The following is a 123,575-nucleotide window of genomic DNA, read 5'->3' as shown; positions in this document are numbered from 1 at the left end:
CCTTCATTGCTATTTCAGTTATCAGAATTAAAAGATAGTATAAATGATTCTAGTATCTGTCATGTACGTAGCACTAATTAGTTCCCATAATAGAACTCCTTTTTTATCTGCGGTATAAATATACAAACAATTTACACCTAATACAAATAATTTGATTGACTAAAAGAAATATGAGAACAGTCAAAGCAACAAGAATAGTTCAAATTACCGAGGGAGGACAATAATTTAGACAAAGGCATATTTATTTTCCATAATGTGTTGAAACACATTTTCCATAGTGTGCATTGCATGGTTATTGTTGTAGGTAATGAAAATTAATTGCTATTCCCTTTCTTCTCTGTGGATTTTTAATTATTTTCCTTACTTTACCCACTTTGTATGTATTGGTATAAAAAGAAAAATATTATAACAGATATAGAAACTATAGTGCATTTTATTAATAATTCTTAGCTTCCAAATACATTCCAGTTTAACATAAATGTACTCAACACACACAGAAGATACAAGTATAAAATTAAATAGAATTAGAAAGATGCTTTCAAAAATATATAAAAAAACCCTGAGGTATGTTTTTAGTTTCAGGCTGTTTCACATATACATGTATAGTAGCACCAATCTGAATGAGATCTGTGCATCTATTGAAAAGTGTAGTTTTAAATGATGATATGAATATTAAGTTTAGTGCTCTTTTATGATTATTTCAGAACAAAAATTACTCAAGTTTTATTTCTGTTTGATGGCAAAGTAATTGAAATAAAGTTTATACATGTGTATTCATATACGTCTATTCATCAGTCTATAAGCAAGAGAATTTTAGAGAAAATAATAATATTCTATTTAAATTATAACAGATTTAAAATAAGAAATTTATTATGGTAGTATTAATTTTGTCACTATTAAAAATTGTTTTTATAACATTTGTACCAGATTTTAATTAAGTAAATTGTTCATATCAAGATATTTATTGAATAACCTGTGTAAAGGAATCCTTGTTTTGAAAAATGTGATTAGAAAAAAATTCTACAGTGAAATGGTGGGGTGCATGGCAAAAGCAAAGTTTTGATGAAGTTAGGAGCTATTTGACTGTTACTACAGAATGACGTTGTGTCATTCCTAGCAACAAAGAAAATAGTATATGGTTGTGAAGGTTGGACCTTAAAAAAGCAAGACAGGAAACAAAAATCCTCATTTGAGCTGTGATGCTGGAGAAGCCTTCAGCATATTCCTTGGGCAATAAAAGTGACTAACAAACAAGTACTGGAGCACATAATATCAGACATATCACTAGAAGGCAAAATCACAAAACCGCGTGTCACTTATTTTAGTCACGTCATGCAGGGAATTCACTGGAGAAAGCAATTACGTTTGGAAGAGTTAATGGTAAAAAGGAACCAAAGAACATAGTGGTTGGACACAATCAAAGCTGACACCAGCCAGAACATACAACCACTCGAAGTAGTGCAAGATCAAAAGATGTGGGAAGTTCTGGTCCAAGAGTCAGACATGACTGAATGGATAACATCATCATCACTTATAAGCTTTGAGGCATTTTAAAAAGCCCACATACCAACTGCCAGCTGTGTGGAAAATAATTCTGCACACCTGACCATTCCTGCTAACTGAATACTGTAACACATAAAAATGTCAGTAAAAAAAGCCAAAACAGTATACAATGCACTTTCTTTATTTGAGCCTCAATGTTATGAACTTTATAAATTTTCAGTGCATGCTGAGTTACTTCTGACTTCTGCAAGAGGCAAATAAAAAAGTTAAGGATATAGAGCTGAAAATCAACATTACAAAACTTTTGGAATTTCACAATTTCTTAAAACATCACCAAGTATGTTATGTCAAACTTTTTTCATTTCATATTTGCCTGTTTAATTAAATACGAGAAAGCAAACAATATTTTCCTGTGTGATGAAGAGTAAATTTTTCAATAGCAGGATTTTATAGAGGTGAGACGCATGATCATATTAATAAATAAGTGCACAAAGGTTTTGGATATTGAACAAGGTATTTTAAAAAATATATTTGGAGCTAGTTGATATTTCACCCATTAATAGGTTTTATTTAGCACCAAATAGAGTGTAATTATAATATTGCAAGGCAATCATTAAAAAATGTCTGTGTTCATATTTGCTGTGAGATGAAGACCCCCAAATAACTTACCATTAAAGGTTACTATGTTGCAAAGATAAATTGTGCAAATGAATATGTTCTAACATTCTATACAGTATTCAGGTATATCAACCATTTCTAATTATACATATTTAATTAAACTGGATAAAGTCATGTGAATAAATGTATTTCAGTAGCAGCTACTCCTTAAGTAAATCACGATCCTTCATCAAAAGAGGAAAAACAGAGTACATACCTATGAACAGAAACTATTTGAAGGACAAAAAAGCCAATTGTATTTGATAATTAATAAGCATGGGAAATAAATAAGATATGCATTTCTTATTTATTTATTTCAATTTAAATGGATACTCCTCTTGTCACAATGACACTGGGTGGTGCATAAAATTTAATTGAAATCATAAAACATACAATGCTAGCCGTATAATTCAAATCAAAAACAGCAGCCAAGAATAAAAAGCAATATATCAACCCACCCCATAAGATATATATAATTCAGAAAGCTGCTTAATCAAATAAATCAAATGACTGATTATTTTCACTCAAATATGAATTAAAGTTCTCTTCTTGTGACAGACAGCTGAGATGGCTTTAAGCCAATGCACTGATGAGTGTGTGAAGAATGAAGTTGTGTGGAGAATAAAAATGCTTTGAAGTTATTTATCTACAAGGAAATGGGGCATTTTAATGACTAGAAACATTTTGGGCCCATCCTCATTTGATGTACTTATCTTCTTCTTGCCAATCTCCAACACTCTGCCTAGGGAAGCTCTTGTTTTAAAAATCAAATACAAAGATAATAGCAAACATAAATATATGGTCAACCACATTATTAAATTCATAGTGAAAGTTTATTGTTCTGTTTCCTAGTACAATAAACTACCAAGTTTGTACAGTATAAAATAACAATAGCACAAAGCAACAATACAAAGTAATGCTGACATTGGGTTCAGAGTACAGCAGAGGAAATGGCTTCAGTACTGTCTTGCAATTCTACTGCACACATAAAAGCTAATACTACTGATTTTAACATAAAATTTTCTTCACATTTAGATGCAAGAGGATATATAACTTGGGGATCCTGGTTATATCACCAGTTAAATGGCAAGGAACACAATGAAATAAAAAGTTAAAAAGGAAAAAAAATCACAAAATTCTCTAGATGGGTAATGACTTGTTCCAACTATACCACTTTGTGCACAGCTCTCACCAAAGCAAACAGCCTGTAGAGAAAAACAAAAAGGTTAGAGGATGAGCCAGTGTACGGGCCTGGGAAAAGTAATCACAGCTAATAGTAAACCAGGATTTTCCCCAATTTTTGAACTGTGCTATTCTCTTTCTTCCAAACTGCATGCAGTCCGAGATTAGATATCTGAGTTTAACCAAATGATTAAAATAATGTCCAGATCCACCCCATCCACTATGTGCTCTTTAGCTCATTCTCAAGTACACATGAAGGTATAGAAGGTTCAGCTCTAACCTTAAAGGAAGACATCTTCCATGTGCCAACTGATTCAGATGTATTTGGTGCGATTGAGGGCTTTCTCAGCAAAATGACCACTTTCATCTGTGATTTTCTCCCAGTCTGTTTGCCCCACAACAAAACCAATGGCCCTTTTTCTGTCTGCATCCTTTTTTTCTTCAAGATCTGCCCACCTTACCTATAAAAAAGATGTGCTGCTTGGATAACAGTCATTTCAGGAAAGAGAAGCAACATGCATAAATCTCTGATGCAATTTTACACCCTGCAGAGATTTCGGACAATTTAGAAAAGGGATTAGCCATCACTTCTCTTGAGCTTCCTACTGTATTTAGAGGTGAACAAAAGGTTAAGTCTTACCCATGTTTAATTTTGTAATTTTAAAAATCAAGCATTTGGATGAAGATGATAGTTCTAAGAGAAAAAGAATAAGAATACTTAATCACACTCTTAATCTTGCCCTCTTTCACAAACCTTCCTACTTGGAAAAATAAATGAAAAATTAAATTCTTTTTCAAAACGTTCCTATTTTTTTAATTTTTCAATGCTTGTTTATATTTTAAATTCTGTTTCTTATTAGGCATTAGTCCCTTAGAGCTTTGTCTGACTGTTCCACATACCTTTAGAAGCACCCAATATGTCTTAATATTTAGGAATGTTTAGGAATGTTGCTAATTTTTTTATCATTGGAGTTTTTATACTTCCTACTTTGATTACTGAAGTTAAATGCTGTTATATTCAGCTCTATTCTAGATTATAGGTTACCAGTATATCATATCATAAAAGGGACACAGATAATATTCTAATCAGTCTGTTTTCCAAGTTTATTCCAAGCACTAGGTATACAAGTTAAACTGTTAGCTTGATTCACATTCTGCTTTCTTTCATCCGCATTATTTATTTGTAAAAACTATACTAATTAGATTATAATGAAACTAAGAAACAAAACACTGAAGTAATAAGGGGGAAAAGATATGTCAGTGAATCTTGTTCCACTGTTCTACTGACTTTGTAACTTACAAAATTTGTTGGCAGGATGGACAGTCAAAAGCCAGAAAACTTTAAAAACATTTTTTAAAATTACAATCTAAGCAATTTTTGCATACCCTTGGTAAAAAGGTAGAAAACTATTTCAAGAAGAGACATATTTCAAGGAGATATTGAGAAAGTAATGAGAACGCTCTCAATTGCTGAGACAATAACACAATGCTCCAGTTGCATTTAGTTGACTAGCTTGGATGGGAAAGAAATGTGTATTTCACTGAAAAATAAGGCTGTGCCCACAGTCACTTTTCAAAACTCTTGGGAGTGTCCACTAACCATAACTGAATGGTCATTGCCATTTTGAGATAACAAACACTTAAAACCATAAATTTCAAAAAGCAGTTCAATGTTGAAAAACAAATAAAATAACTCCATTGGACATAACAATGTTAAGTATACTGAAAGGTTGTTCTCTCCAGATATAAATGAATTATATACCAATATGATTTATTCAATATACTTTTGAGCAATAGCATTCCATTAACAAACATATCACCATTGCAAAAATAGAACTGTTCACCCTATCAGAACAGCCAAGTTTTAAGAGCTTTCCTACAGCTCAGTGTGGCTGGGGTATGTTAAACCAAGATATTTATTACCCTTTTTTTCCCAGGTTCAGAAGCACGGCTATCGTAATCATCTGGAAGCTGAAGGTAATCTTCCATTCTGCTGGCAATTGCTTCCCAATCACGTTTCCTCTTAGTACCAGTTCGCAACCCATCCAATTTGTCTGAGAACAAACACATAGCCTTATTGTTAAATATAATTTTGCATACGTGAACACAATGCATGGAGATTTTCTTAAACAGATCATTGACAATATATAGTGGTGAAATCCAAACATTAGTGGATGTCTTTGCGAGTGGCATAAATTCAAAATGGAGCACCAGTTCTACCCTTTCAAAATCCTAAATTCAAAATGGAGCACCAGTTCTACCCTTTCAAAATCCAGCCTTTTGTGTGCAAAATATGAACATGCATATGTATAAGAAAAACTACTTCTTGCTTCGAATAGCTAACAGAATCCTTGTTCAATGATGATACCTCAATCATTTCTGAAGTCTAGTTTAGAAGTTCCATTCTATGATTTAAGCCAACACTATGGAAAATGCATGAGATGTTCCACAAAGCATTATGGAACATTATTTCAAAACTATCACCAGACAAAGAATTTGAATGTAATGTAGAATACCACCAGCTAAGAAGGAATTACATCCAAAAGCAGATTATTTTCCCCCTTTGCTTCAGCAGTTGAAATATGTGGTTGTAGTAATTATTTGGTATGGATCAACACATTTTTCTAAAACAGTATCTTGCAAACTTATTTCTACAGGCTACATATAAGCATATATAAGTAAAACTGGTGTTTAAAATAACTGTTTTTTCAGTCTCACCATACTGTGTAGACAGATAGTTTAAAATTATTATCCCAGTCTCACCATATTGTGAAGTAGACAGATCTTAAATTTATTACAAAAACCCCTATATTTAAATGCAAAATATATTTTAACTTTTAAATATTCTTTTAAATGGCTATCATAGACTATTAAAAATAGCAAATTCCATATTATGCTGTTTTCTGAATCGAATAACTTACATACTTATTTGTTAACAAACCATGCAGAAAAGTGCATTGATTGAAAAATTAACATATTATGTTTATATCAGAATTATCTCTATCCTAATAATTTATATGGTTTTGTTATTTTTACTGGAAGAAGTTAAAAACTTAAAAGCTTAGCAAAATTACAACAAGTGGGCTATTAAGTATATAATTATGTTTTAAGATTTTTTTAAAGCAGTCAGTTAAACATTCTGCCTGTGTTTAATTATTCTGTTAACAGAAGAATTTATTCTGGTCTAAGTGCTTTAGTTTTTCTGTAATAGTAAAATGTACTAAAATCTATTGAACATTTTCACAAATTATCTTACCAAAACCAATTTTATTTAAGAGACAGATTTTCAGCAGCATGAGGTAATGTGTAAAAACCATGAATAAATATAGCCATATACACATTTCAGATTATATGTGATTTATAACTATTCAGCAACTGCCACAAACTAGATTATGAGCAGCATGAGGTAATGTGTAAAAACCATGAATAAATATAGCCATATACACATTTCAGATTATATGTGATTTATAACTATTCAGCAACTGCCACAAACTCAGATCACAATCCAAATAATCCTGCACACAAGCCAAAAATATTAATTATGTATGTATATATTGTGTGTGATTGTATTTGATTTCTTCTTGCCTTTAAGAACAGAATCAGGAAGGAAAACTTGAATGGGAAGGAGGGAAAGGTTAACACCTTGCTTTTTACTGCTACAACCACAAATTGTTAACAGATACATCTGATCAACAAGTTAATTCTTCCGTTCAACTGATACAAGAATAGTTTATACAATATTCAACTAGAAAACAAAAAAAATAAGTTCTAAGGAACAAACCTTTCTTTGTACTATAAGATACCAAATTATATCTGAGTAGAACTGTCTATTTCCATCAAGTCAGATTTACTACTGGCAAGTAATGGCAAAATTGATGCATGAAAGGAATTATTATGAGGTAAGTGATCAAAAGAATTAACAACAGCACTAAACATTTTAGTTCATATATTATTCCTTTACAAGCAAATATGCAAAGTTGGAAATATACAGAAGAAGGCACTAATATAACATGCTGTATTATGTTATAGATAATATTTGAAGTAAATAATTGGAATATGTTTTTAGAATCGGGAAGCTAATACTTAGTGACATTTTTTTGAATTTTGTTGTCACTGGGAGCAACAGCATTTGAATTTCAGAAGAACTTTATCACTGAATTGTCTGACTGTGGTCAAGTTATGTAATTAAGAGGTCACGGCAGTGTTTTTTGTACCTTTCATCAGTTTTTAACAATACTGACCAGAGTACATGTTTATATTCTCCATCTCCCATGAAAACTGGAGGTTTCTGTGCCTACAGTTCAACATGACCAATTGGTTCGAAAAGATTGTGCTGGAGGGTTGCTGTTTTACTCCACTATACACTGTACAAGATTTCTACAAAATTTCATTTGCCAATAGTACTTAAAATCTACTTGACATTACTAATGTCAACAGGAAATCTACAGTAAATTCTTATACCATAAAACAAAGAAAAAAAAACCCACCCAAAACCTTTCTGCAGCCTTTTCATTAAGTTTAAAAAGACTGCAGATGCGCTGAACCAAGTGCTCAGGGTTGAAAATAAGCTGGAAGAAAGTCAGTAAGCAGAAGTTAACAAGAATGCAGAAATGTAAGAACTCTGTCAGATTATATTAAAAGTGAAGGCATAGATTATTCTCATTGTGACCTACTAACAACTGTAGTTTTTCTTATTTATGGTTTACATATTTTATTTAACAGAATGACAGAGTTGGAAGGGCCTCTTATTTATGTGCCATCCAACATCACACTGAACTCAGCCATCTAACATTGCAGCACATTGGCTGCCAAAATGTAAAAGGATGGTCTGGGTAGTTTAACAAACGTTAACTGATACACCAAAGGTAGTCCTCTTAGGAGGTCTCCACACCGCGGTAACACAGACACTGAACTAAAATGATATTTGGTTTATTTGGGTCTACTTTAAGATCCTATTCAGTAATTTAAATTAATTCAGAGTGCAGCATTAAGAATGTTATCTAATGTAACAAACATATTATTTAGATAACTTTATTATATTCAACTAGCTTCCAATTATTACTAATAAATAAATAAATAGGCAGGCTCAGAACAAGGATTTTAGATCATGTTTAATGGCTCCATTCATATAACCTGGTGAGATGGATTGCAATCATAGGTTTCAAAGTTGCCTTTGCTACAACTTTTGCTGGAAATTTTTACTCCTTGTTTTCACTAAAGCTCCAACATTATTTTCACTAAAGCTTCAACAGGTTAAAATTGTTTTATTTATTTCCCGTCATTTTCGTTTGGCATTTAACTATTTATTGTTCATTTTGATTATATGGTAAAACTATCAGAAATGCAACTGTGAAGTAGATTAGAAATATTTTAAGTCATTTCAGGACATTTTCTTATTTTAAAATATTATTGCAAAAAGTAATGGCAATTCTAATGAGTTTATATGTCTATTTAGAACAATTGTGAAAATAAACCATGTCACATGCATGCATAAAGTAAACTGTTATGATGAACAAATGTTTAGAGATTCACCATGTGTAGCCTACACCATATAATTAGCAAGGAATGTTTCCATAATATGGTAGAAAGCCATATTACTAATTCTTTGCTTAAGAATATTTTAATGCATTTTATTGGCTCAAGTTATGTTAAGGTTTCTCATTTTTATACCTCATAAAAGCCACCAGAACCCTTTGCCCCCTTTGCTTAAAATATTGAATTTATCTTAGAAGAAATACTTATAGATTATGGCATTACTAGGAAACTAAGTCATGCAATAGGAAGATTATGTAGCCTCCAGGGTATTGGGGGGGGGGAGGGAAGGGGGAGATAGAATGATTTGATTGAACATGCAAAGAATTTAAGATGGTATACCTGGATATAGAAAATTAAATAAGCACTATGTTAAATATTGAACAATTCTTTAATTATGGCAAAATATGTATATTATTCTATAATTCAATAAACAACTATGATGAATTAATCAAAATATTAATTTATATGGTATAAAAGATACAAAATCGTGATATTTAGTCATTGGCTTCACAATAAATTCTATATTCAATGAATACACATGCTCGCTTTTATCAAATCTTTTTCAACTACTCAGCACTCTATTGTAGCCCTCTTCTTGAGCACGTCATATATTAGAAAGGCATGATGGTGGAGCTCTTTTTGACATTTTAATTGTTCACTAAAAGAACAGATTTGAGGTATAAAAAAACTGATACCAATCGTTCAGAAATGAAGAGTTTTCTTCAAGTTGTTCCCTATTGTAAAAACATTAAACAAACAGATCTATATTAAATGCAAGCTGCACTGGTTGCCAGTAGGCTTCTGGGTCCAAAAAGTATTGGTTTTGAGCTTTAAAATCCATCATGGTGTGGGGCTGGGTTATTTGAGGAACCACCTCTTCCTGATTTTACCTGCCCAACCCATCATGAGGTATGTTGCAGCTCTTGTATGGGACTGAAGGAGTCTGGCCTTTTCTATGATGGCGTCCACCCTATGGATATCAACACACACAAACAAACACATGCGCCCAAGGTGAGGTTGGCCCCATCCGTGCTAACAGATTTGGTTGTGTCAGTAGGCCTGGAAGTCTCAAGGGAATAAGTTGATACTCTTTTTGCCTCTTAATCATAATATTGGTGTTTTTAATTATTATTTTTATGTTGCTGCTTTATTATTTTTTATTGTATGTCGTCCAGAGTCATATTTTGTGAAATGGGCAGCCATACAAGTATGAAAATAAATAAATAAATAACTTCCCTTTCCCACGTCACATAAATTATTTATGTTGGACAGATTCAATGCAATCTGTAAGTATAGCTTATTTGATAGGATGCCAAATGAATCCTTCCAAATGCTGTATTTACCTTGAATGTTATAATCCTCTGAAAATCAAAGGACTTGAAAGGGAATACTTATTGATATATTGTCCTACAAAGCCTCCAAGACTAGTGAGATACATTTATCATTGAGTTAACTCAATTTACAGAAACTGAAGTATATCAAATATTCTTTGATGTCGCTACATATGACATTGTTCATCATTATGACCAGCTGTAGTCCAGACACATTTAAAAGCATCAAACAGGGAGAGTCACATTATTATTATTTTATTCTTGCTTATGGATATTCCAGAACACCAAAGTGCTGATAAAGATATATATTTTTTCCTTTTTAATCTGATATATAATTATATCTACTAGAAAATTTCTACCCTTCAAATCCTATGCCTCAATGGCTCTAACTATTTAAAATAGTATTTTAAAAATACGAAAGCACATACTTACGCAGGTCAAATAATTGTTTTAAAGCAATGGCTTTCCAGAAAAGAACATGGCTTAAATTAAAATTAAAAAAGGATATAAAATCTCATCTTTCTATTTCTTTTCTCTGAGAAGCACTGGAGATCCATTACATTATAAAACATACTCATGCACAGCAATGTTGTAAGAGATTAACAATGCTTTGAGATGATACCCATATGTGCTGTCTACAACCATGCCAAAACAAGGCATATTGTTGAACAATAATGTTAGCCTAATCAGAGTTTAACGTATAGTTATAATAGTCCAAAGAATAGCATAAAGCTGGTCAGCTCTGTAGGAAATGCTAAGCCACTATAAATAATTCTCTTTACTCACCATTCATTTATTTGAATATTAATATATAAGAAACTGCATCACTGAAGTATATCGTAACTAAAATTTAAAAATCTGATTGTTATAGCATTGCAACTCGCAGAGATAAAGGGATATTACACTGCCTAGAGGCAGCTGTATCATCAAAAATGTCAAATTCAGTATATTTTTCTAAGCATGTGATCAGACAATGAAACTACAGTTGTGCAAATATGAGGAATTTTTTTTGTTAATAAAATAAATTAAATACCCACCTAATTTTGCTTCAGAAGTATCCATCTCCCATTTGCTTTTCGGAATGTAACCCTAAATCATATACAGAGAGAAGCTCGAAGGATTAGAGAGAGATACAGAAAGCATATAACATATTTTATCCTGCAACAGAATTATACTGCAAACATTTTCTTAAGATACTCAATCTGAACTGTAAACTTGATATGGAATTGTAAAATGTTGTAATGTGAAAAATATTCAGTCACTCTGCATCCAGCACAAGAGTGTCTCCCTCAATAAGAGTATCTTACAATAATTTCACGACAGGAGTGTATCTCACAATAATAAGGTATGACATATTTCTCAGTGTGGCGTGTGTTGCATGATCAGAATTCATGTATGTGCCTCAGCAATTTCCACATAATATTCTCTTCACAGGTCATCTTTGTATATGGAGACACAGTGTGGGATGAACACTTCAGAAGCCCACTATATAAGCATGAATGTCTCTGGCAATTATTTGCTTTTTTATTTCTAGGGAGCCTTCCACAAATGTTTGTTTAAAAAGGTCCCCTAAAATTGCTTCTTTTTTTCCATTAGTATGGGTTTCTGCATTTTAGTCCAGCCTTCAATATGTATTTTTTAAGAAACAGAAAAGAACTTAATCACAAAAAAACACGTCTTACTGGATACAAAAATTGATTGGAAACCCCCCCCCCCAGGTAAAACCAGTAGAAATGACAGAAAGCATTTATTAATAGAAATCTCATGTTTGTTAGTTATCAAAAATATGTAACACGTTAACTTCAACGGTCTGATCAAGCAGAGTACATAATAGAGCAGGCAGGATATCACAAGCGACCCACAGTTTCAAAAAGATGAAATTTCACTGATCAGCTATTTAGAGATTAGATCCATTTTCTGTTTTTCCTTCTGAACAGCTGATGGCATATTTCCAACTTTGGCATTTGGATGGGAAACCAATGCAGCAAGGGGGCACGTGTGCGTGTGTGCAGGATTCCTCATCCAACCAGGGACATGTACTTGTTTCCTAGTTAATTAGGGTGAAGGACTAATAGTAAAATTATAACCCAATAGCTCAGTCATTGTTTAATACACTTTATTCAATACAACTGTTGGTTCAAATTGATTTAAAGTGTAATGTGTATAAATAGAAATATTGCTGTTTGATAGGCTGCCTGATTTAGAAATAGATTGTGTCAAATATTTGGAATGTAGACTGCAGCTCTTAGGCACTGCTTGATCTGAAGCCACTTTCAACTGCAAGAAGTATGAACACTTTTTAGCAGCTTAGACTTTAGCAACATTGTTTTCTGGAACTGTATGCTTATGTTCTATGAACTTCCATATTCCATTTCTTTAACAGGTTGCCCTTGAAAAATGTCTGGAAAGGCCGAGGAAAAAAGTTGCTGGCTTCAGGTTCAGATCAAAATGCTGATTCTTGTACACATACCATCATGTTCTTTTTGCTCTCAGTATCTGAAATTTGGCAGCTGTCTAAGAGAAGCCAGATATGTTTACTACAGGTAGCAGCAGTATAGAATATCACAGTATTTAATTCTCAGGTGCTAGTTGAAATCCTGGCACTTTAGGGTGGAATGACTGTGTTGTCCATTTATTTTTTTTCTTCATATGCGTTATTCCATAGGCAATTATCTTCCTGGTTTCTGAAGATTTGACTGAAATGGCCATGTTACTATTATTTGTTCTATAATGTACTTTGGAGATGGATGTTTATGTTGGTAACTGAGATATTTAGTTATTTATATTTACATAATTTGCTCCGTGAAAAGCAATTAACTTAATTCAGTATTTTTCTTTTTCATAAGAATACATTCATTTGGAAGAATAAACTCTGAAAGAAAAATTCCATGTTGGAAATTTTTGAGGAAAGGAGACAATGGAAAAACAGTACAGGAAAGTGTTCTATACTGCAATTATAGTTCTGCTTTTTCTTTGTATATTTGGTTTTCTTGATTATTTTAGTCTTCTAAAAAGGAAGTACAATTCAGAAGGAATAAAATCAGTATCCACTCTCAAGCCGGCAGGTATGTGATTCCAACATAAAAATGTTAAGAACTTGAAATGTAGAATGCGTAAGAATGAAAAGACTTGTATCACTGGTCCAATTAAAAGAAGCATTATTTAATTTAAAAAGCTCATGTTACTAATATTTAAATTTTATTCACCTGAACAGTGATAATTACTAATCTTGAAGGCTTTAAGAGAATGTGATATGCTCATGGATAACAGGGATTCAAAAGCATATGGACATAGCCATTTCTAGAATAAGAGACTGCATTTTTTCTGACCAATGACTGAAACACACAGTGATCAAGGGCTATGTTCTGTAGGCTTTCCATAATATTTACTTGACTACTATAGGAACCAGGACACTGGATTAAAAAAGTTGGTGTGGTCCAGCAGTTTTTCAAAGATGTAGTCATAATTCTCATGAGGAAAGTAAATATTTACCACAAGAAAATCTAGACAGCTAAAGAGAAATTGCCTATGGAATGAATGGAATGAAATTTCTTCCATTCAGAAGAAACAGTTTCAAACTCCTTTCACAGTAAAATTCCTGCCCATTTTGGGAGCAGATAATCAGAATCCTGGATAAAAGGTTTTAATTTCTAAAATCAAAACTTTTAGCAATCCACAAGACTTTAAAAAGAAAATATAGTTACGAGAGGGCGGAGCTGGTGTTGCAGCGGTACAGCATGCAATCTTTAAGTTCTAAGATCGCTGCTGATACCTCCGTTGCACGACGGTACCAACGGACCTAAACCGTCCCGTAGAGGCGGTGACTGAGGGCACATCCTGTTGATCCCAGGGACATTGCAAAGTCCCTGGTAGATCCAGGAGAAGCCCTTTTTTCCCGCAGCGGAGAGGCAGCCCTTAAAGCTGCTGAAGCTGGGACAGCTCCGGAACGGAAGAAAGCTGGAAAGAAAATGTGTCAGTTTGGTGAAATAATTTTCTACTTATTTTTTTCTGGAGAGAATACCCTAAAAGACTAAAAATTAAATTTAAAAGTGAAGATAAAAGTGCTCAAGTGGCGAGATTAAGCACAAATTAAACCTGAAGGTTTTTTTTTCTTTTTTCTTTGGATTTTTGTAAATTTGTAAAAAGAAATTCAATTTTTAAACTGGACTGGTCTTTTCTTTTTAATTTTAATTTTTTCCGTTCAAAATAACTTTTTGGAAAAGTTTTTTTTCCTCGTTTCTTCTCTTTAATAATTTTAGACTCTTTTTATTTTTTTATTCCTGGTTTTAATATTAGAGGGGAAGGGAAAGGAAAGGGAAATAAGTAGCACTGCCACCTGGAGGCTTGGATACATTGTTTTCCTTTCTTTCTTGTTGATACATTTGGTGCTACATTCAAGAACTTTGTGCTTTTCATTGAAAAGATAGTGGGAAAAGCATGTAGATTGTTTGCAGGTGCTCTTCTGTGGAACTACTGATAGCTGGAGTCTGGATTTGAAATTGAAGAAAGAAGATTGAAGTGACCTTGAAAAGAGAACTGAAAATTTTGGTTTTTTTGATTTAGTAAAGAGCCTCGAACATTTGCTTACAGACATTATTGCATTTTCTCTTTCCCTTTTTTTCTACTCCCCGCAGTTGGATTTTTATATTTGGACTTGAGTCCTTTGATGCAGGATTAAGACTACTTTTTCCCTCCTCCTTTTGTTCTACCTTTTTAGCAAGGGGAATATACAGATTTCTGACTTTTTAATTTTTTTCCTAATTTTTTTTATTTTTTCATCCTTTTTCAATTTTCCATTTTTTTCTTTTTTTCCTTTTTTTTCTACATAATTGGAACCAATTGGATTAAGGTATTCAAGTGCCTGAAGATTTTTCCCCTTCCCTTTTTATTTTTTGCTTTTTTTTTTTTATTGGAGTGGCAGTTGGTTGCTCTTGCTTTTTCTTCTCAATTTTCCTATTAAGTATTCTAAGATGAGCAGAAAGATACCAGCCTCAGCTTCTTCAATCCCGATTTCTTCCTCCTCACCATCTGGAGGACAACAATCAATACAGGTGATGTTACAACAAGAGAAGGAGAAAGAAGTGACACTGCAGATGATTATGCAAGGAATTCAAAAGAGACAAGTAAAAACAGATAATATTGAAAAGAGAACAGAGAATATTGAGCAAAGAACTGAAAAGACAGATGAGAAAATTGAATATTCAATAGATGATGATGCAATACAAGGACAGAATCAAGAAAATTGAAGAACAAGATGTACAAAGAGATAAGAAGATTGGAGATATGGATACCTGATTGAGTGAAGTGGAAAGAGACAAGGGCATATCTCTGCAATCATTGAGATGGGAAATTGATAGACCAGAATTCTATCTTAGATTTCAAAATATAGAAGAAGAAAAGGCTGAAAATCTTGCTGAAATGATGACAGAAATCCTGGCAGAAGCATTAGAGGTAACTAAAAGAGAAGATGATGGATGGAATGGACAAGGTTTTTCGTGTCTATACAAGATATGCGATGAGAAATAAATTGCCAAGAGAAGTTCATATCAGATTTACTAAGAAAATAATTAAATCACAAATACTGCAGGCGACAAGAGAAAAAGCACTAAAGTACAAAGATAAAGAAATAGTGCTACTGAAACAGGTACCAAGAAGAGTGAGAGAGATAAGAAGAGAATATTTATTCTTGACCAAAGAGTTACTTAAGAGAGGAATAAATTACAGATGGCTGATACCAGAAGGTCTCATGTTTACCTGGCAGGAACAAAGACACAGAATTGATACAGTTGAAAAAGCTGAGTTATTCTATCTGGAATATTTCAGAGGAAGGGAGGAAGATACAAGAAAAGAAGAGTCGTTAATTGAATTTCAAGAGGAATGTATAGCAGTAATTGAAAAAGAATAAGGAGCTGTAGGTGGTGTACCCAGAGAGCAACAAGAACCAAGATCTACCAGAGCAACAAATCAGTCTTACAGTCTAAAATGGATGAGAGAAAACTGATTACAATTAATATAAATGGACTTAATCCAGCTACTAAAAGAAGAAAAATATTTTATAAGTTAGAGAAATTAAAATTTGATATAATCTGTCTACAAGAAGTACATATTAAAAAACAACATGATTATATATTGAAACAACAAAAATTAGGGAAATTATTTACAGCGTTGACACAGTGTAAAAAGAGAGGAGTGGTGTTATACATTAGAGATACAATCACTGTGGAACAAATATATACAGATGATGACGGAAGGATTTTGATGGTGGAGATAACGGACAATAATCTAAAGATAGTTTTAATAGCAATTTATGCTCCAAATGATAACCAAGAAGATTTTTACAGGAAATTACATAAGAAAATAATTGAACTTGACTATGCTAATATCTGTCTGATGGGAGATTTTAATGGAATAATAAATGACAAATTGGACTATAAAACACAAAAAACAGCAAAGAAAGCTAGAAAGACATTGCCAAAATCCTTCTTTCGAATGGTAGATGAGATAACTTAAAAGATGCATGGAGAAAGAGAAATGCGGAAAATAAACAATATACCTTTTATTCAAATAGACATGCATCATGGTCTAGAATAGATATTATATGGATGTCAATAGAATTGCTTTCTAACATACAAGACATTGAAATAGAAGCAAGTACCTGGGCAGATCACAATCCAATGATACTTATATGGAAAGGACATAAAAGGAGATCTAGATGGACTTTAAATAATACGGTATTAAAGGAAAAAGACTTTAAACAGAAAATTGAGAAAGAACTGACTTTTTTCTTTAAAGAAAACCCAAAAGAGGATACATCATTACAGAACCTCTGGGACACAAGGAAGGCTTATACAAGAGGCTTGATAATAGACTATACAAGGAAAAGAAATATAAAACAGAAAAAAACCTTTTAAAATATTGGAAGATGACTACAAGAAGTTGGAAAAAGAACTACAGAAATTTCCACAAAAAAGGACATTAACATTAAAATGGACATAACTAAACATAAAATGGGGCTAATGGAAAAAGAAGAAATAGCACAAAAAATTAAAAATGCTAAGCAGAACTATTTTGAAGATGCAAACAAACCAGGCAGATGGTTAGCATATAAATTGAGAAAGGAAAGAGACTTGAGAAGGATAAACCAATTGATAAATGAACAAGGACATGTATGCTATGGAAATGCGGAGAAGAAAAAAATATTCAAGATTATTATGGAAAATTGTACCATCAAGAGAATGTTCAGGAAGAAAGAATCCAACAATACTTACAGGAAGCAAATTTGCCTCAGATACCCAAAGATATTGAAATAATGTTAGAAAGTAACATAACAATGATGGAATTAACAGAAGCTTTAAAAAAGCAAAACACTGGGAAAGCACCAGGTCCAGACAGTTTGCCAGTGGAATTTTATAAGACATTCCAGGAAACATTGAATCTTCACTTATTAGAAGTTATGAATGAAGTTATGACAAAGAAGAGAATACCCAAAACATGGTCAGAAGCATATATCACACTTGTACCGAAGGAGGACACAGACCCACAGCAAGTTAAAAACTACAGACCAATATCACTATTAAATTCAGACTATAAAATTTTTGTTTCAATTCTGGCAGAAAGACTGAAAAGATACTTAAACAATTTTATTCACCCTGATCAAAATGGATTTCTGCCGAAGAGACAGATTAAAGATAATAGGAGAATAATTTTAGATACACTGGAATACTATGAGGCACATCCCGAAAAAAAATGGCTCTGATGTTTTTAGATGCACAAAAAGCCTTCGATAATGTGAATTGGCGTTTTGTGCTGTTACAATTGGACCAAATGGGCTTTGGTAAAAAATTTACTCAAGCCATAGAAACGATATATCATAAACAAACTGCAAAGGTTACGATAAATGGAGAGTTAACACACTTTATAGATATAAGAAAAGGGACTAGACAAGGCTGCCCACTGTCACCTCTGTTGTTTGTGTTAACACTGGAAGTGCTGAATAGGAACATCAGAGAAGAAATAAAAGGAACGAAAATTAAAAAAGAAGAGTATAAATTACAAGCTTTTGCAGATGACCTGGTATTTATATTAGAGGGTCCATTGGAGTCAGAACCTAAACTGATAGAAAAGATAGAAGAGTATGGGAAAGAAGCAGGTTTGAAAATAAATAAAGATAAAACAAAGATTTTAGCGAAGAACATGTTAGTAAGACGAAAGAAAGAATTGGGGGAAGTTTTGGGGATCCAGGTCACAAATAAGGTTAAGTATTTAGGGATACACATAACACTAAGATGTAGCACACTTAAGGAGGATAATTATCTTAAACTTTAAGAACACATTGCGACAGACTTGATAAAATGGAAAAATTTACAATTATCACTGATTGGGAGAATATCTACCATTAAGATGAATGTATTGCCTAGAATCTTATACCTATTCCAGACGATTCCAATCAGATTAGGGAAAGAATTTTTTGAAGATTTAAACAAAATAGTGCTAAAATACGTTTAGCAGGGGAAGAAAGCAAGAATAAAACTTAAATTGTTACAAGATGCAAGAATAAGAGGAGGATTTGCTTTGCCCAATTGGGAATTATACTACCAAGTGACGAGTCTGAAGTGAGTAAAGGAGTCGATAACACTAAGGAATACTAGACTTTTCAATTTAGAAGGACATAACTTGCTGTTAGGGTGGCATGCCTTCCTCTGGTATAAGGGAACTAAAACGCAGGGGTATTTTAGAAGACATTATATTCGAGAAGCATTGTTTTTAAACTGGAAGAAGATAAAAAAGCAATATTATTTAAAAATTCCACTATGATTATCTACTATTGAAGCTTTTTCCTATCCAATAATATATAAAAAGGAACAGTTAGATATGGTGAGATATTGAATGAAAAGGGTGAACTTAAATCTATGCAAGTGTTGGAAGAACAAGGTGTAAAAATGAATTGGTTTTCATATTTGCAAATACAATCTAGATTTGATAAAGATGTTAAAACAGAAGGTATCTATGATAAGTTGACTGATTTAGATAAAATTTTGACAGCTACTGATGAAAAAGTAATCAAAAAACTTTACGGACATTTGCTAGAGTTTAAATTAGAAGAAGAACAAGTACAAGAAGCAATGATTGCGTGGGGGAAAAATGGATATGGGATTGATCTAGGGAAATGGCAAAAATTGTGGTTTCAAAATTATAAAATGACAATGTCAACTGCATATAAAGAAAATTTGTATAAGATATTTTGCAGGTAGCACTTATCCCCGACGAGAATTGCGAGGATGTTCAAGAATAAATTGGATAAACGTTGGAAATGTCATCAGATACCTGGTTCATATTACCATATGTGGTGGACATGCTCGGATGCAAAAAGATATTGGACTATAATCCACACATGGTTGGAAAAAATGACAAAACAACACATAGACTTTAAACCTGAGATATTTTTATTGGGAATTGTACCGGAAATATATTGTAAAGAATTGAAATATTTGATTGTAAATGTTTTAACAGCGGCTAGAATTGTATTTGCTAAGAATTGGAAAAATGAAAAAAAATACCTATGCAGGAGGAAATTATTAAAAAAATCATGGACTGTGCCAAAATGAGTAAATTGACTTTTGAAATTAGAGAACAAGAGGATAAACAATTTTATATGATATGGGATTTATTTTATCAATGGTTAGATAAAAAGACACGGTAAAGAAATAGATTAGTAAGCCTTACAATAAAAGTTAATGATTGATATAGAATACAATACAAAATATATAACCACTGAATGAATGTATAAGATTAAATCATAATGAAAATTAGAATATCTCGTATAAAATGATGGGAAAATAGTTTAGTCAAATGAATGTTTAATAATTGATATTACATAAGCACAAGCTAGATTGATAAGGTGAGAATTTATATAACTTGTAATGGTAAAAAAAAGGATAGCACAAAAGGTTGTAACCGACACACTGTATCTATATAATTGAAAGAGGGTTTTATGTTTTTATATTTTGTTTGTATGTTTGTTGTACAAAATAAAAAACTTTGTTTAAAAAAAAAAGATAGTTACGAAGAGAAGAACTGATATCATAAAAGGATTGTGCTTTGGGAAATTTAGTGATAAAAGCTGAGACCCTCTTTTCATGTAACCAGAAAAGAATCTTATAACCAGTATAGATTTTATTTCTAGTTCAAAATGTAGATCAGCCAGCTATTGGGTGTACAGCAACTGTAACTTTGGTTCAGAAATGGACAATCCTTTCAGGAATACACTATGTTTGAAGCAATCTACTGTACAAATGTTCTCCATCTTCTGCTTGGTTTACAAAGACTCAGGCCTCAGTGATTATGGAGGAAAATCACCTTATAAAATTCATTTTCTCAGGAGATTGGATCAGCAATAGAAGCTATGTTTGATAACGAGGTTGCTATAAAATGATAAAAAAAGTCTCCACTAATAGCAATGAAAACTCTAAAAATTTAAAATATGGAAATAGGATGAGGATGAAAATCTCATAACGTTTTAACAGAAAACTATCTGAATAAAGAAGTTATGAAAACCTTATTTGCAATTAATTACTTCATTTTGGTTCTTTGCATGGGAAAAAGGTTAATCCAAGCTGTTCTTTCTTCAGCAAAGAAGTATACATTTTTGCAATCAAGCTTATTTTCCAGCCATCCATTTAATAAGCTGAAGATATTTCAGGAGTAATTTAGACAATCTGTCTTTCTGTTCTTCACTGGATCATCAAAGTTGTTGAAGTTCCCAAACATTTCAGAAATTCATTGATTCTTCTGATAGACTTCCTCCGCAAAAATTTTTTCATTAGTTCTATTACATATCTGGGTTTTTAATACCTGCTTTCCTAAAGGATATCTACTCTCTGTAGTGAATATTCATGCAAAATTAACAGGAAATTCCAGGAAGTGCCAGTGCTCTGAGAGAGACAACATGATACTAGATATGTGAAAGATTTTTATGTTTTCTCAATCAATCTGATGACAAGGAAATGTATAATTCTAAGCCTGGGTCCAGAGTAATTTACATGAAAAGTTTTTGATGTCCTTCCAAGGTAAACAGTAAAATTTGAATCGAGAACATTCAAAATAATGCATCTGTGTAGAGTTGGAATATATTATCTGAGCCTTTTGCATTTACCTCCATTTTCAAAATTTCATGTTTTTCCTATCACTAAAAGGCTTATCTAATAAATACCATCTTGGTGCAAAGATTTTGTAGTAGGATAAACAACAACATATAACACGTTACCTTTTAACATAAAAGTACCTAAATAAAAAGAGGTGATTCAATAATGTGGAAACAGTATAAAATATAAATAAACACTCTTGGGCATTCACTATGCATCCTTCATAGTTTGGTTGTTAAAATGGTGACAGATTATGTTGGTAGTGTTCTGCAAAAATAATTACAAATGCATTTTGTTTGTAGAAATTATTTTAAATGTTGTCTTTTCAAAAATTGTATTTCAAAATAAAAGCAAATCATAAAACCAAGTCAGTAGGCAGGCTTCTGAAAAAGATTATGTCCAGGTATATTGCAAAGAAATAAGAACGTTGCGTTTCCTTGTGTATATGTATGAGAAACACTTTGATAGACCACAGGTAAAAGATACATAGTTAATTTTTTTTTCTTAGTTTTTATCAGACTTTATTTTCCTGGAACAATCAATACATTGGGTTATTTTTCTGTTGGTAGATGCTCTGAGACCAAATGTTATCCATCAGAAATTGATAACATTTGAGAAATATTTTATCACATCCAGCTAATGCTGCTCATCTGCCAAACAGCTTATTTCATAACAGTCAGATGAAGGGGGGAACACATTCAGAGTGGTTATATATGCATGTATATGTACACATATGCATGTATACATATGGAAACACACAAATGAAGTAGTGAGAGGAGAGAAATGTATGCAGTCAACATGAAACAACAGAACCACTCCAGTTCTGATTGATTACATCCTCACCAAATGGTATCAGTACAAATAAGTACAAGGAGGGCAACTGAAAACATTTATTTGGACTTCATAGTGTCTTGAATAAAAAAATGTTTCATGTTGACAATAGACTAAGAAACTTGTTTCCATAATAAGGATTCATCAGTTATTTCTTAATGCCTTTCCATATACAATTCAGTTGGGTATCCTGAAAGGATCCAACTATTACCATTACCATTTGAGTCAATGTCAGACAGTATACTCTTTATTTTCTTGGAGAACTGTTTCAAAAGTGAAATCTAGAAATATCAAACAAATATGTATGTGTGTGAATGGACAGAGGAGGTTCTAAAATTTCCTTGAAAGTTTTTTTATCCAACAAATAAGCAATGGCATAAAAAAACCTTCTGAAACTTTTTTCTTGACTTGGTTGAAAGAGGGAGAATAAACCTACCTTATGGTTCAGTAGCTAGTTCTCGAGCACAATCCAGTTTCACTCCATTAAAGGATAAGTGTTGGCTGTGAACTTCCACATATGATTGAAGAGCTGTAGTAAATCTACTCCTCAATAGCAATTATCCACTTTTTCAGACAGAAGGGCATCAATGTTAAGGACTGCCAATTTGTTGACCGAGTAGGCTTGGATCTTCTAGCCTTCTCGAGGTTGTAAAAATTGCATTTGATCAGAATTTCCCTTCTTCCCCACTCCACAAGTATCTATTGAACTTTCTCTGTAGCAGTTGGCTGCTGTTGGATTTGGTTAGAGGTTTTAGCCATATCAGCTTATCACAACAGCTAACATGAGCCATATAGAAAACTGTATTCAGGTATACCTAAATACCCTTATTTATACCCTTCCAAGAAGCATTTGTGGCTTGTATCAGTGCAACTTTCCACCCTTTCCTGAAAACATTTATTGCCACTTCTGACAAGATGAAACATCTTCCCCCAAAGTAGAAAAGGTATAGCTTCAACAAAATAGAAGTGCTGAGTCACTTGGATTGTGGCAGTAGGTAAATATAATAAATAAAATAAAAACAACATTCTTAGTCTTCAAGCCAAAAAGGATGCCAGAAAGAGTAAAAGGATCAAATATAGTAATTTAGAATTGGTGGAGGTATTATGTTCCAGTGCATCCCTTCCTATTTTACCTTGTAAATTCATGTTTTTAAGAGGAAAGAAAGACACAGATTTCTATCCCCTGACATGATATTTATGATTATAGTAAAGTCAGCTTTGCCTCTGTACTGGGCTGTCAAAAGGAATTCTGCCCTTCAGCCAAGCCAGAAAGCTGAATTGAAACTGGAACTTTCAATTGATGGAATGAGCTCTGTTTTGTGCAGGACTGTGCACTGGTCTAGACTCAAAAATGAAAAGATGATTTGAAACATATGTGACCATGGACATTGCACATCCTCCAATCAAACACATATTTTGCTGGGATTGCATATGGCAGCTCTTTCAAGTCCAGGGAAAGTGCAGCAACTGACAGGTATAACACAAGCACCCACACAAGTTCTGAATTGCTCTTTTTTCTTTGAATGTGAATTGCTGCCCAACTTTAGAAAGAATGAATTATCCCTTTGCTCTTTTCATATGAATAAGCATTCTATGCAAATTCTTCAAAAGCTTAACATTGTGTGTGCAAATTTCTCTGCATAAGCTTCACTGAACACAATGGGATTTATGTCTGAGCATACATGGTTATGTTTGTATGTGTAAGAAATATCCTAATACTTAGAAAAAGATTAGTTACATATAATTTTTATAAAAATGGCTAATGAAACAACCTATTGAACTGCCTTCTATATTGGATATTTAAACATGAATCTCTCAATTCCATCTGAAAATTAACTTCTCAGGCACTAACTTATAGCTTGTATAAGTTTGTAACTTCTATTAATAGAGGACAGAATGTTGATCCCTAGTACTCAAGACTTAAATTTTCCTAAAGAATTCTTAAATATTAATTTATGTATTCAATTCAGTGCTCTTAAAATGACAGAATTAGAGCAGTGACTGGGAATGTGATGGTGAGAAAGCAGACTGATTTCTAGCAAATACAAAATCTGCTATAGATTATAATAAAAAAATGTTGCAGGGGCATTTCCTACCAGTTCGCTCTCTTCTTCTTCTGCATCTTTTTTGTTTTCGTCTTTTTGGTCTTCAATATTTGCGTCAAAATCTTCCATCTCCACCTAAGTCAATATATAATAGCAGGACTGTTATCACTGGAAACCTATTTTGGCCTTAGCTATTTCTGAGAGAATCAAATAAACTATAAATTTAAAATAACACACAAAACCTGAGAATTCACTTAAATGGTTACATATTTCACAGTTGTAACATTTATATTTTCTACAGAGCTATTCTATATTTAAAGTCTTATCCTTTCAAATTTTACACTTTTTAAAAAAGAGGATCAACATGAATAGAATTGTTAGGTTATATATGAGGTTACTGCAATCAGACTTCTGCTTAGGCACTAGGGTTACCTCAATAAAGGATACGCACTGTGAACATGAATGAATCACACTGTGTAAGTGAATAGATACCATTAGATACTATTCACTGGTTAATGGCCATTCTTACGTTTTGGTATAGCAATATGCCACTTACAAAGACTTCACCAAAGATGGAGCTTTAGATATATTGTGTAGAATTAGCATTGAACTGATTTATATTTTATGATGTTTATTCAGAAAATTCATTTTTGGATAGCATATCCTGCACATATATGCACATAAGAATGAAGTCTGTACCTTCAAAATTTCTAATTTGAGAAGCTTATCTTATTAAATAATAACTCAGTCTATAATCACTGCATATTAAAACACAATTTCCACCTTTCTAAGTATAATTCTAAGTATAACTTTCTTTTCCAATTTGCATAATTTAGCGTTTTTGCAAATCTCACCTCTTCAATCGCAGCATCTTGTAATAAAGAGCGAATGTCTAAACGTATCATGTGACGCGGTGCTGTCTCCCAATGATCAGCCATCTGAAAATGAAAAATTAAAAACTACAGTGTTTATGTAGTATTACACCATCCTTGACTAGGAATACATGGTCTGGGTATAACTAGATTAGTATAATTAAGTGCATGTAGTCCTCGACTTACAACAGTTCATTTAGTGATCGTTCAAAGTTACGACATTGAAAAAAGTGACTTATGACTATTTTTCACACTTATGACCATTTTCACACTTGTGACCATTGTAGCATCTCCATAGTCTTGAGATTTACATTCAGATGCTTGGAACTGACTTACATTTATGATGGTTGCAGTGTCATGTGATCCCTTTTTGCAACCTTCTGACAAGCAAAGTCAATGGGGAAGCCAATTTCACTTAACAAACATGTCATTAACTTAACAACTGCAGTGATTCACTTAACAAATGTGGCAAGAAAAGTCGTAAAATGGGAGAAAACTCACTTAATGGATTTCTCATTTAGCAACATAAATTTTGGGCTCAATTGTGGTCGTAAGTTGAGAACTACCTGTAATAGAGAGTTCTAGTCCTATGTTTTCAGATTAAAAAGCCTGGTAATACTTGAATTATAGCATAATGTGTGTTATATTCCAAATAAGATCTGGTCCAAATAAAAGAGGAACCAAAGAAGGAAACTTAACAGAAAAACTGACTTCTAAAATAAATTCAATAAATATAAGATCATTTTAAAATTCTTAAAACAAGCTTATTCCTCCACTTCACCCAGTACAGGTAGTCCTCAACTTATGACCACAATTCAACCCAAAATTGATGTTGCTGAGTGAAACATTTCTTAAATGAATTTTGACCCATTTTACCACCTTTCTTGCCACAGTTGCTAAGTGAATCACCATAGTTGCTTAGTTAGTAACACGGTTATTAATTGAATCTGGCTTCCCAATTGATTTTGCTTGTCAGAAGGTCAGAAAAGTTGGTCACATGGCCTCCGGACACTGCAACTATCATAAATATGAACCAGTTGCAAAGCATTCAAATTTTAATCATGTGACCAAGGGGGATGCTGCAGTGGTCATAAGTGTGAAAAAGGTCACAAGTCACTTTTTTTCAGTGCCGTTGTAATTTTGAATGGTCACTAAATGGCTGTTGTAAGTCAAGGACTACCTGTAAACAAATTTTTAGTACTATAATGTTGGAGAAATCTGTTTACAAAGTTACCTTATTGATTTCTTTGAGCTTGCGTCCATGGACATTTCTCTTGCAACAAGTCTGATTATCTGCAGTTATTTCAGCTAAGTAAACCTAAGATACATGACAAAGAAGGAATGTGTTTGAAAATGTATGATCCATGGCAGAAGTATCATTCAATGCATGTTTCATGAACTGAACAAATGTGGCCAGAAAGATGTGAAAAAGAAAAATAATCAATGTCTGGATCAAGTGACTGATTGTCTCATATCTACTTAAAATATTTCTATAATTGCCCATCTTCAAAACCAAGTCTGCTTATAACCAAAAGAAACTATATACAGTCATAGAAATCAACCAACCAACCCAAACAAAACCCGAATAAAACCTGAAATAGAAAAATCTGGTGCCCAAATCATACTTTCTTGATGCAACCCACAGCATTCTCAATCTGCTCTGACCTCACCTAGCCCAGTCTGGGGAAAGTCCCAGATCATAAGTGTAAGGTTAAACAGGCTGGAGTCTATTCAATCTCAAGAAGGATGGCATTCCACAGAGCAGGAGTAGCAACGGAAAGGTACACTTGTGAGAACCCACGAAGTGGCAATATTTAATGGAAGGGACTTGGAGCATGCTTATGCTATCCATTCTGGTGGGAAGGGCAGATACCCTCAATAAGAAATGGTCCCACATATGACCTGGTCCCATGTCATATAGGCCTTTAAAGGTGACAACCAACACCTTGAATTACATCCAGAAAAAACCTGGGAACCAGAACCACAACCAGAAGTGTAATGGACGAAACTGGGAAGGCGCCCACACTGCTGCATTCTGCATCAGTGACTATGATTGCGGTCTCTTGGACCAGGAAAGGATCCAACTGGCATACAAGAGGAACCTATAAAAAAACCTCCCTAACCATGGTTGTTACCATCTCCTTAAGCAGTAGCCGTGAGTCTAGAAGGAATCCCAAATTGTACACCAGCTGTGTCTTCAAAAGTGCCACCCTGTTCAGAATCACAGATGGCATATTGGCAGACACCGGGGGCAGGGGAGAGATTCAAAGCCACTCTGTCTTGCCAGTTTTGAGTTGAAGTTGATTCCTCCCCATCCAGATTCTCACAGTTCAAGGCACTTGGTTATAATTGCAACAGCCTCATCTGCCTGGCCAGAAGCGGAGATATATAATTTGATATCCTTAATGTACTGATAGCAGACTCTATGCCAGCAAATGACCTCACCCAGTGGTTTCATGAAAAAGTTAAAAAAGAGAGAAACCCAAGTCCTGAGCTCCCCTTGTGTTGCAGAGGCCTAGAATATGACCTTTCCTGCACCACCAACGCTGACTGGAACCAGACAGGGCAAAAGGGAAACCACTCTTAGTGTCAAGCCCGGTATTGACATATGTGTAGCCATTTTACTTAGGCTTAATATATATACTTTTTCTTACTTTCTCTTTGGCGGTCATGGGGGAAGGGTTTCAGGCTTGCCACATTCCTAAGGGGGGAGGAGTGGAGATAGAGAGAGTTGTTTAGGCTAGGAGATTCTTCTTCCCATGGGAACCCGAGCTATCTGTGCCTAGGCACTGGAGGTGGACATTTATGACATCAAGCAACGCTGAATTACTTCTATTGGATAATATGACTTTTGGGGGGTTGTTTCTAACTTCTAATATGTGGGGTAATTCCGGGTTGTGTCAGATCCAGAACTACCATGGACTTTGCCAATTTGATGCTTTCTTAAATAAAAGAAATTGTCTTGGAAGATGGACTTTGTGCTTTTCTTTTTAAAATGGATTTCATCACTTGGAAACCTAATATTTAGTCCCTAACATCAGCTTAGAAAGATACCACAGTTGCTGGAATCAAAAAAGGGTCAAGACAGTTGTACCATCCCCTCTCTGGACCCAGAAATCATCTATAAATACATCCAGTGCCATTTCAATACTGTGCCCCATCCTGAAAAGCGTTCAGATAATGTGTTTCATCTAGGGCTGCCTGAAGTTGAATACCAACCATCCCCTCAACAACCTTCCTTAAACAGGAAGATTAGAGACTGTAGTACCTCCATTCAGTCATTCAAGAAACTCTTTTTGCTAATGATTGTGCACTCCTGGTGCACAAGAATAGTGATCTACAGTTGATGCCGAACGCATTTTCAGATGTTGCTATGCCCTTCAGCCTATCAGCCTGAAGAGACTGAAATACTTTACCAGCTCATGCCAATTACCAAGCCTATACAACCAAAAATCACTATTACTGACACTCAGCTGATAAATGTAAACAGTTTCAAATATGTGGGATGAATAGTCTCCAGCAATAGGTCTTTCGACAAAGAAATTGACTTCAAAATCAGCAAGGTCAGCCAGGCATTGGGGTGACTGCATACTAGAGTGCTCAATCAATACACAGCAGTATTTCCACAAAGCTGAAAGTCTACAGGTTACATACACACACATATATGGCAAAAATGTAACTTTTGTCTTACGTCCTGTGCTGCTGTTTGAATTGTGGTCTCTTGCATGCCACTCAAAGGCCAAGTATAAACCTTCACCCAAAGAACATTTATCTCAGAGATACAGAGGAAGGAACCCAGACCTTCCTACACACAAAACACAAATACCATCGCTAGGTTCTGTTTCTTTGTCAGTTCAACATTTACTGGATCTTTGATGTGCTATTTTACAATGACTTATACCTAAATCTAAATCTGCTATTATTGCCTGTCTTAAAAAATATTAATGTTTATTATTCCAAATCACTGGAATGTTTTAGAAATGTTAATAATCACAGATATTATCTAGGGATGCTTACTTCAAATCCTTTTGTTTTTGCAGCACTCCAGAATTGCTCAAAATGCCGTACTCTATCATTGATGGCATCAAGTATGATGAAGGGGAAAAATCCATCATCCAAAGTCTTCTTGAAAGTTTTAAACAAGCTGGCACGATAGACCTCTTCCATATCAGCTTCATATTCATACTCCAAAATCTGGTCCAAAAAATGGGGAATGTTAGGCAAAGAATCAAGCTTTTTTTATTGAAGAACTTAAATCTTTCTATTGCTGTCTGATGCTAGAAATGAATAACTGATAAAATTTATCAAAATGAAATGAACAAGAATGGGATAGTGCATGTTACTAGCATTCAATTACAAACCCATGTAGCAGTTTTATACAGAGTCCTAAACATCACGGGATAAGACGGTCCCTTAGGAAGCCTAGGGCACAAATGCTGGGTAGGCGATCAATAACAATGACACGTGTAGAAATGGTGGGGCGCAATTCACACCAATTTCCATTTCTTCAGATTATTTAGAAGACTACTATGGTTCTTAGAACTGAAAGATGCCAGCAAGTCAAGGAAAATTAATAGGCTTGTTCTATTCTGACTTCCCCCAGCAAACTTCTCAGTATTTCAAGTCCATTCTGATATTCAAACTTAAAAAAGACCAGACAGTTCACTAATGAAAATGTTGTTATCGCTTGCTCTAGTACTTTGCCAAAACATAGGAATTAATACTGTTGACAATTAGGAATGGGAGTTAGGATGGGAGCTTAAATTCAAACTCTGGAGAGTGTTGAATTATCTATCTCTGCTTTATTTCAACTTTTTAATTCCCCAGAAAAATTGAGACATTATCTCAAATGCATCACTGCACTAAATCCATCATATTAAGTATAGTTACTGTGATATTCTACACAAGGTGAAATCGTCCATTGGCTTGGAACACAGTATACTAATTCAATCAATACATAGATCCACATCTTATCAGGAAGCGAATAAAAACATATCCAACCGTTTATCTTGCCACAAACATTGCTACTGATTTAATGACAGTCTGGTTCAGGAGAACTGCTGTGCTATTAAACTGATCATTTAAAGAGAATCCAAGGCACTCAAGGTATCCTATCATTATATTTATGTTCCCTGGATTTACATTTTGCTGATTTAATCTTGATTGAACCATCACTAATTCCAAATACAGGTTCAGAATTTTTCCAGCTTAATTGGTATTTTTGAACATTACCGAAGTTTCAAATGATCCTTGTGGACCCTTCCAACTCAATGCTTAAACCTGCTATATTTACTTTGTGTGATTTCAAAACAGAATTTTTGCAGAATTTTAAAGAATTTTGAAAGTGTATAGCCATCTGCTTGTTGCATATTTTTCTCTTCAGATTCATGGAGAGTGGCAGGACCAGTTGAGAGCCATCTCAACCAGTTGAGAGCCATCTCTCTTCTCACATCCTTTTAAAGGAAGGAAAAGGTCTTGATTCATGTGATGACCTGGAAAAGCTTGCTTACAATGTGTGCTATCTTGTATGTTATTCTGAGGCAAAGAGCTAATGTCTGACCAATAAAACACCTATAAGCAATAATTGATAATCAAATATTTTAAAACATCCTGAAAGTAATCAGGGAACCATGAAGAATAGAAACTATTCTGCAAAGCCTTCTAAAACTCATCTGATTCTAAATGAACCAACTGTATTTTCCTTAACTCAGAAAATACAGATTAAATTGTACAATAAGAGATAACATCAATTTAATGACACATAAAGATTTGTTTAATTGAAAAAGTTGTCAACTCTGCATTCCCAGATCATAATCTATTTTTTTTTCTAAAATAGAATGTAGATTAGGAGAGTTTCTTGGCTGTTGGCCAGTTTTCATTTTTGTAGGCAATTAGTTACAATAATTTAATTAATAATTGGAATATACATTAAGAATACCTTCTTTTTTACTCTCTTCTTTGTGTCTGGATCTCTCTCTTCTTTTTCTATTTCAGTGATAAAATAGTCATCCAGGCTGAGGACTCTGGGTGCAGCTCCCCCACATTCCACTTCTTTATCCTAAGAAGAAAAAATAAAGAAAAAATCCCAAAACCTATACCATCAAAGCTAAATTTTCATCCAATTTTTAAGAAAACATTCTATTTCCATATATTCAGTTCAATTAATCCAGTTGTTATCTACGATAGGTCAGGAAAAAAAAGTTACACAAGGTAATCTTAAATAATATGTATGGTGCAAAATCTAAAACAACAACTTCCCTTCCCTCTCCTGTAGGTAGGTAAAGAAATGAAACTTTGACTGGGAGAAAAGAGATAAAACAAGTGACTGGAACAATTCAATTCTACTCTATTCTTCAGTACAAACTGAAGACAAAGAAAACGATTATCCACTTACCCTGATGAGCTTAGCAACATGAGTCTTTCCACTGCCTGGCAATCCTCGCATGATTATGACAATCTAAAACAGAGACCATACACTTTAAATAATGCACTTCTATTAAGCTGAATAACAAGGATTCAGCAGACCAAGTAATTTTTATGATTGCAGCCTGGCAAGCTATAGCTAGTTCTCACTTAACTATGGTAAGCGGGACAAGGAACTTTGTTATAAGCAACACCATTATAAAGTGCAGTGCCACGTAACTACATTGTTATAAAAAAGCAGATGTGGCAGTCCCAGTTGCCATCGTTAAGTGAATCTTGCGTAGTTAGTGCCACATAGTCATGTAATTGCCATTTGCGACCACCTGCCAGATTCCACATTGACTTTGCTTGTTCAAAGTTGGAAGTGAAAGTTGCAAATGGTGATTGCATGACCATGGAGATGGTGTGACCATAGTAATTGTGAACTGGTTGCCAAGCACCTGAATAACTATTATATGATCCTGGGATGCTGCGACAGCTGCAACAATGTTTGTTAAGTCGTTCAGTAACTTTGAACTGTTACTGAATGGGGTCAAAATCTCTGCAGACCCGTAAAGATTCACAAAATGAAACCCCCATGACATTATTTGTAGCAATAATGGACTAGATTTCAGATTTGGCATGATATAACTCACTCACCACTCACATTTTCCTCCCCGCAGAGTCCAGGATCAAAATAATACTGAAGGAAACCAGTTATAACCTAAATAATTCTGGATACTATAATTATAGTTTAAGCAGAAAATGATTTTTTTTTTAAAAAAATAAGTAGTTCAGACCCAGATTAGAACAAGAAAGGATATTACAGAATGGAAAAGGAACTTTGGAAATCAGCATACTGTTGGAATAACAAAACTATTGGCATATGTAGGAGTCCACATGCACGAATTGCTCTCTCTTCACATCAACCTTTTACTGTAATTGTAATCCTCCCTGATAGCTAGGTATACAAGATTCAATAATTGAATTCATAGAAAACCATCTGCTGAGAAAATTCTATGACAACATAATTGTACAATTGTAGACTTAGGCATGCAGCAAAGACTTTTGAAGGAAGCCACGAGTGCTTTGGAAAGCACTGCTTCATAAATATTAATGGAAGTATGAAATTCCTTACACATAATTGTTACCTCATATTAGAAACCTGGAGACATAGTACTTACCCGTTCTGGTCTACTTTCCCGTCCAGGCTGCTTCAATATATCATCCACATTTTTTGATTCTGGTTTTCTTTCTACCCGTGGGGCAGGTGGTGGTTGTCGTGGTATTGTTGGAGCAGAAATAGGAATTCTATCCTCAGCATAATTTCTCCGATCACCTTTTAATGAAATTTACATGAGAGAAGAGGGAAAGAAGTCAGACACATAAATACTAATAGACAAGACATTTGGGAGTAATGGCTATCCCCCTCCCTTCCAATTGGCCTTTTCAATTGTATTTTTAATTTGTTTATTATTTTTAATTGTTACAAACAACTCATTGTGTGAACAGTGTGGTCCCAGAGTGGTTTACATTTTAAAAACAAATATGACACTAATTTTACATTAATATTGATTTTCTTATATAATTTTATATTAATACATTTTATCAATCTTAATTTTAATCCTTCAATATTCCCATTTTGTGTCAATCTCTACATCCTTAACATCCCTTTTGTTATAAATTCTGTATTACTTGTCATATCTGCAATATTTAACAATTTGTATAATTCACACAGTCATTCATTAGTCCTTGTTTAATTTATATTTCAATTATTTCTCCCCTTTTAATTCTTAATGTTGCCACCGTTGCACTTTAAGCAAAATCTTTTCCTAGTCCCATTTATACTAAAGCAAACCATATTCAAACATTTAACCTATTGTTTAATTCTAATAACGCTATAATTATTTTTATCTATTATTATATTTCACTATCCTATATTTTTTTTTGTTCTAATCTATCAGGTTCCACATGTCATTTCTTTTACTACCTTATAATATTATTTTTCATATTTACTATAGTTCACAATTATACTGTATACCTTTGATAATAATCTTATTTCCAAACATTAAGTTCATGTTTATTACAATTTATCATATTAGTTTTCATGTTTATTATAGTTGAGAATTGTATATCTTTAATGCCAGTTCTCTTGCAAAATATTAATTTCATATTTAACAATTAACAATTTTATATCGTAAATAATAGAATAATAGATTCATGTGGAACCTTTATCTTTTCTGTATCAGTCATCGGTCTCTTGCTCTCAGTAAAGCTTTAACTGATCGCTTCCTAGTTTGTCTCTCAGTTTCTTTCATTTTTTGTCCTTTCCTCTTACTCCTTCCTTCCTCCTCTATTATATTCCATTGTTTCTCTTTCCAGTTATTTAATTTAATCCCTGTCCTCTCAAAATATTTTCTCTGAAATTCCATTTCCTGTTGCCTTATCTTTAACACATCCCCTTGGTTTATCTCATCAATCATTTTCATATTAATTTTTATTTTGTTATTTTTTTCTTTTTATTTGTTGCTTCATCTGTTCCGTTTCTCTGATTGTGCTTCTAGTTAGCTCCTCCTCTTCCAGGATTTCTCCTTTTCCCTCTACTGGTTGTATCAGGTGTGCTGTCTCTGATTGTGTCTCCACTTCCAGCTTTTCTATTTTATTCAAAATATCCTCAAATCCTATGTTCATAATATCCTTCATAACCTGTAACTCCAACACCAATTCTCTACATATTCCACTTATCTTTATTCTTGTTTATTCTTTATCCAATTGTCCAAGAATAATCCCAGCCTCAGCTGTAAGTCAGTGTCCAGAAATAATTAAGACTCAAAGTTAATCTATCTGCTTCTTTTATGTAATCCAAGGATGATATAAATTTCTCCACCAAAAATTTGGGAATTTGTTGTTTTTCTTTGACAGCAGGCGGCGCTCTTAAATCAGTTTTCACTTTGTCGTCTTTTAAATTAACCAATTTTCGTTATAATCCAAATCTTTCAAAAATGAGTGCTATATTTGTTTTTATATATGTTCCAGCATTTTTATAAATGCCTATCCAAAGCCAGTGTCTATCCAATCTCAAAATCCAGTTTTATATTTTTAACAAATTTGCTGTTTTCCTTCTTCACTTTCTTCTGTTTTTAGAATATTAACTTTAGTATATTATTTTAAAATATTAACTTTTTACTCTCGTAGTTAGGTCACAGCCATTTAATATATTTATGAGTCCACTTTTCTGAATATTCTTCTTAGGGTTCTATTTTGAAATAAAAAGGATAGTTCTCACCCAGTTCCACACTGTTACTAACTCCACTCCTGAATTTTGCTTGGATGTTAAACAGACACCGACTTTGTCGCAGCTATCTTGGCTGCTTCTTCTCTACGACATGGCAGAGAGCAATAGCCTGGGGCTCTTCAGGGGAACTGCGTTTTCCTGTGGGACCTCACAAGGCACTTCTCTTTGGCTTCACCTCCCCTCCAGGAAGGTTTTGGCTTCCTCGAATATGCAGAAGCCAGCGCAAGGGACAGAGAGCTCCTTTTCCCTGCTGCGGTGTCGCCGGCGAGATCACTTCCTCCACTTGTATTTGTTAAGCAACATCAACTGAATTAACATTTCTAGCTTCATTCTAACTTACTAATTTTCTATTCCAATTCTCAATGATTTTAAAATTATACCTCCAAACATGGAAGGCCCATGATCATAAGGAGGACGATCAGGCTTCCGCTCATATGACTGTCTTTCAAATCCTCCCCTTCTTGAGACTGAATGATCTTTGTCACGGTAAGACTGATTTCTTGAAGGAGATGGCCTGTTAAATGGAGAAAGCACTCATGTGAATTTATTTATTTATTTTAAAGACTTTGTACTCATTTTATGTGCCAACACTTAGGATGGCTAATAAAACTGATCCATCCATCCATTACAAATTAGGATTTTATTCTTATTTATAACATGATTTTTATTTATACAGACTGACCATATAAAAAGCACATCAATAACCACTATGAAGGCATGTTTTCTTATTTAAGTACTTCTGTTTTACATACCTGTCTTCTCGTGGGTATCGTTCTTTGTCAAATCGTTCCCGATCATGATCTCCAGAAATCCGTTCTCTGTATGGTTCTCGTTCCCTCCTGAAATCCCTGTGGTCTGGGTTGGAATTATTTTGTCGTTCAAAATAATTCTCTCTCTCCTTGATGTATCGATCCCGCTGGCCTAAGTGTTCTGGGAAAAAAAAAGTCAAAATAATTGTTAAGCCTCATAATAAAAGAAATTTTTGAGCTGAACCAGATCACAAGTAAAAGAATCACATCAGGAAAAGTTGAACCGACTACAGGTAGTCCTCGACGTACAACCGCAATTAAACCCAACATTTCTGTTGCTAAGTGAGACATGAATTTTGCCCCATTTTACCACTTTGCCACAGTTGTTAAATGAATCATTGCAGTCAGTTTAGTAACATGGTTGTTAAGTAAATGTGGCTTTTCCCCACTGACTTTGCTTGTCAAAAGCTTGCAAAAACTGCACACGCCCCAGGATACTGCAACCATCATAAATATGAATCAGTTGCTAAGCATCTGAATTTTGATCATGTGACCATGGGGCTGCAATGGTCGTGTGAAAAATGGACATATTACTCTTTTCAGGGACATCGTAACTTTAAACTGTTTTAAGTCAAGGATTATCTATATTTCCTTCCATATGATAATTTTACATATAAAAGAGAATCTCATTCTGCACACTATTATTTAAAATATTCCAAAGCATTTAAGTTATTGTATCACAAAGAGAAAAATACAGTTCATCTTAAACAGAAAGCTACTAAATATAAAACAAATTTATTTTTTCTCAAAGAGATATTTCTGTGACCATAAAGATAAACCCACCTTTTGAAAAGGGTTGCCTTTCATGAGGTTCTGGATGTAGAGTTATTCGCTCTCCGTACGGAATTTGTTGTCCACTTTTACTGATAGTTATATCTGTTAAACACAAATTGATAATAATTAAAGACCCTGACAGTGTCAAAATAATTTGGCTTTGATGAATTGTGTATGATCAACATACTGATATCTCTCTTCAAACTGGTAGATTTTCCCAGAGAAAGGGTTAAGTATTGCGGTATAATGGAATTTCCCATGCTTTGCAAATACTAATGCAACTGCTTGCTCATATAGGAGTACATTCACCACTATATCTGATCTCCAGACTTCACAAGCAATCCAGAAAGATCAATAATATCAAAGGTCACTAAGAGATTTAACAGAACAAGCATAGACATATTCACTCCTTTCAAATCCCAGTACGAGTCATCCATGAGGAAGACCCATGCGATTTTAATCCCCTAGTCAGGCCCGAGGTTTAAATCTGCTTCTTCCAGAGTATTTATAGTTATTATTCCACAACCTCTTCTACAACTTTCCCCCCAAAGGTGAGAGTGGGAATACAACAGCTGTCCAACACTAAGAGAACTAGGACAGGCTTCTTTAGAAAGCTCCTTAATGTTTTATTAAGTGGCAATCAGAACATTAGCAGCATTCACCTTGTCCATGGCCGTGTCCATGTCCATAGTCAACAGTCTGATGAATAATTGGTGGCTTGGCATGGGGTGCCAAATGGGATGCTGAGATTGTTGATGAAGGCAATGAAGAATCCGATGTAGGTAAGTCATAGTCTAATTTCAACCCTTTATCCTCAGTACTGTCCCAAAGTCCCTGGAAAGAGTCCTCATCCCAACGTTCTTCATCCATATCAGTTGATGTCTTTACCATGGGAACTGAAACCTGAGCTGTTGCTGCAGTTGAAATGGAAATTGGAATATTTGACTGTAATGGTAGAGCAGGTGGCTTTCCTGTTGGGATAGGAACCTTTGCAGCTGAAACAGGAGGTCTTGTCACTGGAGAAGATTTTATAGGAGGTGGCTTAGTGGTTGGAGCAGGTTTCCGAAACAAGACAGGGGGCTTTGTAATTACAGCTGGAGTAAGCTTATTAGTTTGTTCCTCTGCTGTCATTTTACCTTGCATTTCAGAAGAGGCCTACATAATGGGACAAGTGAAAATAAATGTATAAAATAATCATTATATCAACATTATCAGCTATGATTTTTTTTTGCATACCATAAGAAACCATGGGATTCCATGCTTCTCCTTTTCCTCTCCAATAGGGCCAAGTTGGGAAGTTTTCACTTTTAGTCTAATCATGGACTGCTGGGATTCATTGACCAAAACTAAGAGGAAATTGATTTTGATTGACTGACATTGGTTATTTTAAAAAATTTGATCTGAAACAGTGTTTTTTTAAGGTAATGTTTTAAATTAATCGTAGGCTCATATCCAGATATTCAACAAGCAACAAATCAAACTTGGTCAAATTTCTAAACCTGGATTGCCAGAAGAAGAGAGATGGCAATGCACAACTCCAGTATTCATTGTGATTGTTCCTATTTATGCAATCTCACTAGGCTAAATGATGGCCGCTAGCATGACAAACTATTTTCCATCATTCCCAGCCAGCATAACTACAATTTTGGGGAAGGCTATATGAAGCTATTGCTAAGAATGATATGACATATATAGGGAATCAATATTGTACTCTATGTGCCTTGATCCTTTTCTAAAGTGTGTACTTTTTGTAGATGTTCAGTGTTAAAAATGGTACAAAACAAACATAAATTAGGACATATTTAAAAATGTTATTATTTATAAACATCTAAGCTAGCAAATTTAAAAGAGATGGACTAATAACTGGCAGGCTGTAAGTTCTAACCTTGCCTTAGACATGTAACTAGGTGGGTAACTTTGGATCAGTCACTTTCTCTCATACTTGGGAAAAAGGCAATGGCTAGGCTAACCACTTCCAAAAATCTTTTGACCTACCTGTTTACAAAGATACCAACAATCAAGACCAACTTGAAGGCACAAAAATAAAACAAAATCAAATACACATCTCTCTTTTGGAACAGCATCTCTCTGAAATTCAGATGGGCAAGTACTGGCCTTTGCTAAGGCCATGAACACCTGAGTTTTCTGTGAACACGGAGCCAGAGTATAAAATCAATTTATCCTGAAATGGTTTGGAGGATGCTTGTTTGGGAGCCAATTTGGTCTAATAGTTAAGGCACCAAACTAAAAACCAGGAAACTATGAATTCTAGTCCTGTCTTTGTCATGTATTTCAGCTGAAAGATTTTGGATCAATTAAACTCTTTCAGCCAAACTTACCTCATAGGGTTATTGTTGTGGGGTAAGTAGGAGGAGGAAGAAATGTTAGGTGTGTTCACCTCCTTGAGTTATTTATAAAAATGATAAGGCAGGTTAAATAAATAAATGTTAATATGATTTTGAGTTAGCCTTAGTTTTTCTGTATGTGGTTTTTATATTTAATAGATATTTTGTGTTTTGTACATATGCATATACATAACACCTTTTTTATTAGTAACAAGAGTCACATTGGGCCATAGTAATCTTCCTATGTCTCAGTGTTATGGTCAAGAGTTTTATTGCAAGTAGCTTCATGTAAACCATCTATGTGGTAAAAAACAAAACCAATTGTTTGTTTCTGCCTATCAGCTATCAGAATCAAGATTAATTCTAACTTTGCTTATACAAATCAATGCTTTGAACTGCTGAATTATGATTTCTTCTTTCCCATATAAAGACATATAAAAATTAATTCACAATTCTCTGGAGTATCAAGGACTTAAACACATATAACATGTGCCGCCTCTAACCGTATATCAATCACAAACAATATGTAGCATGGATAACTACTATTTTATACATCCAGAATTATCTTTTTGGGTCATTCAGATTATATTATTTTAAACTTAATTAAAAAAACCTGGAATGACTGCAAGTTTCAAGGGTAAAGTCATAACCCAAAATCTAAATTCACCCACCCTAGTGGCAGCTGAATTGGTGTCCAGAAGTTATGCAGGATTTGAGCTAACAAAATTCAAGAGAAATGGAGGTACTGGAATTTGGGATGTTTCTGTTGGTGGAAACATGGAATCACCTGCTCTTCAGTACTTAAGCCAAAATAATAGAGATGTTTGACCTACAGTCAGCTGGGTGTTTTCCTCACATATCAGTAACAATCATCCATGCTGGGATGAATTTATTGATTGGTTCTTTCAACATGCATTTATATTTAAGCCTATAAAGATGAAAAATACATTCTAAAATGATAAAACTTGTTTTTAATAATTAAGTAGAATTGAGCTGACTCCAGGTGACTTCATGGAGAATTCCATGCAGTTTATTTGGCAACAGTATGGAAATGGTTTGCTACTCCCTTTTCTGGTATGTGTTGCCTTCGGTATTCTCTAATAATTTCTCATCTATGCCTGACCTTACTTTCTTTCCAAGTCCAGACAAAACCAACTTGGTTCTGCCATCTACTAAAGACTTTTTCAAAAAATATCATGCCAAACACTATCTTTTAGAAAGCAGATTTTGAACCTCATAATAAAACACATAATAATTTCTGTGTCTGGTACTTTATAATATATACCTGTGTCATTTTTATTATATATTTTGTTGACTATCATTTATCCTATTTTGTGTTTCTTTTTCAAATGAAAAAGAAATACATTTTATACTTATAAATTTTTTAGGGAAACCAAAAAGGAACAAAATGTTACATGGCATTTCCTGCTTTGTAATTAAAGATTACTGTTGTAATACTAATGAATTGTGACTTTTGATACAGCAAAACATGAAAACATAGTGAAGTCCACTGACTCTCTCATTGCCATATCTTCAAAATTCATTCTCAGTGGACAGATGTTTCAGTGGAACAATTTATAATAGCATTAGGACATTAGAACATTTGTTTTTACACAAATGCTATACGACAAAATTCTAACAGAAAATGAAACACATCCTTTTTATGAATCAAGATTTGAAAATCTCCTTTAGTATATCCACATTAGAATCAAAAACTGCTAAGCAGCCAAACAAATAATAAGGAATTATTTCTGTCAAATATATAAGGCCATTCAGGTTTCATGCTTTGTTTTGATTTGTTGTTAAAGTTTTCATTTAGCAACTACCTTGGTTAGTGACCATTTGCATATATGACAGCAATAAAACACTCATTTTCCAACCAATGCACACATGTAGGACCAAATTTTGCCCTCTTTACAACAAATGCTGACAACAGATGGAGTATTGCTTGTGTAGTTGTATGAGACAATTTAATCTGAATAAGATGGTAACATCCAGTGATCTTTGTGGCAATCACATATTCTGTTAGCAACCATTCTGCTAAATGACCTGGTTATCGGAATGGAACTTGGTTGCTAAATGAGGAACGGATATATGTGCTTGTAATATTTTAAAATAATTTAGGACATTTTGTAAATTATCCTGAGGATATTTTTATAGGAAAACCAGACTATAAGTGCTTTTTAAAACATAAAGTCTATTTGAAAGCCATTTATAAGTAATATTTTAATTTACCTGAAAGTTATCTTTCCTAGCAGATGTACTTCGTAACCTGGACATTTCTTGTCGTGGAAGTTCAGACATTTGTGCACTAGGAACAAATTCATTCATCTTCTGCATATGTTCTTTTTGTTCTCTATAATCGGAAAAGCATATTGTTTGTCTTAGATGGTCTTTTTAAGATATAAACATAAACATTTTTAGTTGTGGAATAAACATTGTGGAATGCAGCCTCCAGAAGACCTTCCAACTTCAGGCCCTATCAGGTAATAAATTAAAAAGAGCAATTCCTAAAAAGTGAACCTGAAATCTTTAAATGTGACTCGCCCCCATAACAGCTCTAAAAGTATATTATACCACCTATTCAAGAATAGCATGATGGATAGCATTGATATACTTATATAATTACATAAGTTAAGCAGGAGTAGTTAAACAAAGCAAAAGCAGACTTCTAATATTTATTTACTGCACAAATCTTTTAAGATACTGGATCTAAAGATATAATTGACAGGTATGAGAAAAAACTCTCTTGGAAGAACTATTATTTGGTAGCCTTCCTCAGAATTATCTCAGCTTACTTTTCAAATGTTTTTATGGAATTTGTTGATAGAACTGCATTCATAAAGAAAGCCTGTATGAATGATTCTGTAAATTTTCTAGATCTTTGTTCCCTAATGCACTTTGAGATTACAAGGTAAGATTTTTTTCTTCATCATTACAATTAAAAAACTATCACTACCAGACTATGTTATTTGAACTATTTTATCATACACTTCTTGTGCTTATATATTTAATGGATGGTCCAAATTAAGACAAAGATTAACTCCTTTAGCTTAAGAGATATAGTATACTATTTCAAGTGGTTATTTCAATGGATTCAAAAGGAAGCTCAACTTTTACAATAAAGTGCCTTTTCATTTAAAGTGATTAAAAGATGTATCACTATATTTTTAAAGCACTTTGTAATTTATACAAAAAGAAGACTGAGAAAAATATAATTATTCTAAAATAAGACGAGAAAAAAAATCAACTCACCGTATCATCTTTAGTTCTTGGGCAGCCTTCAAGATTATTTCATGTTGCCTTTGACTAAGAACCATTACTCCTCCTAACGACTGATCAGAAGCTAAATTTGGTTCTTCTTCCAACAATTCAGATGAGCGTGGTAACATGGGGGGTGGATCCAGACAATTGTCTAAAGATGTAAATCTATCCATTTCATCAGGATACCACCGCTCTGAAAACCTTTCTCTTTCCCAATCTCCTCTGTCAGGAGGTAAATCAGACTGTTCTCTCCATGTGTCATGTCTTTCTGGATATTCACGAATTCTAATCCCCCCAATGTCTCTAGAATCTCTGTTGTAGAAATCTCTGTCTCTCTCTTCTAACCATCTGTCCTCATGATATCTATCTACTGGAGGAAGTGGAGGCAGAGGTGGCAAAGGAGGTAGAGGCGGTATGTCCATATCACAATTCAATGTATCTCTGTCCCCCGATGATCTGATATAATCCCTATCCCAGTCTCTTTCCAATTCACGATCATACACATCCAAGGGTTTTCTGATCCTGCTAAGATCCCTGTCTCCCTCTCTGTCTCTACTCAATGGTCTTTCCCAATCATCCCAAAATGGTTCTCGATCCACCAAAGGAGGTAAAGGAGGAAGAGGGGGAAGTGGGGAAAGAGGGGGTAAGGGATGACGTTGTGGTACCCCCTCATCTCTCTCATATGGATCAAGGGAATCATCAAACCTCTCGTCTCGATCGTGCCAACATCTATCTCTTTCCCAATCATCTAATCGTCTGTGTTCTAAAGGAGGAATATCTCTGTAGTCAAATGAATGGCCCTCTTCTCTGCTTTGCTCTTCATAACTCCATGGAGGCCTTGGTGGTTCTTCACAAAATGATGGTAAATTTTCAACATTTCCTCCAAATCCTGTATCACGTCTGTGTAGATCCTGCTCCCGATTGCTAGGCCTTCTAATTGGTTCTCTTTCCCGACCATTACCTTGTCTATCTGTGTCCCTCTCTCTATTAGTAGGTTGTCGACCTGGGGCTTTCTCCCTGCTTCCAATTTGCCAGTCCAATCCTCGCTCCTGACTGCTGGGAGGCCTGATTTTACCACTTTCCTGGCTATTTGCTTGGATTCTTTCCCTGCTGCTCATCCGAGGAGCTGGTAACCCTCTTTCCTGGCTGTTTGATTGCCTGCCCAGTTTTCTTTCCTGGTTACCTCCCTGCCTACCCATCCCAGATTCCCAGTTACTTAACTGACCTTCTGGAAGCTTGTCATGGGTTCCTAGCCCGCTGCTTATATCTCTACCAACACCATCCCTTGATTGACCTCTCCCTCTATTTGCTTTTCCCTTTCCTCTCATGTCTTCTAATCGGCCCCGTCCTCTGCCTCTAGTATCTTCCATTCTATATTGGCCTCTGCCTCTGCCTCTGCCAGCTGGCCCTATTCCCTGGTTATCTCCTGGCTTCATTTGTCCCTTCTCCCTCTTTTCTAGTTTAGAGGATTCCTTATTCTGATTATTGTCTGGAGAAACCAGTTTATTTTTTGTAGCGTTCATATCTTTATTTCCTTTGATTGATGGTGGTGGTAATGTTTTCTTCCCTCCTGTTGTTTGAGGAATATTAGAAACTGGTATCTGATGCAGACTTGTGGACGTGCAAGGAGTTTTGGATACTTCTGCGTGTAATCCGGAATCTGTGGAACTTGATTTCTTTATTTCTGACATTGCTTCTATGGCATCCTTCCTGGATGTAGTTTGCTGTACATTAGGCAGACCCTTATCCGGCTGAACTGGGCCAGAAACTTTTACATCAGACATAAATTTAGATTTATTGACAGTATCAATATGTAGTTCTTTATTTTCTCCTTGATGGTTTGGTTGTCCCTGCCACCATGGTCCACTTGCTTGAGAAGAAGACTGTATGTGTGATGTTCCCAAAGGAGCGTAAAATGCTGCTGCTGGCCCTCGAGGGATTGTCCCCTGTTTTCCTGAAGATCCATCTATGTGCTGATTCTGAAGTCTTGCCCTTGGACCTTCTACACGTTGGCCCTGAAAATGAGCACCTTTTTGCCTTTGAGGCTCAACACCTCTTCCCCGTGGTCCATCTAATCTGTGGGATTAGACAGAATGTTTTATTCAGTTAATAGCTTTGGTGAAGCCTTTCTGTAAAACAATTCTCCTGGTCGTAGAAATAAATATATAATTTAAATTAAGTACTGTATAAAACAGTGCACGCTTACTATATTAAGTGAGAAAACCATAGGAGTATTGGATGGTGGGGGGAAATTAACTTTGTTATTAACTGCTTAGCTCTCCTTTTCCCCATTATTCACTGCAGAAATAGTTTGCTCTACCTTGACATTCTTCCCACTGGGAATATTGGCTTTCTTATGACTTAAATCATAAGAATAGACTAAAGTTCCAGTTCAGTTTGTTTATTGATTAAAGCAACTACAGTATATTAAATATAATAGGGCAAACTACAGCAATGAAATAATCAGATAAGATCATCTTCTGGGTAGTTGATCCCAATCTGATCATGGTAGGAAGTTCTCAGTTGGATGGCTTTAGCCAGCTATAAGCCTGGTAGTCTTTTTATTTTTTAACTACCTATGTGTTTGTATCTTGGAGAAGGTCATATAGGCTATTGATTGGCCCCAATGAGCTATCAATGACTTTTAAAGCTGTGCTGTGGTTAAAGCATATAGTTGGCAGTCAAAGAAGACATGAGTAATGACCTCTCTCATATATACATATTTTCTCTGAATAAGGTACTTGATGACGCTACCCTATGTTTTATCATACAATCCAGAAACTCAAATCTTGCTCTGATTAGGGCTGCTCTGTGTCAGGCCCATAATTTGATGTATTTTTCTAATTGAAAAGGGTTTTTTTCCTCAGCCAGCCAGCCACAACTGTCTCTATGTCAACTTGAGCACTAAAGTATACTGGGAAATAGGCATATTTCATTGTTTCTTAGATAAAGGTTTTTAAATAATTTTCATTTGGAATTCCAAATTGATTTTTCATAGAACATTTCCCCTCCTTGTCATAATGTTAATCTAATAATATATTATAAATCATATCTATATCGTATACAATTTACAATACACTACTCCGCACCTGATAGTGGAGGTAAGATAAAAATGTATTAAAGATAAAATTTGTGGCACAAGAATGAAATGATCACTCCAGGGATTTGATATTTGAATAAATATTTGTAAAAACATTACTTTATGTATTAGTTATTCTATCAGATAACATGGCAAAATACTTAAAGACATCAAATTTAAATACAAACCTCTTTAATGTAATGAAACCAGAAAGTACTTGAAATGACTGTATAGTATTTCTGATTAATCAAATGTTTCTGGCCACTAATTTAAATAAGAGGGGACTTATAACAAATATTGCTGGAAGTTGTTTCTGAGGCAGCCTTTATATTTGGTTTGCTAGTATTCCAACTGCAAGATGCTTTGGAGCATCTGATATAATACATCAGCTTCAGTTCTATAGTTAGCATTGTGAATTTATGTACTCTTCTATACAGGTAGTTCTACAACAGTTTGTTTAGTGACTATTCAAAGTTACATCATTGAAAAAAATGAGTTATCACCATTTTGCACATTTACCACTAATGCTGCAATCCCAGGGTCATGTGATCAAAATTCAGATGCTTGACAACTGACACATGACGGTTGCAGTGTCCAGGGCTCATGTGATCTCATTTGTGACCTCTGGACAAGCAAAGTCAATGGGGAAGCCAGATTTACTTTACAAAGCAGTGATTCACTTAACAACGGTAGCAAAAAATTGTAAAATGGGGCAAAGCCCACTTAACAAATGTCTGACTTAGCAACAGAAATTGAGTTTGTAAATTGAGGAATACCTGAATACCCTAAGTGTAAATATGGGCTATCTGGCTGTATAGTTTCTGTTTTATTTCTGCATTATTTGGGATTCTTTCTTCTGGATTGTTTATGAAATCATTTTGGCTACAAAAATGTTGACAACTTTTTGAGATTACTGACTGTTGCTTCAATCCCATGCACACAGACCAGATCCTCAGCTTTGCAAGCAACCACCAGTGGTGGACTTCAAATAATTTAACAACCAGTTCTCTGCCCAGTTGCTGGGTGGGCATGACTTAGTTGGCCTCCTGCACCATCCTGGGAGTGAAAATGGGCTGTGGAGGGCCTGTTTTCCACCTCCCTGGACTCCACATGCCCCCTGCACTTACCTGGGATCCAAAATGGGCCGTGTGGGGATTTTGGGAGGGGCAGGGCCAGCCTGTCATTGGAACTACTAGTTCGCTGAACCGGATGTAAAATTAATATCTGGTTCACTTGAACCGGCCCAAACCGGCTGAAGCCCACCCTTGCAACTGCCTCACTACGTACAACAGCAGCTGTGTCCAGACCTTCTTCAGAAGGGCGACACACTTTAGTACCACAACACTAAGAAAAGCGGAAAACTTCATATTCTGACACACAGCACCCAAACCACAACACACTACACAGCTAACAAGCATGCAAAAGCTAATCTTACCATACACAAAAGGGGTGTCGGAAATGACAGCCAGAATCCTCCAACGCCTAGGAATAGCAATAGCCCTCAAACCCACAGCCACACTCTGCCAGGAATTATCCAGAACCAAAGACAAGATACAGAAAGATGAAAGAAACAATATAATCTACATAATCAACTGTAACCATTGCAACCAATTCTACTGAGACAAACATCACATCAATTAAAAAACAGGATCCCCGCTGACAGTCAAACATCACACAATCTGAAATCCTTAATCTGTTCCCACATTGGCACCAAACAGAACCAGTTTGATTGGAGTGACACAAAAATCATTGGCCACGCTACCACCCACCACATTTGTGAGTTCATCAAAGCCTGGCACTCCATAAGCAATTCCATCAACAGACACATTGACCTGCAGGCAGTCTATGAACCCCACAGAATCCAAATCAACCGTATAGTCAACCAGAGATAGCATTGACTCTCAACTAACCCACGCAATTCCCCTCTACCAGTTCACTTCTCAATGACCCTGACCTGATGTAACCTCCCTATCACAAGACCCATCACAAGACTCTCACTGATGACACATACCTGACATACCAGACTCATCACAAGACCCTCACTTGACGCACCCACACCTGAAGCACTTATAAACATCCCCTAAACTCCACTGAAGATGTTATCTAGCCTGGTAAGAAATGTTCAGAAAGCAACCCACAAGTTTGGAGAATGAACCTTCACCCTCATTACTCCTGACCTCAAAACCCTGTCTCAAGAAGCATCCTTTATTATTAGAAGTAAACAGAGTACCTGGAAGAATAGTTTCCTAAATTATTTAGTGATGTCTAAGGTGTATATATGTAAAGCATAATTTGGCAAGGTGGGAATGTGGCAGTGAATATTTATTAATCAAATTTAATTAGCAGCTCTTCTCATGAGAAGTGACTTCGGGGGATGTACAATAGTTAATATAATCAGATCAGTCAATCTGATTATCAGATAAGCATATTCTTATCTCTATAAGCATATTACATCTCTAAATGTATATAATATAGGATCTGTCAAGTAAAAATAAAACAAAAATAATACCTACCTTGGGCCCTTGGGCCCTTCGTAGCATGGTGCCCTGGGGGGATCAGAAAACCCAGATGGCCTCTGTGATCTGTTCTGATAAGCAGTGGTGGTAGTGATAGTAGTGGTGGACGCAGATGATGAAGCTATTGCAGATTCTGAATTCACTTTCACGGTAGCATGGTCAGATGAGACTGACCCAAATGCCACTGCCTGTTTGCCCAGAGGAGCGTAAGAATCACCTTGGTCTGAAGAGCTAGCAGATGCTGTCACACTTGAATAAGGCAGAGTGGCTGATGTATCAGTGTAAGAAAAAGAACCAGGGGAAGGGGTAGGAAGAAGGGCTGGCCTGTTGGTTTCAGTGACTTGGGTAGCTACATTTGAATCATTAACCTTAAATGAAAAAGAAGAAGCAGAAGTAGGAGTAGGAAGCAAAGCTGGTCTAGCTGTTTCAGTTGTCTGCATGATGACAGATGAATCATTATTTTTAAAAGGAAAGGAACTATGGGTAGGGGTAGGAAGCAGAGCTGGTCTGGTTGTCTCCATGGTCTGGGAGGTAGCAGGAGATTCAGTTGCTTTGAAAGTAAATGTAGTAGTAGTAGTAGGGGTAGGAAGAAGACATGGTCTAGCGGTTTCTGTGTTTTGAGAAGTGGGAGCTGATTCTGTAACTTTAAATGTAAAAGAGGTAGGCGCAGAAAACAAGGTTGGCCTCGCCTCCGTGCTCTGGGAAGTAGTAGAAGAATCTTCTGTGTTGGGTGTGAAAGAACCAGATGAAGGGGTAGGAAGAAGAGCTGGCCTGACCCCTTCTGTCACCTGAGAACTGGAAAGTAATTCACTGACTTTAAAAGAAAAAGAATTAGGAGTAGGAAATATGGTTGGTCTTGTTTCTGTGGTTTGAGTGCTCTTAGGTCCAGATTCAGCCATGTCAGATGCTGCTGGGCCAGCAGAAAATCCAGGAGTTGATGGAGGAAGTGCAGCTGCAGGTAAAACAGGCGTGCTACTTTGCACTGTTTGAGAATATGGAGAAAATGGAAACGTGCTCCCAGGACACTGAGTATTCAGGTTTTGCAAAGACTTCACCTTCTCCTGAAGGTGAGTGTAAGTGGCTTTCATTTGTCCCTGCCACACTTTCCACTGTTTCTCACACTCATGAAGCTGGTCTTTGTGAGGATAGGTCTGAAGTTGATCCTGCCACTGCTGAAACTCACGTTCCCATTCTTTGTAAAGTGGCTGGAATTGTTTATTCTGAGTCTCATAATGCTGTAACTGCACCTCTGTTGTTGCTGTCTGTCAGGAAAAGGAAGTAATAATGAAGATACTGTGCGTTTGGATTTTTTTAAAGTCCATGATCTGTACTCAGTTATCCTAATGTATCATCATATCATTTTAAACTTAAATAAAATTTCATACTTTCTACAATTTCATTGTTTTAAACAACAATTTATAACTATTTTCTAGTAAAAAGTGTTTTTGTTTCCTTTTCTTAGGAAGTGGTTCTTAGGAATTAATATCAGTTGTGTTACTTCTAAGGTTGATGTATAATTTATAGAATAAGAACAAAAACATTAACATTTCACTGTTAGGCAAATATGTTGTCAGCATTCTCTAACTTAACAAGTGCTAAAATTCAATTCCCATAAATTTCAGTAGGAAATAACCATATTGATGTGGGATTATGTGAACTGAGATCCAAGATTGCCGAGGGGTGACATATTGTGTGTACCTAGAGTCAGGAAAAACAAACTATGAAGAATAAATAAAACAATAAATAACTATTAAGCTGTATTTCATAATTAAAATATAACAATTAAAATATAGCAGCATTAGCAGCAATAATTAATATAAAATATAGCAGCAATTTCACTCAAGAACCAGTTTGATATAGTGATTGAACTGGAAACTGACTGGGAGTACTGCCTTAGGTACGAAGCCAAATGGGTGGTCTTGGGCTAGTCACTCTCTCTCAGCTTTAAAAGGCAGGAAATGGCACTTCTGAAATCTTATCAAGAAAACTGCTAAAACTTTTCAGGCAGTAGCCAGGAATCAACACTAACTCCAAAGGACAAAACAAAAGCCAATAACAATTTTACTTATTTGGAAATAAGTAAATTATATTGTTTTAAACAACTTACTGACAAATGTAATGGCTGCTGTATAATCTGTTGATAGCGTTGTAAAATTTGTTGCAACTGTGAATGTTTTTGCATTATTCTTTGATACTGGAAACCCACTCTTTGTTGTGGATGTTGCTGCCATTGTGTTGCTGCTGCCTGTAGCTGCTGTAATCTCAAGCTTTCTTCAGGATCTTCTGGAGGTTCAATGTTTAGCTAGATAGAGTAGAAGGAATCAGTCATGCTATTTTTTTTTTCAATCAGTGTTTAGAATTCCAAAGAAAAACAAATATTAAAAACATTTTTAAAAATCAAAGAAAGACTAATGTTACGTCCTAGGTGTCATCCACAAATGCATCATTTCTCCGTTGCTTAAAATAGGTCATTTCTAGTAATATGTAATGTTTCATGGTGAGAACAGAAATGATGGGGAACGATGCAAAGACAGGCCTTTCTCTTGCTTTGGGAGAGGGAGTTTTGGGAGGCTTAATATTTGTTTTAAAACTCTGTTGAGACTAGTATAGGACTCATATTGTAGTTTTCTGTTCGATGTTTCAAACTTATAAAAAATGTTACCATAAATCTCAGCAACATTAATCAGGGCAAGCTGAAGGGAGCCCAAAGAAGAAGACTGGAACTGCCAGTTGCCCACTCTTGCTGCAACTTTTGACACCCCCCACCCCCAAAGCATTTACTAACCATTCTTCCATTAATAAAAAATACATTTAAATATCTGAAATCAATAAAAGAGGGAAATCTTTATCAATGAACGCTTATGTATAGTGACACTTCTGTGAATAGCATACCTTTAGTTCAACAGATGACACAGGAGGCTCTTCATCTTTTGGATGTGGTAACTTGGGAGCATAATTCAAATTGGGTTCAGAAAGGCCACTAGAAACAGATGTTTCTCTTTCTTCTTTTCTCTGTTCTGGGGCATCATTCACAACAGGTGGCTGTTGCTGTCCCAATGCATGTGCTTTTGCCCTTTGCTGAAGAGTAAGTAGATGCTGTTGATACCAATATTGCTGCTGTTCCTACAATAAGTAGAAGTATTTCAGTTTCATAGAGAAACAGAATATCCTAGAATCTGAAGAAAGCTGTGGTATTTATTGTAAAACAGCCAGAAGACATGAGTTCTAGTCCTGACTTAGGCACAAATCCAGTTGGGTGACTTGAGCCAGTCAATCTCTCTCTGGGAAGAAGGCCGCGTCATCTTTGCTTCCAAAAATCTTGCCAAGAAAACAGCAGGGACTACTCCAGGCAATTACAGAAGGTCAACACTGACTTGAAGCATTAAAAAGTCAGCCCCCCACAACTAAAGTTGCACTGTGAAATTTGTTTTATTTATTTAGCATATTTATGTAGCTAGACTACAAACACGTGATTCTAGGAGATGTACAACACAACCATTAAATCAACTCCATAATATACTAACAGAAACAAAAAATAAAAACAAACAGATATCACTTATCTCATATAGCCACCTTTCAGTATCAAGGCTGGTGAAAAAAAATGCTTTAAAGTAGGGGTCCCCAACCCCTGGCCCACTACTGGACTGTGGCCTATTCAGAATTCAGCCTACGATTGCCTGGCCAGAGTGCGCATACATGCACAGCTCAACTTGTGTGAGCCATGGGTCGGCAGACACTCACATGCATGCATGCATGCATGCTGGCCTGCCACTCGTGTAAATCATGTTACATGTGTGCATGTTGGCCCACCATTCATGCAAGGCTGTGTGCACACCTGCCCACCATTCAAGCAGCCCAGTTCCTCTCTCCTCCCTTCCAGTGGGGCCAACAAGCCACAAAGTTTGGGGTTGTTTTAAAGATCTTCCGTAAGGCTAACAAACATGAGGCTATCCTCACCTCGGGGGCAATGAGGTTACAGACAGTGAAAAAGGCATGCTACCTGGGTCCCTCCAGATGGAAAGTTTCTTGGAAAACCCTGGAAGGGTTACCCTGGAACCAGTGCACAGAGAGGGGCTGTATAGAAGCAACGTGCAGTAGTTCAAGACTTTCATCTTTTTCTATGCTGCAACTGAGGCCTTGGCTGAACTGCCCAGCAGATTCTTTTTCAGCACTGTGGTAACGAGTGATAGGTAAGCATGGATTGCCTGTAGAGTTATACTAATAAAATTGTGCAAGTCTGAAAGCACCTTTCTTTCCCTGCCTCATTTTTTCTTAAATCCCAAAAAACTAGGAACCCGGGGCCCTTTCTGAGCCATCTGCCCTTCCCACATTCCTGCTGTGGGCTAAGCTGTCTTGACTTGACTGAGTCTTTTCTCCTTGTCTCCCAAATTCATCCCTATAAATTATTGGGGAGTTTGAGCAAGGCAGTGGCTAAGCAGCATGGACACATGCTGTTTTGCTTAACAATGATTTCGCTTAGTGACAGAAATTCTGGTTCCAATTAGGGTCAATAAATGAGGACTAGCTGTGTACATTTTGCTCAGCTATTAACAGCATGACTTTCTTCTCATAAAGCAGCTAAACAGAATGATTTCTAAGAATCAATTTCTGCACGATCTCTTTTTTGATTCTTATGCCTACTTCACAATTTTTACAGTATAGAATACTGTATAGTATAAATAAAATAGCTTTTTTCAATGCATTTATTTGATTTATAAACAAACTTGTAGGGATGTCCTTCTATTAGAAGAAAATTTAGGCAGTGAATAAAACACAGTACGCTAAAACAAAAAAAGCATTTAAAATAACAATGAGCCCAAATGACATTCATAACACTTTTTCAGCAAACCCTCATGCCAGCTCCATCAACATTCTAGCCCCAGTGTCTATTTTCACTGGGAAAGCCAGATCGCCACTCGTTTCCTAAAAGCCAACAGATTTGGGGTTAATCTATATTTCTGTGGAGGAGCTGTTCCATAAGATGGATACCATAACATAAAATCTACAGTTCTGAGGCTCCATCAAGTGGTATTGCTCCACTGAGGGGATCCAGAGCCTATCTATTCTTGTCAAGAGATAATAGGATGGATAAAAACATTGGGGATAGGCAGTCCCACAAGTAACCTGGTCCCATGCCATGTAGGGTTGTAAAAGTGACACAAATACCTTGTATTGTTCCCAAAGCCTACACGGTAACAATATTACATGGGCATATCATTACTACCTGCCCAGCATTCTGGACCAACTTAGTTTTCAAATGTTCTTCAAGATAGCCTTATTGAGACTGCATTGCAACAGTCCAATTGGGAGGTGACTAAGGCATGAGTGCATTAATGAATGTGAGCGAGGCCTCCTAATCTACATAAATGAACTTATTAACACTGGTACACTACAGGGTTGCGTGTTGAGTCCTTTACTCTATACTCTTTATGTGCGTGACTGCATTCCCACTCACGCTAGTAATACTATTACTAAATTTTCATGATACAACAGTGGTGGGACTTATCTCCGGGGGGATGAGTCTACCTACCAAGATGAAGTAGACTGGTTGCTTTCGTGGTGTAGAGACAAAAACTTGGTCCTCAACACCAATAAGACCAAAGAGCTTATAGTGGACTATAGAAGGAACAGATCAGACATCCACCCCTTGCTTATCAGTGGAGACTGAGTGGAGCAAGTGGCCAGTTTTAAGTTTCTGGGTGTTACCATAAAAGAGGACCTGACATAGGGGACACTCACATTGCAGCATTGGTCAAAAGGACCCAGCATAATTATACTGCCTAAGTCTTCTCAGGAAACAACTGAATGAAAAACTGTTGGTGAGCTTCTACCGCTGAACCATAGAGTATTTTAACTTACTGCACCTCTGTATGGTTTGTCAATTGCACAGTGACAAATAGGACAGCATTCCAGAGGCTTAATGTCATTGCCCAGAGGATAATTAGTTGCCCTCTCCCCACATCTTTGGAAAAGCTTTGTAGCTCCCGCTGCCTTAAGAAAGTTCAAAACATTTTCAAAGATCCATCTCATCCTGGGCACCCTTTTTTTGAACTATTACCATGTGGTAGACAGTACAGGATAATAGAAACAAGGACAAATAGGCTGAAAAACAGCTTCTATCCCAGGGCAATAACTATACTGAATTCTACTGTATAGTGCCGTGATGGCAAATCTATGCCATGCGTGCCAGATGTGTCACCTGTTGCTCTTCTGGGTACCGGTGCATGCATGTGTGCCAGCCAGCTGGTCTTCTGGGAGCGCTGGAAACTGGAAGAGCAGCTCTATGGTGTGCATGCATGCACCAGCCAGCTGCGCGTTAGAAACCGGAAGACAAGGTGGCTGGCATGTATGTGCATGCCGGTTTCCAGCACTCCCGCGCATGTGCATCGGGGAGCTACTCTTCTAGTTTCCGGTGTGTGTATACCCGTTTCAGCACTCAGTGCCGAAAAGGTTTGCCACCACTGGTATAGTGCAATATTCATGCAATATCAGGTTTTCAATTCAACTGTATAGAATGTGAAGGATGTGTGCTTGTGTTTTATTTTTATAGTTATAATGTACACTGGAGATGGCATTTAATTTGATTGTACGAGGTGCAATGACAATAAAGTAAATTAAACTACAGAGCAAACTGATATTTGTACAAAGGCCCTCCTGGCAACCACCTCTCATAATGATGGAGCCAATAGTTAGGAGTGTCATCCCAGCCAGAGTTAAAGATGACAAACCACCAGACACAGGGGACCCTAAAACCCACAGCCCACCATTTTTGTCAGCTGGTTCTTCCACATCCAGGAACATTTAGCCTCCAGGGACTAGGAAAATAGAAGGAAGGAGTATTAGACATGTTTGTTGCCTTGAGTTATTTACAAACGCTGAGAGAAAGTCAGTGCTCACAGCCCACAGATGAGTGGCGGTGGGTTATGGTGCCTGGAAGTCCAGCCGCCCTAGCACTCAGGTTCTCCACCATTCCGTCCTCTTGCTGGTGTGCGGCTACTTTGCTTCGACACCCCCCCCCCCCCCCCAGGTTTGGTGAGCCCTGATTTGGGGCTCAACAAATAATAAAGGCAGGATAAAAATAAAGTCAGAAAATAAAAGGTATTCATTGTACAAGAACCCTCCCCTCCCTAAACACAGCACAGTATATATGTCAGCTATCATTATTATAGGTTATTCCAAAATCGAGGCCATGCTATTGAAAGAGTCTGGTAACCACTGAGCAAACAGTATATCCAAAAGAAGAGAATATATATACCCCAGGTTTGAGTCCTTGGTGGTTTATGAGCTTGTTTTTTTCTTGAAGATGTTTTATCAGTGCCCTAATTGTACCATCAGGGCAATGATCAGTGACATCAGAGCACCGTAATAGATTAGTGCTACTAGAATACTGATTTTATCTAGCTGAATAATGAAATGTTTGCAAGTAAAACAACCAAGGACTCCACAAATGGCATATGAAAGTTTGGCCTTTGTGGAATCTCACTTAAGCATTTAATGCCTTCCTCCCCATTTATAATAAAAGCCACTGTAACATTTTCTCCTACTGCTATATGTACACACATCTCACAGTTAGAGCATTTAATTCAATAAGGAAAAAGCTTTTGTAGTTCAGACACAAATTGCAATGGTTACCTCATCCTTACCTGGGGGGTCATTGAGGATAGATCTGCACGTGAGCTGCTTTGCTGTTGCTCACACTCTTTCTCTGGGCCACCGCTCAGTCTTAATTCTGGTGGTTCGGAAGCACCTTGAGTAATCTGGGATGAAGGGAAGTGGGAGTCGGGCTGGGAGGCTGATGTTGCAATGGGCTGGCCTAGCTGGGCGGCCGACTGGAAGTTGGTTTGATAAGTTTTGGGCTGGTTTGGGTAAGGCTGAGAAACAGCTGATGGTGGGGGGTCTGAAAATGTCTTAGGAACTGCCTGAGACAAGGGCAAATGGGGCTGGTAAGCCTGCGGGGGTGGGATCTGACTCTGCGCTGGCATAGACTGAGGCGGGGGTACATAGGGATCAACTTCTAACTGGGGCATGAAAGTCTGGGAAGGCGATTGCGGGGGTGAAGACAGATCCATGTCCATATCCATGCCCATATCCATGCGGGGACTGGCCGAAGGAACCAGGGACTCCCACTCCTTGCGGGGCTGCGATGTCTCGGCAACCTCATCTGTAGATGAAAGCGGCGGCATCGGGGGATTTCGGAACTGGGATTCCCGAGGCAAAGGGGGAGGAAGGGAATCGCGGTGTTTGAATTGTTTCTGGTAGCTCCGCGTGGGCGGCGGTCCGGCGGGTACCGGGGGCTGCCAGGAAGTATTGGCGACAGAGGGCAGAGGAGGGGGCATACTCGGGGGAGGCGGGCCGGGCGGAGGGGGCCCCCCTAACAACACCGATTGCAACTGCTTCTGGTGCATCTGCTGGAGCTGCTGCAGCTGGACCAGGTGCTGTTCCTGGAGACTCAGAAATCCCCCAGTCCCGGCAGCGCTGGTAGTCGCCGAACTGGCCGCGTAACTACCTAAAACAGGCGGCGGGGCTACCGGGATCTGAGGCGGCGGCGGCGGCGGCATGGTGGTAGGCATCACGCCCGGCAAAGGCGGCGGCGGCAACAGCATTGTAGGGGGCGGAGGATAAGGCCCGGGGGTTGCCCCATACAGACCCCACGTCGGGAACATAGAGGCGAGAAACGGGTCTCCGAGGGCGTCGGCTGGACAAAACGCGGGCCTCCGTAGGCCGCAGTAGCGACGGAGGTGCGTGCGCTCTTCTACGGCTGCGTACCAAAGTGCCGAACGCGCTCTGGTCATAGAGATGCAACTTCCTTTAAACGAGAGCGTCCCCGGCTCAGCACTAAGCTAAGGGAATGATGATACAAGTACGTCATTGGTGCTCGCGACTGATTTCCGTTCAAAAGCATAGAGGTGGGGTTCTATATCAAAAGAAACTGACTAACTTTATTACCTAATAATAATAATAAAAAGAAAGAAAAAATAACCAAAACAATACAAGAGCACACAACAGATACAAACTCAATGTAAACCGCTTCAAACTTGATTGCAGAAAGTACGACTTCAGCAACAGAGTGGCCAATGCCTGGAATGCACTACCTGACTGTTGTTACATCCTCTAACCCCACTCCTTTAACCTCAAACTATCCACTATTAACCTTACCCCATTCCTAAGTGGTCTGTAAGGGGCATGCATAAGTGCACCATCATGCCTACCGTCCCTGTCCTGTTGTCCCCATTTATTCGTACCTATTTCCTGTATTCTTACTCATGTTTATATCTATTATCTTGTAAGCGGTTGACAAATCAAATAAATAAACTTAATTTCGCTTACATGATAAATGCTTCATATGATGTTTTTTCAGGTCTGAGGCATAGCTTTTAAATTTCCACAACGAGGATAATCAGTTGATTATAGGCATGCTGAAAACTTGTTCTGCAAAATGCTGACTGAAATAAGGAATACTTGCATTAGGAGTGCATGTGGTTCAGAGGTGGTATTCAGCAGGTTCTGACCAGTTCTGGAGACAGGTAGTGAAAATTTTGAGTAGTTCGGAGAAAACTACCTCTGACTGGAGATTTTATAGTATTCTTCCCCTGCCACATTCACTAAGCCACACCCACAGAACCAGTAGTAAAAATTTTTGAATCCCACCACGGATTCGGATGGAAGCATATATTACTCTCAAACCGAAAGAAGATTCAGACCTGCAACGGATAAAAGACTATAGACCGATATCTTTATTGAATGCTGACTATAAAATATTTGCTTCAATAATTGCAGAAAGACTGAAGATATTTTTAAATCAATGTATACATTCAGACCAAAATGGCTTTTAACCTAAGAGACAAATAATATGAGGATAATTTTGAACATTTTGGAATATTATGAAGCATACCCAGAGAAGCAAATGGCATTGATCTTCCTAGATGCACAGAAGGCGTTTGATAATGTGAACTGGCAATTTATGCTAGCACAATTAAGAAATAGAATTTGGGGAGAGATTAAGATGATTAAGGCAATATATTATGAACAAACCGCAAATGTGATGGTAAATGGGGACATGACTGAAAAGAAGGGAACAAGACAAGGATGCTCCTTGTCGCCACTCTTATTTATATTGACACTAGAAGTACTAAATAGAAATATCAGAAAACATAATGAGATAAAAGGTATGGAAACAAAAAAGGAAAAATATAAACTACAGGCATTTGCAGATACTTTAGTTTTTATCCTAGAAGATCCACTAGAAACAGGACCTAAGTTAATAAAAAAAAATAGAGGAGTGTGGTGAAGTGGCAGGATTGAAAATAGAGAAAAAACTAAAATTTTAGTGAAAAAATGTCACAGAGAAGCAGAAAAAAGAGTTAATGAGATTAGATATCCAGATCACCAAGAAAGTAAAATATCTAGGGATTCAATTAACAGCAAGATGTGTGACAATCAAGGAAGATAATTATTATAAATTGATAAATTAAGGTAGATCTGGAAAAATTTGCAATTATTAATAGGGAGAATGACAACAGTTAAAATATATTGCCGAGATTACTGTACCTGTTTCAAACAATTCTGATAAAATTGGAGAAAAAATGTTTTGAAGATCTTAACAAAATAATATTAAAATATATTTGGCAAGGGGAAAAAGCACCTAGGGCTCACTGCTTTAGAAGAGTGAGGAAAATTCTCAGGGACGACTCACACCCCGGTCAGCACTTCACTCTCCTACCATCGGATAGGAGATATAGAAGCATAGCCAGCCGCACCAACAGGCTGAAGAACAGTTTCTACCTGTCAGACTTCTGAACAAAAAATAACTTAGTGTCAACATAGTATGATAGACTTGCAGGGCCGGTGCGTTGTGCAACAAGGTCACATAGTGTAATAAGACTGGGACTGGGTTAGGGACCTCTGTCCTCACTGTGAGTTGTGTTGGGGGGGGGGAAGTTGCACAAAGGGAGGCTCAGCCAATCTCATTGTACACATGTTGTACTCTGACAATAAAGGTAATAATAAGCAAGAATTAACTTAAAAATGCTACAAGACATAAGAACTAGAGGAGGGTTACCTAATTGGGAATTACAGTATATTACCAGGCTGCAGTGTTAACTTGGATGAAAGAATGGATTGTATTGAAGAATACAAGATTATTGATTCTGGAGGGGTATTGTCCCCAAAACTGGGCTCTTGCTTGGTGTCAAAGCCGATAAGTCACCAGACACAAGGTGTGATACAATATACTTTTATTTTGGTACCAAGATATAAGGATCCTGACTCAAAAGCTAACCAAGGGCCTCGATGAGAATCTTACAGCAATTTTTATAGTCAAGGGGTAGTCGCATTCAGCCCTTTGCCCTTCCCCTAATAATGCATGCATAACAACATAATATTGGTTATTTGGATCTCAGCCCACTACATAGCTAAATGCCGCGTCATTTGTTTTTCACCCCAGGTCACGGGTATTTTGCAAAGTATCCTGGTTTCATGTGCCAGCTATGTGGTTTTGGGGTTTTAAGCAAGCTATTCTTGTTCCTGATATCCTCGCTAGTGGTTTAAGGTGTTAACTTCTGCTTCGCTAAGAATGTGCGGTTCCCAACCCCTTTCCTATTGCAGAGCAGCTCAAAGCAGCACCCCCACTCCCCACGACCCCCCTCCTTCCACAGAGAAAAGTAAAAGCAGTTTTAACTTTGTCTGAGGCAGCACCCCCACTCCTCGCACCCCCCCCTCTTTCTGTAGAGAGAAGACAGGAAGGAACAAGGCAGCTTAAGGCAAAGAAAAAGACAAGAGAAAATGTTTTCCTCATTCTCATGTCCATTCCATCCAGACCTGGGTCCTATCTCCACATATGATCCTTCCTCTGACCCCCAGGGCCTCCTCTGCACATACATCCCATCATCTGATTCTTCAGGGGCATGATTTACAATTAGGTTGGCTTCTTATGGTATGGGAAAAGTAAGATACATGGTTACTTTCAAAGACATTATATAAAAAAGGCTTTATTGTTATTATGGGAGAAAATTAGAGAACAGCACTACTTGAAGATACCAGTTTGGCTTTTGACAATGGAAGCACTCATTCATCCAAATATTATTAATATGGGAAATATTGTCAGATACAAAGATATTTTGAATTAAAAGGGTGAGCTCAAAACTAAACAAGAATTAAATGAGCAAGGGATAGATATGATTTGGTATTCATATGTGCAAATACAGTCTAGATATGAAAAAGATGCTAAATTAGATGGTTTCTATAAAGAATTGACAGAATTGGATAAAATACTAACTGGAACAGAAGAAAAACTGAAAAAAAATCCTGTATAGTTATCCATTGGGTATTAAATTGGAAGAAGAACAGGTGAAGGAGACAATGATAGCATGGGCAAATTTTTTTGGTTGTACTACAGAATTAAGACAAATGGCAGAAACCTGGGATGGAAACTATAAACTAACAATATCAACTACATACAAAGAAAATTTATATATTCCGGTTTGCAAGGCTTCAGCGGCAGCAGGAATCCGCGATCGTGCGCAGTTCCTGCTGTGCTCACTGCTGGAGTGCCCCGATACAGTTGGATTTGGAGGCTATAGTTACCCCGTAGTGGTGACTGAAGACAGGGGAGATCCGGGCAGGGGTCTGGGGGAATCGCAACCCCCCCTCCTCAGCCAGCTTAACTCCCTTTTCCAAAGGCGGTGGAGCAGCGGTCAGCAATGGGCGCCACAAAGAAGCTTTCAGCCAGACAAGAATGTGCAGGAGGAAGCTGAGAAAGTGAAAGTTTTTGGCTGAACCGGGACAACAAGTAACATCTAAATACCCTGGAAATTCAACTTTTTAAAAGATATATTGCTCCCTAAGAAGATTGTAAAAAGCGGCAGATGAAAGTGAAAAGGGAAAGTTTTTTCCCCCCCACTCTCCTTCCCTATGGAGATAGCAGATGGAAATCGGAAAAACCAGTTTTGGCAACAGAAGCTAATTAAATCTGAAAATTAAAGCCAAGGGGACATTAAAGATTTGTGAACATTGGAACTAAAAAATTAAAATCTTTTTGCTATAAGTGGGAAGGGAGAGGTAAAAAAATTATATTAAGACTTTGTTGGAAGAGACTGCTTGGAGCTTATAAGATCAGAGATAAACTGTAATAAGACTTCTAAAAAATACATTTTGGAACTTTGCAATTGAATTCTACCCCAGGAAGAGAAAGTATGAAAAGAAGAAAGTGCTAAACGAAACAGTTTGTGTTCATTTGGATTGCTTGGTGACTTTGGGACTTTTAGAAACTATTTTTTGAAAGATTAAAAACATTTGGGTTGTTTAAAAAAAATCTCACAATGGCATTATCTGTTGAAGAATTGAAAATGGAATTCAAAAAGCTAAAAGAAGAGGAACAAGAAGGGAAGGGCTCTTCTGGATCTGTTTTTCACTTCTTAGAAATGGCGATTTCTACCTACCAGGAATTACAACAACAAGAAGGCTGGGATGAAGAAGAAAAAGCCATCTTTAATGAACAAACAACTTTAGTTGAGGAAGAAAAGGGAAAGAGGGGAAAGAGAATGGAGAATTTAAGATTTAAAAAGACAACCAAAAAAGGGAAAAATAAGGTGAAAAATCGATACAATGTCAGAAAGCAACAGAAAAGAGGAATACAACAGAGAGGGGAGACTAAGAGGGAGGAGATTAAGAGATGTGGGGGTAAAAAGGCTAGATTCGACAAGAAAGGAAGGGGAAAGGGGAAGAGAAGTTATAAAGGCTTGAAACAAGATGTTAAGAAACAGGGTTTTTTTAGAGACAAAGGGTAAAATACAAATAAAAAAAGGATTCTGCAAAAGTACATAAGACTGTATTGTAGTATTTGTATTTGAAATAGAGTTAGAAAATTGGAATATTATATGATTTAATAAAATATTAAAGGGAATGTGTAAAATGTCTAAGATTTAATGATAGAGTTTAATTTGCTATGGAACATTGTTTTATATTATCAACTTATTATTTTCTTATTTTAAAATGTAGTACGTAGAATATACTAAGCAGAATCAGAATGGAAATTATATATTATTTTAAGTGTTAAATTTAGGGGAAAGATAGAAAGGCGTCATACTTCAACCAGTGACTACAGGAGAAATTTTGTATTAAATAGAAAAGATAAATAGATAATTGAAAAAGAACGGACAAAAGATACAAGTATAATGATTTAAATTGAGATGAAATAAATAAAATAGAATTAAGAGAGTGAAAAGAGGGGAGAAGCCATATAGAAAATATAGAATGCTAAATAAGGTATGAAATGGTATATAAGGTGAGCATGAATTTGATTTGTCTATACAAAAAGATGTAACCCAGGACTAAGCCGCTTTCCAAAAAGAAATGTTATGTTTTCATATTTTGTGTTTTGTTTGTCCATGTTTGTTTATTGACAATTAATAAAATTTTTGGGGAAAAAATGTATATGTTTTATAGATGGCATTTTGCACCCACAAGTTTGGCAAGATGTTTAAAGATAAATCAGCTATATGTTGCAAATGCCACCACACACCTGAATCATATTATCATATGTGGTAGACATGCATAGAATCCAAAATATATTTGACAAAATCATGGTTGGAAAAGATAATAAGCAATATATTGATTTAAAACCTGAAATATTTCTGTTGGGGATTACACCTGAAATTTATAGTAAAAGAAAGCATATTTAATTATTCATGTATTAACTGCAGCTAGAATTGTATTTGTATAAAACTGGAAAAGTAAAGAGATTCTGACTGACGAGAATGTGATTAGGAAAATATTAGAATGTGCAGAAATGAATAGTCTAACACTTGCAATTAAAGAGAAGAAACAAACTGAATATTATATGATATGGGATTTATTTTATCAATGGCTGGAGAATAAATATGAACGTTAGAAATTAAAAAAGATTAGTGAAAAATAGTAGACATGTGAATAGAATTAAATGTTAAGATGGGGATTGTTATAATTAGACATATTATGTATATATTCTTATATACATAAGTATCAATACTAAAATAAGGAATATGTACAAACTGTAATTGTTATTGCACAAGATATTTGTACCCAGACGACACACTGTTTAAATGGAAGGTGGATTGTTTGTGTAAAATAATTTTTTTAAAAAAAGTGTGTGTGTGGTCCAGCAACTTGTTCTCTAGTTGCTAAATACAGGTAGCATCATGCCCTTGTTGGAGTCTGACTCTGAGGGGGAGATTGAGGAGCTGACAGGGAGTGGGAATGTGGCTCCAGTGGCTGGGGAAGAAATGGGGGAAGAGCAATCCAGCTGGGCATTCAGAGGAAGACCCAGGGCCATCTCCTCGTCATCCTAGGGCACGCAGGGAGGAACAGAGAAAGGAGGTGTCTTACGGGAGAGGAAAAGGCCCTGATCCCTTTCATTAGTTGCACCTGGGAGAACAGGATATAAGTGGGGCATTTTAAATAGCTCTTTGCTGGAATGAAAGCTTGGTCGAGGCTTATCTGGGTTTGGCGTCTTCCCAACTGTGGTTGCTGCATTATCTTGTGGAAGTCTGCAATTTATCATCCTGGCCTGCCATGTTAATGACTCCAGTGTAATTTGTGTTGAGTTTTTTAATTTCTAATTATTTTTACTTTTGGTTCAGACTGCATTTACTCTCTTCATAGACTGTTTTTTGGAAGAGATTGATATCAAGCCGAGGATAATTGGACGTTGGGGCCCAAGTTGGAGGCATTAAAGGGAATTTATTCTACTTTTGTGACTGTATTATTTTTGTGTCACACCCCAGGTCATCACAGGTAGTCCTTGATTTACAACAGTTCATTTAATGGCTGTTCGAAGTTACGGCACTGAAAAAAATGACTTATGACTGTTTTCACACTTACTATCGTTACAGCAACCCCATCCCCATGGTCACGTGATTTATATTTGGATACTTGACAACAGACTCACATTTATGACAGTTGAAGTGTCCTAGGGTCATGTGATCACCTTTTGTGACCCTCTGACATGCAAAGTTAATGGGGAAACCGGATTCACTTAACAACGGTATTACTAATTTAACAACTGCAGCGATTCAGTTAACAAATGTGCCAAGTCAGAAAATGGGGCAAAACTCACTTAACAAATTTCTCATACCAAATTTTGGGCTCAAATAAGGTCGTAAGTCAAGGACTATCCAACATAGACTATGTAAATCCCTCAGTGAATATTGTAGCATTTCCTGCTTATGATCCTTACTATATACACCAATACGGGATGCAATTTACACCTACTATAACAAAGATCCATAATTGTTCTTTGCTGGTAAAGAATTACAAAGATACTTTCCATTTGAGCAGAACTTAAGTGAATAACTAACCCTAATTTGTTGGCATAATCTTGAATTAGATATAGGGTGGGAGGTCACCAGGATAAAGATTGGAAAATACACTCATCTCTTTTCACCCAATTTAAATCAGGTTTAGTACTACCTAGGTATTTATTCCATGCTGAGGCATAGTGTCAGGACTGTCATCTTGCTACTCCATTTTTCACTTGCTGCCAGCCTGCCATACTCAGCGGGGGGAAAGGGGTGCTATGGAGTAGGATAGTGGGGGGACTAGCATGAGAGGAATCGAAACTATGCACTGTGCTGTCTCATGTGAGCTGATGGCCACTCCAAGGTCACATTATGGAATGCAGAACTATCCAGCCTGCGAAGCCAGGGACTGTTACCTAAACAATTCGTTAGAATTTAACTGGACGCTCAAAAATAACCAGGGGAGAAGGTGGGAACAAGGGAAGAGTTAACCATATGTGAAAATCCCAGATCCGGCATTGCTTCTGTTGTAACCATGTGTCTTTACTAAAGTGTATGTTCGTTAATAATGGATTCGAGTCTTTCTTTTTTAACTGACCAATTAGGATGGCTGACATAGAGAATTTTAGTAATCAAAAACTATTTTGGTATTTTGCAACTTCTTCCTCCAATTGTACAGTATCTCAAAACATTGACAGTTGCTGGAAGACACTGCAAATCACCTGCTGTTTAGTTAAGTGGCAATGCTGAAAATCTTTTGGAATGTCGCATACCTCAAAATTCAATAGATTAGTGACATCATTCAAGAACCATAGTTTGGAGACACTGTTTTCTGGCAGCTATCTTTAATTTTAGTTTCCATCATATAATGCTCCATTTCTTGCTAAGAGAGATGAGGAAGGAAAAAAATAATTATAGATACCTTGTATTATAAAAAAGAGTATGATGTGGGAAGACATTTTTAATCCATAGCTTTAAGATGCTGACAGTAGCTTTTGGGAAAAAAAATTATTTAATTTCCCTCTGGACATTATACAGCAAATATACCTGCCTTTTGAAGAGCAACTGAATTTGCATGCAGGCCTGATCTTGTAACAAAACAGCTGTCTTTAGCAATTACATTTAATTTCAATTTTCCCCTTTTGTCTTCTATTATCATCACAGAAATATATTTTTAAACACAATCTAAACCTGTCTGTTTTGTTCAATAATTCTGAATTATTTAGTATTATGAAGGAAAATGTAATTTTTTATAGTAATGTTTAATATTTTCTAAAATATAAACCCTATGTTATAAATATAAACCCTATGTTCTTGTAATTATTTTCTATTTCTATATTTCAAAAGGTTACTTTTAAGGACTTTTTTCTTTATAAGCTGCCTGTTGAACACAACTATCTGAGGTTTGGAAATTTTTATTTATATACAAATTGGTTTCATGTCATTAGTATTAATGCCACAATCAATCGTAATTTTTAGTTATATTAAATTATTACACACGTATATATATATATGTGGAATAGAGCAGGGGTGGGATCCTACTGGCATAACTGGTTCACTTCGCACGCATACATGCCAAATATGTGCGTGAGCCTTACAAATTACCAGGTCCAGCAAGTTTGCCCTCAAATGTTGTGGGAGCGTCATCAGTTGAGACTTTCAAGAAGAGATTGGACTGCCATTTGTCAGAAATGGTGTAGGGTCTCCCGCTTGGGTGGGCAGTAGTACTAGGTGACCTACAAGGTCCCTTCGAACTGATTATCTGTTTTGAAAGCATTCACCTGCTCCAGCTGATGAGCGGCATTCAGCTGTGCCGCACAAAGCAGCTGAGGAGGAAAAAGCAGAGACTAAAGGACAGCCTAGAGCCCGGGTGGGCCAAACAGACGACCAGAAAATCATCGCAACGAACCGGTTCAGTGTCAGCTACTCTTTGGAGATGTCAGTTCTATAGAACCAGGCCAAACTAGTAGCATCCCACTCCTGGAATAGAGGGTTTCTTTGCACCCAAATTTCAAAGTATTGAGTGTTTTGACAATTTTAAGCAAGTATCTGAATCTTTGCATAAACCCTGTAGAAATACTCACTTGCATATTGAACATTTGTAAAATGACTGTATCATAAGAAAATTTCTAATAAGGAAATTCTCAGAAACATATTTACAAGCAATACGAATGTTTATATTAGATTCCAGAACATGGAATAGAATGTCCATTTTGTCTGGAAGAGATTTGTTTAACAAATTAGTTTAAATTCCAAGCACGATAAGAAATGAACCGAGATTAGAAGTTCATTATAACTGTCCCAGTGTTCTGGAATTCAACATGGAACTTTTTCTATCATATTTAAAACCGAGGAGCTCCGTAATCATCAGGCATCCGCTCAATGTTATACCTAAAATCAGAGAGAAAAATTGAAATATTACATAATCCACTGTATTCCCTCGTTGTACTAAGCCAGTACAAATTTAGAATCTTAGAAGATCCGATCATTATGCAATTAAGACAGCAGTTCAAAGTGCTGCACCATTCAGGCTAAGCAAGTGGAAGAAACAACATATTACTAAATCATTGTAGGAAAAATTACACATTATAAAAGAGTATTATATACTATTGTTTATTCAGTACCACCAGCTTTCCTGAATCACTGTGAATAAGGCAGTGCACAAATGTAATAAACAAACATACATTTAAGTAATACAGAAATATAAAATAAATAAAGGCATGAAATAAAGCTGATCCAGTGTGTAGGAGTGTGTGTGTTTGTGTGTATATGTGTATGTGGGCTAGTTTCATAGTTTTCTCAAATTAATGTACAAATGTGATTGTATTGTGGCTTTTATTACTATTTAACCTCTTGTTTATGTCATCTAAGCAGAATGTTTCTGACATAAAGGGCTGTGTATGAAGTTCAGCCATAGAATTCATGTACACATGTAATCCTGCATGTGCGCGCACATGCGCGCACACACACAGAGTTTGTAGAGTTGCAGTTTGGTTTCCACCGATTTGCTGTCTACAAATGCATGTGTGCGTGCGCATACATACAAATACATAAATATACACATGCTCTTGAACGTTCAGATTATTACAAAGCAACATCATAAGCTACATTTTATTTGGTCAAATAATGCTTTCTCACATACCTGTGATTGGATATATACATTATTGGTACTCCTGGGATCTTTCGTATTCTTCGCTTCAGGTCTCTGTCTACAGTAGCCACTATATAACATTTGTGCTGTAAGAGGAAAAGGCAATCTGGTTAAAAGAACAGCAGATCAAGCATGTTCATTTTTTTAAAGCAACTGTCAAGAGCTATGATGAATTATTTAAACTATTTGTATGCTACATGGCCCACTCTGGTAGGTGAAATATTAATTGGTCAATACCCAATTAAATGTTAGCTTCTCTTGAGGATCACTGAAATCAAAACAAATTGAGCAGCCCTTTGTCAACAGAACAGCAAGAGAAGTTCATAGAATAGGATGTACCTGGGTGACCCTCTGTACCAAACAGTCATCAGCATAGGTTCCTTTGTGAGTACATGGCAAGCGTTCAAATCGGGGATCTTTTGCTATCCTGCAGTTATAACAGAAAAAATAGGATAGATTATTAAAAACAAACTGAAAAAAAAAACATTTTTGCCTTTTTTCTTCTTCATTAAATGGGTTGCTATACGTTCATCAGGAAAATAGGAATTCTGGGGAACATAATTTGATTTTTTTCTCTTGACAAAACATGTGGTTCATGAACAAGGCAAATAAGAGCTTACTTCATCTATTTTCTGTAATCCAACTATATCAAACTAAGAAAAAAGCTTACAATTTTATGACATATCTCCTGGGGTCCTGGAAGACTTAAAAAATAATTTAAGTGCAACCCTTAAGGGGGAACATGCCAATTTCTGGTTCAGTACTATATAATTTGAAGATGAAAACTCATTGCTTCCTTAAACATTAAACATTAAACGTATTAGACATTAAACGTACTTTTCTATAAGGACAGTGCATGTTTTGAAAATAATTAGAAAAAGGTGCTTTAGAACTCATATAAGCACAACACCTCTCTGCCATTCATTTTCAAGAAAAGTACATTCCTATTTTCTTCCAATATGAATGGTTAATTGTTATATAATATGCTATTTTTATGAATGATCTGTGAATTTGGTGATATCTATAAAATATCTCAATTGTATAAGTAAGATAGATGGAAATATATTTTATTTTGTATGTTTTGAATGCTCTCCCTTTTCTCTTGCACCAGAAAAAAATATGATATTTTTTTCCGCAGAGGCATGAATATTCTTTCAAATGCAGTTAAAGCAGAACTAAGCCTCTGTACTACAGGAATTTAGGAATATCTGCTACATTGGCTTTAAACATTGCCTTATTCTCTTTAAGAACTTTGTGATGTTGAAACCCATGGGAAAACAAAGTGATGAACAAATATTAAAGCATAATGGAGTATAGGATTCTTTGTTTATTTATTGGCCAAGTGTGATTGGACACACAAAGATTTTGTCTTGGTGCATATGCTCTCAGTGTACATAAAAGAAAAGGATTTATATCCTAAACAAATGACAAACAAATAAATATTTATTTTTCATATTTTTACTTTAATTAAATCATATCAAAGAGCAGTCATATTATTACACCTTACCTTAAAGCTACACGATATTTCTGTCCCAATTTCTCAATTTCAGCCATGACACAATCTGTGATACAAGGAATGCCTGCAGAAATACACATGTGTAACTATCTAGCACTGAGACAAAATTTTACATAAAATACTTAAACTCCTATGTATAGTTTATTGTTTTTATTATTTTAGTAAGTATTTTAATGAAAAGGAGAAAAGATATATACATAGACCCAAAAATAAAAAAAACAAGCAAGAAAAAGTACATAGATAAATGACGGATTTATAAGTATAATAAATAAATAGGTTAAAAATGAAAACTTTTTATTATTAACTTTATTAGTAACTGTTTGTTAGTAGTGCTTGAATTGTTAAATTATTTTGGTGATACTATCTTCCATTGTATACAATTATACAATTCAGTATAATTATACAGTAAAAAATGATAAAACATTCAATTAGTAATCTAGAGACAAAAAGGCAGAAAAAAGCCTTACAACCACATTCTGTATTTATATTTAACTTTTAAAAGAAGCTTTTAAAATAGACATTCTTAATGCTAGAAAATCCAGATGTCTTAAATTTTATATGAAAGCTGAAAACTTCCAATAGACATTTCTTATGTTGGAGTTCTCTACTATGATTACAAAAATCTTACAAAATGAACTACATGTGATTTAATATAGAAAACACAAATAATAGAATTTCTGGGGCAAATATCAACAGCCTGTAATACTAATAATACTGCTCTGATGATTGGAAACAAGGACCTCCTAAGGAAACTCTTGCTAAGATGAACGCAAGAAGTTGGTCTGCTGTTCATTATTTTAAAAAAAAATTTCAAGAGCAAACCCATTGCAAGGAGAGAAACATTAAGAAAAATTGAAGAAATAGAAACAGAATTTTATCTCCCTAGGCTCCAAACATTCCAGAGACACAGCCATTAAATAAAACAATAGCTGATGGTCTGAGAGATATAGACAAAAGTATTACAGTTGACAGCACAATTTTCCCAGTTGCAACATATGACTACTAAAGCTGGACATCAGAAAGGCTAAATGAAGAAAAAGATTTTGGGCATGAAGAAAATTATTGAGAATATGCACTACAAGATAAACAATTAAGCATATTATCTAAAACGGGTGTCAAACTTGCGGCCTGCGGGCCAGATGCATCATGTGCTGGCCCCTCCCCCGCTCAGTTTAACGAAGGGGAAAAAAGTCCCGATATGCCACGTGATGCCGTGAATTTGGCACCCCTGATGTAAAACCAGTCTGTTCACTGACAGCATCAATAAAGAATCTAAAACTTAAAATATTTGGGGTATATAATTCAATGGTTAGAGAGACCAAAGAAGTTCCTACACTTGGAGAAATCAAAGGTAATTGGCAAAAGGGTAGAAAATATAAGATGGCTAAATAGGATCAGTGGATAGATAGGAAGGTTGAGCTTGCAAAAATTGAAAGAAGTAATTACACACATACTGTACAATCCTGGGAAAATATCCATCTTAACAAAATGGTGGTGCATATTATTTTTAGTTACCTAATAACATCTTCCTAGGAGCTGCCCTTTCTTTCTTTTCTTCCTTTTTTTAAAATCAGGATACTTTATAATACTCAAGTCTAATTCTTTTAGGAAACATGGAAATATTTGCAAATGTAGTAATAAAACAACCATTAAAAGTCAATGTAAATCTTAACAAATGATACAGATCTGGATTCTTACATTTGGCATAGAGACAATCCATCATTGATTGTACTAGATCCAATTTGGCTTTAATGGAAAAATTAATAAAATTGGTATCCACTAAAATGTAATACGGAGGTCCTAGTTGTGTGTTATATTGGAAGAATAAACACGAAGGATATTTGGGGCTGAAAAAGAGAAACATTGATTTTATTATTTTTTTTTACATAAAACAAATGCACTAATAATAATATTAGTGTAAAGCAGAGAATAATATTGATCAAATATTTTTTGCATGGTCACATTATCTGTCATTACTGTGTTCTAATTAGGAGTTTTTCAAGCACAATTACAGAATCAGATTTCAAGGTAGTATTAAAATGTTGAAGAATGTGGTCTCTAGTCTTCTTCCTAAGTGCATAAGAATGCTTTTTGGAACATGTCATTGTCATGTGAGAGAAAATGATTGGCCCAAGGTAACTCAGCTGCCTGAGGTAAGACTAAAAAGCTTGGTCTTCTAGATTCTAGCTTCCTACCTTAACCATTGCACTAAAGTGGCTCTCATGTAGTTCTTAACTATGACTAAATCATATATATTGTAGTTCTTAGCTACAGGGTACCCCAATTCATTGTATGAGTTAAATTACTACATAACTTGATCTATGGAGTGTTGTATGAATGGTTCATGCATTGGAATGGGCATTAAACTAATCTTGCAGTGTAGTCCGGGGTGGACTTCAAAAATTTTAGTAACCGGTTCTCTGCCTGGTTGCTGGGTGGGCGTGGCCATGGCCTAGTCTGGCCTCCTGCACCATGGTGGGGGGGAGGGGGAGAGCGTTTTGTTCTCCCTGGGCTCCAGAGGCTTTCCTCAAGCCTCTGGGAGGGCAAAAACAGCCTCCCCAGGCTCCAGAGACCCTCTGGAGGCCAGAAACGGGACCCAAATTTTCCCCAAACTTCCGGGAGGCCTGTTTTTCGTCCTCCCTGAGCTTCTGTGAGGACCCTACACTTACCTGGGATCCAAAACAGGCCGTGTGGAGACTCCTGGAAGGGGTAGGGTGGAGCAGGCGGGGCCAGCCAAGGGTGAGATTTGCCGGTTCACCGAACCAACCATAAAATTAGCTACTGGTTACCTACGGGTTTGCCTGAACCGGGGAGAACCATAAGCAGCCCACCCCTGAGTGTAGTCCTTTAGGTGAAAGAATAACTATTGTACTAGATCTAAGCAGAGTATCATGAGCTCTTTAAAATATATTAATGAGTTTGAAATATTATTACCCAAATTGTAGAGAAAATTGTTTGAACTTAGATGTCAAGCTTTGAAACCTGCTCAGGCTACTTTCACTGTTCTCAGCTTACCAACAAACTTTTGGAGAGGCGGAGCAATACATCTTACTGTATCTTCCAAAATATATATTTTTGATTATTTAATAATTTGGTACTCACACTTCTGTCTCTTTGATGGCACTGGGATCTTCTTTCTTTTTTTCTTTAGCTTTTGCTCGGTCTTTCTCTTTACTAAAGTATCAAAAGATTTACAAATATATATTGTGAAAATTGACTAAATTACTCAGAGGCAAAATTTGGGAAGAAATACATATAATTAGTATTAAAATTTGAGTATTTTGAATTAAATACTTCAACAATTGTCACCATTAGTGTTAACAAAAATCTCACATGCGCTGATCACGAAGGCTGATCATGCGTTTCATGACAGCATATTTCCTTGCTTTCTTCTGTTTCCCCTAGAAAGAGAAAGAAATGATGGAAAGTCTTCACTACTGTTACAAAGTCAAGCTATTACCTAGTAGATTAATTGTAGATACTCACTCCACTCTTCAATTTCATAATAAAGAAATGAAATCTTTTGAAATAATATTCAAAATGGTCTTAAGATTGAGAAAGTACGTGAGTGCTATTATGATAAATTTGAAATGTTATTTCAAAATAATTTTAAGACATAAGAAATTAAGGACACAATAAAATGGGATAGTTTAAAACTCATTTTTAGGCAAGATTTCTGTAGTAAGGATGAATGCTTTTGCTATAATTTAAATATTTGTTTCAAACAACTTGTTTTGACAACTGATGTGCAATTCAAACAATGGCAGAAAGATATAACTATATGGCAAGGGAAAAACCCATGAGTGAAATTTAAAGTGTTATAAAATGCAAAGGAAAGAGGAGGATTGAAATTGTATTTTGCAGCTTGTGGTTTGTTTTGGATAAAAGAAAGGGTATAGCTGAGAAACAAGAGTGTTTTAGAGTTAGAAGACCGCTACTTGAGGTTTGGATGGCATGGATACCTTTGGTGATAATGTGCATTTTAAAAATCATTTTATTAGATGTGCCACATCAAGAAACCTAAGCTGTGCATGAAAACACTTTTATTCCTCTCAATACAAGAAGCATTTAAGAGAAGAAATAATACCGGTAGACAAAGATAAATGTTATTTGTGAGATACTAGAATTTTACCAAGTTTATCAGTCATAGTTGTCAATGTTTTTCTTATTTACAGTTATCAGAAATATTCAAAATGAATAAAAATACTTATGGTATAGACTAGCAAAGTTACACAAAATTTGAAGTACAATTGTGTACAGATGATGAACGTGTAATTGCTAAACTGTATAAACTTTTGTTGAATTTTGAAATGGGAAGAATAAATATATGATAGAGGCGGCTAATAATTTTTGTTACAATATACAGAGGAATCAGTGAGAAATTATGTGGTTAAGAGTTGAAATTTATCTTAAACAGAATTTTTGTAAAATGATTATCACTGGCATATGACACCAGAGAAATTATCTAAAATGTATAAATGGATTTTAAATGTATGTTGAAAATGTGAACATGAAAGAACATTTTATCATGCTTTGGGGACATGTAAAAAAAGAGATTCAAATACAATGTGAATCCTTGACTTATGATCACAATTGAGCCCAAAATTTCTATTGCTAAGCAAGATAGAAGTGAATTTTGCCCCATTTTATGAGCTTTCTTGCCACAGTTAAGTGAAATCACTGCAGTTGTTAAGTTAGCAACACAATTGTTAAGTGAATCTGGCTTCCCCATTGACTTTGCATGTTAAAAGTCACAACAGATTATCACATAAATATGAACCGGTTGCCAAGCATCTTAATTTTGATCAGCTGATCATGGGGATGCTGCAATGGTTACGTGAAAAACGGTCATAAGTCACTTTTTTCAGTGCCATTGTAACTTTGAACTGTCACTAATCAAATGGCTGTAAATCAAGGAATACCTGTACATATATTAGTACAAAGGATTTTAAAGGTTAGTATTCAATTGAAACCATAACCTTTCCTTTTAGTACTGAGGGATAAACAATTAAAGTAAAAATCAAAGAGTTTCAATATATGATTACTGTGGCAAGATCACTATATGCACAAGATGAAAAGATTGGATATTATCCTCCATGGCCAAATGGAGAAGTTGACAGAATGTGCTGAGATGGACAAGTTGACTTCTTTGATTGGAGAATGGACAATATCTAAATTTATTAGTGACTAGAAATCCCTCATGAATTTTTGAAGACAGTCGTGATGTTAGAAGCCACTTTTTAATACTTTTATATTTTTCTTTGTTTTTTTTTTCTGAGAGGTGATGTAGCAGTGGTTAAGTGCAATACTGCAGGCCAACTGCCCACAGGCTGGAGTTCGATCCTGATGGGGCTCAGAGTCGACTCAGTGTTCCATCCTTCTGAGGTCAGTAAAATGAAGACTCAGATTGTTGGGGGCAATATGCAAACAATGTTTACATTATAAGCTACCTAAATAATATTGCTATTCTACTTTTTTCCTTGTTGAACTTTTAGTTTTTTGTTATTTCTTTTCATTTTCTCTGTTCTCCTTGTATTAGTTCTTATTGTTGCTCTTAAATCTTTTAATAAAATTTTATATAAATAAAATAGTATTCCATTCTATTTATAGTTTAAACTGATAATGTCATACTATGCTCATGCCACCCAATTCACTTTGGAGCATTAAGATACTGTCCAGATCAGATCTGAACTATCAGTGAGGTGAGAATAGCAGCTATGGTGAATAAATAATTAACCCTATTTAACACTCATAATAGAAAGGAAGAAATAGTAAACCAAAGAAATTAAAAGTAACAGGTAAAAAGAGCAAAAACAGGTAAATAGCTGACATTTTCATCCTTATGTCTTTCCTTTCCCCTCAATTCATTCACTTACTTCTCACATCCTAGTTATTCTCTCTATATGACCAAGCCACTCCAACTGTATTTTCATTCAATTGTTTAATTCTTGACAGTATCCCTTCTTGTTTTTCACACATATTCCTTGTTATTTTATTTCCAGTTTATGCAACCCTTTGTTTTTGGTTGTATGCCAGCTCAATTCAAACCAAATTGTCATACCATTTGTCACTTTTTTTCTAAATCACCAAACATGATAGAAACTTTTCACATTCATATATTTCTCAGTGATCTTCTGAAGAACAAGTTTTTCTCTTTCCTGGAAGTTTAATGAAATTCACAAGAACAGTCCATCCGTCTTTCTTCTAGTGTTATATTTTCTTCCTTACATTCTTTAATTCATGTACCATATTGGTCTTCCATTACAAACAATAATTTTCCAGGTTGCTCATCAGAAGGGCCAATAAATATTGATCTCTGGCATTCATCATGGTTTTGGTCCACTGAAGCTTTTGCATGATTATTTTGATTATAATAAAAAAATGACTAGATTACCATTCTTAATTGTGCCCATACTATTCTCTATTAACAGTAAGGGCGTTATGTTAATTGATCTTGGCATGATGTGGCCAGTATATCCCAGGGAATGGGACAATTTAGCACAGCCAATTCCCCATGGGACAATTTACCAATTCTATTTAAAATGAATAAAAATTATTTAATTTTTGCCATTCACATTTCATTCTGTCCCTCCTTTTGTATCATTTCTTTAATGATTCTATTCCATCCATTCTTTGATATTAGTGTAACTCTTGTCTTGCAGCGAGTTGTCCTGTGGTGAGATGGCCGTGGCTAAGTTGGCTGTGGCAAATTGTCATAGACCCTATATCCGATCTTTATCTTTATACTTTGGAAACTGATTAGAATGACACAAAGTGCAACCTTCTTCCACCCTTCCGCACTCTCCACTATGGCTGGTAGGATGGGAGTTGGTGAACGTCGCTCAGGGCAATTTTAGAAAACCCCCTTTTCTTTATATATACCAATTTATTTCTTTTATTCACATTCCTTCTCGGCGTTAATGAGCCTCCATAAAATATAATGAGATTGGGAGCTGAGTTCACACCAAGCCACATAATGTAATAGCCAGCTGTAGGAATCCAATAAAATTGGAGAGCTGCTTTGGTGTACCTTTCTTTTCCCACCGAGGAGCTACCACAAGGTCACGCATATGTCCAGCCACCCGAGCCATTAAAACTAAAGCTCTCTCTGTGTTAGAGCTCTAAGACCGAAGATCGAGACTCACCATCACCCAGTTTCCACGATCCAGCCGCTGCGGGCAACACAGCTAAACTTTTTCACAGCTACTTCCGCCGCGCGGCACACGTGTCCCGCTTTTAGTACATCACTTCCGGTCATCGCCGTCACAAGGAGGCTAGAGCAGCCTGGTTCTGTTTTTGCTAACGGAGTGACAGAGTCACGACCGACTGTTTGCATTTTTTCAGCTGGACTTCCTCCTCCTTGCTCCGTTTCGCCTGTTCCTCTGAGGCGCCGGGGTCCCTTCAGGGGAAAGCGAGAAGCAGGAGGACCTGGTACGGGGACGGGAGGAAGTAGCCGCAGCAGGAAGAGGGCGGTCCCCTAAGAAAATCCTCCCCCTCCTTGAAGAAACGGGCAGCCCAGTCTGCCTTTTTTACTTTCGTTAGTGCAGGCGGTAGGATAGCTGGGAGCGCCGAGGAAGCAACAGGTGCTAGGATCGACCACAGGTTAAAATAGGTTGCGGGGGGTCTCAGCCGCAGATAGGAATCCTGCCAGTGGACTCGTTTGTTTGCAAACTCTCACTCTAACCAGCTGGGAAGAAGAAGGAGGAAATTTGCCTGGGGGCGGGGGGCTGTATTTGGTCCTCTCGCTTTCTTTTCTTTCCTTCCCCTGGCACGACGGTATTTTCCTCTCCGTCCGAGAGAAGAGGGAAAAGCGGTGTGTTGCTACAATATCCTCTCCCTCTCGGGTGTTAGGAAAGGAGGAACTGGAAAGTGGTGGTACCCTTAAATTTATCTCTTCATAATTTCCCCTTGGTTTACAATTCTCCCGTTACTTTCCATTTTAAAATTTGTCCTGTTAGGCCAATTAATATTTTTCATTATTTGATTTGGGAAGGTACTTTTTATGGTTTGCAGATAGCCTCTTTAGGTGGTGTTTTACTTTTCAATGCTGTTTCATGCAGTGAGGTATTTTTCATTGTTCTGGAAAGTGGTGTTCAATTCTAATGTGGTTAGTGCCAAAATTGCCCTGCATGTCAGGGTAGTAAAGAATTACTGGTTAGTATATGACTTGGGGGGGGGGGGAGACTAAAAGAATATTTCTGTTACAGGGTTTCACCCTCTTTAAAGTGTTATAAGGAATGTCAACAAGCTAAGTTACAATTGGTTGTCTTTGAAGGTGGTATTTCATTGTATGAAGTATATTATAACTTGCCCTATAGAATTTGTCTTACACTGATCTTGGTTTTGTGAAATTCAGAGAAAAATTAACATACAAATTGCAAGATTTAGTCTATTGGATTAGTCTATTAGTCTAATTAGTCTATTGGATCACTTCCAATTGATTTCTTATTAACTTTCATTTATGATATTCTTGTATAATATAGTTATCAGATTGGTTCTTGACAGATATTACTTCATAAAATAGTAATTTCTAGATACATATTTGTTTTTCTTACTTGTGAAGTTACACTTGCAATATTTGTATATGCTAATCCACTTGGTTACTTGAACTAAATAATAATTGGTTTTAAATGAAGAATAATTGATTTAAGTAAGGTTACATTTTTCATCTATTTAAAAACTACCCCACTTTTTAAAAAAATAGCAAATTACTTAGGTGGATCTAAAACAGGCCAAAGTAAAATTATTGTGATAAGTATTGATTAATGAAAACATTCCCAGTATTTCATATTTTATAAGCAGCAGTATGGCAAGTGAAGTGATATTTTCACCTGGTAATTTTGAATCTATTTTGAAAATTCAGCAGAGCTCTGATTATGTTTATCCAATTGTTCACTTCATAACTATTAATTGCCTATATCTCCAAGGAGCTTGGTTAGTATATGAACAAATGTTTAATTTTGTATTTTAAGTACTTTATATAAATAGTAGTAATATTTTTCAATTTTGGTGCTCAGATTTGACCTGGAACCACTTGCATTATTGTGACATAATCTCACTTTATTTACGGACTGCCTGCAACTTCCATTTCCTGATCAGGAATATTTATAATAGGGAATCTGCATCAATGTTATGATAATCACTATACAAAATCATTCGAAAGGTACAACTGGCAATGGTTTCCCAGCATATATGATGACATATGGTGGAATAGCATATGCCAGTATGCTTGTGATTTCAGCATTCCCTGCATGATAATGATTTCTGGGTGAGAAACTTTGCCTTGAGTCAGACTGCTTGTTACTAATAAGCAGGTGGTAATGTAAAATAAATATTCACTGAGATATAATATTAATAATTGTGAAGAAGTCTTAATATTGAAAAGTGTATTGTCAAATAGAAAGTACGTGTGTAGAAGAAAACATCTGGGTTATTTCACACTCCTTTCAGATTGTTTCATTTGTAGAAATTGATTATAAATATTGTCAGTTATTGTAATCTTTCAAGGATCTACTCTCTGTCATTCCAGGATACTTTTTAACAAGAAAAATTCTATTTTTTTTGCAATTTAATTATTTTTTTTGTGAACATTATGTTTCTGTTGGTGAAGTCCAGAACTGTGTAGCTTGTTTAAGCTTTTGCATCATAGTGGTGATTCTGGTTCAGTTGATGATTATCTGAAGCCTGGAGGTTCTTATCTGTTGTATTATGGATATCAATGCATCCATTTTTCCTACATATAGTAAAAAAATTTCCCCCTATTGAATGGACTATTTAGTTTGTTTATATTATGATTTGATCCATAATGTCAGTTATCAATTAAACTTATGAAGCAAGAGCTGCAATCATCTAATTCTGATCATCTGCTTATCCTGAATAATTCTTGCAATGTATACCGTTTCTGTTAATGATTCAAGCATTTTATTAGTTTCCTTGGTTGTGTGGATATCCATAAAGATTTCCAGGCAGACTGGAATAACTTGCCTATATTTGATCAGTCTTGCTTGGAGAAATGTCAGAATCTCATCTCTGCACCTTTTTTTTTAACAATTGTATTCAAAAAAATTTAAATAAATAGAAATTAATAGTACAGAAATTAATTAATTTTAAATGAAATAGCTCTTCTAAAGAACACATATGACTGTGTTTTTTTTATAATGATACTGTGAGAACAGGACAAACTTCCTGATCTTATGCTTATCCTATTTAGTGGTATTGAACATATATTATTTGGTGGATTAGAATACTTTTTTTAAAAAAATCCATTTTGCGGGGAGCAAAGTTTATTTATTGTACAAGCTTTAGCATGTGACTCTTATATAAGACTCCAAAGCAGGGGTGGGCAAACTTTTTGGCTCTGTGGCCTCATTGACTTTTAAAATTCGACAGATGGGCCACCACCTGGTGTCGAAATGCCTGTCATTACAAGTCAAAATCAAATGAATGCAATCATTCAATCATTCACATCAAACCTTAATTCTGTACCAATCTTTGGCGGGCCGGATTAAAAAGACTAACAGGCCGGATGTGGCCCATGGGCCGTAGTTTGCCCACCCCTGCTCCAAAGTATTATCCACAATCATCCCATGCCTTCTGGTTTTATAGAAAATAACAAAGATTAGATAATATTAGATAACTAATTAAAATTCTTGATATACATTCAGAAAAATTAGAATCAGCAAAAATTATTTCACTAGGTTTGGAAAAGGAATTTTTGAAGCATATCGAAGACAATTGATTATGGCTAATCCTCAACTCACAGCCAGTCGCTAAGCAACTGGTCAAAGTTACAATGGACCCCCCAAAAGGGACTTATGACCCAGATGCAAAGACCAGATAACAGACACCCTTACCTCCATATGTGATTGCATTTTGGGTGCTGAGTAACTGTATGCATTCATGGCTGTTTACAATAACCAGTTGGTCATGTGACTGCAATTTGTGATGTTTTTGCAGGAACTCAGGGTTCCAATTTCTAACCAAAACTGCCCTACATTGAACAATGGATTTGCATACTGTGGCCTTCACTTTATGATTATAGTATTATTTATTAATTGATTTGATTGCTACCTCTCTTGCCTCAAGGCGACTCTTGTTTGTTTAATGATTGCCGCCAAAAGGTTGTAAAATTGAGTGCAATCATGCTGTGACCTGCTTTGTGGCCTTCATGACTTACAACCAAAACTGTGAACTTGGTCATAAGTCAAGGATTATCTGTACTCTGAATGCTGTTTAGAAGGTACTACAGCTTTCTTCTGCCCTGCATCATTTTACTAAAGTGATGAGTCCTTTGCTGATGCTTGGAGAAGAATCATCACCATTTCACTTCATTTGCCTGGAACATGCATACCATTGTAATTGCCTTTCTTTCCTGTTCAATTCATAATACATCTGTCAGCTTGCTAGATCCATTTAGATTCATTTGAAGCTTGATTCACTTGTATCTTGGTAACAGTTCTGGAGTGGTTTGCTATATAGCCCTTTTGTGGGACCTTTTAACCTTTTTAGTTGCCACACACAAAATGCTGTGAGGTTAATCTATTATTTGTGAATGTATTACTAATCTATATGTATAAAGCAAAATACCACTTACGCATCATCACAAAATCTCCAGAACAGTAAAGCCTACAAACTTGAAATTTGGCACATATGTTCCTCTTGGCTTCTAGGTGCTCACTAACAAAGGATTTTTCAAAATGACCATCAGAGCATTAGTATTTCCTATATTATTATTAACACACACTGATGCTAAGGAGTTCTACTCCCGCTCCCTACCTGAAAAGAAATCTTTTCCAACTGCAGTTGAGCTAAGCCATGCCCAGGCTCCTTGCTGTTTCCTTTTTGCTCACACAGCAAATACTGTTTCAGTTTCCAAACAGCCCTGAACTCTCACACACTGACAGGACGCTAGCCAGATGAATACCAATGGATGCTGGTAGGCAGAGGCACAATGTCCCCCCTTATTTTCCTCCCCAAAACTTGCCCGATAACATAGTTTCATAGTGAAGCATGGGTACCCTGCTAGTTATAAATAAGAGTCAAGTGAGAACCTGCTTTATTTTATACTGCTTCTGTATGATCATAACACCTTTTTTCCTCACTGATGTTTTAATAGGTCTTTGGCTCTCATTTAAGAATCAAAGAACGACTGTTTTTTACCTGATTTCTTGTTTTTTTTAATCATATGTAATACATATAATGATTACAACTACTTGTATTCATTTCAGAAAGATGATTTGAGAGCTTCATGGTCTGATAATGCATAGTGCCACTTCTTGGGATGGTCACTTCATTGCTACATTTGATTCCCTGGCTCTGAGTTCCTATTGTGATTTCCAGGATCCTATGTGTACTGCCTGGTGTCTATCCTGAATAAAAGTGCAGAGGAATGGGCACTCCCACTTTGGCTTTGTGGACATGGGAGTTTGAATAAAGGTAATTCTTTCAGTTGGCTGGAGGGATGTGGAACATGCTTGTGCAGGCTGTGAAGCAAGGCTTGGTAAAGAGAATAGGAATAGATCCAGTACAGATTTCCAACATAATAGAAAGTGTTACTGTTACTAGGTGGCATTATTGTAAGATATTGTGCTTATAAAATGTAATAGCAAGTCTCACTGTCCCCTGTTTTGACACAACTGAACCCTGTTTTCTTGGTAGCAAATATTTAGATTCCTCTTGCCATGGGATTTGCTGGCATCTACGCTTTGCTTTGGTATCTTGAAGATTTAAATAATAAATAAACAAATAGCAGAACCTGGGTGAGGATGGGGTACAGGATGGATGGGTAGATGGATAACAGATCCTGACTATTGTAGATTTTTCTTTTATATGAGAAGGAAGATGAAACCATTTTCATTCGGCACTTTGGATCCTGAAATCTACAGTATTCTTCAAGACTATGTTTTATCTTTTAACAAGCAAGATGTTGCTAATGAAACATTTTGTATTCTACTGAATATTCAGAACTTGGATATCTAAAATATTACCTTCCCCATAATGATATTCATAAGAATTAAAATCTTAGTTTGGTGCCTTTCTTAATCTGTCAAAGAAAGAAATCTCTTCTACATACACAGCCTCGGTGGCGCAGTGGTTAGAATGCAGTATTGTAGGCTAATTCTGCCCACTGTCAAAAGTTTGATCCTGATGGGGCTCAAGGTTGACTCAGCCTTCCATCCTTCCGAGGTGGGTAAAATGAGGACCCAGATTGTTGGGGGCAATATGCTGACTCTGTAAACCACTTAGAGGGGGCTGTAAAGCACAATAAAGTGATATATAAGTCTAAGTGCTATTGCTATATGTATATCTTGGTATTCTCTTCTTTCTTAGACCTGATTTATTGACAGTTTTCAGCTACCTGGCAGACCTTTCTGCTTATTAAGTATTAATATTCTAGGTGGTAATCTTGATTTACAAGATTTATTTAGGCTTCTGAGGTCTATTGGATAATTGTTATCTTAAAACCTTCTTAATCTTTGAATATTCTTCTAAGTGTAAAATGAAGAATGAGTGGAACAATTTGGTCTAAGTTTGTTTTTAGAATTAGAGATTAGGAGGATCATGATGCCATTTCTTGAAAAAGTGTAGTATTCGAAAAACAATAAATAAATAACTAAAAGTGTTCTCAGATTATTGCTTGTAGTCAGTTTTTAATGCTTAAAACTTCTTGTATTTACAAAAGCTACAAATGAGCTCCCCTTTAAAAAAATGAAATTAAAAAAATGAAATTTAAAGAATCAAATAATGCTTAGTGTGTTTTGTGAAGACCAAACATTTTTTAGATCTACCTAAATTTTTTAATATGTACAAGATCTGTTTTTTTTCTTTCTAGATGCAGCTGTAATCCTCAGCTGTGTGTCTCATTGAAAGGACCTAATGTTTTACATTATTGGTAAGTGAAGACAATCTATTCATAGAATCTGAAAGGAACCTTTGAGATTTTGTTCTTTTAACTTACCAGTAGTCCTCACCTTATGACCATTTGTTTAATGGCTGTTCAAAGTTACAACAGCAGCCTCGAAAAAAGTGACTTTTGTCCCATCCTCTATGTCTGGACTGTCAAACTTGATTTCATTGAGGGCTTCATCAGGATTGTGTTTGACCTTGTGAGGGGCAGGGGGCATGGCTAGGGTGGGAGTGGCTAGCTTGATGTTACTCCTGTCAAGGGCGCCTGTGGTGGTCTGAGAACTGTGTCAGTGAAAACGGACTCCCAAGCTCTGTCTTTACCTACAACTGCTTCCTGCAACCCTCTGCCAGCCCAAAACAAAGTTTGGGAGGGCCACCCACGGCCCTCCTGAGCTCCATTTTCACTAGCAGAGGCACTGCGGGCAAGTCCATTGCTGTTTCCAGGGCAGCCCTGCGGGCCACATCTAAGCACCCTGTGGGCTGGATCTGGCCTCTGGGCCTTGAGCTTGACATCCCTGCTCTATGTTACGACCATTGTACTACTCCCATGGTCACTTGTTTGCAATTTGGATGTTTGACAACTGGCTCATGTTTACAGTGGTTCCAGTGACTCATGTTTACAATGGTTGTAGTCAAATGATTATTGTGACTACAACTACAAGAATTTGTGAACTTCCCAGCTGGCTTCTGACAAGCAAAGTCAATTGGGAAAGTTAGATTTGCTTAATGACTGCATGATTCCCTTAATGGCCACATGATTCACCTAACAACTGCAGTAAAAATGATTGTGAAAATTGGTCACTTGAAGACCCACTTAATGACCAAAATTCCATGTTGCTAATTGTGGCAATAGGTCTGCAATTGTAAACATTACAGTTGAGCGCAACATTTCTATTGCTAAGCAAGGCAGTTGCTAAGTGTATCTGCTTCTCCACTGTCTTTGCTTGTCAGAGGGACCCTGCAACCATCATAAATATGAGTCAGTTGCCAAGTATCTGAATATTGATAATCTGACCATGGGTATGGTATAACCATCTTAAGTGTGAAAAACGTTCATAAGTCACTGTTTTCAGTGTTGTAACTTTGAATGGTCATTAAACAAAGTGTTGTAAGCTGAGGATTACTTGTAATACGAAATTGCCATAGTGATGGATTTTGAGAGTTTTGTTGGATCCTATAACTATTGTTTTCTGTTTGACAGGTGGGATCACAGTGGTATCTGTGGTAGCTTTCTTTTTCACCATTAAGTTCCTCTTTGAGCTTGCCGCACGTGTAGTCAGCTTCCTCCAGCATGAGGACCAGGAACGTCGAGGAGAAAGGACCATTTATGACTATGTGCGAGGCAATTACTTGGACCCCCGCTCTTGTAAAGTCTTCTGGGATTGGAAGGATCCCTGTGAGGTGGGACGTAGTATGGCCTTCCGAGTGCATGTAAGAGGAAATTTCCAATTCTATGATAATTCGAGCAAGCGCAGAACGGAAAATCCAGGCCATCAGAGTTAAAAACATGAATAATTTGAGTAAACTCTGGAGACAGTGGAGGGTAGGGAGACCTGGCATGCTGCTATGGTCCATGGGGTCATCAAGAGTCAGACATGACTTAGCAACTGAACAACAATAAAACTACCGTGTTTCTCCAACAGTACAGCCTCCACTAATAGGAAGCCCCAGCATGATTTATTGGCACAAAATCAAATTAACCCCCCCCCCCCCGAAATTAAGGCCCATATTAAACATGCGAAATGGTGGGGAATGGTGGTGGGGGGGCCTTGCCGTTAGGAAGTACTTTGTTGCATGCCCGGATATGGTGCTGCCTGCATTGGTGGGGCACTTCATATCAGGAGACCTTCCACCACCGTTGCTTTCCCTTCTCCCTTGCTGCCGCGGCATTAGAACAACGCCGCGGCATTTGGCGCAGCCACGTGCAGCCAGTCAGGGCTCCTCCCTGCAACCGGAACCCTGAGGAGAAACTTGGCTTCAGGCGCTCCTGTCACCACCTTCCCTTTGCCTTTGAAGGTAAAGCGAATTATTTTAAAAACCTCCGCTCATCCCACCAGGGCCGCGCCGGAGCCGTGCGGGCTGGGCAGAGCTGGGAAAGCGAGCCGTGGGTGTTTCCTGGCTCTGCCCAGCCCGCACGGCTCTGGCACGGCCCTTGCGGGATGAGTGGAGGGCCCAGCGGGGAGGCGCTCGCTGCCTTGGTGAGAGCTCTGCCGCCGGGCAGGAGGGCCCGCCTGTCAGCTGCGCTGGGCGCCCCCAGGTGGAGTGCAAAGAGCCCGGCCTTATTATGTGAGAAACACGGTAATTTTTTAAAAAACTAATGAGGGTGATTTTTTTTCCTCCTTTTTCTCCTGCACTTCCTTTTTTGATATCGTGTTGATCATTCCCTGTGCTACAAATATGTTTAACTACCGATTTGATTACAGAGTTGTGTTTGCTGAATTTAGACATTATTATACTCTTGTAAGAATATATTTTTATTTCGTTGTTCTTTATTAATTTATCTTAATTGATGACTTCAAATTTGGATCTTACACTGTATGTATGTATATGCATGCATGTGTATTGAAGCAAAGATTTCCCTCATGACTTGTGTAATGTCAGCAAGATGATTTTAGTTTGCTGCATTTTTTAATGGCTGATGTAAGAACTTAATGCCTTCACAGTCTGCTATTCAATTAGCTTCTTAATTCCCATACAGTTGTTCTATAAAAATGGCCAGCCTTTCCCTGCTCATCATCCTGTTGGACTGCGAGTTCACATCTGCCATGTGGAGTTAGCAATAGATATTCCTGTCACCCAGGAAGTGCTTCAAGAACCCAGTTCCAATGTGGTAAAGGTGGCGTTCACTGTGCGCAGAGCTGGGCGGTATGAGATAAGCGTAAAACTTGGAGGCTTGAATGTTGCGTATAGTCCTTACTACAAAGTATTTCAACCAGGTAAGTATTGCTTAAAGCAAAAACAAGTATTGGGGATGATATGTTGGTGTTTATTATATTTATATCATTAATTTATGGTAAAATTTTAATAATAGACATACTGAAACATAGAATGCTTACTTAAGTAAAAGCCCTATTTTTAGTATAGTGGAACCATAAAAATGACAAATTGTGTTCAGCTGTTTTACAAATCCACTTTCTAGAATTTTTTAAAGACCTTTGCATTCCATTTTGTCCTGCATGAGGTAATTAATCAGGATAAATATGTTATTATCAGAATCAAGTCATACCATCATCCAACTGATGTACATAATTCAAGATTTCTTAATATTTTCCCTTTCACCAATATAGAAAATATGCCATGCACATGGGAAATAATACACTGATTATATTAGAAGATTAAGCAATAGTAAAGTCCTGGTACCTTGCTGCTACCATCACACTCATAGAACAAACCCTGAAATGAACCCTTAACTTGTGTTTATTGAGATTCATATTACCAATAGAAAAGAATATTTGTAGCTCAGGATTGAACTGTGGTGCTCTACGAACTTGTTTCTTTTCTTGGAGACATTTTGTTATCCAACTAGTTATCATTAGTGGTAGAAGAGAGTGGATTTGCTTTCTGTTTATATTTTGGTTCCTGTGTTGAAACAAACAAACAAATAGACAAACGAATCACCTTACCAGCAATCAGATAAGCAGAAAGATTGTGTACTTTGTGCTCCTCTCCTTCCCATCTTTTAACTCTTATTTGTTGTTGTTATTTATTGTTTAATTATTTTAATGTCAACCAGTTCTTATGTTTGTAAGCTGCCCATAGTTGCCTCAGAATGAAATGGGCACGCATTAATAAATAAATAAAAACAAACAAGATCAAACTAGACCAACAATCAAGTAAAAAATGCATCAATCAAGGAATTGCCAACTGAGACAAACAAGTTGACAAAGAATCACCAATATCAATTTCAAGGAACCACCAACACTGATAGGACAAGTCATTACTATATAAACAGAACAAACTTCACTATCACCACTGATGATGTTACCTACTTAGGTAATGAGATGTTTGCAAGAAAACAAGTTCAGAGAGCACTAATGACTCTACAGAGATTCACATTGTGCTTTTCACCACTATATTTTGCCTGTCAACATACCTGCTTAATTGCTTCCAATACCTTGTAAATTAAAAAGATGGAATAAACAATCCAGTAGAAAGAGGTTCAGAAGCAAACTTAACTATAAACTGAGCCATTGTATTCGCTGTAGTTGTCTGGAAATAATAATTTACCCAGTTGGTCTCCTGGTACAAATTCTGTCCTTAAATATGTAGGGTGCATTTCACCATGAATAATTTTATCCAAGTGAAAAATTCTGCCACATTCAAACTCTCTTTTCTAGCTATGTAAGTGTGAAATTAGTTCAGTCATATGTCCTTGAAAAATTGGGTTGACTCTGTATCTGTCACCATAACCCAGAAATAGTGATTTCTTCACTGTACATTTTGGGTGTAGAAATGTATGTTTGTTAGCCAACATTGGTTGCTTCATTTAGTATCAATCCTATTTCTACATCACTACATTTTTGCAAATACCCTCCTTGTAATTTTATAAGGGGTTTGTGCAATGTGTTTCTTATTTCAGGAATGGTAGTTCCCTCGAAAACCAAAATTGCCTGCCATTTCTCCACTCTGGTGCTGACATGTGGGCAGCCACATACTTTGCAAATACTTCCCAGAGATGAATACGATAACCCTTCTAGCAACTCAATATCATTGATAGATGAGCACAATTACAGCCTCTCGATCCATGAAGTAAGTGGACTTTATATGTCTTCTCATGTAAAACTTCAGACCAGTGGTGGGATTCAAACTTTTTTACTACTGGTTTTGTGGGCATGGCTTGGTGGGTGTGGCAGGGGAAGGATACTGTAAAATCTCCATTCCCACACCACTCCAGGGGAAGGTTACTGCAAAATCCCCATTCCCTCCCCACTCCTGGGGGAAGGATACTGCAAAATCCCATTCCCTCCTCACCCCACTAACCTGCTTTCCAGCTCCATTCTCCTGTGCAGGGCAACAAAAGAAGACCCAGCCGATCAGCTGGGACTCAGGAGGCAGAGAATAGATGGGGGTGGTGCCAGTCAGAGGTGGTATTCTGAACCACTCAAAATTTACGCTACCAGTTCTCCAGAATTGGTCAGAACCTGTTGAATACCATCTCTGCTTCAGACCATACCAATGTCTCCTAACTCATACTTATTTTGTCTAGCTTGGCCCTCAGGAAGAAGAGCCTTCTGATGTTTTGTTTGAAAAGTCTGTGATGTCCAATCAACAGACTTGCCAAGTTTTCCTGAGACTCACCCTACTGCGTAGGGGTTGTTTCCATGCCTGCATCTCTTACCAAAACCAGCCTATTAGTAATGGAGAGTTTGACATAATTGTTCTCAATGGTAAGTGAATTGTTTTTATATTTTGTGTATAGAACTTTAGCTTGGTATGTAGTCTTCAAAACAACATTGTGTACTTCATACCACAGTTTAAAATCTGGGTTTCTCAAATCTAATTCTTGTATTCTGCATTTTGGCATCTCATTATCTTGTGTCCTGTTATAAGCATTTAAAACTGAAAATTGCAATATCATTATTAATTTGCTTGTTTTTGAAATTGTTAATAGTAAAGAGAGATATTTTAAATAAAAACATTATAGACTTTATTTCTTGCATTCCCTGAATAAGTAATTTAATTTTATATACATAAAGTGTTTTGGAATTTATAGTAGATATGCAATCTCAGCATATGAAATCTGAAATTTTTTTGGCAAATTATAAATGAATGATTCCAAGCACATGTTTACTAATTTAAAAACATCTATAGTAGAAAAGCAATAGGTTTGAGGAATTTGCACCTCATTTCCCACTTCTGCTTCTCTGAATCCATCTTCCGAAATATTGAAATGTACACATATATTCAATTGTTATCAGTATAGCCCTCTTTAGACATACATCTGAATGCATATGAAATTTAAGAATGTAATATATTTGGGCTGAAAATATTTGCAATGCCCCTCAGTTGTTCTTGAATGTTTATTCCTTCCCCTTTTGTCATGGAGTGGCATGATTTGAAACAGATAATGACTGGAAGAATAAGAAATAGTGGGCACAGCCTGTCACTCAACTCACATTAAAACCAACCCACTCAAAAAGTGCAATTGAACATTAAGCCTCTATGAAATAACCTTGCATACACATGTGCCTTCAAATCAGTATTGACTCCTAATGACTGCTTAAACAAATCTCTGCAAGTTTTTTTTGTAAGATTTTCGGGAGTGCTTTGCTTCCTGCTTCCTAGGGTTCTGAGTGAAAGATTGCTTCTCAGGTTGCTTCATGACTAGGGCAGGACTAGAACTCCTGATCTCCCGGTTTCTAGCCTGATGCCTAAACCAGTAACTAGATCAGACTGGCTCTCTATGATATACCGTATTCATTAAGAATAAAACACATGCACTGCAAAATAATATTTTGGATCCACAACATTTTAAAAACCCAGCTGCACAACTTGTGTTTCTATTCTGAGCTTTGCCTTGTATTATACTTTATACCTGTCTTGCAGAGGATGAAAAGAACATTGTAGAGCGTAATGTTTCTACCTCAGGGGTCAGTATCTACTTTGAAGCCTACCTGTATAATGCTAGTAGCTATACCAACACTCAGTGGCATCTTCCACCCCTGAATTTGGGCTCCTTTCAGCGGCGGCTTTCCACTGCTACTGAGGATGAGGATGAAGACTCTCCTTCTGATAGCCCGACCCCTGAAAAAGTGAAGAAACCCAAAAAAGTTTATTGCTACGTTTCACCTAAAGTAAGATATGTTTATCAGTTTTCCATTCAGACAATAACTATGTTTGCAACAGTTCTCATTGTCACTGTTTGGTATATTTCTAATTAGTAGTCATCTCTAGAATTGTTTCGATGTGATGATTATCAGGACAGGAGTATTGTGCTACAGTTTTTCTACAAGGCGACAGAATATTCATGTTGTCATGTCTCATCTCTGTGTTTGTTACAAATTTGAATTGTGGCTAAAGTCTACTTTAGATTATATTACTGAGCCGTGGGGGCACAGTGGTTGGAGTGCAGTACTCCAGGCTACTTCTGCTGACTGCCGGCTGCCTGCAATTTGGCAGTTCAAATCTCACCAGGCTCAAGGTTGACTTAGCTTTCCCTCCTTCTGAGGTAGATAAAATGAGGACCCAAATTATTGGGGGCAATATGCTGACTCTGTAAACCACTTAGAGAGAGCTGTAAAGCACTGTAAAGCGGTATATAAGTGCTATTGCTGTTTTGTTACATTAAAAAAGAATGAATTTGTTCAATGTTGACATCTTTTCAGAATGATGTATTCATGAAAATATGATTTCTGTTTTGTTTGCCTCAAAGCAATTCTCAGTGAAGGAATTCTACTTGAAGATTATTCCTTGGCGTCTCTTTACTTTCCGAGTATGTCCTGGCACCAAAGTGAGTTTGTAGAACTCCCTGCTATGTGGTGGGGCATGTTTTATTTTGAGAAAGTTTGTGGCATGAGGGGACTCAACTAGTTTGTTTCATTTGCAGGCCTAAATGAGATTTTTAGTTGGCATTTTAGAATACTCTAGGGAACTTACTATGGTGTTGTCCTGTACTATATCCTGCACCCTGTCATTCAACTTCATTCTCCTTATAACTTTCTTTTTGTTCCCTGGGCAAACAGATTCATTCTGTGGGAAATGGAATTTATAAATCACCTTTTTTGTTAGCCAGTCCAGAACAAGGGGTCAGGCAAGAGAATATGTACAAACACTGCTAATTGCATTTGCTTCATGTGCTGTGCTTTCTGGTGAATGATAGTTCCTTCTTCCTCTCCCTCCCCTATTTCTTGCATTTCTTGGTGTTAGTTTTCTTATCATGGGCCTGATCCTGTACACAAATTGCTGACATTGGTGGTGGATGATGGGATCCAGCCTCCTGTGGAGTTAAGCTGCAAAGAGAGGAACATCTTGGCAGCCACTTTTATTCGTTCTCTGCATAAAAATATAGGTAAAAGGAGTCAGAGCAGAGGACTCTCTCTGCTGGTTGGTGTGTAATGAATTATAAGCATTTGTGCCATTGATAGATTTTGTATCATTCATTCATTCAATTTGCTTTCTGCCCATCTTGCTGCAAAGCGACTCTGCAAGGCGAAACTTAGTGTGACATTAATTTATAAATGTGAAACATGAGTAGAATGCTTTAACTAAAGCATGTATAAGTATAGAGCAACTATTAACATATAACCTTTCTAATTAATTTGGATATTTTTTTATTTGGAGAGATATTTACCTCCTCTCTGCATTTGTAAAAATTTTGTGGTTCCACAATGGGAAATGCAAACAGTGCTCTAACTTGTGGAACTTATGTGTGTGAATATTTGTTTGTGTGCATAAAAATTCAATGGGGAAAGAGGAAAAAAAAGGGTCAGAAAACATTAATAAATAGAAATGTTAATTCCCTATTCTATAAGATAGTGCTTAGGGATATTTTTGTCACAATTTGCTGTCTTATATAATGAATCATTGGAAACAGAATCTGTTATTTTAAGTACAATTTTGTTTTATTTTAATATTGGTATACGTTTAATTGTTTTAATGTTGTGAGGTTCCTACAGTCATTTACTTGAGATGGGCAACTATATAAATCAAATAAATACAATTATGTATGATCTGCCATAGGTTGTCTGTTAATATATTTGAGATAAAGCATAACAGTTGCTTTAAGGCTGTTATGGCCAAGAAATCTCTATCTTGCAGTAAAAATGTTCATGCGGACTTTGAAAAGTTCCAGATATGACTCTGGGCCTATTCATTTCAGGAGGCTCAGAGACTTTTCAAGACAAAGTTAACTTCTTCCAGAGGGAATTACGTCAGGTGCATATGAAGAAACCTCATTCCAAAATTTCTTTGAAAGTTAGCCGCCTTAATCTTCTGGATTCAGTGAGTATGTCTAATGTAGAAGTGTTGGAAAACACTTATTCTAGAAAAGGAATAACAATAATATATAATTTAAAATATGTTACCCTTTAGGATACATTTTTTATAGATAGATAGATAGATAGATAGATAGATAGATAGATATTAAAAGTTTTAAAAATAAAGGTAAAAACTAATACAAACTAATAGAAAGTAACAAAGAAAAAAGAAAAAACTCAAAGAGAAAGATAAAAGTGTAAAAAAGACAGTTAGAAAAGAAAAAACATACAAAGAAATGACTTTTGTTTTTCTTTACAGCAGTTATATGTACAGCTATAAATTTACCTCTTTTTCTAAAGTTGCATCATGACTGTTTTCTATCATCTGTCTAATCATAGGTTCATTTTTTTCTGTTTTACACAAATTTTATACACAATTTTATTTGAAAATCAGTCTTACAATGTCCATTATCACAAAACTTGTTTGTCTACTTAAAATTTTCTGATAACTAAATAAAAAAATCCACTGGCAACTATATCCTTCTGCCTCTAATTGTTCTCTTGATTTTATTTTGTATTCCCCTTGATAAAATTCTGTATCTCGCAATAAAAGTTAGTCATTTGTATTTGCCTATTATTTCTTGTCTATAAAATGCTTCTTGGGCTGAGAACTACATAGTTGTTTTCAGACCTAACCTGAATTGTATCTATTCTATATACTTAAAATGGTACATCTAACATAAAGTCCACATTAACTTCGACATTATCATGCCACAACTGTCCATGCCACCTAAATCTCAGGATGTGCCCTTCTATCTCCAAAAGCCTTGTTATTTTTAGCAGCACACACTTTTTCAACCGATCCAAACAGCAAACCATAAAGTACAATTTCAGATCAGGTAGATCCAATCCTCCTATAGATAAAAGAAAGAAATTTGGGAGAAGATCTATACATTGACAGTATTTATAGATGAAATATCAGATTTCCTAACTCGTCTTGATTTTATTTTACTCAGACTCTGAAAGCCACACGGAATTTTTCTGTTTCTGATTGGAGCAAAAATTTTGAAGTGACTTTTCAGGATGAAGAAGGTATGTTAATTTGTTATGATATTGAAGAAAGCAAAATTAAAGTCTGCCTGTTGGCTTTCTGCAACCATTTTTTTTTTTTGTTTGTTTGTTTACTTACTTACTTACATTTATTGGCTGCTTATCTTACCACAGAGTAACTCTGGGCAGTGTGTATAGATGGATAGAGAGAGAGAGAGAGAGAGAGAGAGGGAGAGAGATAGTACTAGTAAACGCTACAATCCAGTAACAGATGGGGGGGAGGGGCAGAGTTGGGATCTGTTGTTAATTGACCTCCACTGTGATGTTTTCTCCATTGGGGTCCCAAGCTAACTGGAAGATCCAGGTCTTTAGGCTCTTACAAAAGCTCAGGAGAATTGGAACTGGGCTCACCGTGTTCCACAGGGCTAGAACAATAGCAGAGAAGGCCCTTTTCCTGGACCCTGCTAGCTAGAATTATCAGAGTGACAGGGTCACAGCATGCCTTCTCTGCTGGTATGGGTGGGACAGGCCAATCCCAATGGGATGAGACAGTTCCTCAAGTAGCCTGGACCCATGCCAACACCTTTAATTGCACCTGGAAATAGACTGGCAGCCAATGCAACTTGCAGAGAAGTGCTATTACATGGGCCATTCTTCGGGACCCAAGAACTGCCCGCACCATTGCATTTTGCACCAGCTGTAGCTTCCAAATGCTCTTTAAGGGTAGCCCCATGTAGAGCACATTACAACAGTCCAACCGTGAGATGAATAGGGCCTGAATGACTGGCAAAAGCCAAAATATCTATAGATTTCATTATATCGAACATTTTTGGGTGTACTTTCCAATATAAACAATTCTTATTTTACAAATAAAACAATAGTTGCCTGCATGGAAAAAAAACCTGACCTGTTGCTGAAATAGGTTTTAATTTGATAAGTGCTATTTGTTTTTTTTTAATGATAAAGATTTTATTTACAACTATGTTATTTCATTTATTTCAATGAAAAGAACAGTTATAAACTTAATAAATAAAAATTAATGGTAGAAAGCCACAGCAATAGAAATTTGGAGCATCATATTACAGTTGAGCACTGTGTAATAAAAGACACCATGTCTAGGAAAATATTTTTCTTTGATCACTGTATTCTTGAATGCATAGCCTCCCCTAAGATCTACCTAATTTTGTTTTTTGTTTTCCCCTTGCAGCCTTGGATTGGGGAGGTCCTCGTAGAGAGTGGTTTGAACTGATTTGTAAAGTTTTGTTTGACACAACCAACCAACTATTTACTCGCTTCAGTGATAATAATCAAGCACTGGTGGGTATCTTTCTATTTATCATAGTGGAAATACTGTATTTGTCTTTTACACACACACACACACACACACACACACACATTCAGAGTCCTATGACCAAACAGTTGCATAATTCTCCAAGTTCTAAGTCTAAGAGGTCACTCTAGTTCAGACCTGTTGTCCCTTTGACTGTCCCTGTCTAGTCTGTGGCAGCGATGACTGGGGGCAGTGCGGAAAGCAAAGGCAGCAGAGGCAGCAGTGCGGCAGCAGCCCCACATAACATTTCTAGTTTCTTATGTAGCCCCTTGGGAAACCTAATTGTCCACCCCTCCTCTATTGATTGTCATTCTGATTGTGGCTTTCTTGTTTGTAGGTACACCCCAATCCTGATCGACCTTCTTATCTAAGACTGAAGATATATGAATTTGCAGGGCGCTTGGTTGGAAAGTGTCTTTATGAGTCATCTCTGGGAGGAGCTTATAAGCAGCTGGTGAAAGCTCGATTCACACGATCGTTCTTGGCTCAGATCATAGGATTAAGAATGCACTACAAGGTAAAATCGCTCTTAATCTTTTGATTTTCTTTTAGAAAATAAAGGCGAGATCAAGATTTTGCACTGTGTCTTAACTTCATTTACTATCTTGTCCTTCTTTCCATTTTGTTTTTCTTTTTAGTATTTTGAGACAGATGACCCAGAGTTCTATAAATCTAAAGTTTGCTTTATTCTGAATAATGATGTGAATGAAATGGAGTTAGTTTTTGCTGAGGAAAAATACAACAGAGCTGGACAGCTCGAGAAGGTGAGAAATCAGTTGTTGATAAATTATTGATCTTTTATTCTCATATTGCTGCACCATTGCTTTCTTTTTCATTGTTTATTCTATGGTTTCTTTACTGCTGTTTACACTTTTTTTCATTTCTCTGTTTTTATTGTTGTAAGCTGCCTAGAGTAGCCCCATAGTGAGATCAATAGTAAATAAATTTATCAAACAAACAAACAGGAAAGATACAACTTAGATGTCTCCCATTTAGAAGTGGGAAAACGATATCATATGAAACAGAAGTACTTTTTTCACCCAATGGACATTCTCTCATTTCTTTTCAGGTAGTTGAACTGTTAACAGGGGGTGCTCAAATGCCAGTGACCAATGAGAATAAAATATTGTACCTGAATCTGCTTGCACAATACCGATTAGCCAATCAAGTTAGAGAAGAAGTGGAACATTTTTTGAAAGGTAATGCACAAAATGTGATCTTTGTTTTGTTTTGTTCTCCTTTTCTTTTTTCCCCTTTTTTGTTTCCTCCAAAGTGACTATTGTTCAGTTAAGTTAAAAGAAAAGAAGAAAGTCAGGAAATCAGGGTTTTAATGCCCTTTGCAGGTTGTTGTGATTGTTTATCTATCTTGCTGTTCTCTTTTAGGTCTCAATGAATTGGTTCCTGAAAACCTCTTGGCTATATTTGATGAAAATGAACTTGAGGTGAGAAGTTGGACTGCTATCATTAAGACAGGAGCATATTCTCAGTTAAATATGAGACTGTAGAATAATTGGTGCTGGATTTCCATTTACGAATGATTGTCTTGTTTGTATAAAATATATGACTTAACCAACATTATTTTTATGCAGCTAAGGTAAATTTGCTCATGAAATGAGCTCCATTCTTGAGTATGGCTCCTGCTTCAAAGATCTTTTCAATCTAAGCTGGAGAAGGAAGTTGCAAGCATAGGCTACATGCACTTTGGAGAAATAGTGCCTTGCACTGCTTTTTAATAGTATTTTTTTCTTACTTTAAATTTATTTGGGTGCTTGAAATTGTATTCCACAGAATCTGGGTTCCCTGAAAGACCAAACACAAATCACTCAAATAGAGCCAGGGCTTATTTTTCTAAAGTTTAATGGTAGGGGTGCAGGTTTTGCAACTTGTAAAAAGTTGAAAACGCTGCCCCCTTCAAATTGCCATATACTTAATGCTTTATGGCAGAAAATCTACGGTGGTTTGGAAAGTACAGAGTTTTATATATATATTTCTATGACATCTGAGTAAATTCCTAGTTTGGAAAACTGAATCATTCTTTGAGCTTTAATTCACAAGTTGGAAATCTTTCCCTGTTGTAGCCATTTGCTCTCCATCTCTCACTTTGAAAATTTGTGCTGTTGAAATTTAGCAGAAAAAAGTGCAATTTGGGACACCGTAATTTTCACAAAATTTGGTCTTTATGTATATTTTAAAAAGGGGTTTTGTAAAAAGAATATTTTATAATATTTGTGAAAATGTTCAACTTCCTTGTCGTTCATTGGTTGGTATCATTTGGCTATCATGTAGGCAATTCAACATGCAATTAAATGTCCCTATTCTTAATTCTGAGCATTTAAGGTTTATGAATGATACATGGTTTGAAAGAAAAACATCAGAAGTTTGGTTTTTTTAAAAGAAAATTATGTTTATTTTTCTTCCAGTTGCTAATGTGTGGTACAGGAGATATCAACGTCTGTGATTTCAAAGCACATGCTGTGGTAGTAGGTGGTTCATGGCACTTCCGAGAGAAGGTAGCGTGACTTCCTTTCTCTATCTCAGATAATAGCAATGTTGATTTTCTGTGAAAAAGAGAACAATGCTTCATAAATTAAGGGAAGCATAATTAAAAGTGTAAGCTATGTTGCTGAATTTTTTAAAGACTTCTTTTTGTGTAAACCTAAAAATGTTCTTTAAACGTGTAAACATTACTTTCTTTGTAATTTATTTATATGTATCTGGGTGTGTATGTCACTTTAATTCACTTGTTAAAACACCTTCAGAATTGGCTATGGCCCCTAGGGTGATTATTTTGCTATAAATTTAGTAACGTACTCATCCCCCCGTTTAATAATTTGTCATTCTTCTTGTTTCCCTGACCTTTACTGTAACATCTAGGTGATGCGCTGGTTTTGGACAGTAGTGTCTAGTTTTACACAAGAGGAACTGGCTAGACTGCTGCAATTTACCACTGGTTCTTCTCAGCTGCCTCCTGGAGGATTTGCTGCACTTTGTCCATCTTTCCAAATTATTGCAGCTCCAACACATAGTACACTTCCTACAGCCCATACCTGGTGAGTATCTTCCAAGAGATACTTTGTGATCTGTAGCAAGCTTCATTGTGATATCACTGATAATTTTCACTGCTAGAGTGTTTTTAGCGATTTGCAGTGGTGTATTGTACTGTGAATAGTTAATACCTATTCTCTTGCATAGGAAACATTGAAAGCATAGGTTTTAATGTTTCACATTCTATACCATAAGCTGTGTTCTTTCTTTCAGTTTTAACCAGCTGTGCCTCCCAACTTATGATTCTTATGAAGAAGTGCACAAGATGCTGCAGCTGGCCATCAGTGAGGGCTGTGAAGGCTTTGGTATGCTCTGACACCTACTGGAGGAACCCACTACCTTCTTTAATTCTTCAGGGCAAAGCTCAGTCTTAACTTTACAGATCCTTCTCTTGCCCATCCGAAAGGCGGTAGAGAGCAGAGAAAGGCACCATGTGAATTGGAACACTTCAGAGTCTCACGCCGATCACTCCTTTCTCAGCATGGCACCTGTCATGAATTGGGGTTCACCTGTGGAGTGAGATTGGAGTTGTATTTCATAGGCATGATGTGCCTGGGATTACTGATTGGAGGAAGCACACGAAGCAATGTTGCAGCTTGGTACAGGAGATAACTAGGATAGTTATATAACTTGTTACTTTGGAGAGATGACCAGATGAGTTTGGGAGCCGTGAATCCCCAGATTACAGGAAGTCTTCATATCTTCCCATGCCTTGACTTAAGTTTTCATGTAAGCAATCCCCCTTTTACTTGGATGTTAAAGGAAAGCTTTAAATTTTCTTAACCACCTTGCATTGCATGCTGCCACTTGGTTCTGGTTGGTGAACTGGAGCACAAGTGCTGATCCTTGACAGTGATTTTGATCCTCCACCCAGTTAGTGGAGGAGGAACTGTTAAAATGATGGAAGAGTTTCCATTGATTTTTGCCAGTGAAGTTAGAGAATATTGTAGCTTTCCAGGTGCTGCAATCTCTCCTGTGGATGCTCACTGATTGATTGTGGAAATTTAGGCCCATGAGAGTTTGAATTCAGAAACTCTGTGGGAGCCTCTTGTTAGTAACCTCTGTTCAGGTAATGGTAGCAAAAATGTTGTTTCCGTGTCTTGAATCAGGCAGAGAGTAGTTAAAACAAGGCAATTATTCCAGCATTTTTCTTTCCTGTGTTCTGCATCAGAAGCATTCCACATGATATTTTTAGGAGATGATATTGAAGATGTTTACTATTGACACAGAGGAAATGGGCTTGCAATATAGTACACTACTGTTTGAACTAGGAGACAGTGGTGTGAGTCGTCCTATATTATTGATGAGTATTTTTCAGTTACAACACATTTAGCACTCTCACTTCCTTGGCAATAATGAGTGGGAATTCAGGGGTTCCAGCTGGCAGCTTAACCAATTTTTGTCAACAAAGCCAAAATCTGATTGGATAATAAAGCTTTTGAGTATTTTATTGGCACCTAAAGTGCATTTATCCTGGTCAGAGGAGACAGATACCAATGACTAGAGATTATAGTGTCATTATCTGCTAAAATAAGTCATTCTGCTATACACTGAGGCTCTAATTTTCTGGAGAAGAATGGGTATATCTTACGATATTATTTAATATTGTGGTTTACTTCTCCATCATCAATAGAATCATTTGCAAATTATAAGAAAGAAGACCGTTTGCAAATCTGCCTCATTGAATATTGTTAACTTTTTCTTGATTTGAATATGTACCACGTTGATAAAGAAGTTCAAGCCATTATTTTGCCAAAAACCGCTGGACTATTGAGTATTGAAACAATTCAGGGATCCCTTCCTTGGGGGGCATTTTTAGAGACCAACACTGTATTTTTCTCCATTGGCAGCCATTTTTCTCCTTTAAGCATGTAGGTACCATTTTGATTGTATTAAGAATAAATTCTGTGGTCAGTGCAATAAAGGCTTGTAAATGCCTTGAAACATTCATTGCCCACTGCTCATCCGGGGGACCAAACAGTCTATGCTGCATAGCTCAGCCAGATGATGGTTTAGAGCAGGGGTGTCAAACTCGTGACCCACGGGCCGGATATGTCACACACTGGCCACGCCCACCCCTGGTTTAGTGAAGGGGGAAAAGTTGTGATATGTCACGTGACGACTCTGTGTTGTCGTAAATTTGACTCCCCTGGTTTAGGGGGTTGGGTGTTTCTTGATGCTGTTCCGGTCTTTTCTTTTGCTCCATTGACCTCCCAAGGGCATTCCCAGGCATGGCTGGAGGCTGGCTCTGCTATATCTTCCTCAGGAATCCCTTTGTTTCTTTTTTAGAGCTCAGTTGTTGTTTTTTAACTGAGGATTGAGTGGCTGGATATTCAGCAGACATCTTCTGTTTGAAACCACTCTATTAATAAATGCATTTGGCACGTCTTGCCACTTTGCAGAAGCCAAGGATTTTCATTTTATGTAAGCAGAGTCAAAACAGTGGTAGATGCCCCTTGTTTTTAGCTAAAATATATATTCTTTGTGTTTCTCAGCATTCCCTTAATTAACAGGGTCACATTTGTCCCAGTACTTTATAGTTTCAGTGCATTTTCCTAAATCCTTGTTGCTTAATTCTTCCCTACTCCAGTTATAATACTCCAGTTCTTTTTGTGTGTCGTGATTCAGGCTGTGCTGTAACCAGCTCTAATGTGTATGCACACACATGTGAGTGCTGAATAAGTTTTATGTTTCTTTGGTCCTTGTTTGTTTCACCCAATATGGAATAATTCCAGGGATAGAGATTTAGCTTATGATGTAGGTTCCTATAGACCTCTGTCTCTTGGATTGGATACCATAGGATATCCTACCCATGAGATTATCTTGCATGCTTTAATATCAAGACCTGTTACTTTAGCTTGGTCAGGGCCAGGCCCCAGTGGCCAGTTTCAGGTAGGATTCAGCAAGATTATGTAAACCTCTAATGTAAATAGTTTATACAATAAATAAAATATTTGAAATATGATTTGTCTCTCACTGTTTCTAAGACAGGTTGCTTTAAATAATGAAGTGGGATATGTGGGAGTAGGTGGGTAGGGAAGATACTTTCTCAGGTATTTCTTCATTCATACTTTGGTTTGCTGACTTCTGTAACGTAGTTCTACACTTCACAAGTAACAGCCAACCATACTTTTGTCACCCCTTCTAAAAATGTACATGTGCTTTGTCTGACACTGATCTAGGTTTCATTTAATTGGTTTCATATTAATTGACATTATCCCAACATTTACTGGATAATTTGCTGTCATTATGCTAAAATTAAGTTACTTTTATGATTAAAGATGAATTGCTATTATCTCATTTCCTTAGGATTGTAACCAGAGAGATTAATGTGTTTTAATCAGGAATATGTAGCTTGTATAGATAATTTAACATGCAGTTGATTTTTTTATAGTGAAAAATGAGTTCTATTTATTTTGGGACTATATTTCATGAAAAAAATATCATTTTTGAATAATAATAGTATATATATATATATATATATATATATATATATATATATATATATATATAGTTTATTTCATTTACCAACATGTGTACGCTGCCTCATCATAAGTTTCTAAGTAGTTTACAGTAAACACAATAAAACAAATACTCATAAAAACCAAACTAAATTAATAAAAGCTCTTGCTACTATTGCTATTTATGCTTCAATTTAAAACAACAATTGTTATTAAAAAATCTAAAAAAAAAAATCTATGTTGGATCCTAAAGACAAAAATCCACTATCCATTTTCTAAAGGAAGAATGAAAATGGCATTCTTTGTGTGTTCACTATTTGGAAAAGGTCATTGGCCATCACTTTTGTTATTAAGTACCAGGTGTAACCTAGTGCAGTCTCATAAATAAGGACAGGTAGGCTACAATCTCTATCTTGAGGCTGTCTATCACGGCCTAAGTTTCGCTTTTTCATTTTCTTTATCTGGTCTGATGAAAAATCATAGAAAAATTAAGAAAGCACATTATTTTGTACCCTTTTGGTAGGTACTGGGAATGATGTTAAACTCAGTTACAGATAAAACTGTTGGGAGTCCAACAATAGCTAATAAGGCCTATTCAGAAATAACAACAAATATCCATATGGGCCCCTTACAGTATTTAACACAAAAACCAGTCTCTTAAATATAAGAACAAATGTAATGTGTTATAGGTAATCTGTTTAGTAACTGCCTCATTTAACAGTTGTTTGCAGTTGCAACTGTGTTTAAAAAAGTAACTTTAAAACCAATCCTTGTATTTATTACCTTTGCAGATCATAAAAAAGCTGAAGCAAGTTCATAAGCACAGCCACAGTTTCATTTAGCAACTGTTTTGCTTAATGAATGAGTTGCCATCCTAATTGTTGTTGCTACATGAGGACTACCTGTAATGTTACAACACTGTTTGCTCTGCAGACAGAATTGGGATTACAGAATAACGAGAATCATTATGTAATAATTGCGGAGCAGATTTCATCCTATTATTTACAGGAAATGTTATGTGGTAATTCCAGAAGGCATTTTACTGTTAGCTTTGTTGGAAGACTTGGGACAGCAATATAGCCACTAGGAAGAGATCAGTAATTTAAAATGATTGCCTGATTAAAGTGATGCAAGCAAGAGTCTCAATCTAAAATAGCTTCTATTCAGTCCAGTATTTGAGATTATAAATATGAATTATGATTCTCATCTTTAAATGCTTCCATAAGAGGCCTGTACAAGGTGGTTCTCGCCTTGCCTTGCTTCCCCCTTTTTTTCCTTTCTCCTTTTCTTTTCTTCTTTTCTTTCCCGTCCCCTTCAAGTTAGTGTTCGCTCCCTGCAGTTTTTTCTTGGTAATGTTTTTGGAAGTGCCTTGTCATTGCCTCCTTCCTAGGGCTGGGTGAATGGCCCAAACTCACCCTACTGGCTTGGTGTCATAAGAATTGCTGCCTGGTGCCATAATAACCACTATATCAAATCAGCTCTGTCCCATACAGTTTATAGTTGAAGAATTAGAACTGCTGGAAGGCTTGTTTGGCTGCTTCAAAAGTTGTTCCCTGCTCTCTCCATGTATATGCATTCGCATATTTCAATGACAGTAATTGTCTGAGAATATACATGTGTATGATATACAGAGACTGTTCCCTGATACCACTAGATGACATCGCTAGGGCTCGTTGTCTTAGAAGAGTGAGGAAAATTCTCATGAAAGACTCACACCCCGGTCAGCACTTCTTTACTCTCCTACCATCAGGTAGGAGATATAGGAGCATAGCCAGCTGCACCAACAGGCTGAAGAACAGTTTCTTCCTGTGGGCTGTCAGACTTCTGAACGGAAAATAACTTCATGTCAGCATAGTATGACAGACTTGCGGGGCCGGCGCGTTGTGCAACAAGGTCATATAGTGTAATAAGACTGGGACTGGGTTAGGGACTTCTGTCCTCACTGTGAGTTGTGTTGTGGGGGGTGCACGAAGGGAGGCTCAGCCAATCTCATTGTACACATATTGTACTCTGACAATAAAGGTGATAATAATGATGACAGGATAACTTTTAAAGCAAAAGACACAGATGCTTTATTGCTTCAAAGGTATTTCCACACACATGATGTGTGAAGCAACTCTGATAAATGCCTTGCATAGCCATAATATATTATGTTTTCTTATACAATAAAGAAAAAGAGGAACCGTAAGTTTTACCATAAAGTTAACATTGCCAAGGAGATGTACTTCAGGAGTCGCCTTATCAACACTTACATGTATATATGTTTTCTCTTTATCTAAAGCACAGCTAAGCTCATGCCTTCTGAAAGTAAAAGGAATCTCCAATTTGTTGTTTAAACAATAGCATTCCACAGTCTAATTTAGTGGGACAAAGTATGTGCGATAAATGTAAAAATGTTGGCGCTTCCACCATCATGACTTTTTGACTCTCTGTGGATGCCTTTGAATATGGAAAACTAAACTAATTCTGAAGATAAAATGCTACAGATCTCTGTAATCTAAGATGAGGACGAAAACAAATGCAAGTGGAACTCAGTCCTATAAAAAACGTAATCACAAAAGACAAACACATGTCTTGGACTTAAAGCAGTGGAAAAAAGACATCCTGTTATGACTCAGTAAGCTTCAGTGACCACTCTTGAGGTTTTGTTCCTTATGGCTGGCTAACTGCTAAATAAGTTACAGATGGTTGGGCCATTTGAAGCAATTTTCTTCCCTACAGTACTTTGCCAATGAGGAGTGTCTATGTCAGATCAAGAAAGCAATGTAGACTTCGTGAGAAACTTTTGCCTTGCCAGGATAACTATTTGATTACTTTTCCCTTAGGAGTGGCTGCTGGCATACTGTCTTGCAAAGTGGGTTTTAATTTTTTTCTCTTACAAGCACTTCAGGTTTTGTTAAGCCATCTCCTTTTAAATTAACTGAAGGAAATCTAAAGCCAATCACAGAAAAGATCGTGAGGGAGACTAAGAGGAACTGCCAGCTTTGTGTATTTATCAAGGTCGTGAGAGGCATCTGGTACGTCAGAGGTAGCTGAAGTTATGATGCATCTGAACTAGAACATATTAAACTATATTGCTGCCCACATACTTGGGAATTATGATTTATTACGATGCCCATATAAGGAAATGGTTTATACTGTTGCTGCTCAGAATTGGTAGGTAGGATGACATAATAAAGCCTATAAAGAGCCCATTTCATTTTGTAAGTTTAAATTTCAGACAAAACAATTCAAGAAAGTCTGCCTAGGTCATGAGTTCTTCAAAGAGTTCTAATCTTATCTTGGACTAAGCATTGAGGGTCCTTGCATGTTCCTTGGCTGGTTATATTTGAGCTTGCAGTAAGCCTAAACATCTATGAGCTACTCTGTTTCCATAGGACGTATGTAGCACATAATTCCTGGAATTCCTGGAACTCTGACCCAGCCTTTGCAAAATGATACAGAGTTTGAATTTAGGCTTTACTCAAGAGTTGGGATTTGCTTCTGCAACAATTTGTCACAAATTGTGGAAAATAGGATGTCTTCCTATTTTTTTACACTGGCAATCTGCAGAGCAAAATATTTTCAGAAAAAAATTTATATGCCCCCATTGCATCCTTCACTGAAAAGCAGTATTCAACGCTCTGTTTCATGATTTATGTTGATTTGTTTACAGGTAGTCTTAGGTTACAACAATAATTGGAACTGGAATTTGTGTTGCTGCGTGATGCGGTTATAAACCAGGACATCAACATCACATTGTTTAGCCACAGCAACCTGGCAGTTCTATTTGCCATTGTAACCCCAGGGCGGTGCAGGTTAACTGGGAAGAGCCAGGAGTCCCAGAAAAGGACTGGGGAGGTGTAAGACATAAGTAAAACTGGACAACACCATTGAAAGAAAAATAAAATTAAACACAACAGACCATACAATAATCTCTATACAATTTAAAAATGTAAATACCCCATTACTCTCAGCCATTAAATTCCACAAAAATCTTATGACTCTGCATTCAAACTCAAAACTGCACTTGGATAAAAACTGTTCTTAAATCTAGTCGTCCTTGTTCTTAATACCCTGAATCTCCTTCTCGATGGTAATGTCCCGGATGAGAGGAGTCATTCAATATATTAAATATCTTCCTCTTACATCTATTCCTATACAGTTCTTCCAAAGAGGGGAGTGAGCAGCCAATGATGTTTTGGGCCATCTTAATCACCCTCTGAATTGTGGGTGGGTGTTACAAAGGGTTGGTGGGGGCTATGGATAGGCCAGTGGGGGCCATGGGTGGGCACTATGGAATATGCGGGGTTGGTGGACATCATGGGCAGGCACTATGGAGCATGGGTGTACTGTCAGGGATTCCAGGGTGATGGGGTATGTGTCAGTGGTGGGATTCAACTTTTTTTACTACTGGTTCTGTGGACTGGCTTGGTGGGCGTGGTGTGGCTTGGTGGGCATGGCAGGGGAAGGCTACTGTAAAATCCCCATTCCCTCCCCACTCCTGGGGGAAGGTTATTGCAAAATCCCATTCCCTAACCTGCTTTCCAGCTCCGTTCTCATGTGCAGGGCAACCAAATTAAGACCCAGCCGATCAGCTGGGACTCAGGAGGCAGACAATAGATGGGGGAGGGGCCAGTCAGAGGTGGTATTTGCCGGTTCTCCAAACTACTCAAAATTTCCGCTACCGGTTCTCCAGAACCGGTCAGAACCTGCCGAATACCACCTCTGGTATGTGTGCTACAGGCTGGTGGGTGCTATGCAGTGTAGGCATATGTGGCATGGAGTATGAAATTCTTGACAGGACTCCTTGGGAGAAAAGATAGTGGGGCTGACTTACTGGACCAATTTACAAGCTTTCCTGTCAGCTTTTGTGCTAATATTGCTTGTGGGAAATCAACAGGGAAGGTCAAAAATGATGATTGCGTAACTGCCAGATGCTGCACATGCCAAGCACCTGAAACGATCAGTCGCCAAGCACCTGAATCTCAATCATGACCGCAGGGGTGCTGCTGCAATGGCCAGAGCTTTAAGAACCAATCATAAATCCTTTTTGTTCAGTGCTGTTGTAACTTTGAACAATAGCTGAACGAGTGTAGCCTAAGGATTGAACTGCTGAATCCTTGAATATTGAGAAAGGTAATGGAGCATGTTAAAACACTGGCTTTGTAACAGTATACTGAATACTGTTCTTATCACTGATTCATAGAAACCGAGGCTAAACCCCATTGCTCAATATATTTTAGTTATTATATACTCTGGAAAGATTGCTAGTTGTAGGAAGGTTTTATTTTGGGAATACTTGCCTGACATTATTGTTTTCCTTGAGCGTAAGAGAGCTTTCAGTGAACTTCAGTATTTCCTGAAAAAATATCAAAACCATTAATCAAGGCGTTATAAGTAAACAATTTTCTTCCCAACATAAATGATAATAAGAAAATAGACCTAGTTGCGATTAGTGATGGGACAATTTTAGAACTGGACTAGTTAAGAATATTTATTTAAAAAGTTTTATCAATTATCTCTCTTATTGCTAGAATCACAGATTGTGCTAAGATAGTCTGCTTAAAGATTCATGGCAGAGTACATAGATCCTACTTAGCCAAATTACATCATGTAGGCTAAGACCAATGTGTCAATCCAACCAGTATATAATTAGGTGTAATTTTACTTCTCTGACTTCAGCATCAGAACTAATAATTAAGTCATCAAATATGCTGAGCATTAATTCCTGCCACCAAACTGTTATTGCTGTTTCTTCTGCTACTTGATTGACTTATGTTGTATGAATGTGTTTTATATAGGAACCTCTATCAGATAGACTGCAGATATTAGCAACTTTTCTTCAGCTGGTATTAAAGCACAATCAAACAAAGTGAATATTATTAAATATTGTTTATTAAAGGGCATTCATGAGATCCATCAGCCAAGGGATTTTGACTGGTGGGATCCAGGAGAAGAGCCTTCTCTGCCACTGCTCCATCCCTTCGGAGAATCTTGCCTTGGGAGGTGAAATCTGCCCCATCTCGTTTAGCCTTTTGGAAAAGCTTTAAAACCTGAATGTGCAACTGGCGTGGGGTCCTGTAGGAGAAGCTGCTGACTGGAATTGGTTGGTAAACTAATAGAGGAAGCACCCTGCCTCTCCCCTCCAAACCCTTGGGGTTTTTGAAGCTTGTTTTAATTTTTTTTAATTTTAATCCATTTTTACATTTACAATCATTGAATGTTTTATCTTGAGGTAAACCACTCAGAGTCCCCTGAACTGTGAGATGGGAGAAGATAGATAGATAGATAGATAGATAGATAGATAGATAGATAGATAGATAGATAGATAGATAGAAATCTTACTGGCAATACACTGGATTGGAAAGAGAATATTTTGAACTAACAGCTTTCACATGAACTTTCTTTGATGATAGAAATGAAATAACCTGGGGATAATACTGTATAATGTCTGTGGATGCTATGGCATTGATATAGCCACTAGATGACGCTTGATCACTACTAAAAACAAAATTTAAAAAGTTACCTTGAGAGAACTTTGAGAGATTTGGATATATTCTTGCAAAAAAAAAAATCTTGCAATTTTGACCACTTCTTATATAATCTTTAATATTTAATACTTATTGCTTTTCACTGAAGCAAAAATACATTGAAGATTAAGGAAGCAAATACAGAATAAGAAAAAAAAAGAAAAGAATGAAGAACAAAATCAAATAAAAACTTGATATGGAAATGTATATATGTGAACACACATAGAGAGATATTTATGGAGACAAACTTTTTTATTTAATATTTCTGCCAAAGACATCTGTTCATACAAAGATATTTTGCTAAAAATAATTGTTAATGTTCTAAGAAATGATGATTAGATTTGAATAGTTCCTCTTATATATTTCAAGTCATTATGTTATGTTCATGTTTAGCCTGTGGATTTTCTCATCCTTAAATGCCATTAATCCAAAAAATTAAGCACTTAAATTTTTTGGTGTATTATGCTAGTTAATCTGGCAGCTAAAAAGAGGAAAGTATTTAATTTGCTACATTGCAATGATTTTAAGTCTTTAAAAATGGACAATAAATTACATTTCATACAAAATTCTTGTAAGCTAGCTTGTTTGCTATATCTCGTGATAAAAGAGAATATAAAAAGCGACCTATTAAATCATAATGAGATCGATTTAATCCCATAACTCACTTTCTGTGGCTAAGACATCTGGCCGTGTAGGTAATTTTGCACAGCAAATTTTAACATTATAATTCTAGTTCTTACAATTGCACCAGCATTTGGCTCTAGCAGTTCTTTGCTCCAAGGTCACTAGACTTAACTTGCTGTTAAATGTAAGATAACTGTGATAGTAACAGCCATGGCCAGAATCAGAAGTCTTTCACTTTCTAGGTCTGTATTTATAAATTAAACGGTAATTATGATAGTGGTTTTAAAAGTGTTTTAGTTTGGATTTTGGGTGTTTACAACTCAGAAGCTTGTAATGGGACTTCACCTACTGAGAGCTGTTTGTCACTACAGGTAAGTAATATCACATAAATGTAATTTGCATTAATTTTTCACAAAATATGTCATTTGCATCAATGTACCTTTGTATAATTATGTTAGTGACTATGTCATGCTAATGGTATAAAATTGCTACAATTATGTACTCTACAATTTAATGAACATTCTTTAATAATGGACTCCCTCCAATTAATTCATAAAAGCAAGGTTTCACTGTACTGTAAATGCATCTTCTACTTCTTGCCCTTTCTCACATATATGATGGAAAACAAGCATCACAAATCTCATGCAGTTCTTCCCAGTGCTTTCATTTGTGACCTTGGCACTCTTCTCGACTCAGATAGGACTGGATAATTTTGAGCCCTCAGTGCCCTGTTAATGTCTTGTTCATTCCTGCTCACCATTACTGGAGCACACAGGCCTATTACTTGTTTTAAAAGATGTGAACTATTGGCACTTTATTGCATGATATTCAATCTCCTTCTTATATTGCCTGCAAAACTTAATTGAGCTTTTCTTGGTATATCATATATGTCAGATGGATCATGCCTGCCTTTCATTAGCTTGAATTTTATAGCATAATTAAGAATTTAAAAGACCAGACACTTGTGATCTCTGAGGGCGATTAAAGGAGGATGGGGCAGAGCAGATTATATGTGGTGGTAATGATGATAAACAACATTGTTTTACTTTTTGGGAACAAATATGTACAGGTACTAAATGTGCCAACATCTTCATGGCTGATCCAGAATAATGCTTCCTTAATTTTCACTTCCTAAAGCCTCTCAAATTATGACATTTTCATCACCTAGACACATGGAAATGAATCTCTCATCAGATTCCATTACGTCTTCAATAATCATCAACAACTTTCACTCCATCATCAATCTCAATCTAGACAGACTTGCAGAACAAGTCTAACTCTTCAATATCTCCATAAAACTAATGAGCCGGTCAGTTTCCTTTGTTCAACTGGTCAATAGGAGCATACCAAAACATTACTCAATGTCTGCTTGCAATCTGGTAAAACATATGGCAACAAATTCCTGCTATACTGAACTTCACATCACGCCATCAAGTACATAATCAGGCTTTTGATCTAAGGCCCCTCACCATGGTAATGAGATACAGCAATGGATGAAATGATGGAAAGGGGGCAATCTTTCTCACTGCATTGGAATCAACACATTTCCTTGTCTCTTATGCACCCAAAAGGAAAGAAGCAGGAATCAAAATTTCAAGCAATGAGGCAATGATGCACATTTGTTAAATCAAGCCAACATTTCTCTTTACCAACATGCTGGGAATTTCAAGAAGGGTAATAAACCAAGAGTGCCTTCCAATATGGAACCAGTATCCAAAAGCTCCACAGAACTTAACTGTTGCAAAATGTTTGCTTAAAACATGGTATTCTGCACCTGAGCAAGAAAGAAATGAGATCAGATGCTGAACACAGACATGATTTGAAATCTTTTCTAAGTATGGATTATTGTTAGAATTTAGCTCACTATGTTAACAAGAGGTTATCGTCCTGAAGTAGATCTACCATATCTGGGCCTGCAAACATTTAGAAGATCTGCTAAATGGATTTTTGCAATCCAGATCTGGTAGCCCCACTCCAGCAATACATCTCCTAAATTATGTCTGAAAAGCCACAACTTATATTGAAAGAACAGTCAGGATTATGCCATGTTTGAATTGGCACCAGCATTTCAAAAGTAATTGAAACCAGAGAAATTGGGGAAGATGAAAATAATACGAGAACCATATAAAGGGAAAATATAAAGTTGAAAAAAGTATAATTTCTGCAACTGGGAGTTGTGGGGATTGTGTTTCTGAAGTAACGCTTCACAAGGAATGGGCTACAAGGAAGACTAATCTTATTGTGCTGTGGGGTTCTGTGGTATAAATGTAATAACTCTGTAATAATAATGACTCTGTTTTGCAACTACAAAACCGTTAGATTAGCTACCAGGAAGCAATTTCATCATCTTTAGGACTCACCATATATATATGGCCAAATATTTTTTTATGGATTTCCTACCCTTTATCAGAGCCATGGAGTGCTATGTAAAGTCCATCAGATTTAGGAGTTATCCAGATCCTGGTGCTCAGTGGAATTTTAGACAGGAATATATAGGGTCTATCAGAATTGTATATTACAGTCCACCTTCTCAAATTTCTCAGAATAGAGAGATCTGGGTGTTAAATTACATCACGTCCCCATAGATAAGGTTTTTATATGATTTCCATCTCTATTCACTTGGGTCAATGTCACGAACAATGCTGGCTACAATTCAACTTGCTTGTTTTTGACTAAGTCTGATACTGTTAACCTCTCCCCTATGCTTAGGAGTATATGAAAGCAGTTTTGCTTTCTTATTCAATGGTGCTTTAAGAGATTCAGTCATTCAGATTAATTTAATTATTGAAACAGTGGCATCTTCTTTTCAGGTTTATGCCAGATCCTGAAAAAAATGTTGGGCTGCTTTGTTGAATAGCAGAGAGATGATGTGCTGGCACAAAGTCTGAAGCTTTTTTTCCAAATCATTCTTTTTTTTTTTTGTAAATTTTATTGGTTTTTAAAAACAAACCTAAACAAACAAAACATAAAAACATCAAACTTTCTTCCATAGTTATACAAACACGTGTGCCGGTTGGTTTACAAATCATTTCATGATTCCATTTCATAGTCCATTTCAGTCTTCAATTACCATTACATTACATAAAGGCTCATATTATCAATCAAAAATTAAATACCCTAATATCATTATTAATCAATCATTTGACTATAATTTTATTCATTAATATTTTATGAGATAACCACAATTTACTTAGTTTATTTTATAACAATTCATATTATCCTCCCAAATCAATCCTAAAAACATTTTGTAGATATACAAAACCTGTAAAACATACAAATTTTCTTTATAAGCTGTTGACATTGTCATTTTATAATTTTGAGACCACAATTTTTGCCATTTCTCTAAATCAATCCCATATCCAAAGTTCTTCCCCCAAGCAATCATAGTTTCTATAACTTGTTCTTCTAATTTAATTTCTAATAAATATCCATACAGTTTTTAAATCACCTTTTCATCAGTACCTGTCAAAATCTTATCTAGATCAGTCAATTTATCATAGAAACCTTCTGTTTTAAAATCTTTATCATACCTTGAATGTATTTGCGCATATGAAAATCAATTCATCTTTATACCTTGTTCCTCTAAATTTTGCATTGATTTAACTTCACCCTTTTCATTCAATATTTCCCCATATCAAACTGTTTGTTCCTTTTTATATATTATAGGATAAGAAAATGCTTCAATAGTCGATAACCAGATTGGAATTTTCAAATAACATTGTCTTTTAATCTTCTCCCAATTTAACCACAAAGACTCCCGTATATGATGTCTTCTACAATACCCCTGAATTTTAGTTCCCTTATACCATAAAAAAGCATGCCACCCCAACAACAAATCATGTCCTTCTAATGTCAACAATCTAGTATTTCTTAATGTTATCCATTCCTTGACCCACATCAGGTTTGTAGCTTGGTAATACAACTCCCAATTAGGCAAACCAAATCCTCCTCTAATTCTAGCATCTTGCAAAAGCTTTAACTTTATTCCCGCTTTCTTATCTTGCCATATATATTTCAACACAATTTTATTTAAATCTTCAAAGTAATCTTTTCCAAGCCTAATTGGAATTGTTTGGAACAAATATAAAATTCTGGATAATATATTCATCTTGATTATTGAAATTCTCCCTATTAGAGACAGTTGTAGATTTTCCCATTTCGCCAAGTCTAGCGCTATCTGCTGTTTAAGTTTGATATAATTATTCTCTTTAAGTGTACTACATCTTGCTGTCAAGTGTATCCCCAAGTATTTGATCTTATTTGTGACCTGAATTTTCAATAGGTCTGCCAGTTCTTCCTTTTGTCTTAATAACATATTCTTTGTCAAGATCTTTGTCTTATCTTTATTTATTTTCAAACCAGCCACCTTTCCATGTCTCTATCTTTTTTATCAATTTTGATGCTATTTCTAGAGGGTCTTCTAAGATGAAAACCAAATCATCTGTAAAGGCTTGCAGCTTAAATTCTTCCTTTTTAATTTTCATTCCTTTTATACTCTTTTCATCTCTAATATTTCTGTTTAACACTTCCAAAGTTAACACGAATAGCAAAGGTGATAGTGGGCACCCTTGTCTTGTTCCCTTTCTTATGTTAATGGAGTCTGTCAATTCTCCCTCTATCATTACCTTTGCCATTTGCTTGTAGTATATAGCTTCTATTGCTTGAATAAATTTTCTAGCAAAATCCATCTGTTCCAACAGTAATAACATAAATCGCCAATTCACATTATCAAATGCCTTTTGTGCATCTAGAAATATCAAAGCCATTTGTTTTTCAGCATGTGCCTCATAGTATTCCAAGGTATCCCAAATTACTCTCATATTATCTTTAATTTGTCTCTTTGGCAGAAATCCATTTTGATCAGAATGAATAAAGTTATTTAAATATTTTTTAAGTCTTTCTGCCAATATTGAAGCAAAGATTTTATAGTCTGCATTTAGTAGAGAAATAGGTCTATAGTTCTTAATTTGCAATGGATCGGCCTCCTCTTTTGGAATAAGTGTGATATAGGCTTCTGACCATGATTTGGGCATCTTCTTCTTTAGCATAACTTCATTCATAACTTCTAGCAATGGGAGATTCAACGATTCTTGTAATGTTTTATAAAATTCTGCCGGGAGTTCATCTGGGCCTGGTGCCTTTCCATTATTTTGCTTCTTAAGTGCTTCAGTTGACTCCATCATAGTTATATTGCTTTTTTCAGTCTCTTTAGGTATCTTGGGTAAATTAGCATTCTGTAAATACTGCTGAACTCTTTCCTCATCAATATTCTCTTGTTTATATAATTTCCCATAAAAGTCTTGAATGATTTCCTTCTTCTCTTTACTGCCATGGCAAACTTGGCCTTGATCATCTATTAACTGCAATATTTTCCTTGATTCTTTCTCCTTTCTCAGTTTATATGCTAACCATCTACCTGGTTTATTTGCATCTTCAAAGTAGTTCTGTTTAGCACCTCTAATTTTCTGTGCTAATTCCTCTTTCTCTATTTGACCCATTTTGTGTTTAATTATATCCATTTTTAGCTTAATGTCCTTTTTCTGTGACATTTTCTGTAGCTCTTTTTCAAGTCTTTTATACTCATCCTCTAGACCCTTAGAGGCTTGCCTTTTCCTAGTATTCCTTTTCCTTGTATAATCTATTATCAAGCCTCTAGCATATGCCTTCATTGTATCCCATACATTCTGGATTGATATATCTTCTTTTTTATTTTCTCTAATGAAAAAGGCCAATTCTTTCTCCATCCACTGTGTGAAGTCTTTTTCCTTTAAAATAGTATTATTTAACGTCCATCTCGATCTTCTTTTTTGTCCTTTCCATTTAATTGTCATTCGACTGTGGTCTGCCCAAGTACTTGTTTCAATATTTCTTTCTTGAATATTAGTTATTAATTCTGTTGACATCCATATCATATCTATTCTGGACCGTGATAAGTGTCTATTTGAATAGAAGGTGTATTGTTTAGTTTTGGCATTTCTTTCTCTCCATGTATCTTTTAAGTTTATTTCATCTACCATTTTTAAAAAGGATTTTGGGAGAGTCTTTCTGTTTTGCTTTGTTGTTGTTGCTGTATAGTCCAATTTATTGTCTACAATTCCATTAAGATCTCCCATCATAACTATATTGGCATAGTCCAGTTCAATTATTTTCATATGCAATTTTTTGTAAAATTCTTCTTGTTTGTCATTCGGAGCATAGATTGCAATCAGTAGTGTTTTCATATTATTGTCCATTATTTCCACTATTAGTACTCTTCCATCTTCATCAGTATAAATCAATTTTGCTGGGGTGGTCTCTTTAATATATAAAACCACTCCTCTTTTCTTACATTGGGTCAAGGAGGTAAATATTTTCCCTAATTTTGGCTGTACCAACAATTGTTCATATTGTTTTTTAATATGTACTTCTTATAGGCAAATTATATCAAATTTTAATTTCTCTAATTTATGAAGTTTTCCTTCTTTTGGCGGCTGAGTTAAGTCCATGTATATTAATTGTAATCAATTTTTTCTCTTCCATGGTTATATTTTATAGTTGGGTTTAGCAGCTCTCGTAGATCTTGCTTCGCGTTGTTCTTTGGCTCCCTCCTTTCCACCTATTGCGCCTTCTTCTTTTTCAGTCTCCATTTGACAGTCCTTTTGGAATTCAATTAGTGAGATCTCTTTTTCTGCCTCTTCCTCTTTCTTCCAAAAAATTCTGTATAAAATAATTTCGCTTTCTCAATTGAATCAATTCTATGTCTCTGTTCTTGCCATGTAAACACTAACCCTTCTGGAATCAGCCATCTATAATTCACCTCTTTTTTAAGTAGCATTTTAGTCAGGAATCGGTATTCTCTTCTCATCTCTCTCACTCTTCTGGGTATTTGTTTTAAGACCACAATCTCCTTGCCTTTATATTTCAATGTTTTCTCTCTTGCCACTTGCAATATTTGTGTTTTAATGGCTTTCTTTGTAAATCTAATATGAACTTCTCTTGGTAAGCTATTTCTCATCACATATCTTGTAAAGACTCGATATAGCTCATCTATTCCATCCCTCATCTTCTCTTCAGTTATTTCCAAGGCTTCAGCCAATATTTCTATCATTATCTCAGCTAGATTTTGTCCTTTTTCTTCCTCTATGTTTTGAAATCTAAGATAAAATTCTGATCTGTCCATCTCCCATCTCAGCATACCACTTTTATCTTGTTCAACCACAGTTAATCTGTTATCAATGTCTCCAATCTTCTTTTCTCTTTATTTATCTTCTTCTTCAATTTTTTGGAATCTCTCATCATACTTCGACATCATTTGTTGAATGTTCTCCACTTTTTCATCAGTTTTCCCTGTTCTTTGTTCTTTGTTCGATGTTCTCTATTCTCTTTTCAATAGTCTCTGATCTTGTTTTAATATCTTGGATTCCTTGCATAATCATCTGTAGAGTCACTTTTTCTTGTTCTTTTTCTTGTTTTAACATTGCCTGTATTGAACATGTATTAAACATGTATTGAACTGTATTGAACACCATCTCCATATGGTGGAGAGGCAGAAGTAGAAGTTGAGGATCCAGGAGCTGTAAGTTTCCTACTCATTTTAAACAATTCAAAATCTTCAGGTTCTTCTAAACTTTAATCCAGTTGTGAAGTAGCCAATTATAATTCAGAGTAAAAAATAAAAATGGTAGAGAGGAAAAGAGCCCAATAGTAATAATAAAAAAGGGGGGAGACAAAATTTCTTCAGGTTCTTGTGAACCTTAATCCAATCAGTAGTTAAATAAAGAAAAAGACTTAAAAAAAACAAGAGAAGAGGAAAAAATTCTTCAGGTTCTTCAACACCTTAATCCAATTGAAAGGTCTCAAATATACAAAAGTACATAAAAATGAACCAAAAAGGTAGATAAAAAAACAAAAAATGCCAGGAAAGAAAAGAGAAAAGGCTTTTAAGGCTTTCCCTTTAAAATAAAAAGCAAACATGGAGATTAGACTTCCAAAAAAAAAAAAAAAGACAAAAACAAGCTCCAACCAGGCCAAAAACCCAAATAGTTATTACAAGAAAAAAGATTTTTTTAAAAAAATACAGTAGAGCTGGTAAGGAGGGATAGAACAGCTTAGAAAAAATAAAAAGAGCACACTGCACTTTGTTTCGTTATCCAAGGCTCTTATTATGACTCTCTTCTCCAAAGACTTATCACCTTTTCTTTTCATAAGCTTCAATACCAGACTCCAACTGTTGATAGAAATCTAGAAGAGCACCTGCAATAACACTCTCCCATGCTCTTCCCTCTGTCTTATCTCATAGCAATGTCCTTGAAAAGGAGTCTCAGTTCTTTGTTTTTTAGCGCCAAAGTCAATTTATCCATTTCTGCGCATTTTGAGATTTTTTCAATAATCATTTCTTCTGATGGAATTTGGTGTTGTTTCCAATGTTGAGCGAAGGCTAATCTGGCCTCTGTTAAAATGTGTATTGTTATGTATTTGGTTTTTTTGGAAATTTGCTTATCAAAACAAAGACACTTCACTATACTATGACAGCTGGAATTGTTGGTATAATTGGATTGACCAAAGATAAATAATATATTATAAGGCATAAAAGAAAAGTATCAATACATAATAACGAGGTAGCGATATAAGTTAAAAACAGGTGTGGTTATAAGACACAAGTTAAGGTGATGAAAACAAAAGAAGATCTTGCAAACTGTTAAAATAAGAATACTTTTAATCCTGTAACCTCTTTCTTTCTTACTTTTCTTAAAATCCTTTCCCTCTCTTCCTCTTCTCTTTTCTTTCTTTTCTTTCTTTCTTTCTTTTGCTTATTTGTGTATGTATTGTGACTGGTTTTAATTGTAAAAATTAATAAACTATATTTAAAAAGAAAAAAGAAAAGGAGTCTCAGTTCTTTCTCAGCTTTCTCAGCTTCATCTGGTCACAGGAAATAAAGCATTTTCAAGCCTCTAGTTGGCAGTGTTACAAAGTTTCTTTGCTCTCACTTTCCCCCTCCTTTCCCAAGCAAAATGTAATAAAAATTACCAAAAAAGAGGGAAAGAAATATAAAAAAGGGAAGTAACTAAGTAACTAAAGGGAGCCTCTAGCCTAAAATATTACAAAATCAAAAAGGAGAAGAAAAGATAGGTATAAATAAGAAAAGAACCAGTCCAGTTTCAAAAATACAAAATCATGTATAGAGATCCAGCAATGAGGGGAAAAAAACAAAACCTTACTTTGACACTTCCATTTAAAATCATTTCTGTCAAAACTTTTACAGATTCTTTCTTTTCCTTAGGGTGTCCTTTCAAGTCTTAGAATAAAAAAGTTCTCACCAAACCGGCACACTTTCTCTTTCTGCTCTCTTCTGTTTTGGAGCTGTCCCAACTTCAGCAGCTTTAATGGCTGCCTCTTTGCCGTTGGCAAGAAGAGCTTCTCCTGGATCTACCAGGGACTTTGTGGTATCCCTGAGATCGACAGGATGAGCTCTTCACTTTCGCCATCTCTTCGGGATGGTTTAGATCCGCTTGGACCGTCCAGGGGCAAAGATATCGGCTGCGATCTGAGACCTCGGAGATCGCATGCCGTATCGTTGCGATGCCAGCTCCGCCCTCCCCAAATCATTCTTGAAGTATGTGTAACCTCATAAGCCATGGGTTTAAAATCCTGGTTTATCATGCATGAGTATTGCCAGTATATACATTATTCTGTCCACTTTGCAATCATTAGTTCTCCTTTCCTTTCTACAGGATAATGAAACGATGTAGTTTTTCCAGGATGTACAATTTCATTCCCAGCATTAAAGGAGAATATTTGCAGTTCAGGGGTCCTTGGTGCTTTCTGAGCTTGGTTGTTTCTTGGAGACATTTCATTACCCAAATTAGGTAACATCATAAGTGCTAGTCACTGATGATACTAACTAGTTTGGATAATGAAACAATCATATGCATTCTAGGGAGAGAGGTATGTAATGAAAATGGCAGTGTTGCAACACAGCAGTATTAGGACCTCTGTGCTTCAGTGTGCCTCTTCACCCCAATGGGCTTCTATTATTCTACATCTACTTATGCCATGATAGGTATTTTGGTTTTTTTTTAAATAAATATTAAATTAAGGAATAGATATACTATTGGCATGAAGACATGACCAGTCATAGTTTGTATAAAAAGGTTTTTTTTTTAAATATCTCAGAGTCTCAGCATTAAGTAGAAAATAGGGATATCATTCACAGTCCTATCAAATGGGTTCAGTTCTACAGGCAGAATTCAATAGCCATATTAAAACACAATACAGATCACAGACATTTATCAGGGAAACCCATCAGTATTTGTCTTATTTTGTCACATCAATCAAAGCTGGTCTTGATTCAGGCTTTATTATGTTTCAGTGCAAGCCATGGGACTGAATATCAATCCTGACTCTTAGTTTTGTGAGGCTTTTCTAGAATACTTTCCCATCAGGCCCAGCTGTTATCTCCTTAACGCCTTTGTGAGTTCTCGATAGAATGGATTCACCTATGGGATTTCTCTGGTCAATGAAGCTATAGTGGCCTTCATCATTGTGTTCCCTCTTGTTGTTGGGGTCAGACCTTTCCTTCTGCTCATGAAAGGGAATTAGAAATGTGTATTGTGTAGAATTCTATTGTATTAAATATGGCCTCCCTTTCCCAGCAACATAGGGAGATTGAACTGCTTTGGAAGCCTGGAGAAGTGTTGTTCCTGTGGCCACCAAGAAACAAAATGTGTTCGGGGAAAAAAGAAGGTCCATACAAAAGCTCCCAGGAGTTCAACATTCCTCTCCTAACCTCTTAGGGTGGACTGTTTCCAGGGTCTTCCCTGGCAGACAAACATCTTCCCATTATAATATTCTTTCCAGCTGAGTAGGCTGCTTTGTCCTTACAAGATGAGACAGGGTCCCGTGGTTTGCTACATTGTCTCCTGGGGGATTAATTGTACCATCATCTTCTTTATAGTCCTCTTTACCCACCAGAGGACCCCTTCATCTCCAATCCTAAATAATGCATCTTGCATAAGCTTGGAAATGGCTATTTATGCTGATAAAATAGCCAGGAAAAATCTGTAGAAAAACTAAACATTAGGAGATGGTAGAGAATCTCTGATGAAACCAACACTGTTTCCAAATAAAATCAGAGACTATTGTTTTTCTAGACTACGGAGAGAAAAGCCAATATCATCGGTAGCATTCCTTGACATTTGTTTTATTTTCTCCCCTGGATGACTTCAGTATCCATATACTTGCAAAGTATTCTTGCCAGATTGTTTAGGCAGGAAGTGCAGGATGATTTAAATACATACAGATCGTCTTCTAATAATTTGGTAGACTTTTTTTCTCATCCCAGAGCATCTGGAAGCATGTAAAAGATTACTTTAGTTCACCAGTGGATTATACAACAGTCTACTCTGTCAAAAAAAAAAAAAGGACCACCTTGAAATTCTGTATTTATCTTTGTGCTTTAAGCAAATGCCTGTGTAATTTATATTTTTCTGGCCTGCAGATTTCCCACTCCTTCTGTGATGATCCAGGAATCATTCTGCATATGGCAGAGGCTTAGCCCACTGTTGCTTTGATCTTTAATCTCAACTAGCAAACTAATGTGCCTGGGGGAAGCTTTGAAGGAAAGTCTGTATAATGCAACAGAACTCCTGCAATTTCAACACATTATTAAATCCTTTAGATACACATTACAAACTGAGCTGGAGAATCTCTTTTGAAGGAGGTTAATCCACTGATTAGACAGAGACGGATGTAGGTTTTGTGCACATCACAATGTCCACTTTTCTAAAGTTGTGAATGACTGTCAATTATTTGTATAAGAGAAAGTAATGTGACACTTTTTGAGCATGGGAGGGCTAAGCTTGCAGTCCCAATGTCTGATGAGAGGCAGCTTTTGTTTTCTTCTTCTTTCTTGCTAATAGTGGTCAGTTAAATTCTCTCACAACTTTAAATAAAACAATTAATTAAAAAAACCCATTCCTAGATGGTTACTAACTCCAAATCCCCAAAATTATACAATTTTCTCCCTTGTTTCTTTTGGTTATTCCTTGCATATACAGTAATTCCTTCTACATTTTTAGTGTTTTGCTTCAGATTTCTTGACCTTTCTCCTTTTCTATGATGCCATTGAATAGTTTAATAGAACAGAGTTGCATCAGTAACTAGAACCTTGCAACCAAATATATTTGTTGATACACAAATTCACTAATGACCAGATCAACTGACAGAAGATTACATCTATCATATCTATCATTTTCTTCCATATATAAAACTTATTCTTGACTTTAAGATGTGTGCCTGTGTGTGTGTGTATGTGTGTGTGTGTGTGTATGAGAGTAAGAAAGGGGATGGAGACCAGTGGCTGGTATGCATCAGAAATATATTATTATTAAAAATTATATATTATAAATAATTTTAGTAGTATAGTAAATATTTTTAGTTTTGTATAGTAACAGATGAATAAAAGAGTGTGATTAATGTCCAGGGACATGAACCTGCTGTTAAAAGCTACAGAATCTCCCCTGTAGATCTCCTTTTTTACAGCTTGGCACTTTTGAGTGCAATTATTCTTATTAAAAATAAGTTTGTCTTATTTATGTTCATATATATTTACACACAGAGGTGAACATCAGCCTTCACGGTGTGTGGTCCTCCAAATTATGATTAATATGAGTGTGAGACCACACTATTCCCCAAACATCTGACCTGGAAAGACCCACAGGGTTGGTCTTTGCCTTTGTCCCTCACTAGGTCTTTGAGTTGTCCACTTTAAGTGAAAACAGAATAAATATTAAACAGAACTCAATTTGTAAACTGGGAATAACTGGAAAGCTTTTCACACTCCTTGTTTTGACAGCAGATTGTCAGTGACCCATGACTGGTTTTCTGGGTCTGCTATTTCCAAGGCTGGGTTAACTTGGATTTGCCTCTGAGACTTGATGACACATCTCCTTGAGCTACTAGAGTTGGTGTGAAGACTATCAAGTGCCTCTTGAAATGTTCCCTAAAGGCAGCCTTGAGGCATCTGTGTGTAAATGTCTTTTCATTTCTAGGAAAGAGAATTAAATAGTCACAATTATGTCAAGCCATGCCATTGATCACCAAACCTGCTGTGTGCAGTCATATTTATTACATTTTCTTCAGATTTCTTGGCTCTGATAACTGCTTTTCCTATTTCATAATTTGCGTCTTTTCTCTATGCAGAGTTTTCTAGGTTCTTTAGTGTGGCCTAATTTAGAATATTAGGCTGTGGTCAATTAGTGCAAAGATGAAGAAATAATAAAGAGAAGGTCCTTGGTGTGGTTAATATGCAGGACTTAAAAGAGCAGCATTAATGTTTCTGGAGCTGCATCTCCAAGAAGTTAATACTGGCTGAACAGGACTAGAAGAAATAATAACATGAACATGTTAGTAACTACAATATGTATAATTTTGCTGGTAGGGGAGACAAAACTAGTGGCAAGTGTTTTTGCTTAGATTTTCATTCCATTGACAAAACAACAACAAAAAAACCCCCACTTCAGCACAAAACTTCATCTCACTCTTTTTTATGGCCATAACATAGGACCTGATTCTCATAAAAATTGTTACGTTCAGAAAAACACATATTAACCAACACACGGAAGTTAAATCAGAGTTATTCTGGCTAGCTCCACAATGCTATCTGTCCATGCTATCTATCTCTCCTTGTATACTTGCTTATTGCTCCATCCCTCTGGGCTCCCCATCTCTGGTGATCCTAGAAAAAGATGTCAAAAGTTTGTTTCATAACTCCTTATTTTGTCTATTTGCAAATCTGATAACCAGATCATGAATTTTTTTTTTTTTAATAACTCAGAACCTAGGACAAAGGACCTTGGGACTACTCTCAATGCTGCTAACCATGCTGATATGGAACCAGTTATGAGCGTTCTCTGGGTGGGATCACTTCAACTAATTATGAATCCATCTAATCCATATCTGTACTATTAATGATAATATAATGACTAGTCTTTGTCGTTTTCATTGCATCCCCCCAATCTCTTAAGCCAGCCACTCTTTTTTAAAAAAGAAAATGAAATAAAATTATTCTGACATGATTTGTTTATTATAAATCCATTGCTAACTGTTGCATTCATATCCCACTGTTCACCAGCATACTGTTTAATAATTTGTTCAAAGAACAATGTCAATATGGATTTCTATTTCTTGCACCCTCTCCTTCTTTTTAGGTGGTAGTGGTGGAGGAAAATCCACTAAAATTCTCAGCATGGCCAAATTTCTGGCGCTTGTAATCCAAAATATTTGTAAGAGGTCAAATTGGAGAAGAACAGAATAACAGTGCTATAATTTGGGTAGATTTAAAGTGATTTGTTAACCTTTGCCCTTACATGGGGTTCCAATTAGCATTGCAGATGTACATACTTGCGATCTGAATCTTGACTCAGCTTTTATCTTCTTCCTGCCACACTTCAAGTGGATTGTCATTCTTAAAGTAGTGTTTTATGTGCTACAACATTATTTATCTGTTTATCTATTTATCATCTTCCTTTTTAAAACAAGTCAAAGATTCCAGGCTGAGATGAGATATAGAAGCTTGAGGGTTCCTACGTTCTAGAAATGGTGCATGTATTACTGTCCCCAAGGCTCTAAAAATTAATGTATTTATCCTATGTTGGTGCAATTCCACATAGTCAGAAATGGTGCATTAAAGTCTTAACCTTTCACATTTTATGAAGGGGCTGAGAGTCTTATTTTGCCAAAAAAGTGCAAATAAGGTAAAACAATTTTTTTCATTGTCTACAGATTTATTTATTACACAGCACTATATACCACCCATTTCCATAGGACTCAAGGAAACCTATAAATCACAAACTACAAATGTTTGCCCAGAATTTCAGAGAACTTGGAATATACAGGGGTGATGTAAATTGGCAGATTTTCCATGAGAAGCAAAGAAATCAACTGGGGTGCCAAGTGTGGTTTTACAGGTCTGTAAGTGGTAGGAATCAGGAATAAAAGAATATTAAGGCGAATTAGAAGGAGCTAGAGTTAAATACATTCAGGAAAAAAATCAGGGAGTTGTTGGCAGATCAGGTGAAACTTTCAAGCAACTTGTCCCCTCAACTTGAAAGAAGTGAAATTCAGAAGGTTTTATGAAGTTGTGGGTGGAAAACATTTGGCAAGACATGGAGGAAAAAAGAGACAAACTAACTAGTCTGGAAATGCTGAATGGGAAAAGGAGAGAGAAAAAATAAAAATGCTTAACCTAGAAGAAGGGACAGCTTCAAGAGATAAAGAGAGTATAAGAAATCAAAGCTTTATAGTGTGAGTGATAGATCACTGAAAAAGGGAAATAAGAGTGACATAATTCAAGTTAACGGAAAGTTAGAGTAGGTACTTATGAAAAGTAAAAGGAAGAAAGGATAGGAGAGCAGACAGGTTAGAGTTATAATGGAAAGGTTTTTGGATTTAGACTAGGATGTTTTATCAGTAGGATTGCCCAATATGGGTTGCTGGGGAGGACCAAGACTGAGAGAAGAAAATCCAGTGTTGCATGTCAGCTGAGAGTGGACAATGACTGACTTAACTGACATAGAAGCAGAGCAGACAAGATTCTGGCAGCACAAACTACAAGGAGAAAGACATTCAAGAGGAATTCAAGAGGAATCCAACAGAGCCAAAAGGAGAAGGAGGAGAAACTATTTTTTTTTGGCAAGGCAGTTGTGTCTTAATGAGGCAGTGGGAAGGGTTGAATTGTTTGAATTTGTGTTATGTTTTTGAATGCATTGTGTGAATTGTATTGTGCCTTTAATGAGCTTTTCTCACTGTGGAATATTAAAGTTGGGGAAGGGAAAAGGAAAGGAAAGGAAAGGAAAAGAAAAGTGAAGGGAAGGAAAGGAAAAAATGAAGAACTAATGTTAAGCCAGCAAAGACAGCCCACTGTGTTTAGTTGCCACTGTTTAGAAGCTTTTGAACCTGTTTAATGTCGTTTGTAGAGTTGAATGTAAGTAGAAAAGTAAAGCAGTTTTGTTTATTCATAAACAGAGGTTTATATTTCTCTTGTTGGGACTGTGCAGGGAGTCATCACCCATTAGAATTTTGCCTGCTGATTGAAGAGCTGGCAGGAGAGTTTAAAACATGATAGTAGGGATAAAGGGGGTCCTACTTTGGGAAAAGGGGGTAGGGGATGCCAGCTTCTCAAACTCAAGCTATTATAAAAAAAACCCGAGAGCTACCTAGGAGTTATGCATACAATA

At 36.2% G+C, this 123,575-nt stretch overlaps 3 protein-coding genes across 6 annotated transcripts; 1 reads left to right on the top strand and 2 right to left on the bottom strand.

Annotated features, from left to right (window-relative positions):
• Window positions 1-2,971: 2,971 nt before the first annotated feature.
• On the bottom strand, window positions 2,972-56,361 carry YLPM1 (YLP motif containing 1). Of its 2 annotated transcripts, XM_026711767.2 has the most exons (21): window positions 55,225-56,361; window positions 50,474-50,704; window positions 49,689-49,883; window positions 47,579-48,843; window positions 41,978-44,062; window positions 40,958-41,078; window positions 37,040-37,532; window positions 36,387-36,479; window positions 35,547-35,724; window positions 35,175-35,308; window positions 32,684-32,838; window positions 31,492-31,554; window positions 31,036-31,155; window positions 29,115-29,291; window positions 26,332-26,415; window positions 25,080-25,163; window positions 24,277-24,360; window positions 11,246-11,297; window positions 5,266-5,396; window positions 3,623-3,803; window positions 2,972-3,365 (listed from the first exon to the last, which is right to left on the bottom strand). In XM_026711767.2, exons 1-20 carry the CDS (start codon window positions 56,242-56,244, stop codon window positions 3,657-3,659), a joined length of 6,912 nt encoding a protein of 2,303 aa, XP_026567552.2. In that variant the 5' UTR covers window positions 56,245-56,361; the 3' UTR covers window positions 2,972-3,365; window positions 3,623-3,656. The 2 variants fall into 2 exon arrangements, 1 of the variants encoding a protein (XP_026567552.2); XR_015741092.1 differs by lacking the exon at window positions 11,246-11,297.
• Window positions 56,362-65,251: 8,890 nt separating this feature from the next.
• On the bottom strand, window positions 65,252-75,798 carry FCF1 (FCF1 rRNA-processing protein). The gene is made up of 8 exons (XM_026711752.2): window positions 75,665-75,798; window positions 71,853-71,920; window positions 71,622-71,693; window positions 70,218-70,366; window positions 68,511-68,583; window positions 67,343-67,430; window positions 66,995-67,089; window positions 65,252-66,243 (listed from the first exon to the last, which is right to left on the bottom strand). Exons 1-8 carry the CDS (start codon window positions 75,665-75,667, stop codon window positions 66,195-66,197), a joined length of 597 nt encoding a protein of 198 aa, XP_026567537.1. The 5' UTR covers window positions 75,668-75,798; the 3' UTR covers window positions 65,252-66,194.
• Window positions 75,799-75,811: 13 nt separating this feature from the next.
• AREL1 (apoptosis resistant E3 ubiquitin protein ligase 1) lies at window positions 75,812-99,729 on the top strand. Of its 3 annotated transcripts, none has more exons than XM_026711739.2 (20): window positions 75,812-75,950; window positions 80,747-80,954; window positions 82,351-82,410; window positions 83,626-83,855; window positions 85,123-85,360; window positions 87,004-87,173; window positions 87,631-87,811; window positions 88,971-89,218; window positions 89,797-89,874; window positions 90,291-90,432; window positions 91,243-91,364; window positions 92,356-92,431; window positions 93,597-93,706; window positions 94,057-94,236; window positions 94,358-94,483; window positions 94,789-94,918; window positions 95,103-95,161; window positions 96,140-96,229; window positions 96,594-96,769; window positions 96,978-99,729. In XM_026711739.2, the coding sequence occupies exons 3-20, from the start codon at window positions 82,395-82,397 to the stop codon at window positions 97,078-97,080; spliced, it is 2,475 nt and encodes an 824-aa protein (XP_026567524.2). In that variant the 5' UTR covers window positions 75,812-75,950; window positions 80,747-80,954; window positions 82,351-82,394; the 3' UTR covers window positions 97,081-99,729. The 3 variants fall into 3 exon arrangements, with proteins under 3 accessions (XP_026567524.2, XP_087778077.1, XP_087778076.1); XM_087921951.1 differs by lacking the exon at window positions 75,812-75,950 and adding an exon at window positions 75,978-76,102; XM_087921950.1 differs by lacking the exon at window positions 75,812-75,950 and adding an exon at window positions 75,987-76,121.
• The last annotated feature ends 23,846 nt before the right edge of the window (window positions 99,730-123,575 follow it).

Source organism: Pseudonaja textilis, chromosome 1 (assembly GCF_049901715.1).
Source record: "Pseudonaja textilis isolate UNSWEBS1 chromosome 1, rPseTex1.2, whole genome shotgun sequence".
Lineage (NCBI taxonomy): Eukaryota > Metazoa > Chordata > Lepidosauria > Squamata > Elapidae > Pseudonaja > Pseudonaja textilis.
Note: the sequence above shows the minus strand (reverse complement) of the source record. Positions and strands in the feature narration are given on the sequence as shown.

What these genes read in the sequence shown, in the direction of transcription:
- YLPM1 (XM_026711767.2), bottom strand. Translation starts at nt 56,244, where the DNA reads ATGTTCCCGACGTGGGGTCTGTATGGGGCAACCCCCGGGCCTTATCCT. An exon ending in CAAGAACTAAAGATGATACG is followed by an intron (nt 41,079 to 41,977) that starts GTGAGTTGATTT and finishes TTCCGATTATAG; the next exon opens with AGAACAAAAAGAACATATGC. An exon ending in CGATACCCACGAGAAGACAG is followed by an intron (nt 35,309 to 35,546) that starts GTATGTAAAACA and finishes TCCATTTAACAG; the next exon opens with GCCATCTCCTTCAAGAAATC.
- FCF1 (XM_026711752.2), bottom strand. An exon ending in AGCCTTCGTGATCAGCGCAT is followed by an intron (nt 71,694 to 71,852) that starts GTGAGATTTTTG and finishes TTGATACTTTAG; the next exon opens with TAAAGAGAAAGACCGAGCAA. An exon ending in AAATATCGTGTAGCTTTAAG is followed by an intron (nt 67,431 to 68,510) that starts GTAAGGTGTAAT and finishes TTATAACTGCAG; the next exon opens with GATAGCAAAAGATCCCCGAT.
- AREL1 (XM_026711739.2), top strand. An exon ending in ATTGCTACGTTTCACCTAAA is followed by an intron (nt 89,219 to 89,796) that starts GTAAGATATGTT and finishes TTTGCCTCAAAG; the next exon opens with CAATTCTCAGTGAAGGAATT. An exon ending in TTGATGAAAATGAACTTGAG is followed by an intron (nt 95,162 to 96,139) that starts GTGAGAAGTTGG and finishes TTTTTCTTCCAG; the next exon opens with TTGCTAATGTGTGGTACAGG.